Source organism: Lampetra fluviatilis, chromosome 39, assembly GCF_964198595.1.
Source record: "Lampetra fluviatilis chromosome 39, kcLamFluv1.1, whole genome shotgun sequence".
In the NCBI taxonomy this organism is placed as follows: domain Eukaryota; kingdom Metazoa; phylum Chordata; class Hyperoartia; order Petromyzontiformes; family Petromyzontidae; genus Lampetra; species Lampetra fluviatilis.
In genome coordinates this window covers 10,874,537-11,018,715 of record NC_136313.1, presented here as the reverse complement: position 1 = coordinate 11,018,715, position 144,179 = coordinate 10,874,537, and the positions used below count along the sequence as shown (strand labels likewise).

The following is a 144,179-nucleotide window of genomic DNA, read 5'->3' as shown; positions in this document are numbered from 1 at the left end:
TGCTCACTGCAGCAGGGACAACGCGGCATGTGGGCGCTCAGTCGCCATGTGATTCTATTCTGAATCTCAACCACGAGACGTGGGCTAAGCTGCAGTTTGATGATGCTTCGTTGTTGACATTGCGCCGGTTTGCTTCTCGGGGCCTGGGTCCTGCGGGTCTCCCTTCCATCGTGCTGCGGGAGGGACTCCTCATGCGGTGGGAGGGGGAGTCCCAGCGATATGCCCTGATCATACCCAGGGTCCTTAGGGGCAAACTTACAAAGGCCATACACGAAAAGTGAATGCATTTGGGAGTGCAAAAAACGTTGGCGACATTGAAAAATACTTTTACTGGCGCGGAATGGAGAGTGATGTCCTCCTCCTGATTAAAAGTTGTGTCGATTGTGTGCATCAGAAATCTTCTGCCATGCGACCACATATTCCGCTACAGTCTATTGTTGTGTCACGGGTGAATGAATTAGTTGCCCTGGGCATTTTGGGTCCCTTCCCGGTCTACCGGAGAAGGCACAAGTACCTCCTCATGGGGGTCATATCTGACTTGTTGGCCTATGGCCTGGCCCTTGGCTGACCAGTCAGCTGCGTCTATAGCCGACACCTTTGTGAACAGCTATGTTCTGGATAAGGGAGCCCCGGAGCAACTGCTCACGGATCAGGAGGTGTGTGAGTCCTTGGGCATGCGCAAATATGCACCTCACCGTATTATCCACAGACTGATGGGATGGTTGAGCAGTTGCATAGAACCCTCACCGCTATGCTATGCCAGCAAGTGACCGAGGGACAGTCGGATTGGGATCTGCATATCCCGGGGATACTTGCTCCCTATGCTTCGACATGCTTCTCGCCATTTTACTTGATGTATGGGAGGGAGCCCGAACCCCCTGTGCAAATTCAGTTGGGACTGAGCCCCCCGCGAAAAGTTCGGCAGTGCCTGACCCCATGTTGAAAACACTGGAGCAGCTACGGTTGGCCCGTGAAGCCACTAGGGTCAACTCGGCCCACAGACAGGCCTGTAACGAGCGGCTGAAGGGTTATGAAGGGCCCGGAATACCGTGGCAAGTGGGGGACAAGGCTTGGCGACATTGCCCCCAGTTACCTGTGGGCACGTCCCCGAAACTGTACCATCCCTGGCACGGACCCGTTGAGGTCATTGAGGTTCTGCGACCACAGTGTGTGCATATCCGTTTGGGCCGGCGGCGCTGATTTGTGCATCTTTCACGGTTAAAAACATACGTCCGGTCCAGTCGATTCATCCCCACATCCCTGCCGGCCGGTGTCTGATGCGTCTGGTACGCCGACCACCATGCCTAAAGTAATAGGCCGTGAGGAGGAATGTTCTGTATCACCTGCAGGGCCAGAGGACCTAAAGACCACGGACGGAGCATTGTGGACTCCCTCATCGGACCACTCATCCAACTCAAGCTGACCCGTCTCTACCCGCGGGGACAGGCCTGCTGCACATACCCGTTCGCGACGCAACGTTTTTTAGTTAATTCCCCATTCCCTTGTTCTTGTTCATGGTCACTGCTTATGATTGTCTTGTAGTTCGGGGTCGGTCACTGGTCACTATAGAGTTGTGTTAGGGGTTGCACGTTGCGTGCGCACGAGGGATGTATGTTACAGCTGGGACGGCTGCATTTTTGTTCATGGGGGGGGGATGATGTAGTGTGGTAAAATACGCAGTGCACACTGCGGCCCAAGGGCAACCGAGGGCAGACAGGTGCGCGTGTGAAACGTAAGGTTGCACGTGCAAACCGCCACCTCTTTAACAGGAGATTCGGTTGCAGACAGGGTCGGTCCAGGGTCGTACGCTGGTACTGGAGGTGTCGCCTTGGAGATGTGCGATAAGGAGTGGTTGATGACCTGACAGGCGCCAACCTGTCGGGCCCTAAAGAGACACAAGGGTGGAGTTGGATAATTGGAAGAAGGATTTAAGGGGCTGTGTGAGAGCGGAGCAGGAGTTCGGGTTCTGGGACCAAGGTGAAGACATCTCGCCGCTGCCGCTCAAGCCAGGGATGGACCTCAACCCTCACGAGTCGACGGGCGGGTGATGGTTGATCCCCTCCAACCGGATCGGACGAGGGAGTGCGGTCTGAGGGAACGTAGGCGAGGGCAGCGGCGCAGAGGGAGAGCAGCTGTGTGCAATCTCTGTGTGAGCACGACTGTGTGAGCTGCTGTCTGTGTGCGAAGTTGTGAGTGAGGAGCTGCTGCTGAGAGGAAGAGCTGCCGCAGGCAGGTCAGCGAGGTGTAAAGTAGATAGGGTAAGTTGGTTAACAAAGTGACCATATGGACAGAGATAGGAGTGCCTACAACTGATGCGAGAGAGTAATAAAGTGTAAGCAGGTGACTTGGAACAACGTGTCCGACAGTGATTCTACACGACACTACAAATGTGTAATGCGGGCGTAAACGGCTTCGCGGATATGACGTCATGGGGGGAGGAGTTAGGTCACGTGGGAGAGAGGGGTGAGGTCTTAAGGGAGAGATACCGGAAGAGACGGGAGAGTGTGGGAGACAGAGTTAGAGTGAGGCCACGCAGGGCGGAGGTCGAGGAGTGGCGAGATCGCCACATACACGGAGGGTAAGACTTGGCACCGTCGGCCAGCGGTGACCAAGCACGGAGGAACGACGGGCAGCGGTGGAGCTGCAGTGAGGGCAGCGGTGGAGCTGCAGTGAGGGCAGCCGGAGGACTGCACCGGGGATCTGCAGCGGAGCTGCAGAGGTGTGGAGGCTACGGGAGCGAAAGCAGCTATGGAGCTGCCAAGGGGAGAGCTCTGAGCGAGGGCCGTGCGGGAAAGGTGTAAGAACCCGAATAAAGGACGACGGAGACAGAACCAGGATCGAGTCCCTTATTACAAATGTAAGCACATTTCACAAGGGGAAGGTGTGGCTAACACCATGACCAGTCCGCCTTTGTCTCCACAGTGCTGATGTATATACACTGCATCCGGTACTAATTTAGGGCTGAGTAGATCTAGGGGAGGCCCAGGACCCGTTCTGCTCTCACTTGTCACTGATGTTAGCCTTGCCAAGGTTTGTAGTTTGTAGTTTAGCGCATTCATCACTCGGTCACCCACGACGCACACTCCACACGACGAGCGAGCACAGGGGGAGAATGAGTGTGCTAATGAGTGTAATTTAGCCACGGTTAATGGCTGTTTTCCTGTAATTTGGGAATGAGGTGGGTGGACGTGATTATGCGTATTGTGGGAGTTCTGAAGCTGATTAAAAGCCACACACACGCACACGGTTGATAATCAGCACTAATTGGGTCTTGCTGGGCTGCACTTTGTATGTGTAAATAAACGTGACAGGATTGGTGTTTTGTTGTTATTCAAGTGTAAATGTCCTGTCTGTGCACGTGTAACGATGCGCGCGTGTGGTGTGTGAGCGCGTGTCATGATTCTCCCCTAGATCGACTCACCTTAAATGAGTACCCGGTGCGATGTGTAAAACATGTACTCACATCGCTACTTGGGGACAAAGGCAGTCGGGCGTGGTGCTGGCCACCCGCCCCCTCGTGTGCCGTGCCGGCCTTCATAGGTGCGACTTACTAACAGCACTTGCACCAACAGTCTGTTCAGGCTTTACGGAAGATCTTTGTCTTTTTTTGAGCGTGTGTGTATATGAATGTGCGTGTGTGTGTGTGAGGTGCTTGCTTACAGCACTTGTCGCAAAAAAGCAAGTTAAGGCTATATGGGGGATCTTTGTCTTGCCTTAGACAAATACTATCCCTAACTCTAGCGAAATAGCTAACCAACCACAAACACTAACCCTATGCGGAATAAACTAACTGATCAACCACTAGTTCTAGCCCTCTCATTGACCCAAACCAATTAACAAACCAGCCACTAGTTCTAGCCACACTCCGAAACCGGAGCCATGCAGTGATAATGCGTTTCTCAGTCCGCTTGTCCTGATGAGGGTCACGGCGACACCATGTTGAGTATGGCGGTCCAGACCTCCCTTTCGCTGGCGACAGACTCTCGCTCTTCCTGGGGAATTCCCAGGTATTCTCAGGCCAGCTGAGAAACATAGTCCCGCCAGCGTGTCCTGGACCGGCCCCACCACCTCCATGCCCCCATACTGGATATTCTACATACCTCGCCTTGATATCCTGTCCATGAAAATCACAAACAGGAGTGGAGACAAGAAGCACCCTTGGTGGAGTCTAACACCCACAGTGAACGACTTTGATTCAACACCAAGAATATGGATACAGCTCTCACTCTGGGAACAGAGGGACTGGATAGAACACAAAAACGGCAACAGTACATCATTCTCCCGCAGCACCTCCCACGACATTGCAGGGAACAGTCATTAGTTTTCTTCAAGTCTTCAAAGCAGAGGTAGACTGGAGAAGCATACTCCCATGACTCCTCAAATATCTGCGAGAGGGAAAAGAGTTGGTCCATTGTCCCACGACCATATCTAAATCCAAATGATTCCTCCTGAATCTGAGGCTCGACCAACGGGCGCAGCCTGCTCTCAAACACTCTGGCATAAGCTTTACCTGGGACACTGAGGAGTGTGATTCCTTTGTAGTTGGAGCACACCCTTTGGTCCCCTTTTTGAACATGGGAACCACGACCTCAGTTTACCAATCCAGAGGTACTGTATCCGCCTTCCATGCAACATTGAAGAGGAGTGTTAACCATGACATTACTGCACAGTCCAGCCCTTTCAACAACCAACAACTCTGGGCGAATCTCGTCCACTCCAGCAGCTTTTCCGCTATGAAGGCCCTAGACCACCGCAGCAACTTCAGCAGCCGTGCTGGATCCGACCCCCCCCCCCCCCCCCCAGCTGTTTCCAGGGCTGCCTTCTGAGAGGAGGGCATGTCCACCGGGTTGAGCTCCTCAAAGTCTTCCTTCCACTTCTCGACTATCTCCTTAGTTGAGGTCAATATTACGATACCCTTATTTAAAACAGCTTGGACCACATCCCGTCGACCCCTCTTAAGGCGTCGGATGGTTGGCCAGAATATCTTTGAGGCTGCCTGGTAGTCCCTCTCCAAACTCCACCTGTGCCTGGGCTTTCGCTTCAGCAACTGCTGCAGCTAACGCCCTCTTGGTAAGCCAGTACTTCTAATTCGAGTCGGGAGACATTTTTACGAGCATAGCTCAGCCTCCTTCAAATTGACAGCTTCCCTCATGATTGGTATCCACCAGCGGGTCCTAGGGTTGCCGCCTTGACAGGCACCAACTGCTTTCAGGCCACAGTTTTTCGCAGCTGCATCCACAATCAAAGTCCTGAACATCTTCCACTCAGATTCAATGTTCATGACCTCCCCTGGAGTGCAGGAGAAGTTTTCCTGGAGGTGGAAGTTGAAATCTTTCTGCACTGGGTCTTCCGCCAGACGTTCCTAGAAACCCCACACTATTCGTTCGGGCCTTCCACATCTATCTGGTCGGTGCCCCAAGCGTCGGATCCAACATACCAACAGATGGTAATCAGTTGACAGCTCCGCCCCTCTCTTCACCCGAGTGTCCAGAACATATGGCCTTAGGTATGATGATACAACTATGAAGTCGGCCCAGTGTGCTCTGGTACCAAGTACACGTGTAGGGGTGATACGCGCTGGCAGTAGGGATCGTGGGGCAGCGCGTGGTGATTGGCTGTGTAGTGGTGACGCGCGCTGACAGTGATGGATCGTGTGGCAGCGCGTGGTGATTGGTTGTGTGAGCTGACACAAGCTGGGAAAAGGGATCGTGTGGCAGCGCGTGGTGATTGGTCAACTAGGGTGGGTGCTCACATCGCGGTCCGCATAGGCTCCGTCTCCTCAGGAGCGGAGGACTATAAAAGGCGGTGCGCGCTGGCGCTCGGGGAGTTGGTGACCAGTGAAGACGGAAGACGGAGGAGGAAGAGATAGGGCCCTGAGACCCCTAGTCCCGCTGTCTTTGTAAGGACCGGGACCCTGTGTGGCTCAGAGGCGGGACCTTGGGACCCGGGGCCGGACGTCCGTGTGAGGGCCGGGCCGCGGGACCCAGTGGTCGTGACCCATACCCAAGCTGGGGTGGGTCTGTAGGTTCCCCTGGATGCTACGGGGCTGGAGAGCCCGTGTGTGTGTAGCCGGGTGGAACGTGTAGCGTGAGCTGTAGTAACCACACGTGTCGGGTGGAAGGTGTAGCATGAGCTGTAGTGACCACACGTGTTATTGTGGCAAAGACAAGTGTTAATAAAGTGTGCTACCCGTCAAGTGGTCTCCCGCCGTAATTTACAATATTACACACGTATGAGCATCCTTGTGTTCGAACACGGTGTTTGTTATTGACATTCCGTGACTAGCGCAACATTTCAATAACATCTCACCATTCAGGTTCAGATCAGGAGGACCATTCCTCACAATCTCGCCTCTCCAGGTATCTCCATCGTTTCCCACGTGGGCATTGAAGTTGCCCAGTAAGACTATGGAGTCAGTAGGTGGCACTCTGTCGAACACTGCTCCTACCATCTCCAAGAAGGTCGAATACTCTGAACTGCTGTTTGGTGCATACACACAGACAACAGTCACAGTTTTCCGTTCTGAGACCCAAAGTCTCATTGAGACGGCCTCTTGTCTACTGGGAGAAACTCCAACTGAACAGCACCCAGCCGGGGGCTTGTGAGTATCCCCACACCCGCCTAAGACCCCTCACCAGTGGTTACTCCGGAATAGGAGACCACCCCCGATCGAGAAGTTTGGTTCCAGTGCCAATGGTGTGTGTGGAGGGGAGACTGACTATATCTAGTCGGTACCTTTCCACCTCCTCCACCAGCTCTGACTTTCCCCCCCAGTGACGTGACATTCCACGTCCCAATAACTAGTATCTATCGCCAAGGTCCAGTCCGTCTGAGACAATCCCTCTTCCTGCCATGCTGGCATAGCACCCATCTCTCACCCTTCATCCTACAGATCGTGGGCCCACAGGACAGTGCCATGTAGTAATTTCAGGCTGGACCTAATTGGAATACGTGGGTCACCCAGCCAACAGGCGCTTGCCGGCGAACACCACTTCCAGGCCTGGCTCCAAATGGTGTGTCCCGATATCCCTTGTTCGGGCGAGGTTCTCTGATTTTTGTTTTGTTTAACCATTCATGAGGGGCTTTTATTGGACTGTTACTTGTGTGGATCCTACCCCCAGGCCCGTTCGCCAAGGCAGACCCTACCAGAAGTACAAGACTCCAGGCGACATGGCTCTGAGGGTCATTGGAACACACACACAGATTCCACCTATTGTGTCGACGACGGGGACATGATCCCCCCAACAGGTCCATAATCAAGGACTCCGGAGATAAGTCCTGAAGCAGCGGTCCCCAAGGAGCAGCAAAGCAGGGACGTTGTCACCTCGCTGCCTGCGGCCGGAGAGGGTGGCGCGAGCTCACCTCACATCTCGCGGGCTTGCTTTCTGTCGCAGCGGAACTAGTTGTCCAGCTCGGGTCTGCAACGCCTACCGAGGATGCTGCAGCACGGGGGCAGCGGGCGGGCGGCCAGCTCTACTGTCGCCGCCGTGGAAGCGCCGCTATTTTTCCCGCCATGGGCGGAGCGCCAAAATCGCCCGTCATTTTGTCGACCTTAGTGGGAACCACTTCCCGCAAAATTCGAGTTGCCGTCGGCGCCTCGTCCGGAGGTGCCTTCTCTTCAAAAGCGGCTGCCTTTTGTCAAATCATTTGTTGATGCAGGGGGCCTCCTTCTCTTTGTGTCTCTGAGTCAGTCACTACACATGTACACTCGTGTGTTTGCATGTGCACTCGTGTGTGTGCGTGTGTATGTACATTGCTGTGTATGTGCTCTCGTGTGTATCTATGTGCACGTGTGTGTGTATGTACACGGGTGTGTGTTTGTGCAAGCGTGTGTGTGTATGTAAGGAGCGGTAGTGTAGTGGTGATACGCGCTGGGGTAGGGATCGTGTGTCAGCGCGTAGTGATTGGCTGTGTGTGTTGGTGACGCGCGCTGACGGTGGGGGATCAGGGGTCAGCGCGGGGTCATGGGTTGTGTGGTGGTGATTGGCTGTGTGCCGGTGACGCGCTTGAGAGGGAGTGATCGTGTGGCAGCGCGGCGTGATTGGTTGCGTAGTGGTAACACGCGCTGGGGAAAACGGATCGTAGGAACAGCGCGGCGTGATTGGTCAACTAAGGAGCGATGCTCACGTCGAGGTCCGCATACACTCCGTCTCCCGTGAGCGGGGACTATATAAGGGGATGCGCGCAGGCGCACGGGGGAGAAAAGTACCAGCGAAGACGGAAGACGGAGGAAGAGGCGGAACCCTGGGACCCGGAGCTGAACGGCCGTGAGAGGGCCGGCTCGTGGGACTCGGAGGTTGTGGCCCACGCCCAAGCCGGGGCGGGCCTGTAGGCTTCACGGACGTTACGGAGTCAAGTGCAGTGTGTGTAGCCGGAGGAATAGAAGCTACACGAGTCAAGTGCAGTGTGTGTAGCCAGAGGAATAGAAGCTACACGAGTCAATTTCAGTGTGTGTAGCCGGAGGAATAGGAGCTACACGAGTCAAGTGCAGTGTGTGTAGCCGGAGGAATAGAAGCTACACGAGTCAAGTGAAGTGTGTGTAGTCTGAGGAATAGAGACCACTCGTTGTATAGTGACAAGTAAAGATTTAATAAAAAGTGTGTTACCCGTCAAGGAGTTTCCTGCCGTCATTCAATACTTCAACTGGCGTCAGAAGTGAAACAGTCTTCCAAGCATGGATACAAGGAAGACCAGTCGGACTCACGAGATTGACCGCGAGGATAACCTTGACGACTCGGGCCAGCTGGCATCGGGGGGTGAGGAAGAAGAAATGCCGACGCCGCAGGATCCACCGAGGGCGCCGGACGAGCAATTGGGGACGGAAGCCGTGCTCCGCGAGGCGCACTCCCGTCTAGCGGAGCTGCTGCTCGCCGCCGCGTCCATCCTGGCGGAGATCAGCACGTCGGGAGGAGCGGGGACGTCGGTGGACTTTCAACAGGGTCGCCCCGGGGATTCCCGCCAAAATGACTGCGGGATTCCCGCCCTTTCTACTGCGCGGCCATCTTTTGGCGGGAACGGCGAGCACCACGTGGCGGCGGTTCTCCAAGCGCGCCCGCTTACGTCATCAACGCGCGCTGCGGACCGCCATCAGACACCCGCCATTGGGGCCGCCATCTCGCACACCGACGGAGCGGCGGAGAGGAACCACGAGGCAGAGGACGCCTTCATCTTTCAACAGCGCCTTCCAACATTGTCAGCCTTCAAGGCGGATGGTGGGGACTGGGCCCAATTCCAGCGCAGATTTCTGGCGCATCAGGAGATGTCCGCCTGGTCCGACGCTACAGCGCTGCGGGCACTGCCTGCCATGTTGGACGACAACGCGCTCGCGGCCTTCACGTCAGCACGGAGGTCGGACCGCTCCACGCTTAAGGCCGCGTTGGGTCTCATGGCCAAGGTCTACGGACCTCCCTCGGCGTGTCGCCATCATAAGCAAGGCGGAAGGCGGACACGGAGACCGTGCTCGCCTACCGGACGGCGTTGCTGGCTCTCGCCGACGCCGCGTTCCCTCGTATGGACGAGGAGGGCCAGGACGCGATGGTCTTGGAGCAACTGCTCAAGTTGGCGCAGGACCTGGGGGTCCCCATCAACACGGCCAACGAGAGCGATATTTCTTCCTTGCGGGTCGCAACAAGTATACAGGCGCACGAGGTCCTTCAACGTAAACAGGGGGTCGTCTGCAATGCTGCCGTGGCCTTAGCTCCAGGCCCGGTGGTCACCGAACCCCAGGTTGTCAGCCCACGAGAGGAGGCGTTCACCACGGGACGACCGGGGGACTGGAGGTCGGGGGGTCATTCGCCTCTGCGATCGGCCCGCAAGCTGGAGCAACCGAGATCTCCGACGACCCTCATCACGTGTTATAACTGCGGCCTCCGGGGCCACGTGGCGTCCGGTTGCCGCGCTCCACGTCAGCGCCATGGGACCTCGGCTGGACGACGACCAAGGCCCCAAGTCGTCCCTACTAATCCCGGCAAGTCGCAGCACCTCACATGCTCGGCCTACGGGCACGACACACATGGGCCATCGCGTTGCAGTGGGGGAGAGCCGGTTAGGGTTCGGGAATTCGGTTCGGCGAGGGGGGTTCGGCCGGGACCGGGGGGACATTGAATGGTCGGAGTTGGGGCACAGAATAGTGGCTGCCTCGGCGGGATCATCCGTCGTTACGGGATTCATTGATGGGGTCGAGGTCAGGGTGTTAGTGGACACGGGGGCGTCGGCGACTATTATATCGGACCTCATTTACAACATTCTCCCCGTCCAATGTCGACCGCTGCTCCCAGTGGACGTGCCATTTTACGCCGCTAATGGGGGATCGTTGGACATTATCGGTCAGATTAGGGCGTCCATTTGCATTGGAGATATAAAATTGTCGGGACCCGTTTTCGTTTCTTCTTCCTTGGCGGTTCCTTGTCTATTGGGCACTGATTTTTTGGCTAAAATGCCCGTTAAAATTCTCATCGATCAGCGTTGCATTGAACTACCATCGGGTCGCCGTATTTCATTTTTGACGAACCCTACTGAAATTCGGACGGCGTGCGCTACAATGCAAGCGTTAGCGACACAGACCGTGCACGTGCCCCCGGGTTCACAGATGTTAATTCCCCTCCGGTTGCGGAAACCGTGGGTGGGGGAGACCTCGGAACAAGGCATGCTGTTGGGTCCTTCGAATAGGGCTGTCGGGGGTCTCGATTTGTCGGTGGCTCACACTTTGGTTCGGGCTGACAAGGACCCGTTTGTGATGGTTTTAAACGCTGGGTCGCGGCCGGCCGTTATTCAGCAGGGCACCGTGCTAGCTCACGCGGCACGGATCCCTGCGGAAAAGCGGCTGGTCGCGCAGGTTGATCCGAGCCCAACGGGGAACATTACAGCGACGGAGGACCTTGTATGGGTCGATTCGCTGTGCGCAGGCTCGAACGATTTGTCAACGGGACAGTTGGGTGCGCTGCGGGCGTTGCTGATAGAGTTTTCTGATGTGTTTAGTAAGCATAAGCATGACATTGGGTGCACGAACCTGTTACGCCACCATATTGAAACGGGCGATGCGGCACCAGTCAGGCAAAATCCCTTCCGACTGAGTCCTACTGAGAAGGAACACGTTCAGTTGGCCGTCAACGATATGCTGGAAGCCGACATTATTTTGCCTTCTTCCAGTCCTTGGGGAGCACCTATTGTGCTGGTTAAAAAGCAGGATGGTTCCTTGCGATTTTGGGTAGATTTCCGTCGCCTGAATAAAATCTCTGTGGCTGACGCGTATCCGCTCCCCAGAATGGACGAGTCCCTCGATGCATTGTCTGGTGCGCAATATTTTTCGACTCTTGACTTATTATCGGTATTCTGGCAGTTGCCACTCGACGACGAGTCTAAACCTAAGACAGCGGTTCGGACTCCAGGGGGCCTGTTCCAGTTTAACCGGTTACCCATGGGACTTCATTCCGCTCCCGCGACGTTTCAGCGCCTTATGGAGTTGGTTTTGTCGGGCTTGCAATGGGATACGTGCTTGATTTACCTTGACGATGTCATTGTTTTCAGTAAGACGTTTGAGGAACACCTCCAGCGATTGAGAGGGGTGTTCTTGAGAATGCGATTGGCTAATTTAAAGTTTAAACCGGCCAAATGCCACCTTCTTCGTAAGTCCGTTAGATACTTGGGCCACATTATCGACTCTTCGGGGATCTCTACCGATCCCGCGAAGACGGACTGTGTCAGTTCATGGCCGACGCCCACGTCAGATTCTGACGTGCGCAGTTTCATCGGGTTTGCTTCTTATTACCGCCGATTCGTTGAGCATTTCGCCACCATTGCAAAACCCTTGCACGCTCTAACGGCAAAAGGAATCAAGTTCCGATGGGGACCGGAGAAGGAGGCTGCATTCTGCTCCCTCCGGGACGCCTTGGTCGGTGCCCCACCCTTGCGTTATCCTGACTTTGCGAGTCCCTTCTTGCTAGACACGGATGCTAGCAACACGGGCATTGGGGGGGTGCTCTCGCAAGTCGTTGGAGGGGTCGAAAGGGTGGTCGCCTATGGTAGCAGGGTATTGTCACCGGCGGAGCAGCGCTACTGCGTCACCCGTCGCGAGCTGCTTGCTATTGTTTTTTTTATACAACAGTTTAGACCGTATCTATATGGCCGTCACTTTACGGTCCGGACGGACCACGCGGCGCTTCAGTATTCATTGAGGGTCGCCCAACCCTCGGGCCAATTGTCACGGTGGTTGGAAGTCCTCCAGGACTATCAGTTCACGACTACATACCGTAAGGGGTTGCGCCACACAAACGCCGATGCCCTGTCGCGATTGTCGCCTTGTCACAAATGTGCGTGCTTATCGGGATCGGCGCGCTGTAAACCGACAGTTGGGGAAGGTATGGGGGCGTTGGCTGCGACTGCGGGTGCACCAATCGGGGATGTTCCCGCTGTCCCTGAGGGAGAGGACTCGCTACTCTCACTGTCGCTGATTGAGTGGGGCCGTCTCCAAATGGAAGACAGCTCCCTGCTGGCGTTGCGCCGCAGGGTGGGGGGCCCCGAGGAGGGTTGTGAGCGAACTGGCTCCTGGGTACTTAAGCAAGGCCTATTAATGAGATGGGATAGTTTGTCCCGGCGGCACACACTCGTGGTGCCTTCCGCTGTGAGGGGGAAAGTTGTCCTGGCCGCACATGAACGCCTCTTGCATTTGGGAGTAAACAAAACGCTTGCTCTGCTTCAGCGTGACTATTATTGGCCGGGGATGGGGAGTGACGTGGTAAATATTCTAAAGGGATGTGTTGATTGTGCCAGACGGAAACCACCACCCGTGGCATCTAATCCACCGCTGCAATCTATTCAGGTCTCGCGCACTAACGAGCTCGTTGCGCTCGATATTTTGGGGCCTTTTCCAGTCACGCCTAGGGGTAATAGGTACCTGTTGGTGGGGGTCGAATATTTTACCCGGTGGCCTATGGCGTGGCCACTCGCCAACCAGTCGGCGGCGGCTGTGACGGACGCCTTTGTCCAGGGCTACGTCCTGGACAAGGGGGCTCCCGAACGCTTGCTGACCGACCAAGGGAAAAAATTTTCAAGTAAATTGCTGCAAGAGGTGTGCGACCTATTGGGTACTAAGAAGGTGCGTACCTCCCCGTACCACCCACAGACGGATGGGATGGTGGAGAGACTCCACAGGACTTTGACTTCTATGCTGTGCCAGCAGGTGTGTGAGGCACATGTTGATTGGGACCTGCAGGTCCCGGGGGTCCTCGCCGCGTATAGAATGGCCCCCCATTCAGCAACGGGATTTTCCCCATTCTATCTGATGTACGGTCGGGAAGCCGACCCGCCCATGGAAACGCAGCTGGGCCTGCCCGCACCACGAACAAATTCGAAATTGGCTGAACATATTAAATTTAATATCCATAAGCTGACAGAGGCAAGGGAGGCCGCACGGCTTAATTCGCGGGCTCGCCAAATTGCAAACGAGCGGTTGCGTGCACGGAAGGTGTCCGTGCACGACTGGAAACCTGGTGATAGGGCCTGGCTGCATTGCCCTCAGGCACCGTTGGCTACGTCGCCTAAATTGTTGAAGCCATGGCGGGGACCCGTGGAGGTCGTGCGGGTTGCACGCCCCCAGTGCGTTCAGATAAAATGGGGAAATATTCTTTGGTTCTTTTCGGTTAAGTCACGTCTAAAAATAAAATAATAAATCAAAATAAAACAACACATTACGACGTTTCGATTGCAACACAAGCAATCATCATCAGGCATAAGACGTGACTTAACCGAAAAGAACCAAAGAATAATTCCTGCAGTCACGAAAGCTCCCAAATTAAAAATGGGGAAAGCGTCGTTGGTACGTCCACCCCTCCCGACTGAAACCGTTCTCGCCTCCATATGGCCTCCCTTTGTGTCGTGGGGGCCGAGCATGTGACATGACCGACGACCCAAGGGGGGAAATGTCTCTGCCTGATCCTCACGTGTCTCCGCCTGATCCGCTCCCAGGTGTCTCGGAACTGACAGCTGCCGACCACCGGCGGCCGGATCTTCACGGCGCGACCGGTCCTTCCAGGCCCGATCTGCGCCGTCCAGAGCTGCCGGAGCCACCGGACGGTCGTCAGCGTCCCGTGCCATACGACGGACCGGCCAGGCAGACTCGCGCTAGGTCGCGCTACTTGTTATGACCTACCGATTGAGGAGTCGAGGCGGCCGGAGCGCCTCGTCACTGCATGTGGTCGCAGAGACACTGGACGCGTTCATTTTCTGGAATTCGCTTTTATTGTGTTGTTCGTCGGGCTGTACATAGCTTCTTATCTAGGTGTTGTTGTTGACTTTTATTGCGTTGGTTGTCGATTTGTACATAAGTTGTTGTTATTGTTGTGTTGTTGTTGTTGCGTTACGGGGCACACTAGGGGGGTGGGGTTTCTTGTGTTGTTGGTTAGCAGCCGGGCCGGCTGCGAGCTATGTGGGAGGGGGTGATGTAGTGGTGATACGCGCTGGGGTAGGGATCGTGTGTCAGCGCGTAGTGATTGGCTGTGTGTGTTGGTGACGCGCGCTGACGGTGGGGGATCAGGGGTCAGCGCGGGGTCATGGGTTGTGTGGTGGTGATTGGCTGTGTGCCGGTGACGCGCTTGAGAGGGAGTGATCGTGTGGCAGCGCGGCGTGATTGGTTGCGTAGTGGTAACACGCGCTGGGGAAAACGGATCGTAGGAACAGCGCGGCGTGATTGGTCAACTAAGGAGCGATGCTCACGTCGAGGTCCGCATACACTCCGTCTCCCGTGAGCGGGGACTATATAAGTGGATGCGCGCAGGCGCACGGGGGAGAAGAGTACCAGCGAAGACGGAAGACGGAGGAAGAGGCGGAACCCTGGGACCCGGAGCTGAACGGCCGTGAGAGGGCCGGCTCGTGGGACTCGGAGGTTGTGGCCCACGCCCAAGCCGGGGCGGGCCTGTAGGCTTCACGGACGTTACGGAGTCAAGTGCAGTGTGTGTAGCCGGAGGAATAGAAGCTACACGAGTCAAGTGCAGTGTGTGTAGCCGGAGGAATAGAAGCTACACGAGTCAATTGCAGTGTGTGTAGCCGGAGGAATAGGAGCTACACGAGTCAAGTGCAGTGTGTGTAGTCTGAGGAATAGAGACCACTCGTTGTATAGTGACAAGTAAATATTTAATAAAAAGTGTGTTACCCGTCAAGGAGTTTCCTGCCGTCATTCAATACTTCAGTAGTATAGGGGTTAGCACGCTGCGCTATGAATCTTGTGGCGCGAGTTCGATTTCCGCTTGTGACCAACACCAGTGACAATTATCTGAACTGGTCCTGGGTCTCCCCTAGATCGACTCAGCCTCAAATGAGTACCTGATGCGGTGTGTAAACATTGCCACTAGGGAGACAAAGGCGGCCGGGCGTGATGCTGGTCACCCACCCCCTCATGTGTCGTTCGGCTTTCATAGGTGCTCGCTAACAGCACTTCCCCCAACAGTCTGTTAAGGCTATATGGGAGATCTTTGTCTTTGTAGTGGAATGCAATCTCTTTGAAGATATTGCCTCGTGTATAAGGGAATTGGGGGGCTACGTGGTAAAGGAGGTGGCACCCCAACAGGGAACTCAAGCTGCTGCTGAAGCACTCATACATGCCATTGTAACCTCCACACTGGATCACTACAATTCTCTGTTATATGCTCTGACTTAACTGCTTCAATTTTGACTTAAAACTTTCGTGACTGCAGGAATTCATATTCTTTGGTTCTTTCGGTAAGTCACGTAGATAGAAAATACAATTTATTTAAAAAATGATGACGACCGCTTGTATTGCGATCAAAACGTCGTGAGGTTTTTTTTAAATTGTATTTTCTATATACGTAACTTTACCGAAAGAACCAAAGAATATGAACTGGTTCAGTTGGTCCAAACATGCCGCTGCAAGGGTGCTGACTCGCTCCCGATCTGTTTTAGAATTCGGTTTAAGATTTCACGAATGACGTGCACGCATTTTGAATGGACTTGCCCTTGCCTATAAATCTGCCCTCATTGAAACCTACACCCCACTCAGGGTGCTTCGTTCATCGGGTATGGAGCTGCTCATTTAGCTTCAGGTTAAATGCAAGGCACGTGGGGTGTGCGTGTCTTCCCATCTGTAGCTCCCGTGGCGTGGAACGCACTCCCGCTCCATATTCGTCAACTTCAGTCCATTCCAATTTTTTTAAATATCTATTTGTTTACTAAAGCATTTAATTGAGTTCACCTTCGTTCGGGTGTTCTATCTGTCTTGCAAGGGGCAATGTATAAATGTTAGGCCTCTCTCCATCATTTATGCAGAGACAATAAGAATGGTAAATTGTGGCCTGAACAGCTGATGACATTTTTAAACTGGCATCAATACCGTACAAAGCTCAATTCGTCTTAGGAAAATTTCGCTCCGCTGCTGTCGTCTCTGAGTCACTTCATATTTCTGCCGCGAGGCCGTTGTTGGCTGTGAGATAGTTGCGACTGTAGCCTTAGACCTCACGAGTGTATGACTGAGTCAACCATTGCATTCTGCCGAGCCAACACCGCGCTCACCTTAGCTTTCTTCCAATCTGTTTTCATGAGGCACACCCAGTATGAGCTGCAGCTGCCGTGTCTCGTTGTGCACTCGTGTGAGTCACTCCGCCATCAGCTGTGAGATGATTCAAAGGGGCAGAGTGTTTGGGTCCTCTTGCTGTTCTTATTTTAGTTTTGGGACAAACGAAGCTGCTCACTACTACGATCCCTGGAGAGTGTCTTTCTGTCTTGTCTGGCTGAGTGTCCTGCGAATGTACGGAAATAAAAATCGCCGCAAAACTCATCGCACGGCCTCCCCAATACCAAAGGGACCAAAAAAATCGCACGCACCTTTGACCGTGTGGTCGGGGAAATATTGGTTGGAATGAAATACGGTGAAAATAACAATTTGCTGTATTTTCACACACGAGTCAAATACCATCGTGACCTGGGCATTGGCGCGCATGCGATCATCAGAATGCGACAGAAGGTGTGTTTGTGCGCGCGTTTGCGTGTTTGCGTGTACATGTTTATACTGCGCGCGGTTTGCTTCCTCTAACAACAAAAAGAGGCTCCTTCATTTGAGCGGCCTGACAGTTTGTTCTGCATTATCGACCTACGCATAGTCCGGTCACGGGCGTGTGTTGACGGTGCTATAATTTATTCCAGTGCGTTTACTTCACCCGGGAAATAAATAATTCTTAATCTAATTTTTGTCGTACATTTGTTTGGCTCTTATGCTGCGGGCCACTTCATTGCAATTGGATTCACCTTCGTATTGACTTGTACGGAACTCTCATGCTCAGAAGACCCAGTCATGACTAACTCAACACATGTTTTCAATACCACGGTGGCCTTAAAAAGACAAATATGTAATCAGCGACGTTTCGGGCAATGGCCCTTCAAAATTGCCCAAAACCTTGCCTATTATATATTTGTCCTTTTAAGGCCACAGTGCTATTGACGAACGTGTTGAGTGTTTTTTGTTGATTGTACTTTGGCACTACTGCCAATGCAGCGTCACCAAATAATTCGTTTAGTTTAGAAGACCAAGTCACTGTAACACAACGCAGGTTTTCTGAAAGGTAACTGGGTGGCTCACGGGGATGATAAAGCATCAAAGCACTGAGCCGGCACCGTGGATATCGTGGGTTCAAATCGGGGGTTTAGCCACCCATCATTAAACCAAGTTCCCATGCGTAGTGGGTACATGATCTCAGTCTGGTCACCAATGGCTGTACAATAAACCCATTACATTTTAAGATAGAAAAAATTGCTTATTAGCTGGACGGCCTTTACGGTCAATAACTGAGCCGGGCAGTGGTGGCTCTGCACGTGGCTGCCTGTAATCCAGTACTGTGGAGGCAGCAGCAGCTAGTGTTGGTGGATCACCGCACGCATGCTGTGAAACTCCCTTCCCGTGGGTGTCGAGGTGCTATACCTTGAATCGTCAGGAATACGAGCAAGTGGACTAATCTCCACCTGTTTTCATCTTACAGGGATAGTGTGCTTCCTCCTCGTGCGCGTGTGATTTATCCGGGTGCTTGAGTTTCCTCCCAAATGTATAAACACTCATCAGTGATTGGCTGTAAATATGAAAACAAAACCCATGCAGAACTCTCCTGAAAAATAAGATTACCTGGATAACTAAGTAATTATTAACATACTAGGAATACTAATTTTGGAAGGAATGTCAAATGTGTGCCCTTGGTGCAAATACAAAGAAATACCGATTCAAGAGACTCGAGCAGGAATTCTGTCTAATCACCTTCCCATGCAGTTATGTTTGACCCAAGGTGGGGGGCGTTGCTCGCTCCGAGAGTTGTGAACCATGCTACCACCAGCCAACACATTGGGGTGTTGGCTGGTGGTAGATTCAACGTTGAGGTTATCAGTTACTTCCTTACGGTGTGCACATAGCTTGGTACCGTACGTACAACGTGCGTTACGTGTATTCTCCTGTACCGATGCGAACAGGTGCTGGGTTTGTATGCATTCGGTGGGCCGGCGGTAGTGCATTTGCCGATTGTTGGAGAGGTTCGGATTTTGAAATACAGTCTGATTCAGACGGTGGTTAAAGAACCAGTGACACCATGAATGGTGCCGCGGTGGCGAGATGGTAACCTCGCCTGGTATATAGGAGGTCGTGGGATCGATCCTGACATGTTCTTCCCGTGGTCGTGTGAATTTTTCTGTAGTTCCTCCGTTTATTTCCTCCACATTTAGAAACATGCGTTTGGAGTATATGGCTGCAATAAATTGCCATATGATAATAACCCACTTCGTTGCGCCTTCATTTGTGGCCAGGTCGCTTTTGAAAGAGAGCTACATAGCTCAGCGGGCCTTACCGGGTAAAATATAAAAAGTAGTATAATTGTAGTTTTAATAGTTTAATGGTCCAAATTTGCCAAATTTGAAATTTTCCATCGCTAATTACTGAATTTGGAAAAAAGTAGTAATGGGTGCCACCCTCCCCTCTTCTTATGCCAAAATCTAGCAGGACCCTCCAGCAAAAGAGTCTGGGGACTCAATTAGGCTTTCCTGGATAATTAAGCGATATGTAAAATGTTAACACAATGCATCTAAAGTCTCATGACAATCCCATGTGCAGCCCAAGAAACTGCACAACGTGCGCAAAGATGACAGTGACGCCAATTACACGACGGTCCAATTCGAGGAAAGCGGTGGGTGGGGAGAGCGAGTGGAGAGCTTGTGGTGAGAGCGGGTGGGGAGAGCGGGTGGTGAGAGCGGGTGGGGAGAGCGGGTGGTGAGAGCGAGTGGCTCGGATCCCCCGGAGAGCCGTACCGACGTCTCGTGTGCGTGTGTGTATGTTTAACTTCTTTCGTACCGTGCGTAGCGAATCGTGCCATTGCCACTGGCCGCACGGTGAGCTCGTGGTAAACCCCCACGGTACAGTTGACACCATGCGCCTCGCTTGCCCAGCGGTCCACACAGGGGTAGTGAGGGAGGCGCTGCAGGCACCGTGTGTACCAATTGGCCAGAAATCTCGTGCTCTGCCACGTGTTCCTTTTCCGCACCTTCCAATTAGCACGGATGGCTACGTACGGTGCAAAAGAGGTTCAACAACTGCCATTCACCACCAGGTGGTGGTGACGTCACCGCTGTGTTTGTGCTAGGGCAGCTAGGCTATGTGCACTTTAAGGTCACGTGGGGTGACGAACGCCCGCTGGCAGGTTACGGGACATACCCAGGTGCCATGGGTTGACTGAGATGGATGGCCGAAGTACCACCTGTGCCCCCTACTCTGCCAACTTGCTGTGTTTTAGCCGCCTGTGCTCCTCTCGTTGTTGTGAGCGTTGCTCCTCTGCCCTCTGTTGTTACGGGAGGGCGTTTGCCTACAACTACCCAATAGCGTCCTTCACATGCCTCCTCCACAGAGGCAGATTTTGATACCGCTGGTACCAGTTATTGGCAAGTCCACTCAGCTCCATATCCTCTCATACCACATCATTCCATCCCTTCTCTAGCCGTGCAGCGCATTGTTTAGCCCCCTCTATCTGGCTGAACAAAATCTATTTGGGTATGCGGTCGCCAGACATGCAGGCTACATGTATCAGCCAAACGCAACCTTGCCTGCCGTAGGAGCTCACCAATGGGACTGTGTCCAGATCTTTTGAAGATTTGTGAGCTCCTCACACAATCCCATCTGGTTAAACCCAGGATGGACCGTAGGCAGGCCAGCCTGAATGTTTCTAACCAGCGAAGATGTTCCACTAAGGGGGTCCACGTTTCGCAAGCATAGATAAGGAAGGGCATGACCGTAGCCGAGAAGACCCGAAGCTTCGTGTGGAGCAACAGACCAGGTAGCTTCCACACAGCGTTAAGCAGCCGATGAAAATATATAATGTCCCTCGACTGATTCGGTGTGAGAGCTCTGCTGTCAACCAGAACTGGTCATAAGCACACTACCCAGTTATGGAAACCTCTCCACTCCACAACTACCCCACCGATGGGGCGTTGAGGGGGTGGAGTGTTTGAAGACACAAACTACTCAGGCGAATGCTTAGGTGTGGTGGGGCTGAGTGAGCAGCAATTAACAGCACCTGAGCATCGATCAGCCTCCCATTTTATCTGTACCAGATGGAAATTCCTCCGCTACAGCCATGGAATCTTCTCGTACTACGTGGTCGAAAAATATGTTAAATGTAGGTGCCAGAGGACATCCCTGTCGCACTCCGAAGTGAACAGGGAATGTCTCCAACTCCCAGCCACGTAGCTTTACCCGAGCCTGCCCACCATCATGAAGGTCCTTAATGATTGTGAGCAGAGTTATTGACTCTGAAAGCACGAAGACCAATCCAGAGCCCAGGCCTATTAATGGTATCCTCGACCTTGACCAGGTCAATAAAGCAGAGATGTAGGTCCCATTGGAATTCCCTACACCTCTGCTATACCAGACGGACAGAAAATATGGCATCTGTGCAGGACCGCCCTGGCCTGAAACCACATTGGTGCTCCACAAGCTTCTCCTCAGCGTGTCTGGCAAGGTGATCTTCAATAATCCATGCCAGGACCTTTCCTAGCACACTGAGGAGGGAGATACCCCTGTAGTTGTTACAGTATTGCAGTCCCGCTTCCAATCCTGCGTAACCCATCCAGTTGTCCAGACTGTTATTGTGCACATAAACACCACCCTCCCTCAGCAGTTCGCTTGGGAGCTCAACTCTTCACGGCGCTTTTCCTGGAATTAAAGAGTGATTTGTGATCGTGAGCTTCTTCTTCTTCCTAGCGTTGTTCCCGCTGTGGCGCAGGGTCCGCTTTTCGGCATTGTCTTCTCCATTTGGCTCAGTCCAGGGCATCTTCAGGGGATGCGTTGACCGTCTTTATGTCTTCCTTTATTCGATCCATCCATCGCTTCTTCGGACGTCCGCGTGGACGGCGGCCCTCTGGCTCAATACGCATGGCAGTCTTGGCCACTGATGACTCTTCACTTCGCATCACATGGCCGTACCACCGAAGCCTTGCCTCAAGCATCTTGTCCGCAATGAGGGCCACACCAAGTCGCTTCCGAACGTCTTCGTTCATGACACGATCCCATCGAGTGAGTCCGAGGCTCCATCTGAGCTTCCTCATCTCCATGGTGTGGAGAGCTTGTTCGTGTACAGTTGTGGCTGGCCAGCACTCGGATCCATAGAGTGCCACCGGTCGGACGATGGTCTTGTAAATTTTTCCCTTCAGCCTATCCGGCATTTTCCGATCACAGAGGACTCCGGTGACTTGCCTCCACTTCATCCATGCCGCATTGACTCGTGACCTCACATCAGTCGTGATGCTACCATCTGAGCTGATGGTGGAGCCCAGGTACTTAAAGTCCGTCACTTTCTTCAGATCTTCTCCGTCAATGCTGATGGTGCCGTCGGTTTGGGGGCCACACTCCATATACTCCGTCTTTTTGATGTTGAACCTCATCCCGTTTTCGTCCAAACGTTCCTTCCACAGGCGCGTTTGTCTTTCCACTTCTCCTCTCTCTTCATCTGAGAGGAGGACGTCATCCGCGTAGAGAATTGACCATGGCAGGGGCGTGTGCAGGTCGGCAGTGATCGTGTCCATGCACAGGATAAACAGGAGTGGTGACAGGGCCGATCCTTGGTGCACTCCAACGCTGATGGGAAATGGCGGTGATATGCCCACTGCACACCTGACTGCACTGGTGACGTTCTTGTATAGGAGTTGCACCCAATGCACGTAGGTTTCAGGGACTCCATGGGATCGAAGCGAGTGCCAGATGAGGTCGTGGGGGACCCTGTCAAATGCCTTTTCAAGGTCGAGGAACGACACGTGCACAGCTTTGTTCTTCTCTCTGTGCCTCTCCAGCAGGAGCCTCGCCGCAAATATGGCGTCCGTAGTGCCACATCCTTTGACGAAGCCGCATTGGTTGGGTGATAGGGTGATGATGTTTCTAATCCTCGTGTCCAAAACTCGCTCAAAGATCTTCATCGCATGACACAGGAGCCGGATTGGCCTGTAATTCGAGCATTCTGCCACGTCCCCTTTACCCTTCCAAATTGGAACCGTCGTGCTGGTCGACCAGGCTTCTGGGACCTCACCGGTGCTCGTGATGGTGCTGAAGAGCTGGGTAAGGAGGGCAGCACCCTGCCTGCCAAGGATCTTCCAGGCCTCAGCAGGGATATCGTCCCGGCCAGTCGCTTTCCCATTCTTCATTCTCTTGATAGCTTGTTCCACTTCGGTGATGGTGATAGGTGAAACCGGACCGAGGACGTGGGTGGGGAAATTCCTGGTTGCAGATTCCAGAGAAGTAGTCGCTCCAGCGTTGAAGGATGGCGGGCGGGTCTCTGAGAGCGCTGTGATTCTCATCCTTTATGCAATTGACCTGACCAATATCCTGAGTCGAACGATAGCGCGCCTCTGCCAGTCGATAGATCTTATTGGCACCTTCTGGGGTGTCCAGTTCGGCATACAGTTGGTCGTATTGAGCTAATTTCACCGCTGCTACTACTCGCTTCGCTGCCGATTTGCAGTTTCTGTATTGTCAATGAAGTGTTTTCCCGGCTTAGTTAGCCCCAGTGCTTCCGTTGCTGCTGTGCACAGTTGGCCGGCGAGATCTTCCCAAATCGCATTCGCTGATCGGTTGGTGTTCACGTCAATCTGATTGAGGGCGACTCTCAGCTGATCCTTGCATTCCTTCATCCGCCACCATTTAATTCGCTGCTGTCCCGTTGTTGGTGAGCGATGTCGCTAGCCAATGTCCATTTTCATGTCCATGACCAGGATGCGATGTTGTGGGGCGATGTTGTCCGATGGTATGACTTTAGTGTTTGTCACCGTTTTCAGCTTATCCCGCTTGACAAGCCAGTAATCAATTTGAGTTGATCTCCCACCACTGGCGTACGTAATGAGATGGGACGGTCTCTTCTTGAAGAAGGTGTTGGCGAGGACAAGATCATGGGCTTCCGCAAAGTCCAGGGCTCGGTTTCCCTCATTGTTCCGGGTACCATATCCTTGGCCACCATGGTTTCGAGGGTATCCATCCCGGGCGTTTCCAACGTGTCCATTTAAGTCTCCATCAATTACTAACTGCTCTTCTCCATTTATCGATTGCATGTGTCCATCAAATTTGTTTCCCCAAAATTCCTCCTTGGTATCTGCTGGGCAGCCAGGCTGCGGCGCATAACAGTGATCGTGAGCTGAGACAAATTCCATCTCTTCAGCAACCCGCGACCACCACTCAACCTTGCAGTGCCGCACGGTTCTCCCAACCTCTGAGGGAAGGCTGTGCCTCATTCTCCGATGGGGAATGTTGTGGATGGTGGGAGTGGGCCTGTCACATTTTATCAGGCAGCTGGAACACCTCCATCAGCCAGTGTCTCCGGGCAGGTGTGTATCCCAAGCTGCCATTGCAGCAACATGAGCCATAGTCCTAAACCTTGCCCATTACCCCTCGGCATCAGGAGGGGGGGTCGGTGCCAACCCCGCTGCATGCAATGAGACCAGGCCACTGTGGGTTTGAATGGGGTCCTAGATGGACACTCACCACCGGAGTGGGAATATGGCAGGCGCATCTTACAAATGGCAAGCCAATGGTTAGTGGGCATATCAGCTCCACGGTAGGTCCTGGTGTCAAGGACATGGGCTCGCATCCGTTGTTCCGTTACTATATAGTCCCGCAAATGTTCTTGCTTGGACCCGGCGTGCATCTGTGGTGTTGTGCAGATGTGCCGATGCCGAAACAGCATGTTGGTAATTACAAGCCCATGGGCTGCACAGAAGTCTAGCAGCTTCCTTCTGCTGTTATTGAACTAATCTGGCTCATGCCTTCCAATCACTCAATCCCAGGTGCCAGCGTCATGACCCACTCAGGCATTAAAGTCACCCAACAGGCCAACACTATCCCGAGGGGCCACTTTAGGTAGCACCTGAGAGGTCATAGAAGGCATCTGACTCATCGGCCTTGCCTGCATCCCTCTATTGATGTTCACTTTCGGTGGGGATGTAAGCAACCACTACCATTCCTCGCCTACCGTTAATGGAGAAGTGAGCCCACAGTAGCATGGGGCTTATAGCTTCCTACACCTCACCGCCACGCTCCCACACCCCTTCATTCTTTTGTTCAGAAGAAGAGCCACTCCCTGTTGTTTATCAATCTCCTGCCCCGAGTAGAGGACTGTCTGCCCCATATGGTGACTGGACCCAGAGCCAGTCCACTGGACCTCCTGAATGCCAGAGATCCAGGAGGTACCAGTCCAGCTCTCCTCCACAGTGAGCGTTCGAACAAGTTCAAAATACAAACATACACAGCCAAGCGTTTTTCAACTGTACGTCACCTTTACAGCCAGCCGCCTTATTTGACGTGCTTCGCAAAACGTCTTCAGTCAGCCATTGTAACTCCCGTAAGATTGTAGAGCAGGTATGCAAAAGGTGTTGTTTTTTTCCCTTTCAGAAGATGAAAACAAATTATCATAGCCACAGACAATCAGTGCCATGGGTCTCAACCACCGGCCGGCAATTTGGCCGATTGAGATGTAAACTCTATGAGAATAGTTTTTTTACCCTTCTATCTGCCAACAAAACTGACACCTTTTTTTACAAGGCGTCATGTTTGCATAGACCACAATACCTGCAGTCATAATACAAACAAAAACATAACTCTGATAATGTATGCACTGTCCTTGAAGTTGATTGATCCACACCCGAGACAGCTTTCCTTAAGAGCCTAGTCTCACATGGTGTTGAACCAGATGACGCCAAAAGGCGCACAACTCAAAGACAATGCACCATCAGAGTATGAGAGCTCGGGGTAAGCATTTACACCATTGGAACCTCATTTGCCAGTAAAAAATATGATAATTGGTTGTTTACACCTTTTTTACAAGGAGTCATGTTTGCATAGACCACAATACCTGCAGTCATAATGCAAACAAAAAACACCATGTGAGACTAGGCTCTAAGGAAAGCTGTCTCGGGTGTGGACTAATCAACTTCAAGGACAGTGCATACATTATCAGAGTTATGTTTTTGTTTGCATTATGACTGCAGGTATTGTGGTCTATGCAAACATGACTCCTTGTAAAAAAATGTGTCAGTTTTGTTGCCAGATAAAAGGGTAAAAAAACTATTATCATATGTTTTACTGCCAAATGAGGTTCCAATGGTGTAAATGCTTACCCCGAGCTCTCATACTCTGATGGTGCATTGTCTTTGAGTTGCGTGCCTTTTGGCGTCATCTGGTCCAACACCATGTGAGACTAGGCTCTAAGGAAAGCTGTCTCGGGTGTGGACCAATCAACTTCAAGGACAGTGCATACATTATCAGAGTTATGTTTTTTGTTTGCAATATGGCTACAGGTATTGTGGTCTATGCAAACATGACTCCTTGTAAAAAAATGTGTCAGTTTTGTTGCCAGATAAAAGGGTAAAAAAACAATTATATTTTTTACTGGCAAATGAGGTTCCAATGGTGTAAATGCTTACCCGAGCTCTCATACTCTGATGGTGCATTGTCTTTGAGTTGTGCGCCTTTTGGCGTCATCTGGTCCAACACCATGTGAGACTAGGCTCTAAGGAAAGCTGCCTCGGGTGTGGACCAATCAACTTCAAGGACAGTGCATACATTATCAGAGTTATGTTTTTTGTTTGCATTATGACGGCAGGTATTGTGGTCTATGCAAACATGACTCCTTGTAAAAAAAAGGTGTCAGTTTTGTTGCCAGTTAAAAGGGTAAAAAACCAATTATCATAATTTTTACTGGCAAATGAGGTTCCAATGATGTAAACTCTATTTTGAAAGCAGAAATCTACACAGTATTTTGACGAAACTTTAAAATATAACTGGCCTTTGAAAATCGATCACCTCAGAAGCACTTTGCTGGAAGACTCCCCTGTGGTTGGCTGAATTTATGTAATTGTGGCGCAAATGTATTATTCTGGCCGGTTTCCCATCAGGCGCTGATAGAAAAGCACTGCGGAACAAAATAGGTGGAAAATATTGAATTTGGTCAATTTGTTTCCAATTTTTGCAACCCTTGAGGTTGCGCCATGCGGCTAAATTACACAGCAGCACTTGATGGCAAATAAACACCGCGAGCAATGCTCCTTGCCAGAGAGATAGTCCCGTGGGTTATGCATGAGACGCGACAATCAGTGCGCGAGAAAACAGAATTACATTTTGCATTCTGAGAGTGGTTTAAAAAAGCAGATAAGCATGTAAGCAAATCTCACACACACACACACAAAATGTCCCACGAGTTTTGAATGACTGATATATAAATTGCTTTTTATTATCGTCAGATGTTTAAATAAACATATTTTTACATAGCGAACAAAAAACAAGGCTTAATCACGTAACCAGTCGTTACAGAAATTCACAACAAAAGCTGATTGAAAGCACACCCTGCCAACGCTAATTTCAACAAATATAATATGCAGTAATCCCAACAATGTGCTATTTGACTGTTGAATTCGCATAATTGAGTGACATTGTTAGGAAAGAAAAAGTGCCGTTGTCTATTCCATACCGCGTGGCCGACATATCAGAAAAATCACCCAAAAAACCCTGAAATAACAAACCCCCGTTTTAAAAAATTGGAAACCAACTTACAAAACAATTCACCACAAGCCACCGTAATCTCTGTTAATTCATGAACATACACAATAATGGCAGCATTTGATATTTGTCTCATTGCAAACAAGGTTTCAAATTTGGAAAAACATGGGTGTTGAACTTCTTTCGCACTGTACGTAGCCAACCGTGCGAATTGGAGGTGTGGCTTTATGCTGAATTATTTTTCAGTTGTTATCAGGGAGCGCTTGTTATTTATGACTGAATATAGAAGGATGGTAATTATAGTCCCCTGCTTTGTACACAACCGCCAATTTAATCCCTGTAATTTTAATCTATAAACGCAGCCCGTGGGGCTAACATGCTTATGCAGTGTCTTTATTCTTGTCTCTTCTATATTTTGGCAACCAGATCCATCGAAGTCTACGAGAAGTAGTGCGTTCACACTGCTGGATAAACTCAGGATGCCACGATGAAGAATTTCCCGGTGGTGCCGTTCAGCTCGTTGACGTGTCGTGGGGTTTGCACCACGCGTTGTCCGGCAAATGTTTTCGACATTCGCCCCACATGCTGGAAGCTTTCTCAGGAACCCAATTGAGTTTCTGAAGAAGCTGGCACCAAACTATACTAAAGTATTTTTTATTTTATCAGGTAAGCCACACTGAACTATATCATTATTTTCAAAAGCGACCTAGCCACAAATGATTGCTCCACGGAGTGGCTTATCATTTGGAAATTTACAGCAGCCAAATACTCTAAACACATGTTTTTGAATGTGGAGGGAAAAACCGGAGAACATGAAGAAAAACAAAGCAACCACTCCAAATATACAAGCGGCAGGGTCGGGATTGAATCCATGACCTCCTATATACCGGGCGAGGTAATTCACATCTCGCCACCATGGCACCAAACACGTGCTACAACCAGAAAACACATTAGAGCTTTAATAATTTGGGTAAAACTACCACTTGGCCTCCCCCATCTGCAATAACTCAGAGGTGTGGCTTGTTTTTGCTGCCGGCGCTCTCCACGACTCCGTCAGCAAGAAGCTGCCGCACCTCCTGCTCGCCATAGCCGAGCTCGCGCAGCACGCTCTCCGTGTGCTGTCCGACCACAGGGTCGGCGGCAGCGGTGCCGTCGCCGGGCCGCGCCGGCGTGCGCGACAGGCGCGGTGCCGGCGCGGGGACGTTGGTGCCATCGGCGTTGCGCAGGAAGGAGCCGCGCCCCGCGGCGTGCGCGTCGCCCGCCACCTCTTCCGGCGTGAGCACGGGCGTCACGCACGCTTCCATGCCCTCGAACACGCGGCACCAGTCGGCGCGCGACCGCTGGGCGAAGCAGCGTGAGAACTCGCGCTTGGTGGCCGGCCAGTCGTCCATGCTCATCTGGTGCGGCATGGTCGCCGGGTCCAAGCCCAAGCCTGTTTGGTAAACACAAAGAAAGAGATCCCCCAATTTATAGCCTTAACGGATTTGTCTCCCCAGTACTGATGTTTACAGACCTCACCAGGTACTCATTTAGAGCCGAGTTGACCTAGGGGAAGCTCACAAACCAGTACATTAGGAATCGAACTCGGGTCGACAGGTTTGTAGTAGAGTGCACGAACCGCTATATTAGCGCTCGGGAAACACACACACAAAAACAAAGATCCCCTGTATAGCCTGAACAGACTGTTGGGGCAAGTGCTGTTAGCGAGCACCCATGAAGGCCGGCACGAGACATGAGGGGGTTGGTGGCCAGCACCACGCCCCGCAGCCTAGTGGAGTTGTTTACACACCGCACCAGGTACTCATTTGAGGTTGAGTCAACCTAGGGGAGGCCCGAGACCGGATCAAATAATCGTCACCGGTGTTGGCCATGAGCAGGAATCGAACCCGGGTTACTGGGTTCATATTGTAGTGTAATAAAGGTCGTTGAAGCGACTTCTGGAATCCGTTCTTTATTCGTCTTTCATTACAGCACTCCTTCACGCTGCTGACAGACAGCGTGAGAGGGATAGAAGAGAGAGACGCGCGCAGCCACGTGGCAGCCTGGACCCCCGCTCTCGCATGGCCTCCTCCCTTCGTTCATTCCAGTTCTGACCACGTGTTGTTCGTCTCCACCCCTATTTAATACCCGGATCACGTGGTACGTTTCCACCAATCCTGGCTAGCCTCTATGGAATCTTCCAGACTCCACCGTAGGCTCCCGGGACCACGCCCCTGACTCGTCTCCCCATTGGCTGTGGCTAAAGCTAGCAGAACCAATCCTCTACAAACAGCTGTCACCTTTCCATTACGTCAAGGCCACGCCCCTAGGCTTCCCCCCATTGGCTATGGACCAGGACCGGCAGAGCCAATCATCGTGACGAGTTGTAATCCGTCAACGACCCGGATATAACCTCACATTACAGTAGCATGCTAATGCCTACACTGCCGACACAATAACATCACCCGCCATTCGGCACTAAGTGGTGGTGACGTCACCACAGCGCTTGTGCATGGCTATGTGCACATTAAGGCCACGTGAAGTGTCGAACGCCCGCTAGCAAGAGGTTACAGGACATACCCAGGTGCCATGGATCGACTGACTGAGATGATTGGCCAATGCACCACCTATGCCCCCTAATGTGCCAACTTGCTATGTTTTAGCCTGCCGCCGCTCCGCTTGTACAACACGTGGGCTCCACCGTACAACACGCGTACTCCACCATCCAACACGCGTACTCCACAATACAACACACGTACTCCACCATACAACACGCGTACTCCACCATACAACACGCGTACTCCACCGTACAACACCCGCACTCCACCATACAACACACGAACTCCACCGTACAACACACGAACTCCACCATACAACACACGTACTCCACCGTACAACACGCGTACTCCACCATAAAACATGCGTACTCCACCATACAACACACGTACTCCACCGTACAACACGCGTACTCCACCATACAACACATGAAATCCACCGTACAAGACACGCACTCCACCATACAACACACGCACTCCACCGTACAACACGCGTACTCCACCATACAACACGCGTAGTCCACCATACAACACGCGTACTCCACCATACAACACGCGTACTCCACCAAACAACACGCGTACTCCACCATACAACACGCGAACTCCACTATACAACACGCGCACTCCACCGTACAACACGCGTACTCCACCGTACAACACGCGTACTCAACCATACAACATGCGGACTCCACCATACAACACATGTACTCCACCATACAACACGCGAACTCCACCATACAACACGCGTACTCCACCATACAACACGCGTACTCCACCATACAACACGCGTACTCCACCGTACAACACGCGGACTCCACCGTACAACACGCGCACTCCACCATACAACACGCGTACTCCACCATGCAACACTCGAACTCCACCATACAACACGCGTACTCCACCATACAACACGCGTACTCCACCATACAACACAAGAACTCCACAACACGCGTACTCCACCACACAACACACGTACTCCACCATAAAACATGCGTACTCCACCATACAACACACGTACTCCACCGTACAACACGCGTACTCCACCATACAACACATGAAATCCACCGTACAAGACACGCACTCCACCATACAACACACGCACTCCACCGTACAACACGCGTACTCCACCATACAACACGCGTAGTCCACCATACAACACGCGTACTCCACCATACAACACGCGTACTCCACCAAACAACACGCGTACTCCACCATACAACACGCGAACTCCACTATACAACACGCGCACTCCACCGTACAACACGCGTACTCCACCGTACAACACGCGTACTCCACCATACAACACAAGAACTCCACCACACAACACGCGTACTCCACCACACAACACACGTACTCCACCGTACAACACGCGTACTCCACCATACAACACGCGTACTCCACCAAACAACACGCGTACTCCACCATACAACACGCGAACTCCACTATACAACACGCGCACTCCACGGTACAACACACGTACTCCACCATACAACACGCGTACTCCACCATACAACACAAGAACTCCACCACACAACACGCGTACTCCACCACACAACACACGTACTCCACCGTACAAAACGCGTACTCCACCGTACAACACGCGTACTCCACCGTACAACACGCGTACTCCACCACACAACACGCGTACTCCACCACACAACACGAGAACTCCACCATACAACACACGTACTCCACCGTACAACACGCGTACTCCACCGTACAACACACGTACTCCACCATACAACACGCGTACTCCACCGTACAACACACGAACTCCACCATACAACACGCGTACTCCACCATACAACACACGTACTCCACCATACAACACACGCACTCTACCATACAACACGCGTACTCCACCATACAACACACGAACTTCACCGTACAAGACACGCACTCCACCATACAACACACGCACTCCACCGTACAACACGCGTACTCCACCGTACAACACGCGTACTCCACCATACAACACGCGTACTCCACCATACAACACGCGAACTCCACTATACAACACGCGCACTCCACCGTACAACACGCGTACTCCACCATACAACACGCGTACACCACCATACAACACGCGGACTCCACCATACAACACGTGTACTCCACCATACAACACGCGTACTCCACCGTACAACACGCGGACTCCACCGTACAACACGCGCACTCCACCATACAACACGCGTACTCCACCATGCAACACTCGAACTCCACCATACAACACGCGTACTCCACCATACAACACGCGTACTCCACCATACAACACGAGAACTCCACCACACAACACGCGTACTCCACCACACAACACGAGAACTCCACCATACAACACACGTACTCCACCGTACAACACACGTACTCCACGATACAACACGCGAACTCCACCATACAACACGCGTACTCCACCATACAACACGCGAACTCCACCATACAACACGCGTACTCCACCATACACCACGCGTACTCCACCATACAATACACGTACTCCACCATACAACACGCGTACTCCACCATACAACACGCGTACTCCACCATACAACACGCGTACTGAACCATACAACACGCGTACTCCACCAGACAACACACGCACTCCACCATACAACACACGAACTCGACCATACAAGACACGCACTCAACCATACAACACGCGTACTCCACCATACAATATGCGTACTCCTCCATACAACACACGTACTCCACCATACAACACACGTACTCCACCATACAACACGCGTACTCCACCAAACAACACGCGTACTCCACCATACAACACGCGAACTCCACTATACAACACGCGCACTCCACCGTACAACACGCGTACTCCACCGTACAACACGCGTACTCCACCATACAACACAAGAACTCCACCACACAACACGCGTACTCCACCACACAACACACGTACTCCACCGTACAACACGCGTACTCCACCATACAACACGCGTACTCCACCAAACAACACGCGTACTCCACCATACAACACGCGAACTCCACTATACAACACGCGCACTCCACGGTACAACACACGTACTCCACCATACAACACGCGTACTCCACCATACAACACAAGAACTCCACCACACAACACGCGTACTCCACCACACAACACACGTACTCCACCGTACAAAACGCGTACTCCACCGTACAACACGCGTACTCCACCGTACAACACGCGTACTCCACCACACAACACGCGTACTCCACCACACAACACGAGAACTCCACCATACAACACACGTACTCCACCGTACAACACGCGTACTCCACCGTACAACACACGTACTCCACCATACAACACGCGTACTCCACCGTACAACACACGAACTCCACCATACAACACGCGTACTCCACCATACAACACACGTACTCCACCATACAACACACGCACTCTACCATACAACACGCGTACTCCACCATACAACACACGAACTTCACCGTACAAGACACGCACTCCACCATACAACACACGCACTCCACCGTACAACACGCGTACTCCACCGTACAACACGCGTACTCCACCATACAACACGCGTACTCCACCATACAACACGCGAACTCCACTATACAACACGCGCACTCCACCGTACAACACGCGTACTCCACCATACAACACGCGTACACCACCATACAACACGCGGACTCCACCATACAACACGTGTACTCCACCATACAACACGCGTACTCCACCGTACAACACGCGGACTCCACCGTACAACACGCGCACTCCACCATACAACACGCGTACTCCACCATGCAACACTCGAACTCCACCATACAACACGCGTACTCCACCATACAACACGCGTACTCCACCATACAACACGAGAACTCCACCACACAACACGCGTACTCCACCACACAACACGAGAACTCCACCATACAACACACGTACTCCACCGTACAACACACGTACTCCACGATACAACACGCGAACTCCACCATACAACACGCGTACTCCACCATACAACACGCGAACTCCACCATACAACACGCGTACTCCACCATACACCACGCGTACTCCACCATACAATACACGTACTCCACCATACAACACGCGTACTCCACCATACAACACGCGTACTCCACCATACAATATGCGTACTCCACAGTACTACACATATACGCCACCATACAACATGCGTACTCCACCATACAACACGCGTACTCCACCATACAACATGCGTACTCCACCATACAACACGCGTACTCCACCATATAAGACACGCACTCCACCATACAACATGCGTACTCCACCGTACAACACACGAACTCCACCATAAAAGACACGCACTCCACCATACAACACGCGTACTCCACCATACAACACGCGTACTCCACCGTACAACACACGCACTCCACCATACAACACGCGTACTCCACCGTACAACACGCGTACTCCACCATACAACACGCGTACTCCACCATACAACATACGAACTCCACCATACAACACACATACTCCACCATACAACACACGTACTCCACCGTACAACACGCGTACTCCACCGTACAACACACGTACTCCACCGTACAACACACGTACTCCACCGTACAACACGCGTACTCCACCATACAACATGCGTACTCCACCGTACAACACACGTACTCCACTATACAACACACGTACACGACCGTACAACAAGCGTACTCCACCGTACAACACGCGTACTCCACCATACAACACACGAACTCCACCATACAAGACACGCACTCCACCATACAACACGCGTACTCCACCATACAACACGCGTACTCTACCGTACAACACGCGTAATCCACCATACAACACACGTACTCCACCGTACAACACACGTACTCCACCATACAACACGCGTACTCCACCGTACAACACACGTACTCCACCATACAACACACGTACTCCACCATACAACACACGTACTCCACCGTACAACACACGTACTCCACCGTACAACACGCGTACTCCACCGTACAACACGCGTACTCCACCAAACAACACGCGTACTCCACCATACACACGCGTACTCCACCATACAACACGCGTACTCCACAGTACTACACATATACTCCACCATACAACATGCGTACTCCACCATACAACACGCGTACTCCACCATACAACATGCGTACTCCACCATACAACACGCGTACTCCACCATATAAGACACGCACTCCACCACGCACTCCACCATACAACATGCGTACTCCACCGTACAACACACGAACTCCACCATAAAAGACACGCACTCCACCATACAACACGCGTACTCCACCATACAACACGCGTACTCCACCGTACAACACACGCACTCCACCATACAACACGCGTACTCCACCGTACAACACACGTACTCCACCATACAACACGCGTACTGAACCATACAACACGCGTACTCCACCAGACAACACACGCACTCCACCATACAACACACGAACTCCACCATACAAGACACGCACTCCACCATACAACACGCGTACTCCACCATACAATATGCGTACTCCTCCATACAACACACGTACTCCACCATACAACACACGAACTCCACCATACAACACACGTACTCCACCATACAACACGCGTACTCCACCATACAACACACGTACTCCACCGTACAAAACGCGTACTCCACAATACAACACGCGTACTCCACCATACAACACGCGTACTCCACCATACAACACGCGTACTCCACCAAACAACACGCGTACTCCACAATACAACACGCGTACTCCACCATACAACACGCGTACTCCACAGTACTACACATATACTCCACCATACAACATGCGTACTCCACCATACAACACGCGTACTCCACCATACAACATGCGTACTCCACCATACAACACGCGTACTCCACCATATAAGACACGCACTCCACCATACAACATGCGTACTCCACCGTACAACACACGAACTCCACCATAAAAGACACGCACTCCACCATACAACACGCGTACTCCACCATACAACACGCGTACTCCACCGTACAACACACGCACTCCACCATACAACACGCGTACTCCACCGTACAACACACGAACTCCACCATACAACACGCGTACTCCACCATACAACATACAAACTCCACCATACAACACGGGTACTCCACCATACAACACGCGCACTCCACCGTACAACACGCGCACTCCACCGTACAACACGCGTACTCCACCGTACAACACGCGTACTCTACCATACAACACGCGTACTCCACCATACAACACACGTACTCCACCGTACAACACGCGTACTCCACCGTACAACACGCGTACTCCACCATACAACACGCGTCCTCCACCATACAACATGCGTACTCCACCGTACAACACGCGTACTCCACCATACAACACGCGTACTCCACCATACAACACGCGTACTCCACAGTACTACACATATACTCCACCATACAACATGCGTACTCCACCATACAACACGCGTACTCCACCATACAACATGCATACTCCACCATACAACACGCGTACTCCACCATATAAGACACGCACTCCACCATACAACATGCGTACTCCACCGTACAACACACGAACTCCACCATAAAAGACACACTTCACCATACAACACGCGTACTCCACCATACAACACGCGTACTCCACCGTACAACACACGCACTCCACCATACAATATGCGTACTCCTCCATACAACACACGTACTCCACCATACAACACACGAACTCCACCATACAACACACGTACTCCACCATACAACACGCGTACTCCACCATACAACACACGTACTCCACCGTACAAAACGCGTACTCCACAATACAACACGCGTACTCCACCATACAACACGCGTACTCCACCATACAACACGCGTACTCCACCAAACAACACGCGTACTCCACAATACAACACGCGTACTCCACCATACAACACGCGTACTCCACAGTACTACACATATACTCCACCATACAACATGCGTACTCCACCATACAACACGCGTACTCCACCATACAACATGCGTACTCCACCATACAACACGCGTACTCCACCATATAAGACACGCACTCCACCATACAACATGCGTACTCCACCGTACAACACACGAACTCCACCATAAAAGACACGCACTCCACCATACAACACGCGTACTCCACCATACAACACGCGTACTCCACCGTACAACACACGCACTCCACCATACAACACGCGTACTCCACCGTACAACACACGAACTCCACCATACAACACGCGTACTCCACCATACAACATACAAACTCCACCATACAACACGGGTACTCCACCATACAACACGCGCACTCCACCGTACAACACGCGCACTCCACCGTACAACACGCGTACTCCACCGTACAACACGCGTACTCTACCATACAACACGCGTACTCCACCATACAACACACGTACTCCACCGTACAACACGCGTACTCCACCGTACAACACGCGTACTCCACCATACAACACGCGTCCTCCACCATACAACATGCGTACTCCACCGTACAACACGCGTACTCCACCATACAACACGCGTACTCCACCATACAACACGCGTACTCCACAGTACTACACATATACTCCACCATACAACATGCGTACTCCACCATACAACACGCGTACTCCACCATACAACATGCATACTCCACCATACAACACGCGTACTCCACCATATAAGACACGCACTCCACCATACAACATGCGTACTCCACCGTACAACACACGAACTCCACCATAAAAGACACACTCCACCATACAACACGCGTACTCCACCATACAACACGCGTACTCCACCGTACAACACACGCACTCCACCATACAATATGCGTACTCCACCGTACAACACGCGTACTCCACCATACAACACGCGTACTCCACCATACAACACACGAACTCCACCATACAACACGCGTACTCCACCATACAACACACGTACTCCACCGTACAACACGCGTACTCCACCATACAACAAGCGTACTCCACCATACAACACGCGCACTCCACCGTACAACACGCGCACTCCACCGTACAACACGCATACTCCACCGTACAACACGCGTACTCTACCATACAACACGCGTACTCCACCATACAACACACGTACTCCACCGTACAACACACGTACTCCACCATACAACATGCGTACTCCACCGTACAACACACATACTCCACTATATAACACACGTACACCACCGTACAACAAGCGTACTCCACCGTACAACACGCGTACTCCACCATACAACACACGAACTCCACCATACAAGACACGCACTCCACCATACAACACGCGTACTCCACCATACAACACGCGCACTCCACCGTACAACACGCGCACTCCACCGTACAACACTCGTACTCCACCATACAACACGCGTACTCCACCGTACAACACGCGTACTTTACCATACAACACGCGTACTCCACCATACAACACGCGTACTCCACCATACAACATGCGTACTCCACCATACAACACGCGTACTCCACCATATAAGACACGCACTCCACCATACAACATGCGTACTCCACCGTACAACACACGAACTCCACCATAAAAGACACGCACTCCACCATACAACACGCGTACTCCACCATACAACACACGTACTCCACCATACAACACGCGTACTCCACCATACAACACACGTACTCCACCATACAACACGCGTACTCCACCAAACAACACACGTACTCCACTGTACAACACGCGTACTCCACCATACAACACACGTACTCCACCATACAACACACGTACTCCACCGTACAACACGCGTACTCCACTGTACAACACGCGTACTCCACCATACAACACGCGTACTCCACCATACAACACACGTACTCCACCGTACAACACGCGTACTCCACCAAACAACACACGTACTCCACTGTACAACACGCGTACTCCACCATACAACACACGTACTCCACCATACAACACGCGTACTCCACAGTACTACACATATACTCCACCATACAACATGCGTACTCCACCATACAACACGCGTACTCCACAGTACTACACATATACTCCACCATACAACACGCGTACTCTACCATACAACACACGTACTCCACTGTACAACACGCGTACTCCACCATACAACACACGTACTCCACCATACAACACGCGTACTCCACCATACAACACGCGTACTCCACAGTACTACACATATACTCCACCATACAACATGCGTACTCCACCATACAACACGCGTACTCCACCATACAACATGCGTACTCCACCATACAACACGCGTACTCCACCATATAAGACACGCACTCCACCATACAACATGCGTACTCCACCGTACAACACACGAACTCCACCATAAAAGACACGCACTCCACCATACAACACGCGTACTCCACCATACAACACGCGTACTCCACCGTACAACACACGTACTCCACCATACAACACGCGTACTCCACCGTACAACACACGTACTCCACCGTACAACACACGCACTCCACCATACAACACACGTACTCCACCATACAACACGCGTACTCCACCGTACAACACGCGTACTCCACCGTACAACACGCGAACTCCACCATACAAGACACGCACTCCACCATACAACACGCGTACTCCACCATACAACACGCGCACTCCACCGTACAACACGCGTACTCCACCGTACAACACGCGCACTCCACCGTACAACACGCGAACTCCACCATACAAGACACGCACTCCACCATACAACACGCGTACTCCACCATACAACACGCGCACTCCACCGTACAACACGCGCACTCCACCGTACAACACGCGCACTCCACCGTACAACACTCGTACTCCACCATACAACACGCGTACTCCACCGTACAACACGCGTACTTTACCATACAACACGCGTACTCCACCATACAACACGCGTACTCCACCATACAACATGCGTACTCCACCATACAACACGCGTACTCCACCATATAAGACACGCACTCCACCATACAACATGCGTACTCCACCGTACAACACACGAACTCCACCATAAAAGACACGCACTCCACCATACAACACGCGTACTCCACCATACAACACACGCACTCTACCATACAACACGCGCACTCCACCATACAACACGCGCACGCAACCATACAACACGCGTACTCTACCATACAACACGCGTACTCCACCATACAACACGCGTACTCCACCATACAACACGCGTACTCCACCATACAACACGCGCACTCCACCATACAACACGCGCACGCAACCATACAACACGCGTACTCCACCATACAACACGCGTACTCCACCATACAAAAAGCGTACTCCACCATACAATACGCGAACTCCACCATACAACACGCGCACGCAACCATACAACACGCGTACTCCACCATACAACACGCGTACTCCACCATACAACACGCGTACTCCACCATACAACACGCGTACTCCATCGTACAACACGCGTACTCCACCGTACTACACACGGACTCCACGTGGACTCCACCATACCACACACGCACTCCACCGTGCAACACGCGACTCCACCGTACAACATGCAGACTCCGTAAATACCAGCGGACACCGCACGACACGCAGACTCCGTATGACACGCGGACTCCACCGTGCCCACATCGAACCGGAGACGGATTCCAGGGAATCTAACTAGGGAAGTAGTTATTTTCAGAAAGAGAGAGTTTAATTTGTTTAACCAGGTGCGAACTCAAGAGAACTCCATGCGTGTAAAGAGTGGTAACCGTTTATAGCATGAGGGGAAACGTGACCGGAATAATGGAGGAGTATGATTCTTAGCCTGTCTAAGAATCATATTCCGGCTAACATTTTAAGACTGTCGAAACTGCTACAAGCTAAATCAAATATATGTCACAACAGCAAGCATTGAAATACGTACAAATAGACCAAATGTGAAACGAAAATGAATCAACTTTTAAATGAGAGCAGAACACGGGACAACACCATAATAGGCAGCATCAAGCGTGAAGGTAGGAAACAGGTGCAGAGATAAGAGGCTCTGTCACCTCGGAGGGACATGAGAGGGGAGGACGCCTATTAGAGTTCAAAGCCAGAAGGCACATGGTGATAATGAACACCGTTATTCAAAAGTAATAAGATTGTAGAATATGTAAAATGTTTATTTTCGAACATAATTATGTTTCTTTACTGATGAAAGCCTCATGAAAGACTCTCTGGGAGGAAACCGGAAAACCAGGGGAAAACCACATAGACTAAGGGGAGGACATACAAACTCTACGAAAAAAAACTGCTGAAGTAGGAAATCGAACCCAGACCCTTATTGCTGTGAGCCGTGAGTGTTACCACTGCACTGGCACCCTGGAGATATTGAGTTAAAAAAATGAGTCCCAATGAGAAAATTTGAAATTGACTCGATTCTGATGGACAAACCCCAGATTGTCAGAGATGTCTCCTCCCTTCATAAAACTCGAAACGGGAAGGGTGCGATGTAAGTTACAATTCAACATTGCCAAGGAGAGGGCAGAGCTAATCACGGGCAACATCAAGACTGTTAACATGAAAAACAAAGTGCAGGAGTTAGAATAATTTACACTTACTCTAAGCAATAGACTGAAAGCCATAAAGAAGCAAAATTATTACATCGAAGTAAAAATATATATATTTAGTCATACTGCTACATTAGCAGTGGTGCCCTGGCACAATGGACCTTCTTCATTTACGTGCCATGAAGAAGGTCCATTGCCTGAAATGTCTACCATTTCCTTCTCAGGCCAGGGTGTTCTTGACAAATGTGCTGAGTTGTTTGAATAATTCAATGACAGCACCCAAATGAATGCGTTAACTTATAGTGTAGTGAACTGAGAGTGGGGGGGAAGAGCAAATAATCGCAAACAAGCTACCTTGAGATCACGGCCATGCTACACGTGGCCAGTTGGTGGATCACACGACTCGGCAAAGCTCAGACTACCCAACGGCGTCGAGGTCGCCATCTCCTGGCTCACCAGAGCATGATGGCGGTGCGGTCAGTTGAGATCCTAGTGTAATATGAGGCTATATCCGGCTCACTGACGTATCACAACTCGTCATGGTGATTGGCTCTGCCGGTCCTGGTTAACAGCCAATGGGGGGAAGCCTGGGGGCAAGGCCCTGACGTGATGGAAAGGTGACAGCTATAAGGATTGGTTCTGCTGGCTTTGGCCTCAGCCAATGGGGAGATCAGTCAGGGGCGTGGTCCCGGGAGCTGACGAGGGAGCCTGAAAGATTCGATGCAGGTTAACGAGGATTGGCGGAAACGTACCACGTGACCCGGGTATTAAATAGGGGTGGAGACGGACGACTCATGGTCAGAACGGGAACAGACAGAGGGGGGAGGCCACGCGGGAGCGGGGCTCCGAGTTGCCACGTGGCAGTGCGTCTCTCTCTCTATATCTGTCCCTCTCACGCTGCCTATCAGCATTGTGGAGTAAACTGTAAGATAAGTTGAATAAAAGACGAAATCCAAAAGTTGCCTCAACGAGCTTTATTACACTAGGATGGAATGCACATTAATTTCCATTGGTAGTCCATCTGTAGAGGAGATTGAGTGTGACCTCATCCTGGCACGCGTGGTTTTCTCCATGTGTTCTGGTTTTCTAAAACAAATAAACGAAATAAAGATCCCCCATATAGACTTCAAAGACTGTTGGGGCAAATTCTATTAGCGAGCACCTATGAAGGCCGGCACAGCACAGGGGGTGGGTGACCAGCACCACACCCAGCCGTCTTTATTGCTCGAGTGGCAATGTTTACACACTGCACCAGGTACTCATTTGAGGCCGAGTCGAGCTACGGGAAGCCCGAGACCGGGTCAGATAATCATCACTAGTGTTGGCCATGAGTGGGAATCGAACCCGGGTCGTCGAGCTCGTGCGGCACGCTAACCGTTACACGACCACCCCGCACAACGAACACCTGTGGAAAGCGGTGTTCATTATTAATGGAGTTGGCCAAACACATCAAAATAAGACCACAGAGCTTGGGCAACTGCTGGTAGCTCCGGTTCTGGCCGCCTTCCCACTTGTCTGTGGTTTTCCCTGCTCATCTGTGCAAAAATTGCGCTGCGTTACAAATTGCGCAGTGTTTTTGAGATGCGATTTTCATGATTGATGCTGCTATATACGTAAAAATTTTGATTAAAAAACCATCATGAAAGAATACAGACAAACTATATCGAAGACGCATAATTGTGTAAAACCATTCTGGAAATAATGGTAATGTAAATTATCGCACAAAACACATACGTGATTGCAGGTGTCATAAATGATGGGTCAAAGAAAGCACTACTTCGATAATTGAATATTTACTAACGGTGGCCTTTAGCAAAACGGACCATCTCGCGAGGTATGTCAGAGAATCAAGCAATCTCATGCAGATATTTTCTTATTCACAGCATGAACAAACTGGAACACTCCTGTACCAGATTGAAATAAGTGTGGAAATGATCAAACGAGGAGGGCCAGCTGTTTTAACTAAATTCGCAGACATTTATTCAAGGAAGAGACATAAATTAACTCCCACTATCGTGCAATGGCATGTCAATAATTATTTTATTCAACACAACACTGACTTTAAAATGCAAAAAATGGAAATGATTTCCTGCCTCAAGTGAGCACTGAGGCATCGGTGCTCATCTCCTCTTTACAGTGCTGCAGAGCCAACGGAAGAAACTCCACATTCCTATGGCGGCGGCGGGTCCCTCCGTAGGACCACTGTTGGCTATCTCACTAAATGTCACTCGTTTCTTTGGCCCCGAAGGGACGACATTGGAGGGATAAGTCAAGACCCAATTCGGAGTTGAACTCTCGACCTTCCAATTGCGAGCTGCACGCTACACCCCTGAGCCGTCATGGGGCCAGAGCGCCGTCTTCACTTACCACTAAAATAGGCCTTGACCAACTCTTTAGTTTGGTCGATTGCTCTGGTTTTGTTTTTGTTTCCTACTTTTCTTGCATTATGCATTGGGATCCTAGGGTGGAATGCGCATTATACATTTCAATTATTATTTTTAACGTAATTAAGGATAGCCTATTTTCACGAATTAAATATTTACCTAATTAGACGAATGAACCCTGTAAAGTACGTAAAAGCAATCTGCGATCAACTATTATTACACTAATTAACCCTGTAAGTTACAACCAATCAATATGCAATCAACTCCAATATCCGGTTAACCTGCAGGGGTGGTGTGATGACGTCATGGCCGGTCTGATGACGTAAATGAGACCTACTTAAGGACCCAGGTCAATGAAGTTGCAGGCAATCACCTGACTTTTTGCGAATATCTGAAGATGCCGGTTCTGATCTCCAGTGAAACGTCGTACAAAAGAGCTAATTTTAAAACAAGCAACGGATCGCACTCCCGCAGGCAGAGTTTATTGTTCGTGCCAGATCCTAAGTCTACTAACGCTACTAATCCTCAACAAATGTTACGTTGTGTTCCTCAGAAAGTCGGCAAAGTGAGTGCGAAACAACGTACATCGGGGCGACGTATTTAGGGGGACCCCTGTAATTTATTTCAATTGGCAAATGTAGACCATGACACCGGCACAACATGGTTAACATCCACCGAGTAGCCGGTGGCGTGCAATTACGGCTAGTACACCTGCAGCAATAATCACAGCGACCTGCCGGGTTCGAAACCACATACCGCTGCAACACGCAGCCAACGCACCACTGCTGGGCTGTGATGAATGTCACAACCCGAAAACTAGTGGGCGATTAACGAGATGGTAATCGTGTCAGCGAGTGATTACCATCTTGTTTTGTGTTTTTCATTTGTCACACTCGTGTTTCAAATGGTGGACGCCGCTCCCGAGCACTTTTCAGTCACAGTTTCTGCATCCCCTTTTTTCCCCCCCATGCTCCATTGACGCTGTTTAATTGAGAGCATCGTGACTTCTCCATGAGGCGCGACCTTAGCGGGAGGTTTAACCACGGCGGGTTGGGGAGTGCCAAAACCCCGGCAGCGGGGGCGGCCGGCACATAACCCACGTATCACACACGGTCATACAAAGCACGCTGACACGTTCCAATTAGACGCGGGCGCCGACTGCATCGCTCCTTCGCTCGCTATATTCTCGGTCCTCCTCCTTCACACGCACAATCGGGGCGTAGGGTTCGCCGCTGGCTCTGCGCTCCCCCGTGGCTTCCTGCAAAACCCGATTCGCCTGGTCTGACCCGCACGCGCTCTCGTCCCACTTGTGAGCGTGCCCCCGGGGGACCCAGAGACCTCTCTCCCACGAGGAATTTCGCCAGGAATTTAAATGAGTCAATAAATTGCCTCCGTCGAGGCACACAGCCAAGGGGGGGTGGCGGCGGGTGAGAAATCTGTACAATTTTCAAGAGCTGATTTCGCCAGGCAGATGCTCTTGATATCCCTGTATAAAAATGCAGTCTTTTTTTACGTCTATAATGATGCCCTGACAAATCCTCCGAGCTCTCAGTTGGGTTCCACGGACACAAGTGCTGGGCTACTGCACAAGGCTGGCACGGCCACCTCCGATAACAGTACAGGATTAAGGAGTCGCGTGATTGTAACTGCACTGCAGTCATTGCCCCAATACACACTTTTTCAGGAGGTACAAATGGAATGGGAGCCTTTGGCCAAATCACCCGGATTGCACTCAATCGCATCAAAATATCAGAAGCTAAGCCGGAGTGAGCCTGGTTAGTTCTTGGCTGGGTGATCACCGTGTATAAAATGGGTGTTAAAGGATGTTGCATGGGACAGTGCATAAAATACATTGGTGTACTGTACTCCAACATATATGCTCCCCACCTTCACCATCCCACATTGAGCAACATACTGAAGTATGGTAATTGAACCCCCAAGACCCGCACGGCATGGGGAGGCCCTCAATACAGCAGTGGATTGGCATAACGGCTGCAAACGTACACAAGTAAACATGTATATGCGTACAAATAAATTCCGTTGCTTTTGAAATGCAATACAAAAGAAGAAGTAGTTCTAGTAGTGCCGGACTTCCGAGGATTTCTAAACACGGCAGACCTTTGAGGAGGGCGGAGTAGAACTGAGGCTCGATGGCCCCGACCGCCACATACTGCCCGTCGGCCGTGCGGTACGTGTCGTAGAAGGGTGCCCCGGTGTCCAGCATGTTCTCTCCACGAGGCCGGGCCCACAGGCCCGCGGGCCGCGTGCGCCACACGAATGAGCCCACATAGGCCGCCCCCTCCACCTGCCCGGGAGCGCAAAGTAGACAGGAGGTGAGGTGAGACAGCGGCCCCCAAGTGACGTCGTCCCACAGTGACCGACTTGGGAGAGATTTATCAGAATCAAAATATATATTTATACTGGGGGATTCCGATGAGCTATGTAGCTAGTTTTCACAGATGTCAAGGAGGGGCGGGTCAGAGCGCTACAACAAGCAATACAAAAACACGACAGGAGTGCAAAATATAGGAAAGGTAAACAAATCGCTTAAAAAAATATATAAAATAAACTATTTTTATCTTTCCAGGCAAAGCCCACCGAACTATTAGCTTATTTTTCAGAAGTGACCTGCCCATAAATGATAGCGCAACGAGATCGCTTACCACATTGGAATTTACAGCAGCAAAATCATCCAAATAATATATCTCCTTTCTTACACTGTGCAATCGAGTCCATGGTGATGTGGCTCAGAAGGCGCCAGGTTATTTTCCCACTGCAGGACATGAGCCGTGCTGCTGACATTACTTGCAATAAACGAGTCGAGTCGCGTGCAGATAGTGATATGTATAACGGAAATTATTAACCCCGCCCCTGGCCCTGCTTGGCCCCCAGCCAGAATCCGATGGGAGGCCAGGGTTTAACGGTTTGTTTCTGGCTTGGCTGGACAAATAGCCGATGGAAAACCACCTGTAGTCGGAAGGTCCCTCATGTAGCTAGAGCTTAGGGGCTCACATTATGAGGGGCCTTTAAATATACAAAAAAATATCTGATATGAAGTGTCAAGTTTTACATAATCGGTTGAAAAATTTAGGAAACGAGGAAAAAAGACTCTCTAAAATGTTTTTTTTCATTCCGATATGACAAAAATATAGAGGTATTCTTCGATGGGGCCTCTTAAGCTTGACATAGCTATGTCATAATCCGGTCCTGGTTGCATCTCTCTACAACAGGGGTGGCCAACCTGTAACAGACCAAGAGCCAAAAATTACCCATGAGTTCTGCAAAGAGCCAAGTGTATTTCTATTGACAGTTTTAGGCACAGCACGGGAGACATTCATTATTTTTTGCTACTGTGAAAGCGTGTTCTATGTTATGCCCTTTCAAAAGAACTGCATGTGGTGGATTAAAGAACCGCATGTGGGTCGGAAGACGCCCAGTTGGCCACTGCTGCTCTACAAGAAGACAGAGCAGCCAAGGGGGCAGGACACTTGGCACCCCTCACGTCACATGCAAAAGGTGTGGGTGGCCTGCCGTTCCATTACCAGTCTTTTCCAAAATACCTTGTTCTTCAGCCAGAAATGCATCCTGCCCAAGAAGACTTATTTTCTTAAACAGCCAATATCAAGCATCTAATTTTATTTGTTCCCAATCTATGCACTCCGTCTTCATGTCTCTCAGTGCAATTCCCAGCGTGCACCTTTCCAAGTGTCTTTGTACACTGTTCACCTCCTGTTCCATTTTCTTTGCGAGTGTCCTTTTTCTGGTTCAAATGGAATTGCGGTAACATGCACTGATTACTTTTTCATGTAAATTGCCTTTTGACAGCCTAAACATGTGTAGATTATCATGGTATTTTATATTCATTATTTTTTCCCAGAATCTGATTGATAGATGCATGACTGAAGACGTCATATCAAACAATGAATGGGAGCATGATAGCAGTTGATTGACTATTCACAAAAGATTGCCATTTGGTAGAAAGACGGAAGCATTACACATGATTGGGACGAATCCTTAACATTAGTGTATAATGTAACATGGATCTTTGTAGCAAAACTCATGAGTATGAATTTTACACACTTTGTAATGCTTACCTAATAGGACTGAGAGTTTGTTTGAATTAGCTGTCCATCCATACATCTCTCTGTTCTGCGCTCCGTTTGTCTGTCCGTCCATAACAACATAACTCCCGTGTAGGTGATACAATATGAACCAAAACTTAGAATGTTGCGTTGCTACAGTGAGGGAAAAAAGTATTTGATCCCCTGCTGATTTTGTACGTTTGCCCACTGACAAAAAAATGATCAGTCTATAATTTTAATGGTAGGTTTATTTGAACAGTGAAAAACAGAATAACAACCACAAAATCCAGAAAAACGCATGTCAAAAATGTTATAAATTGATTTGCATTGTAATGAGGGAAATAAGTATTTGACCCCTCTGCAAAACATGACTTAGTACTTGGTGGCAAAACCCTTGTTGGCAATCACAGAGGTCAGATGTTTCTTGTAGTTGGCCACCAGGTTTGCACACATCTCAGGAGGAAGTTTGTCCTACTCCTCTTTGCAGATATTCTCCAAGTCATTAAGGTTTCGAGGCTGACGTTTGGCAACTCGAACCTTCAGCTCCCTCCACAGATTTTCTATGGGATTAAGGTCTGGAGACTGGCTAGGCCACTCCAGGACCTTAATGTGCTTCTTCTTGAGCCACTCCTTTGTTGCCTTGGCCGTGTGTTTTCGGTCATTGTCATGCTGGAATACCCATCCACGACCCATTTTCAATGCCCTGGCTGAGGGAAGGAGGTTCTCACCCAAGATTTGACAGTACATGGCCCCGTCCATCGTCCCTTTGATGCGGTGAAGTTGTCCTGTTCCCTTAGCAGAAAAACACCCCCAAAGCATAATGTTTCCACCTCCATGTTTGACGGTGGGGATGGTGTTCTTGGGGTCATAGGCAGCATTCCTCCTCCTCCAAACACGGCGAGTTGATGCCAAAGAGCTCCATTTTGGTCTCATCTGACCACAACACTTTCACCCAGTTGTCCTATGAATCATTCAGATGTTCATTCGTAAACTTCAGACGGGCATGTATATGTGCTTTCTTGAGCAGGGGGACCTTGCGGGCGCTGCAGGATTTCAGTCCTTCACAGCGTAGTGTGTTACCAACTGTTTTCTTGGTGACTATGGTCCCAGCTGCCTTGAGATCATTGACAAGATCCTCCCGTGTAGTTCTGGGCTGATTCCTCACCGTTCTCATGATCATTGCAACTCCACGAGGTGAGATCTTGCATGGAGCCCCAGGCCGAGGGAGATTGACAGTTATTTTGTGTTTCTTCCATTTGCGAATAATCGCACCAACTGTTGTTACCTTCTCACCAAGCTGCTTGGCGATGGTCTTGTAGCCCATTCCAGCCTTGTGTATGTCTACAATCTTGTCACTGACATCCTTGGAGAGTTCTTTAGTCTTGGCCATGGTGGAGTTTGGAATCTGATTAATTGCTTCTGTGAACAGGTGTCTTAAATACAGGTAACAAGCTGAGATTAGGAGCACTCCCTTTAAGAGTGTGCTCCTAATCTCAGCTCGTTACCTGTATAAAAGACAACTAGGAGCCAGAAATCTTTCTGATTGAGAGGGGGTCAAATACTTATTTCCCTCATTAAATGCAAATCAACTTGTAACATTTTTGACATGCGTTTTTCTGGATTTTTGTTGTTGTTATTCTGTCTCTCACTGTTCAAATAATCCTACCATTAAAATTATAGACTGATCATTTCTTTGTCAGTGGGCAAACGTACAAAATCAGCAGGGGATCAAATACTTTTTTCCCTCACTGTATTTGGGACTTACTTCATTAAAAACTGGCCACATTGCTAAAAACGGCTTGGTTTACTCACACCGATAGCATGGCGGTGGTGGCTACGCACACCTGTAATCCAGCACTGTGCAGGCAGCAAGGATTGGTAGATCACATAAATATTGCAAACCTCCCTTCTTGTGGTCATTGAGGTGCCATACCCTGCCTCGCGTAGGGGCCACTCTTGTAGAGTGTTGCACCCACGCACAGTGGGTTTTCTCCGGGTGCTGCGGTTTCCTCCCACATGTGTCGTGGGTTACATTCAGGCGCACACTGGAACTTTCGAGGCAACACCATTTATCAGCTAAACACAATGGGTAACTCTTAACATTAACAGGATAACAATATAGGGTGGTAACCACCGTTCCTAACTTAGCTAACACACGGGGATACTACATTACTGGACCGGAGACCGAGGATCGTAGATGGTGGCTTCATCCCAGAGTTGACCCAGCAGAACAGCCCAGCTCTCCGTCCACACCCCGCCCTAGGCCACACCCCCCTTTCCGATCCTTCGGGAAGGCCCGAGCCCCCAACCACGTGACCCCCTGGGGCCCCTGGCCCCCCTTTATCCGGTCACGTGTCCTGTTGGGTTCACGCAGAGTGTCACGGTCTGACACGACCTCCGTGACATCCGCCTACAGCCCCCATACCGAGCCAACACAGTAGTGTCATTCTACTACACTACACATGTATAAACACTCATTAACTGGCTGCAAACATCTTAATATATAGAGAACCGAAGAGCTTGGTAAATTGTTGGTGGCGCCGGCTCACTGTCTCTATGCTACCTACCAGCTTGTCTGTGGTTCTTTGGCGATTGTGATGCAATTTGAATGAACAGCGCAAATATACAAAACTAAACATGATTATCCATAATACAGGTTTTTTGGGTTCAATCGCGTAAATATATGTCATTAAACCCGCCATCACCCGACACAGCCAATCAGTAAGGTTTGTCACGTGAACAGAACATGCCAATTTGTTACTAGTGTAATGCGAGCAAGGATTGAGGGGGGGCAGAGTCTGGGTCACGTGGGGAGTGGGTGGAGTTAGGGTCACGTGGGAGAGAGGATTTAGGGGGAGATCCGGAAGGGGAAGGGGGAGTGGAGACGGAGTGAAACAGGAGGAGGCCACGCTGGGCAGGACAGAGAGAGTAGCGCGGTCGCCACGTGGTGGGAGACGTCGACACCGTCAGCCATCGGTGTCAGACGCAGAGAGCTAGTGGCTGTGGGAGGCTAGCTGTATATGGGGCAGCAGTGAAGCTAGAGAGCGGAGCAGCGGTGTGGCTGCAAGGTGGAGCAGCAGGGAGACTGCCTAACGGAGCAGCAGGGAGACTGCATATCGGAGCAGCAGGGAGACTGCATATCGGAGCAGCCGAGTGGCTGTGGAGAGATCGTCGGGAGGGACACGGGCCTGAGCGAGGACGCCGTGGTAACGAGATTCTACGAACCCAATAAAGGACAACGGAGATCGACATCTGAGAGAGAGTCCTTTATTACACTAGTACAGCACACCGGTGTGTTGGAGAGCAAAGCCACAACATTTACAATGAGTACGACGTTTCGCCGACGAGATAAACATTTACAATCAGATTGTAAATGTTGTGGCTTTATTCTCCAACACACCGGTGTGCTATACTCGTGTAGTGTCAACGATTCAGAGACAGAGTTTCTAGGAGGCACTTTCTTTATGAACAAATATCACGGTCTCATCCGCACACTCTCCATAGTAGCTCAGCCTGTACATAACACTAGCCGTCTAACACTGACAGTGTTGACTGAGATAGCCAACTGCTATCATTCGTAGCACAATATCTAGCGGAGGCATTTAGCAACGATGCCGATGAGACGACAGCAACGACGAGACGAGTCTATTCCCAGAACCGGCAGCCTCGAGCTCCTTCCTGCTCTTGGGTCCTTTTATGCTCCCAGCGCGGCCTGGCTTCGCCCTCACCGTGCCTCCCTTCTTGAACCCGCTAGCAGGTTCCAGGGGCCTCTAGACAGGGTCCTCCATGACCCTTACCCTAGTTCCTCCCTTCTGCCCACACACCGTGCACACCCTCACTGGCGTGTGTACTATCTGTCCACCACAGTTTCCGCTGTTGTCCACCAGCCGGTGCTATTACACTATACTAGTAACGAATTGGCATGTTCTGTTTGCGTGACAAACCTTACTAATTGGCTGTGTCGGGTGGCAGTGGGTTTAACGACACATATATATTTACATGATCTAACCAAACAAAACCTGTATTATGGATATTGGTCGCAAGATGGTTCAGTCATTAACACGGTGACAAGTGTGATAGCAATGCTCACTTGACATTCGTGAAGTAGGCAAATGGGAATGTGTGTGTGCTGCACAATGCAGGACATTGCTTGGTGCGTGTTTTTACACGTGGGAATGTGAAGTGGGCATAAGGCACATCACACATCGCAGCTGATTTAACGTGAAAACTCCCCCCTCGTGTTGCGTGCATCACAGAATTAAAGTCACACAATTTACGTATGTATGTACGTTCAACTTCTTTCGCACCGTATGTAGCCAACCATGCCAATCTGATGTTCGAGGGAAGGACCATAAACGAAACACAGCCCCTTTGTCAATCCACTGCTGGATGAAGGTATTCCCATGCTATGTTAATCATGAAGCTGGTCAATGCGAGTTGGTGACGGTGGTTAGAGGAGGGTCGAAGACCGGTTCAAATATCTCTCGCCACTTATATAAGTGGCCGGAGTCAGGAATCAAACTCAGGTCACCAAGTTCCTAAAGCAGTGGGCTCACCACTGTGCCACTTTTACCCTCATACAGATGTAGTGTCAGTGATTCGGAGACGAGGTTTGTAGGAGGCACCTTATTATATTTAGAACATTCATGGTCTTGCCTGCACACTCTCTACAGTCTCTTAACTTCGCCTATACACAACACGCGCTGACTGAGACAGCCAACAACTATCTGGCAGCGCAATATCAAGCGAAGATGGCAGCGACGACGGTGACGAGACAACAGCAACGACGAGACAAATCCAATCCCAGAACCGGCAGCCTCGAGCTCCTGCTCTCGGTTCCTTTTATCCTACCCACTAGCAGGTTCCAGGGACTTCCAGACGGGGTCCTCCGTGACCCTTGCCCCAGTTCCTCCGCCCTGCCAAAACACCTGTGCACACGCTCACCGGTGTGTGTATTGTCTGTCTACCACAGTTGCTGCTGCTGCCCACCAGCCGGCGCTATTACACTACACAGAGAACAAGTAAGATTTCATTTCTAAACAGTGTGAGAACCCATACAAGCAAAGGTCTCTTTGGCAAAGGAAACCGAATGTGAAAAACAAATGATGCAGTATGCAAACATATTTCACTGGGGGAAAGGAATAAATGCAATAATAAAAAAACTAAAGTGAAAAAGGTTTCTCAACATAAAATTTGATTCATATGTACAATAAAAATCCTGACGTAAATATTGGGCAGGGATAGGCAGTCTGATGCAACACCAGCCCAACACTAGGCCACCCGGCCACCACACAACACGAGGCTCATTATGATCATCATCATTATGTTCATCATCATCCTCATCATCAGTCTGTATCCAGACATCCAAGTCGATTGGAGGGCAACATCTCCCATTGCCTTCATATCCTCCCATCTGCTGTCTTCATCACTCTTCAGTGATCTTCTCTCCTTTCCTAGGCCTATATGACACCAACTTTCCACCTCCTTCCTTGGCCGTGCCTCTTGGTCTCGTTCCCTCCATTCTCAACTCAACAAAAGTCCAACCCAAATACTTAGTTTATTTTGTTCAAATGGGTGCAAACTCAGGAAACCAGGATAGTCTAATTTGCAACACCTGGGGCATTGGTATGCCAGTAGGGGGTGATGAATGCAAGGTATAATCTCGATTAAGTATATTGTGGTAAAAAAAATTACTCGCCAAATTTGGACCTTGTCACCGTTACACATTGTTAGCTTGTGAATGAAGTCAGGGGATCTTTAATGTCTGCTGTCAAACAAACGGTATGTAGGATTTAATGGTTAATATACCCTCAGTAATAATCAGGACAGCAGTTGGATACGAGCTGTGAACCTCTGCAACAAATGGCGAACGCCCCACTGCTAGGGGCCACGTCACCACCAACACTGAGCACAACGTCGACAGGGCTCAGTTTCCTTTCAACAGCAGCATCGGCAAAAATGTAAATTACGCGGGGAAGTACGCACCATGCTCGTGTCGATGACTTGCCCGAGGCCAGACCTGTTCCTCTCCAGCATGGCCATGGTGATGCCCATGGCACACATGAGCCCACCGCCCGCAAAGTCCGCCAGCAGGTTCAGAGGCGGCGTGGGCTTCTCGCCCTGGCGCCCCAGCATGGACAGCAAGCCTGCAGGGTCAAGGAGAAACGGCCGCACACAATATTATGACGCAGCCACCGCCACGCGAGAAGCTCCAGCTCAGCAGAAAGATTCCCCTCCCTCTACAAATCCACTTTAAAACATTTCACAAATATTGCATACATATGTAATGCGGGCGTAAATGGGCGGGTCGGATGTGACGATCCGAGAGGGAGGAGTCAGGGTCACGTGGGGGGAGATGTTATAGCGGGGAGACAGGAAGACATCTGGGTCAGTCGGGGGAGTGAAGAGTGGAGACCACGTTGGGTGGTCGCCGTGCCTCAGCCTGGTGGCTGAGGGGCTCATGACGGCGCCAGCCAGCGGGGTGGAAGAGAGAGTGTGGGATATAGAGTTAGAGTGAGGCCACGCAGGGCGGAGGTCGAGGAGTGGCGAGATCGCCACACACACGGAGAGTAAGACTTGGCACCGTCGGTCAGCGGTGACCAAGCGCGGGGGAACGACGGGCAGCGGTGGAGCTGCAGTGAGAGCAGCGGTGGAGCTGCAGTGAGGGCAGCCGGAGGACTGCACAGGGGATCTGCAGCGGAGCTGCAAAGGTGTGGAGGCTACGGGAACGAGGGCAGCTATGGAGCTGCCAAGGGGAGAGCTCTGAGCGAGGGCCGTGTGGGAAAGGTGTAAGAACCCGAATAAAGGACAACGGAGACAGACCCAGGATCGAGTCCTTTATGACACTGGTGTCAGAAGTGAAACGGCATGTCAAACAAGCTCAGAGGAAAGAATATTCCTGCACCATCATCTGCTACATCATCCGACGACGACGACCTTCCTCAGACGGTGGATCTGCCTGCGATGGAAGAGGAGATCCGTGCTGGAACGAGTACGGGTCCGGGTGAGCAAGATGTCGCCGCGTCGGTGGACCTGTCTGCGCCGAAGGACGCCAACTTACGATGGAGACAGATGGCGGCGCAGCTGGAGACCTTGAAAATCGTGCTGGCGCAACTGTGTGAGCTCACCACGCCGAGGACGGCGTCGGGGAGGCCCGGTGGTGATCTGCAGGCCTCCGCCTTTCCTGCGCTGCCAGCGCCATCTGCCACGCGGCACGAAGACGCCATCTTGGGCGTGGCAGGGGAGAAACGGCGGGAAGCCACCATCTTGTCTTCACCGCGGCGGGAAGACGCCGCCATCTTCAACATCGCGGCGGGGAGGCAGCCTTGCGCTGCCATCTGGAGGTGCCGCGGGGTGAGCAGCCTGCTGTGAGCTGCTGTTTTGCGAGGAGGAGCTGCGAGGAGAGGACGCCGACGCTGCAGCTGCTGGGGCGGGAGCTCTCCCGTTGTTGTATGTGTCGGGTTATGAAATTTTGATAAAAATAATAAAAATTAATAATTTTCCAAAAAATGCGCAAATCGCATTAATTATGTTAATGTGTGTATTAACATGCATAAATTATGATAATGTGTGTAATTATATGCATAAATTATGATAATCGCGGAGATAAGCGTAGTAATTTATGCGGATGCTTGCGGTTATGTTAATGTGTGCAGTTGTGATAATTAGGCTTAGCTTCGTTTATCCAGAGTTATATCAATCAGGATAACACGATTATCGTCGATTAAACATTTACTGATTATCTTAGTGTGTTTATATTATTTTAGGTCTCCAGTTTCAGATCTCATCACAGGATACAGTTATCAAGAATAAGATAGTTTTGCATGGACTTGGAAAGAAGCACTCGAACAGTTGGTATTAAGAAATTTTAATTCTAAACAAGCACATGACACTCTAGTATGCGAAAGCAAGTATACGTCAATAAATTCATGGACAAGATTATGCAGTAACGAAAATGAATGACTAAAAATACTTCTTCATTGGCGTGATTATGTAGTTAACGAAAATGAATGACTAAAACATTTCTTTTTCATGTAACTCGACGACAGCAACTGCTTTGCACGATCAGTTGATATTGAACGCACCACCTCGAAATGGCAACCCTTTTTGAAACGCAAAGATAATTTTTTTTTTAGTCTTATTCGTGTGCGTGCTGTGTGTGCGTTATCCCCTCGTAATATTAATTGTGTCGTTAGCTTGTGTGGTGTAGGAGGATACAAACAGCGGCCAGAAGTTTTCTCTGGGTTGGGCGTGGCCGCCGCGAGCCCCTGCGTGTCTCTGCTTGTGCGCTCTCTCTCCCTCCACTGCTGGATGACGAGTTGGCACGACGCTCGGTGAGGGCCCGGTGACGTCCGAGTCGTGCTGCTCTTGCGCTCTCTCTCTCTCCACTGCTGGATGACGAGTTGGCACGACGCTCGGTGACGCCCGGTGACGTCCGAGTCGTGCTGCTCTTGCGCTCTCTCTCCCTCTACTGCTAGATGACGAGTTGGCACGACGCTCGGTGACGCCCGGTGACGTCCGAGTCGTGCTGCTCTTGCGCTCTCTCTCTCTCCACTGCTGGATGACGAGTTGGCACGACGCTCGGTGACGCCCGGTGACGTCCGAGTTGTGCTGCTCTTGCGCTCTCTCTCTCTCCACTGCTGGACGACGAGTTGGCACGATGCTGTCCTTGAAGATGCTCGGTCGCTCGTTGTCGCTCGGTGGCGCACGGTGGCGCTCGGTGGCGCACGGTGGCGCTCGGTGGCGCTCGGTGGCGCTCGGAAGACTTTGACTCTCTTTCTCCACTGCGGGATGACGAGTCGGTTTTGGTTGATGCTGGTTGATCTGGGTGTGTATTAGACACACGGCGCATTCAATAGCGCTGTCCTCCTCCTCACAGCCGTTTGACCAGGCTTTCTCCACTGCTTCGCGCTCTCTGCTTTGCTCGCTTGGTCGACGCTTGGCGATCTCCGCCCTTTTACAGGTTGATTGCTTGTCGTCGCTCGTCACTCTCTCTGCTCCGTGCTTCCCTTGTTCGTGCAGCTGCCAGCTTCACTCGCACTTAACTTCGTTCTGCGAGAAGCGACACCTGCTATCGGCATCGGTGTTTCGTTTCCTCACGACGCTCCGCCAGCCGGAGCACGGCTGAAACCCAGCCCCGACCCAGGTTGAACTCAGACTTCTGCGACTCGAACGACCCCTCCTCGTTCCATCACTTCTCGAGGCACGATCTGCCCCCGCTCTCTTGCGAGCCCTGTCGCAACGCTGCGTCGCAAGCCGAGTTGCGAGACCGAGCACGACTCGACCCAGACTGCTCTCAGACTGTCACTTTAACGACGTCTCGTCGTCCCATCTCTCCTTGAGGCACGACTGCCACACCTCTCTTGCGAGCCCCGTCGCAACACCGCGTCGCAAGCCGAGTTGCGAGACTGAGCACGACTCAACCCAGACTGCCTGTTCGCTGTGTGCGCCCGTGCCTAACTCAAAACGTGACTCCCTTCTGTGCATTCCTTGCGAGCGGGCAACAAAACACAAACAGAGCGAGAAAAAGCAGACACCCCCGCGACCCTTGCGAGAGAAAACAAACCATGTCAGCACAAACCCCCCCCCGCCCCTTGTGACCTTTTTACTCCCTCTTTGCTTGTCAGGCCCTGCTGGAAGACAAAGGTGGCTGAGGAGATGTTTGCAATACATTTATGTGGTGCTGTGTGTTACATTTATTCTTGAATTATATTTTATGAGTTCCTTCGGTCTTGGTATCGGGGTTATCATTCGTCTATGTTTAATGAATATTCGTCATGATCCTCGTCACATTATTATTTTGGGCTTCGCCAAGTTTAGTTCTCAAGAGATTGGTGTTTTTATTCTGAGTTAATTTTTTTATGTCCTGAGGTTAAGTGTACTATGCACTTAAGCTTTCTGGAATTCGTACTCTTTAGTTTTTCGGAAGGTCGTGTAGATAGGAAACATATACTTCTAAATAATATGTATGCGGTGAATATAAGGGAATTACTAATAATAAAATTATTGTTTGTTGGTTAATTATCTATGTTAAGTTTCTACTTTTCGGTAAGGAAAACGTTAAGAAAACGCGAGTTTCAACCGTTGTTTGCTCTGCACCTTATCTGTACATCTCCAGATGTCTTTGGGAGGTTAGTCCATACATCTTTTGTCCATCTGGATGTCTATGACCTCTCTGTCACCGACTTCTTACCAGTTTAATGGCCGTTTCACAGATTCCTGGTGTGTTTGTAGTGGGTTGTTTTCATTATTTAATTAAAAGGTATATATAAATATAATAAAAAGAGAAATAGTTTTTTTTTCTTAATTATTCTTAATATTAATAACGGAAAACAGGGCATAGATCCAACACCGTCCTGGCTCGGGTGCGAGACAACAGAGCAGTCAAGTCGCCGAACGAGTTCTGCGAGGCGTCTCAAGTTACCACCCTGCCGTCCTCTGCTTGCTGCAGCCCCGGGCGAGTCGTAACGATACGCACCCAGCCTTAACACACACCTCACCCATCTTTCGTGTGCCGGGGGGCGATTTTTGTCATGTCTCGAGCGTGCGGAGCGCGGTTCGGGCTGTGTGTGTGTGTCTTCTGGATGAACGCGCTATTTGCTTGTTGCTCGGTGTCAATTAGTGTGTATGTGTGCGTGTTGAGGATGGAAGGAGAGTCTGCTGTGCTTGCTGAGTGTCAAATAGTGTGTGTGCGCTGCGGCGTGGAGTTGTTATCTTGATGGCGAAGTTAATTATTAACTCGGGAGCGTCGGGTATCCTGCGCTGTACCATCTCGTGGGTTACTGTGTGCGACGGGCTTAATTGAAAAATATATTTTTTGGTGTATTGTGCTACGAGGTGCTGTGTGCGATGTAGTTGTTTGCAAGAGAGAATATTTGTGTTGTTGCTGCAAAGTTACGACAGGATTAATGGTGTGTTGGTTGCCTGCAGATCTGCTTGCTATTGTGCTTAAATGTACGCGTGTGATCGCGATATGCTGACTGCATGTGCTGTTACACCGTTCTGTACGGTTATGGGGTGCGATGCATTGGTTGACTATTGGGTTGGGATTGTTATTAATTGTGCGTACCTGTTTGGAAATTGGTAACAAATTCGAGGGGGACCCAAAAATTTGGTTGTATGGGTGTTGTGCACACGAGATTGCGTGTATATTATAGGTAATTGAGCTTTTTGAAAATGAGGGTGCGCGATGACGCCGTTGTGGGTGGCTCAGATGTTAAGGGTGATGAGACCGTAAATTGGCGCCAAGTGGCGTCGCTCATTCGGTTGATTGCATGCAGCCAGGAGTTGCTTTGCGGGTTGGTGTGTGTAACCAATGTGTTTTGGTAAAATATTGGTTAAAAATTCCCCGATATGACTGCTGTGCGCAGCAAGCTGGGGCTGTGCGTCTATCGTTAGTGGGGTTGTTACAACGTGACGGGGGATGCGTCTTATGACCCCCAGCAAAGGGCAGCTGGGGTGCACGCACGGAGAAAACTGGCCACGTGTTCGCACGTTGGGCCGCCATTTTGCGCGCACGCGGGGTATGGCGACGATGCGCTTTGCGCAAAGGGCCGCCATTTTGAGTGCGCGCGAGAGATTGCGAGAACGCGCTTGGCGAAGGGGGCCGCCATTTTGAGCGCGCGGGAAAAACCTCGGTGGGGCAAATATTCCATCTGTTATGCCTGCCATTGTTGATTGGGTGATGCACGAGTTGTGGTCACGTCGGCCTATGGCTGATGGCTGACCTGACAGCCCGGAGGCGAGACCTCCGTGGTATGTCTCAAACTAATGGGCCGTGTGCTCATATGGCTCGGGGAGTCATGGTTCAGTTGTGCGGTGGCAGACTGAACCTGGTGTGCCGGGGGCTCACGGGATTTGGGTTAGGTTGTTATTGAATCTATAAGAGAACATTGCCCCGTGGGGGGGGTCGTTGGTGTCTGGCCTTGCCGAGGGATTGATCTTCCCTTGGCTATAAAGCGTCAGACTATAAGATGCTGGTGTGTGTCCATCGCTGATGGGATAGTAAGGGAGGAGCATGGCCGAGTTGCTGCTCATCCCCGAAATTGCACTAGCCGAGAGTATGATCAGTGGATGTTGCTGTCGTTTGACGACCACGGTGAGGGTTAGGGCGAGTTAAACGTTACCGCTGGGGAGCGTGGCTCTCTCCACGCGAGGGTGTGCGACTGGGGGTTTTGTTGAGAGTGACCGTGGGTACATGCTGTGTACGTGTGATGTCTGTGCTGGTCCTCAAGGGAGGACTGCTGGTGGGCAAGAGCAGGAATTTTTTTTTGTTGTTGTCACGTGTAAATAATATTGTTGTTAAAATGTAAATACTGGGGCATCCATCGCGTTTATTTTGGGTAATTATTGGGGTTTCTTAAGCGGGCCGGAATTACATCATCTCCACTACCCTGGGGCCGGGTGGCTGTCGTGTACGACATGCGGATGTGCGTTGTTGTGCTGTGCCTCAGGGGATTAGATTCTCCTTCTCGTCACAGATCTTCGGCGCCTGCCACACTGGGTGTTACCTGGTGTGCTAACTGGATGAGGACTTAAAGGAGCAATTGAGCGCCCGTTCGTCATTCTGCTCTACCACTTGCTCTTTGATGTTGGACTTGAGCCGAGCGGATGGAACAACAACAGGGACACGCTCTAAGACACCACATTTCTGGGTTGTGCGCGTGTGCCATTCTTGCGTGTCGGTTGCCGTTGTTGTGCTTTGTGCCATTATTATTCTTGTTGTTCTGTTCTGGTTCCTGATCCCTCCCCTTTCGTTACTCGTGTTGTTGTTGTTATAATCTCCGTTGTGCCTGGGGGACTCCTGATTGTGATGCCTTCGCCCGCATTATTTTGTTCTGTTTCAGCCGAGGACGGCTGGAATTTTCTCTACGGGGGAGGGTGGTGTAATGCGGGCGTAAATGGGCGGGTCGGATGTGACGATCCGAGAGGGAGCAGTCAGGGTCACGTGGGGGGAGATGTTATAGCGGGGAGACAGGAAGACATCTGGGTCAGTCGGGGGAGTGAAGAGTGGAGACCACGTTGGGTGGTCGCCGTGCCTCAGCCTGGTGGCTGAGGGGCTCATGACGGCGCCAGCCAGCGGGGTGGAAGAGAGAGTGTGGGATATAGAGTTAGAGTGAGGCCACGCAGGGCGGAGGTCGAGGAGTGGCAAGATCGCCACACACACGAAGAGTAAGACTTGGCACCGTCGGCCAGCGGTGACCAAGCGCGGGGGAACGACGGGCAGCGGTGGAGCTGCAGTGAGGGCAGCGGTGGAGCTGCAGTGAGGGCAGCCGGAGGACTGCACAGGGGATCTGCAGCGGAGCTGCAAAGGTGTGGAAGCTACGGGAACGAGGGCAGCTATGGAGCTGCCAAGGGGAGAGCTCTGAGCGAGGGCCGTGTGGGAAAGGTGTAAGAACCCGAATAAAGGACAACGGAGACAGACCCAGGATCGAGTCCTTTATTACACATACATGGACTCTGTTTTTGAGAGCCCACTGCCTTTTTTTGCATGTGTGTTTGTTTAGTCTGTTGTCCTTCCCCACACCTCCAATGAGCATGGTTGTCTACATACGGTTCGAAAGAAGTTCAACATACATACATGTGCCCAATTTTTTTTCAGATCTCACAAGCTAAGCAGGGCTGAGCATCGATAGTGCTCGGGTTGGCGCCGCATACATAACATGTGTCACAGGGGGCTGCAGGACAACGTAGCCAGCAGAGGAGAGTGCACCGAAATCCATTGTTGCGCTGTACTTTGCTCTAAAGTCTACGCTCCCGGTTTTACATTCGGTAAGCCCATTATAGCAACAGATTTACGAACCGAAGCTAATGCATGAAAGCTTTCAACACTTGTTGGAAAGCACGAATAACCACTGCTCTGTTGTCTCCCGTGGCGACTCCACATTGCCGGCAACGTCAGCGCCCCCCCTGCCCCCCCCCCCCCGAACTTATCTACGCCGTGCATCGCGGGCCCTACCGGACACGGCGACATAGTTGATGTCGTGGCCGGCCATGCTGGCGTAGGGGCCGCTCTGGCCGAAGCCGGTGAGCCGCGCGTAGATGAGACGAGGGTTCTCGCCAAGCAGCACGTCTGGGCCCAGGCCAAGCCGCTCCATCACACCTTGGGGAAAAGGGAGCACGTGGAGGAACATGGAGACACAGGACAGAGACAAGGGGGACGTGGGGATGTAGGAACATGAGGACAGGACAGCCACAGAGGGATGTTTTTGCCGATTCATTTTTAGATACTTAATGTTCTACTTGTGGGAAGAAACTGGTGTCACCAGAGAAAACGCAACACAAAACAAGAGGGTTAACACTCACTGGTCCGTACAGCAGAGTTCACAAACCCACATACTCTTTGGTTCTTTCGGTAAAGTCACGTAGGTATAAAATAAAATAAATTAAATCACGACGTTTCGGGCGCAACACAAGCGTCCGTCATCAGGTGGGACAACCACAACAAGAAACAATTGCTGAAGTGGGCAAAAGGGCTGCTGTAACAAGAGGCTATCTAGGCAAGAGAGGGGGGGAAGAGCCAGGGAGGAGAGACAGGGGGGGGGGGGGTGTGGGGTAGGGGGAGTGGAGCGCTGCCGAGTGAAGAGCAGCTAGAAGGGATTAAAGGGCGAACAGAGACAAAATGTCGGGGGGTGGGGAGGGGAAGAGAGCAGGCCTGGGAGTGGGGAGCTGAAGCAACAGGAGATGCGGATATGAAGGCAACACCATAAAGCATTTAAGGTCATACCTACCATACTAACATCTCCTGGCCACCCCTCCAACAGCCCGGTAGGTTTTGGAGTTTTACAGATCTTTGAGATATACCAACCCTCACCTTCGAAGTGCTCGGTCATAGGCATGCACCACCATGCTGTAAGATAACAGTGCCTCCTGCCAGCACTGATGCATGCGTGTGTGTACCTGTGTGCTGCTCAGTAGTGCAGCGGTTAGCTCTCTCCACTATGGCTCCAGCAACCCGAGTTCAATTCTGGTTACGGCCAACACCAATGATGATTATCTGAACCAGTCCTGGGCCTCCCGTAGGTCGACTCAGCCTAAAAAGAGCACCTGGTGCGGGGTATAAAAACATCAGCACAAGGGAGACAAAGGCGGCCGGGCGTGGTGCTGGTCATCCACCCCCTCGTGTGCCATTCCAGCCTTCATAGGTGCTACTCGCTAATAGCACTTGCCCCAAGAGCCTGTTAAGGCTGTACTGTGGTGGGGGGTGGAGTCTTTGCATTTGTGTGCGCTTCTCTGCTAGTACCGGGACGGAAGGGCTCAATGAGAACATCGGAGGCACGGCACAGCCGGCGCAGCACGGCTACGCCTTGCGGACACTTCAGGTTGAGCGTCAGCGATTGTTTCCCCCGTGCCAGCACATCCGGCATGGTGGCACGCGTCCCCGCGCGGTCAACACGCACCACCTGTGCCCCAAAGTCCGCTAGCACCATCCCACAGAAGGGCGCCGGCGCCAGGCCAGCCAGCTCCACAACGCGCGTGCCGGCAATCGCCATCGCTCGCAATGCTGTGAATACAAAGGTGATGTGTTTAGCCGTGGCAGGCGCTGTAAATCGTCTGTGTCGGATTCCAAGGTTGTGCGGTATAGGTTTCTCTTTGTTTTTGGTTTGGAACACACGTTGTTCGAGGCCAGAAATATTCCTCAGTTCCTGAAGAAGCTCCAAGAACGTACAGCCAAACGTCGAACATCATACCGAATAACACGCTGTGCAAACATTATACACATCAGACAACCCTGTAAATAGAGTAAGTTTATCCACGCTCTACGCCAGTGGTGGAAATTCCATATTCCCATGGTCGAGGGCAGTATTTTCTTAGGACGACCACCGTTGACTTCCCACAAAGTCAAAATAATGTTTTGACCACAGTGCTATTGTTGAACTGTTATTAAGGTCAACGTGGCACGCAAGGGGTGGTGTTGTCAGATGTACGTCAGACCACCTGTATCTTTCGAGTGCACCAGGTACACACTGCACCAGGCACACATTCTAGGCCGATTTAACTTAGAGGAGCCCCAAGTTCAGATTCCATTTCAATGCGCAAAACTACACCACACACACCGCATACGCATCGCAAAAGATGTTTGTAACACACAAATTTAAATTTTGAGAGATGCTTAAATGTCTTAAAGGACTCTCACCTGGTTAAAAATAATGGAGATGTGTTCACCAATGCTTGCAAGCCTCCTGGTGCAAATATTGATGCTCGCAAGCTGGTTTTAAACGAACATGTGAATGTTACAAAGTTGGCTCCTTTTATCAGTAATGCGCTGCGAGCAATGCGGCTAACGTTTGGGGCAAAGTCGACTACTGTGTAAGCCATTGTTGGGCATAACAGCAAACCTAACCCTGTAAATTATCTACTCAGTCATTCTTTGTTTGTTTCGGTTAAGTCACGTCTAAAGATAAAATAATAAATTAAAATAATAGCATATTACGACGTTTCGATTGCAACACAAGCAATCATCATCAGGCATAAAAGAAATAGCAACAAAAATCTGACTAGAAAACTATAGACAGACATACAAGCAGACAGACATCACAACGGCACACAGAGAGAGGACACATATCGGCACACAGAGAGGGGTCGTTTCTGTGACGGTCCCTTAAATATAGAGAGGGGGGGCGGGGACGGAGAGAGGGGGGGGCGCAGAGAAAATTAGCATATGAATGAGTGTACGGCAACGTACTGCTGCTGCAAGTAAGATGACGATGTGGCACGGGCACGCAAGCTTGAAAATTAGGAGAAAGGCACACGAAAATTAAATAACCTAGCAAAATATCGAAATGTGATGTAATACAACACAGAGAGTCGGTTAACACACAATTAACGCATAGCCTGGTTTATTACGTATTTCAAAGATTGCTAAGTTAGAATTTTAAGTGTGAAAATTCCAAAGAGAGGACACAGGCAGAGAGAACACATAGCCAGAGAGAGAGAAGGATAAGCTTAAAACTTCCCCGTAGAAGTGGTTCAATCTTAAATTTGGAGCTTTCGTGACTGCAGGAATTATTCTTTGTTTCTTTCGGTTAAGTCACGTCTAAAGATAAAATAATAAATTAAAATAATAGCATATTACGACGTTTCGATTGCAACACAAGCAATCATCATCAGGCATAAAAGAAATAGCAACAAAAATCTGACTAGAAAACTATAGACAGACATACAAGCAGACAGACATCACAACGGCACACAGAGAGAGGACACATATCGGCACAAAGAGAGGGGTCGTTTCTGTGACGGTCCCTTAAATATAGAGAGGGGGGGCGGGGACGGAGAGAGGGGGGGGGGCGCAGAGAAAATTAGCATATGAATGAGTGTACGGCAACGTACTGCTGCTGCAAGTAAGATGACGATGTGGCACGGGCACGCAAGCTTGAAAATTAGGAGAAAGGCACACGAAAATTAAATAACCTAGCAAAATATCGAAATGTGATGTAATACAACACAGAGAGTCGGTTAACACACAATTAACGCATAGCCTGGTTGATTACGTATTTCAAAGATTGCTAAGTTAGAATTTTAAGTGTGAAAATTCCAAAGAGAGGACACAGGCAGAGAGAACACATAGCCAGAGAGAGAGAAGGATAAGCGTAAAACTTCCCCGTAGAAGTGGTTCAATCTTAAATTTGGAGCTTTCGTGACTGCAGGAATTATTCTTTGTTTCTTTCGGTTAAGTCACGTCTAAAGATAAAATAATAAATTAAAATAATAGCATATTACGACGTTTCGATTGCAACACAAGCAATCATCATCAGGCATGAAAGAAATAGCAACAAAAATCTAACTAGAAAACTATAGACAGACATACAAGCAGACAGACATCACAACGGCACACAGAGAGAGGACACATATCGGCACAAAGAGAGGGGTCGTTTCTGTGACGGTCCCTTAAATATAGAGAGGGGGGGCGGGGACGGAGAGAGGGGGGGGCGCAGAGAAAATTAGCATATGAATGAGTGTACGGCAACGTACTGCTGCTGCAAGTAAGATGACGATGTGGCACGGGCACGCAAGCTTGAAAATTAGGAGAAAGGCACACGAAAATTAAATAACCTAGCAAAATATCGAAATGTGATGTAATACAACACAGAGAGTCGGTTAACACACAATTAACGCATAGCCTGGTTGATTACGTATTTCAAAGATTGCTAAGTTAGAATTTTAAGTGTGAAAATTCCAAAGAGAGGACACAGGCAGAGAGAACACATAGCCAGAGAGAGAGAAGGATAAGCTTAAAACTTCCCCGTAGAAGTGGTTCAATCTTAAATTTGGAGCTTTCGTGACTGCAGGAATTATTCTTTGTTTCTTTAGGTTAAGTCACGTCTAAAGATAAAATAATAAATTAAAATAATAGCATATTACGACGTTTCGATTGCAACACAAGCAATCATCATCAGGCATAAAAGAAATAGCAACAAAAATCTAACTAGAAAACTATAGACAGACATACAAGCAGACAGACATCACAACGGCACACAGAGAGAGGACACATATCGGCACAAAGAGAGGGGTCGTTTCTGTGACGGTCCCTTAAATATAGAGAGGGGGGGCGGGGACGGAGAGAGGGGGGGGGCAGAGAAAATTAGCATATCAATGAGTGTACGGCAACGTACTGCTGCTGCAAGTAAGATGACGACGTGGCACGGGCACGCAAGCTTGAAAATTAGGAAAAAGGCACACGAAAATTAAATAACCTAGCAAAATATCGAAATGTGATGTAATACAACACAGAGAGTCGGTTAACACACAATTAACGCATAGCCTGGTTGATTACGTATTTCAAAGATTGTTAAGTTAGAATTTTAAGTGTGAAAATTCCAAAGAGAGGACACAGGCAGAGAGAACACATAGCCAGAGAGAGAGAAGGATAAGCTTAAAACTTCCCCGTAGAAGTGGTTCAATCTTAAATTTGGAGCTTTCGTGACTGCAGGAATTATTCTTTGTTTCTTTCGGTTAAGTCACGTCTAAAGATAAAATAATAAATTAAAATAATAGCATATTACGACGTTTCGATTGCAACACAAGCAATCATCATCAGGCATAAAAGAAATAGCAACAAAAATCTAACTAGAAAACTATAGACAGACATACAAGCAGACAGACATCACAACGGCACACAGAGAGAGGACACATATCGGCACAAAGAGAGGGGTCGTTTCTGTGACGGTCCCTTAAATATAGAGAGGGGGGGCGGGGACGGAGAGAGGGGGGGGGGCAGAGAAAATTAGCATATCAATGAGTGTACGGCAACGTACTGCTGCTGCAAGTAAGATGACGACGTGGCACGGGCACGCAAGCTTGAAAATTAGGAGAAAGGCACACGAAAATTAAATAACCTAGCAAAATATCGAAATGTGATGTAATACAACACAGAGAGTCGGTTAACACACAATTAACGCATAGCCTGGTTGATTACGTATTTCAAAGATTGCTAAGTTAGAATTTTAAGTGTGAAAATTCCAAAGAGAGGACACAGGCAGAGAGAACACATAGCCAAAGAGAGAGAAGGATAAGCTTAAAACTTCCCCGTAGAAGTGGTTCAATCTTAAATTTGGAGCTTTCGTGACTGCAGGAATTATTCTTTGTTTCTTTCGGTTAAGTCACGTCTAAAGATAAAATAATAAATTAAAATAATAGCATATAACGACGTTTCGATTGCAACACAAGCAATCATCATCAGGCATAAAAGAAATAGCAACAAAAATCTAACTAGAAAACTATAGACAGACATACAAGCAGACAGACATCACAACGGCACACAGAGAGAGGACACATATCGGCACAAAGAGAGGGGTCGTTTCTGTGACGGTCCCTTAAATATAGAGAGGGGGGGCGGGGACGGAGAGAGGGGGGGGGCAGAGAAAATTAGCATATCAATGAGTGTACGGCAACGTACTGCTGCTGCAAGTAAGATGACGACGTGGCACGGGCACGCAAGCTTGAAAATTAGGAGAAAGGCACACGAAAATTAAATAACCTAGCAAAATATCGAAATGTGATGTAATACAACACAGAGAGTCGGTTAACACACAATTAACGCATAGCCTGGTTGATTACGTATTTCAAAGATTGCTAAGTTAGAATTTTAAGTGTGAAAATTCCAAAGAGAGGACACAGGCAGAGAGAACACATAGCCAGAGAGAGAGAAGGATAAGCGTAAAACTTCCCCGTAGAAGTGGTTCAATCTTAAATTTGGAGCTTTCGTGACTGCAGGAATTATTCTTTGTTTCTTTCGGTTAAGTCACGTCTAAAGATAAAATAATAAATTAAAATAATAGCATATTACGACGTTTCGATTGCAACACAAGCAATCATCATCAGGCATGAAAGAAATAGCAACAAAAATCTAACTAGAAAACTATAGACAGACATACAAGCAGACAGACATCACAACGGCACACAGAGAGAGGACACATATCGGCACAAAGAGAGGGGTCGTTTCTGTGACGGTCCCTTAAATATAGAGAGGGGGGGCGGGGACGGAGAGAGGGGGGGGCGCAGAGAAAATTAGCATATGAATGAGTGTACGGCAACGTACTGCTGCTGCAAGTAAGATGACGACGTGGCACGGGCACGCAAGCTTGAAAATTAGGAGAAAGGCACACGAAAATTAAATAACCTAGCAAAATATCGAAATGTGATGTAATACAACACAGAGAATCGGTTAACACACAATTAACGCATAGCCTGGTTGATTACGTATTTCAAAGATTGCTAAGTTAGAATTTTAAGTGTGAAAATTCCAAAGAGAGGACACAGGCAGAGAGAACACATAGCCAGAGAGAGAGAAGGATAAGCTTAAAACTTCCCCGTAGAAGTGGTTCAATCTTAAATTTGGAGCTTTCGTGACTGCAGGAATTATTCTTTGTTTCTTTCGGTTAAGTCACGTCTAAAGATAAAATAATAAATTAAAATAATAGCATATTACGACGTTTCGATTGCAACACAAGCAATCATCATCAGGCATAAAAGAAATAGCAACAAAAATCTAACTAGAAAACTATAGACAGACATACAAGCAGACAGACATCACAACGGCACACAGAGAGAGGACACATATCGGCACAAAGAGAGGGGTCGTTTCTGTGACGGTCCCTTAAATATAGAGAGGGGGGGCGGGGACGGAGAGAGGGGGGGGGCAGAGAAAATTAGCATATCAATGAGTGTACGGCAACGTACTGCTGCTGCAAGTAAGATGACGACGTGGCACGGGCACGCAAGCTTGAAAATTAGGAAAAAGGCACACGAAAATTAAATAACCTAGCAAAATATCGAAATGTGATGTAATACAACACAGAGAGTCGGTTAACACACAATTAACGCATAGCCTGGTTGATTACGTATTTCAAAGATTGTTAAGTTAGAATTTTAAGTGTGAAAATTCCAAAGAGAGGACACAGGCAGAGAGAACACATAGCCAGAGAGAGAGAAGGATAAGCTTAAAACTTCCCCGTAGAAGTGGTTCAATCTTAAATTTGGAGCTTTCGTGACTGCAGGAATTATTCTTTGTTTCTTTCGGTTAAGTCACGTCTAAAGATAAAATAATAAATTAAAATAATAGCATATTACGACGTTTCGATTGCAACACAAGCAATCATCATCAGGCATGAAAGAAATAGCAACAAAAATCTAACTAGAAAACTATAGACAGACATACAAGCAGACAGACATCACAACGGCACACAGAGAGAGGACACATATCGGCACAAAGAGAGGGGTCGTTTCTGTGACGGTCCCTTAAATATAGAGAGGGGGGGCGGGGACGGAGAGAGGGGGGGGCGCAGAGAAAATTAGCATATGAATGAGTGTACGGCAACGTACTGCTGCTGCAAGTAAGATGACGACGTGGCACGGGCACGCAAGCTTGAAAATTAGGAGAAAGGCACACGAAAATTAAATAACCTAGCAAAATATCGAAATGTGATGTAATACAACACAGAGAATCGGTTAACACACAATTAACGCATAGCCTGGTTGATTACGTATTTCAAAGATTGCTAAGTTAGAATTTTAAGTGTGAAAATTCCAAAGAGAGGACACAGGCAGAGAGAACACATAGCCAGAGAGAGAGAAGGATACGCTTAAAACTTCCCCGTAGAAGTGGTTCAATCTTAAATTTGGAGCTTTCGTGACTGCAGGAATTATTCTTTGTTTCTTTCGGTTAAGTCACGTCTAAAGATAAAATAATAAATTAAAATAATAGCATATTACGACGTTTCGATTGCAACACAAGCAATCATCATCAGGCATAAAAGAAATAGCAACAAAAATCTAACTAGAAAACTATAGACAGACATACAAGCAGACAGACATCACAACGGCACACAGAGAGAGGACACATATCGGCACAAAGAGAGGGGTCGTTTCTGTGACGGTCCCTTAAATATAGAGAGGGGGGGCGGGGACGGAGAGAGGGGGGGGGCAGAGAAAATTAGCATATCAATGAGTGTACGGCAACGTACTGCTGCTGCAAGTAAGATGACGACGTGGCACGGGCACGCAAGCTTGAAAATTAGGAAAAAGGCACACGAAAATTAAATAACCTAGCAAAATATCGAAATGTGATGTAATACAACACAGAGAGTCGGTTAACACACAATTAACGCATAGCCTGGTTGATTACGTATTTCAAAGATTGTTAAGTTAGAATTTTAAGTGTGAAAATTCCAAAGAGAGGACACAGGCAGAGAGAACACATAGCCAGAGAGAGAGAAGGATAAGCTTAAAACTTCCCCGTAGAAGTGGTTCAATCTTAAATTTGGAGCTTTCGTGACTGCAGGAATTATTCTTTGTTTCTTTCGGTTAAGTCACGTCTAAAGATAAAATAATAAATTAAAATAATAGCATATTACGACGTTTCGATTGCAACACAAGCAATCATCATCAGGCATAAAAGAAATAGCAACAAAAATCTAACTAGAAAACTATAGACAGACATACAAGCAGACAGACATCACAACGGCACACAGAGAGAGGACACATATCGGCACAAAGAGAGGGGTCGTTTCTGTGACGGTCCCTTAAATATAGAGAGGGGGGGCGGGGACGGAGAGAGGGGGGGGGCAGAGAAAATTAGCATATCAATGAGTGTACGGCAACGTACTGCTGCTGCAAGTAAGATGACGACGTGGCACGGGCACGCAAGCTTGAAAATTAGGAGAAAGGCACACGAAAATTAAATAACCTAGCAAAATATCGAAATGTGATGTAATACAACACAGAGAGTCGGTTAACACACAATTAACGCATAGCCTGGTTGATTACGTATTTCAAAGATTGCTAAGTTAGAATTTTAAGTGTGAAAATTCCAAAGAGAGGACACAGGCAGAGAGAACACATAGCCAGAGAGAGAGAAGGATAAGCTTAAAACTTCCCCGTAGAAGTGGTTCAATCTTAAATTTGGAGCTTTCGTGACTGCAGGAATTATTCTTTGTTTCTTTCGGTTAAGTCACGTCTAAAGATAAAATAATAAATTAAAATAATAGCATATAACGACGTTTCGATTGCAACACAAGCAATCATCATCAGGCATAAAAGAAATAGCAACAAAAATCTAACTAGAAAACTATAGACAGACATACAAGCAGACAGACATCACAACGGCACACAGAGAGAGGACACATATCGGCACAAAGAGAGGGGTCGTTTCTGTGACGGTCCCTTAAATATAGAGAGGGGGGGCGGGGACGGAGAGAGGGGGGGGGCAGAGAAAATTAGCATATCAATGAGTGTACGGCAACGTACTGCTGCTGCAAGTAAGATGACGACGTGGCACGGGCACGCAAGCTTGAAAATTAGGAAAAAGGCACACGAAAATTAAATAACCTAGCAAAATATCGAAATGTGATGTAATACAACACAGAGAGTCGGTTAACACACAATTAACGCATAGCCTGGTTGATTACGTATTTCAAAGATTGTTAAGTTAGAATTTTAAGTGTGAAAATTCCAAAGAGAGGACACAGGCAGAGAGAACACATAGCCAGAGAGAGAGAAGGATAAGCTTAAAACTTCCCCGTAGAAGTGGTTCAATCTTAAATTTGGAGCTTTCGTGACTGCAGGAATTATTCTTTGTTTCTTTCGGTTAAGTCACGTCTAAAGATAAAATAATAAATTAAAATAATAGCATATTACGACGTTTCGATTGCAACACAAGCAATCATCATCAGGCATAAAATAAATAGCAACAAAAATCTAACTAGAAAACTATAGACAGACATACAAGCAGACAGACATCACAACGGCACACAGAGAGAGGACACATATCGGCACAAAGAGAGGGGTCGTTTCTGTGACGGTCCCTTAAATATAGAGAGGGGGGGCGGGGACGGAGAGAGGGGGGGGGGCAGAGAAAATTAGCATATCAATGAGTGTACGGCAACGTACTGCTGCTGCAAGTAAGATGACGACGTGGCACGGGCACGCAAGCTTGAAAATTAGGAGAAAGGCACACGAAAATTAAATAACCTAGCAAAATATCGAAATGTGATGTAATACAACACAGAGAGTCGGTTAACACACAATTAACGCATAGCCTGGTTGATTACGTATTTCAAAGATTGCTAAGTTAGAATTTTAAGTGTGAAAATTCCAAAGAGAGGACACAGGCAGAGAGAACACATAGCCAAAGAGAGAGAAGGATAAGCTTAAAACTTCCCCGTAGAAGTGGTTCAATCTTAAATTTGGAGCTTTCGTGACTGCAGGAATTATTCTTTGTTTCTTTCGGTTAAGTCACGTCTAAAGATAAAATAATAAATTAAAATAATAGCATATAACGACGTTTCGATTGCAACACAAGCAATCATCATCAGGCATAAAAGAAATAGCAACAAAAATCTAACTAGAAAACTATAGACAGACATACAAGCAGACAGACATCACAACGGCACACAGAGAGAGGACACATATCGGCACAAAGAGAGGGGTCGTTTCTGTGACGGTCCCTTAAATATAGAGAGGGGGGGCGGGGACGGAGAGAGGGGGGGGGCAGAGAAAATTAGCATATCAATGAGTGTACGGCAACGTACTGCTGCTGCAAGTAAGATGACGACGTGGCACGGGCACGCAAGCTTGAAAATTAGGAGAAAGGCACACGAAAATTAAATAACCTAGCAAAATATCGAAATGTGATGTAATACAACACAGAGAGTCGGTTAACACACAATTAACGCATAGCCTGGTTGATTACGTATTTCAAAGATTGCTAAGTTAGAATTTTAAGTGTGAAAATTCCAAAGAGAGGACACAGGCAGAGAGAACACATAGCCAGAGAGAGAGAAGGATAAGCTTAAAACTTCCCCGTAGAAGTGGTTCAATCTTAAATTTGGAGCTTTCGTGACTGCAGGAATTATTCTTTGTTTCTTTCGGTTAAGTCACGTCTAAAGATAAAATAATAAATTAAAATAATAGCATATAACGACGTTTCGATTGCAACACAAGCAATCATCATCAGGCATAAAAGAAATAGCAACAAAAATCTAACTAGAAAACTATAGACAGACATACAAGCAGACAGACATCACAACGGCACACAGAGAGAGGACACATATCGGCACAAAGAGAGGGGTCGTTTCTGTGACGGTCCCTTAAATATAGAGAGGGGGGGCGGGGAAGGAGAGAAGGGGGGGGGCAGAGAAAATTAGCATATCAATGAGTGTACGGCAACGTACTGCTGCTGCAAGTAAGATGACGACGTGGCACGGGCACGCAAGCTTGAAAATTAGGAGAAAGGCACACGAAAATTAAATAACCTAGCAAAATATCGAAATGTGATGTAATACAACACAGAGAGTCGGTTAACACACAATTATGCCTGATGATGATTGCTTGTGTTGCAATTTATTAATTTATTATTTTATCTTTAGACGTGACTTAACCGAAAGAAACAAAGAATAATTCCTGCAGTCACGAAAGCTCCAAATTTAAGATTGAACCACTTCTACGGGGAAGTTTTAAGCTTATCCTTCTCTCTCTCTGCCTGTGTCCTCTCTTTGGAATTTTCACACTTAAAATTCTAACTTAGCCAGTCCCTCCAGAAAAACGCGATTATGCGATCGCAAGATTTCACGCAAAATCAGCCAAAGTCCGCATATTTATGCGGGGGGCGCGTTTTTTCAAATACGCCGCACTTTCGCTGCATAAATTGCAGATTTCCGCGCGCAAAATATGCGGGCTTGCATGATTTCATAATCCCCGCATTTTCGTTGCAAAAAGTCACATATATCTTAGCAGAAAGTTGAAAAATGTTGCGTTTACTTCACACAAGCGCAGCCATTTCCCCTGTTGCCATGGGAACGTTATGAAGTGACGTCACTCATTACGCGACATCATTGAAAAGCTGCAAACCCCGCGATGCCAATGAAACCATGATGAAGCCCGCAAATCTTTCTCATTTGCCAACAAACATAAGCGCAAAAGACCGCGCAAAGCAGTTCCCCAGTGTGTTACATGACAGTGGGGGCAAATTATTTTGCATAGCTACCTCTGTAAAACAGGAAGCACACATTTTATTTTTTAATATTTTATTTATTCATTTTTACAGAAGTTGTAGCATATTCATTTTGTAAAGCTACAGAACTTGTTCGACTCAATGTTTTGTAAGTTTGAGCCATTTGTTTGTTAAGGTCTGAAATAAAACAAGATGAGAACTTAAATATTCCCAGCACTTTCTGTGATGTAGTATGCTTGCTTATCATAGGAAGTAATAATAAATGACTCTTTACATTAAAGTAGTAGCCTAGTGAATAGGGTGTTGGGGGAATCACTTTTTTTTCTCTTTTTCATCAAACCGCAGTTTTTGCAAGTTCCCGCAATTTTTGCAAGTTCCCGCAATTTTTGCAAGTTCCCGCAATTTAATCGCATAAAATTGCATAAATATCCCGCATATTCCATCGCATTTTTTAAGAAAACGTGCCGCATAATCAACGATTTTTGCCCGCAACAATCACCAAAAAACTCCGCGTTTTTCTGGAGGGACTGCTTAGCAATCTTTGAAATACGTAATCAACCAGGCTATGTGTTAATTGTGTGTTAACCGACTCTCTGTGTTGTATTACATCACATTTCGATATTTTGCTAGGTTATTTAATTTTCGTGTGCCTTTCTCCTAATTTTCAAGCTTGCGTGCCCGTGCCACGTCGTCATCTTACTTGCAGCAGCAGTACGTTGCCGTACACTCATTCATATGCTAATTTTCTCTGCCCCCCCCCTCTCTCCGTCCCCGCCCCCCCCTCTCTATATTTAAGGGACCGTCACAGAAACGACCCCTCTCTTTGTGCCGATATGTGTCCTCTCTCTGTGTGCCGTTGTGATGTCTGTCTGCTTGTATGTCTGTCTATAGTTTTCTAGTTAGATTTTTGTTGCTATTTCTTTTATGCCTGATGATGATTGCTTGTGTTGCAATCGAAACGTCGTAATATGCTATTATTTTAATTTATTATTTTATCTATAGACGTGACTTAACCGAAAGAAACAAAGAATAATTCCTGCAGTCACGAAAGCTCCAAATTTAAGATATCTACTCAGTGTTGGTTTAAATGTGCGTGAAAATGTTGAACAGCAAAATGATTCCTCTTCACAGAGTTCAGTTGAAAATATTCGAGACATGAGAGTTCTAAAAGTTAATGATTTTTTCTTAATTCAAATTTAAAACCATTCCAACGTTTTGTTCAGAACCTAACATTGCACGCTTCATCTTTATCAGCGGAATAAATGACGACTTGCATTGTTTAACAGTTACATAGAAACACGATCATTCCCTTTATCCAGCAATTCGAGATTCTCAATAATTCATTTAAAGTAACATCTGTTAATTACCGTACATTAAGAAGACCCACAACGAATACGATGGGGTAACGCTCAAAACTCCGCACAAAATGGATTCAAGAATCCATTTGCTATTCTGACATTTAGGGCACCTTGTAGCCCAAACCTACAACACTTGCGTATTACTGGGGTCTCGTGTCCAACCACGAAGCAGGCTCAACACCGCTCTTAACATTTGGCCTTTGGCCACCCTAGTTAAGAATTTAAGGATAAATCGCAACGCAGATAAAATTACGGTACTGTATTTACAATGCATTTACATCTTTCTTCAAAGTGTATGTTTATTTCTCACTAGAAATGTTGCAAATGAGACCCCTCGTTCGGCTGCACATTAAACGTTTTCCCTTTAATGTTGCTACCTGCGGTAACGTTTGACAAACATTAACTGGACTTGTTTTAAGTGACCGGTCACCTCGTGCCCGGCGACCCCTGTCGGCCGGGGTGTACCCGCGGTCACTCACGCGGGGTGAGGGAGGGGGGGTCCATACACCGAGTGTGATGGCAATTGAACAGCGGTCGTCCGATGGATATACTTTGCCCTGTCGCAGTGACGTCAAATAAGTTTCGCACGCCGTCATTGCCGGTTTTAGCAGGGCCGACGCTCAGATTGTGTGCCCGTAGTTAAATATATTCTAATTTTAATCGTTTGAGGAGAGAGTAGCCCGACATTAAATGTAAATGTGAGTGACCTTGTCACCCTGAGTGAGGACTGCGCGAACGAGCGGACACCACCTCACGCGCCATCCACTTAATGACAACTGCGTACAACAGCCAACTCCCCTTCACGCCGAACGAATAACGTTCATGACAACAATGTCAACATATTACAATTTAGAATTATTGCATCGCAGTCAATGATAACAACAACGGACGACGACTCACCGCGGAGTACCCAAACAACAGAAACGACGCCACCGTTTTGCTCGCCGCTCTCCGCCCTCGTGGCGGATCGTCGCCGCGACGTACTCTCGAGGACAATTCTCGGCGGCCCTCGGGGCGCTTCGTGCACTCAAAACGTCACGTCACGTGGGTCACAAGTTGAGCCGCCGCGAGTGAAAGCGGCCCCCGTGCTGCTGCCGTGAGCGCTTCCCGCCAGAATTCCTCTTGAGTCGCCGATTTTGCGTGAACATTTTTATATTTATTGCTTTCATTCTTCTGCTTTTTAATTAAGTTGCACCTTTTTTTAATCTGTAGTAATTGGTAATGTTCGCCGTTTAAAGCGAGGCGCGCGCACGTTGGGGTGGTTGTGGGGGTTGGGGGTCTTGCGGCGAATGGCTCCGAAGCCTGAACCCAAGCCCAAGTTTCAGGAAGGTGAGCGGTGTGAACCTATAACCCTCTAAAGTATGCGGCCTGTGTTGAACCTATCCCTCTAGGGTATGCGGCCTGTGTTGAACCTATAACCCTCTAGGGTATGCGGCCTGTGTTAAACCTATAACCCTCGAGGGTATGCGGCTTGTGTTGAACATGCGGCCTGTGTTGAACCTATATCTAGGGTATGCGGCCTGTGTTGAACCTATACATTGCAGGGTATGCGGTCTGTGTTGAACCTATACACTGTAGGGTATGTGGCCTGTGTTGAACCTATAGGCTTTAGGGTATGCGGCCTGTGTTGTTCGTTTACCATCCTTGTAGGGAATGCGGCCTTTGTCAATCCTATAGGGACCGGGGTCGTGTGTCTGTGTTAAACGGATAGGCTGAGCGGCGGCGGTGGTGGTGGTGGCTGAGCAGTGGTGGTGGTGGCTGAGCGGTGGTGGTGGTGGTGGCTGAGCGGTGGTGGTGGTGGTGGCTGAGCGGTGGTGGTGGTGGTGGCTGAGCGGTGGTGGTGGTGGTGGCTGAGCGGTGGTGGTGGTGGTGGCTGAGCGGTGGTGGTGGTGGTGGCTGAGCGGTGGTGGTGGTGGTGGCTGAGCGGTGGTGGTGGTGGTGGCTGAGCGGTGGTGGTGGTGGTGGCTGAGCGGTGGTGGTGGTGGTGGCTGAGCGGTGGTGGTGGTGGCTGAGCGGTGGTGGTGGTGGTGGCTGAGCGGTGGTGGTGGTGGCTGAGCGGTGGTGGTGGTGGTGGTGGTGGCTGAGCGGTGGTGGTGGCTGAGCGGTGGTGGTGGCTGAGCGGTGGTGGTGGCGGTGGCTGAGCGGTGGTGGTGGTGGTGGTGGCTGAGCGGTGGTGGTGGTGGTGGTGGCTGAGCGGTGGTGGTGGTGGCTGAGCGGTGGTGGTGGTGGCTGAGCGGTGGTGGTGGTGGTGGCTGAGCGGTGGTGGTGGTGATGGCTGAGCGGTGGTGGTGGTGGCTGAGCGGTGGTGGTGGTGGTGGCTGAGCGGTGGTGGTGGTGGTGGTGGCTGAGCGGTGGTGGTGGTGGTGGCTGAGCGGTGGTGGTGGTGGTGGCTGAGCGGTGGTGGTGGTGGTGGTGGCTGAGCGGTGGTGGTGGTGGTGGTGGCTGAGCGGTGGTGGTGGTGGTGGTGGCTGAGCGGTGGTGGTGGTGGTGGTGGTGGCTGAGCGGTGGTGGTGGTGGTGGTGGTGGCTGAGCGGTGGTGGTGGTGGTGGTGGCTGAGCGGTGGTGGTGGTGGTGGTGGCTGAGCGGTGGTGGTGGTGGTGGTGGCTGAGCGGTGGTGGTGGTGGTGGTGGCTGAGCGGTGGTGGTGGTGGTGGTGGCTGAGCGGTGGTGGTGGTGGTGGTGGCTGAGCGGTGGTGGTGGTGGTGGTGGCTGAGCGGTGGTGGTGGTGGTGGTGGCTGAGCGGTGGTGGTGGTGGTGGTGGCTGAGCGGTGGTGGTGGCTGAGCGGTGGTAAATGATGGTCATCGACGGCTGATTGATTCGCGCTTTGCTTGCGTGTTGTTTTGTTCAGGAGAGAGGGTTCTTTGTTTCCACGGGCCCCTGCTGTATGAAGCCAAGGTTGAAGTGAAGCTAATTTACATCTTATCTGCACCCTACACACGATTACTCTCGCGAAACCAGTTCGGTTTCCCTCGCGGGTCAAGTCAATTAATCGGTGTTTTTTTTCTTTTCTTTCGAAAATAGATTATGGAATCGAGCGTCGGCGATTTGATAATCGATTGGGCCGAAAAGCACACACGTGCGTTTAACGTCACGGCACATCGGCGTGACAACGTTACGTACAATACACACCACAGCATAGTCCTGTATACAGTACAGAGATATAACTTACAGTCATTTGTAAGTCCACTGCTGCATGAAGAAGGCCTCAACCACGCCGTATTGGGTCGTGTTGCTTGTTCGACCATACTTCACGCTGTTCGGTGCGGGATTGGCAAAGGTTGTTGGTAAACCGATCGGTAATCGCGTTCACGAATTAACACGAGCAACTAGTTTAACAAACCCTCGTTCAATGGGACGCGTGCAAGTTTTAGCTCCTCTGCAGCACTCGTGTTTGCGGGCGGGCCACAAGACAGGCGACGTATTTATTGTGCTGCTGTTTTGTTAATTGGCTTGGTTGTTTGCGATTCATAATTAACTTCCTTTGGGTTAGATCACTGCAGGCTTACCCAGAACTGAACTTTTATGAACGGCGGATGATGCTGGATGTAATCTGCCAAAACGTCGTGTAAAATTGTCGCTTGTTTTGCTTGGGATTTTTAACATTCCTCCTCCACTGGTTTGGCTGTTAAACCAAATCAGTGTTAAATTCTGTCCATGATGCGACAATGTGATTTGTTGGCCCTGTCCGGTGGCAGAGGGTCTTGCTGAAAATTAACGTACCCACTCGATGATCTAACCCAAATTAAACTAATTACGAATCATCATGTGATTCGATCGTGAAATCCTATATTAAAATCGGTTGGTTTTTGTTGCAGTGTGTGAAGATCGTGATAAAAGACAAGCAGATCAAATACTTTGTTCACTACAATGGATGGAACAAAAAGTGAGTGGAGCATTTCTGCACACAAAGCTCTCGCACACAAACGTGCTGGTCTTTTACTGAGTGGTTGCTATTTGCAAACTTGTTATTTGTTTTCTGCAAAATGTTTCGTGAAAAATTATTCTTTTTCCAACCTGGCCCATCACAGAAAAACGATGTAATTATTTGAAATTCAGTGTACACACACTTTAGCTGTTTGCCATCATATCTGCTGCTATCGTTTTCATATGGCCTGTAATTAAGTACCTTATGCTGCAGAATAGGTACGAAACAACTTGGCACCTCAAACAATACAAACAAATTGTCGCAATTTTAGTCACATAGTAGCAGTAATATTCTGCTATTTAACCAGCACATTAAAATATTCCATTTAGATACACGTAAAACATTGCTTTTGAAAGGCAAACCTGAGTTATTACATGAAGTAATTTTATGTAAATGCTATATTTTGAGATTTGTTTTAATCATAAGTCTAGACTGCATTGAACAATGACTGAATAACATGGTTTTTAATATGGCTAAGTAAAGGAGGTGAATTCCGCCTTCAAATTCGAATGTACAAGAAATATAAAGTCATTGCTGGAATGAAAATTTACTAGATTAGGCAAATAGAAGCAGTGGAGAAAATTATTGATATTGTGATAAAAATGAAAATAAATTTGCATAAGGCAGCAGAAAAACATTCAAACAAACACATTACGTACGACAATGCAGTCAATAGAAATCAATGCAAACGACCAAATATAAATGTACAACCAAGTAATGAAATGTCATCAAAGAACATTTTTGAAGTTTAATTCTCATCAAGCCCGATGGTGTATGGTGCATGGTGCAGTCTCCAACTCTTCTTGTTATCCACTCCATCTCTGACTTCTTCTTGTGCTATGAACAAGGGCACTTGCCAGAAACGTCGCATATTATACATTTATTTGATGAATGCGTTGAGAGTTTATTTGTTAGCTTTGTTTGTGCAGCACTGCCAACACAACAGCATCACCATGATATAATCTGTTACATAGAAATTTGGACCAGGTGATGTTCCTCAATTTAATTCCTAAAGATGCCCATAGTCGTGCCTTCTGCAAGCTTTGAGTAGAAGCCTGCAAGATCGCTCTTTAATTACGAATCGCGTGATGTTGGCTACAAATTCGTGAAGGAATCGTCGGGGCCATGTGATGTTATGTACGTATGTTGAACTTCTTTCACACGGTACGTAGTCAACCATGATGTTCACGCTAGGCTGCCATGTTTGTTGTTCCCCAGCTGGGACGAGTGGGTCCCTGAGAGCCGCGTGCTGAAGTACGTGGAGGCAAACCTGCAGAAGCAGAAGGAGCTGCAGAAGGGAAACCCGTAAGTGTCCCTCAGGGCGCCCGTTCGCACATGCCATCACGCGCTACGCACGTAACGATTCACCCGCCATGCGATTCGACTTATGTTTTCTGGGACACGATTTAATTAGTAAAATAATTATTTTAAAAGATTTCCAATGAAGTTTGAAAGTGTTTTTGCATTGTATCTGTTGGTCTGTATTTTCATCCGTAATGTGGTGGTAGGGGTGGGAGGAGCATTATAACTTGTATAAAGACTATCCGTTGTGAATGAAACTTGTGTAAAGTTGTGTTGCAATTCGGGACAGATTGCCCAAAACTTGAGGAACAATCCAGAGAGTGAAAAAATATAACTTTTCAGATATGCAAAATGAATTTTGTCTCGACAGCTATCCATCGTCGGCTTGCGTACTGCTAATGAAATACTTCCAGTGACAAACGCATGTTGGAAAGTGTTACATGATCCATGCTTAAGCAAGTATTTTTTCTCCAAATTTTGTTATAATCTCATTTGTATTGTCTTGTTTTCTCCATTAGCCTAAATGTAAAATATATATTGATATACATGTAGTGTAATGTACAGCCCTTGATCAATTCACTGCTGAATGAAGGCCTCCCCACACTGTGTTGCAGGGGATTGTTTGACCTTACTTCACCACACTGGTCAGTACGGGTTGGTGAAGGGGGTGCCCAGGACCGGTTCAGATATCACTCACCACTGATCTTAGCCATGGCCGGGAATTAAACTCACTGGGTTCATAGCGTAATGCGATAACCACTGCACCACCGCTGCACCCCAGGCTAAATGTCACGGCAGATAAATTAGCGTACCGCTTTCAAAAACGATATATTAATTTTCACGTGCCGATTTTATGCAAGTAAGCATAAGACTAAATCTTAATCGGTACAATCTTAAATTCCCGATGCTCACATATTCTTTGGTGACCTTTTAAGATCCCAGATGCATCTTTTGATGAGATCACGCAATAATGCAGTGACATACGATTCGGGTTTATAAAGATAAATGCAACCGCATCTCACGATGCTGTGCATAACACGGACGGCGATGCTTGCCTTCGTTTTAGTGGCGATCATGAACACTTAAGCGCCCCCATCTTTGTGTAATTGGAAAACGCCGCACATTCATAAAAGAGCTTTTGAAAAAAATGTCAATCCAAGATGTTGTATGGACATGGAGTGTTGAGCTATAATGACTCACCCCTTCAACATTTGTTGAATTGTCACGAATTGGGATCACGAGTCAATTAACTTCTCATCCATGTGGTGCATGTAGAATCTAATGTCCGCTGGGTTTCTGTGACCCCCTCGCACACTTGTCCAAGATAATGAATTGTACCTTTCTTAAATGTGCTTCGGACATGGCGATGCCGGCGCTGTTTTTTTTTGTTTGCAACCACCCAGCCGTGTCAAAATTTCAAAACGCCGGCCTTTTGTTAAGGAGTTTGATAAGCCTTAGCCAATCCAGCCACAGTAGGTAATGCTTTTTATCTTGATAATTACGGTGATTTTAACGGCACAGGGCTCTTATGCAGAAGTGCGCTTCAGGGACAGAGGATTTAATGAGTCCTGCGTCTGCTGACGTCCGCTTGCACATAAATTTGGCATGTGCGGTGCGTCGAGCTGAGGATTTGCGCGCCACGAGGCGGAATTCATTTTCCCTCGTTCTTTTGGGGTTTTTTTGGCATCGCATTCGCATTTTTACAACGGACGCGTTATAAAGAAAGTAATGAAATACAAGCGAACGTAATGCCATTTTTATGATTCTTAAATGTAATCTTAACCTCGCAGGCATGGAGAGCAATGTGATTATGTGTATTGAGGTTTATTTCGTTTGCATGCTTATTTATTTTCCCCCACCGTATTTTAGAGTGCGACCTCTCCTAAGCCCCCCGAATATTTAAGATTCGAACAATGCGCATGCTCTAGTGAGTCGAGGCACGCTGTGCGTAATTACTAACATGCTACGACAGGGAAGGATTTGCAGATTGTGATAACCAAGTGCTATTGAGAGTAAGCTTTAATCAAAGGCCCCTTTGGCCTGGGTCGGTTAATTTACAGTGAATGAAATTTTAACGATGAATTAACAGGTTTTGTGTGTGCGTTTTTTTTTGCAGCAAAGGGAAAAAGAACAAACAAAAAGGTATGGTTGACATTCCAGAAATTTGTCTTTGTCATCTTTTTGATATTTAATTTATTAAGCGGTTAGGTGTAGGTTAGAGAACGAAACGTTTGGCCGTCGCTCGCAGTCGGCCTGTGAAAGTGACTCCTCTCATCATCCTCGTCATTGCCATTTGATGTTTCTAAAGACGCACCCCCACCCGCCTCCCTTTGAAGGTGCATCTGCACGTTTGAGCGACTAACAACTGCACGCTGGCACGCCGCACGACTGACAAAAACGTTCCCAGCGGCAGCCTTTCCCAAAGCTGGATCGCCCCAAGTACCCATTGAGTGTGGGGCTGAGTTGCTTTCCTATTGCACTGCCCGTGACTTTCATCGAAGTGACCTGGGAACAACTTGTGCACGAATTCCATTGTATGGATAATAGCACCTTAATGTGAAATATAATAACTGCTTTGTGCCGCTTATTCAAACTTATTCTGTAATGTTGGGTGGCAGGGCGGTGCAATGGTAACGCGTGTGCCTCGCAGAAAAATGGCCATGTGTTCAATTCCCAACTCGACCATTTTCTGTGTGGGTTTCCAATGGGGGTTCGCTAAAAAAAAAAGTACACTCTTAACAGGTCTTTTGGCCAAAACATCCCAATGCTGAAAAATTACCTGCAAATTGTTCAATTGGGATTACACATAGCAACATTGCGCCCCACTGTGAAAAACTGGGTGGGAACGTACGAATAAAGAGTATTGAGACTACTTTCTTGGGAAAACAAGAGTGCTCTTACTATATTATTTAAAAAAAGATTTCTGGCTGGCACGCGGGCGGAGAAGTTCCAAGTGCTTATGCCACCGAGCAGATCTGTGCTATGATGTCACCTGCATCCCACAGCGTTGAGCCGGGTTTGTGCATCATTTTAATATCACGTCGACTCCCCCCCACCCTCCACCCCGGCCGTGGCTCCCCCACAAATGTGTGGGCAGTACAGAGTAATAATAAAAACATTTAATACTATTCGAGAAGAGTAAAAGTACTTTACAGTACAATGGATCAGATTCTGGAAAAGACAATATCAAATATCAACATGCCTGGTTTTTGTAGACTGAAAATGCATTTGACTCGGTGGAAATTGACACTCATCCAAGTACTCGCATACAAAGGCCTAAATAAACAAATATTTATGAATTAAAACAAACATGGAGTAGCTGCAATGACGTCACACATTCAGCCATGGAGATAAGAGCTCGCCAAACTTATTCCAGATGATAGACAATACTTTATGAAAGTTAAGTATACAGGTATGGAGGCCCACGTCCCAATTCAGCGTTCCGCTCATGTCATCCTGGCCGTTTCACTTAAACCGCACAGTGAAGGCAAGGGGCTGTTCCCCCCCCCCCCCCCCAGCAATGCGTTTTATCACTGCAAGGAATCGGCCCTAGCAGATGCGCAGAGTAAAGGGGTTGTTTTGTACGCAGCCTTGAGACGCTTTGTGCACAGATGCTCGGGAGGCAGCGCTGCAGTTAGTGGCACTAATTGGTGGGCTTGAGCAGCGGCAGCAGCCCGTGTTCCTGTGACTTATGGACATGACTCCTCCCTTCACAAGCGAGCGTTCAAATTGACACCGAGCAGTTTCATAATTCGACGTCTGATTTGCAGCTGGAGTGGATTTTTTGCGAACCCCCCCCCCCCACATTGGATGAAATGTTTCCCGGGTTCCAATCAGAATGCATTGTTAGTGCTCCAGTATCTAATTTAAGTCAAATCAGCCCTCAGGTGATTTTGAAACCACAATGCAGTTGTGACATGGCTGTGTCAGTGTCGTTGATTGTGTCACGGTTGACTTCAGCGGGTGACTGTGCGGTGATTGTGTAACGGTTGACTTCAGCGGGTGACTGCGGCTGTGGTTGACTCTGGCGTGCTCTGTGCTGCACGTGTCGCCCATAGGCGACGGCCCTGGCCCCAGTGAGCCACCCAACCCCCCTCCCTCACAGGTTCCTCGCAAGAAGCGCGCGCGGGTGGACCCCACAGTCGAGAGCGTACGTCTCGCACGCCCACGTGGTCGCGTCAGGTTAACTACTCCATGGGTGACTGCTTTGATTGTGTGATGGTGGTTGACTGCCGTGATTGGTTGTTGACCGTAACAGCTATGCCCAATATGCGGATCCACAGTACAGTGAGTACCTCTCACATGGCCACGTGATGCATTACTTCCGCTCTTATTAATGCATACGGCCCTTTGTCAATCCACTGCTGGATGGTCCTCGATAAGTCATGGCGGTTGCTTGATTATACTTCATGCAGTTCATTGCAGGCTCGTGAAGGGTGTATTGGGAGGGAGGTGTCGCAACCGGTTCATAAATCACTCGCCACTGATGTTAGCTGTGGCTGGGAATCAAACTCGGGTTGCTGGATTCATCGCGCAGTGCACTAAACACTGTACCACTATTCCACCCCAGCGTTCATACAACATACTAAAACATATATTTACTACCTTTCTTCACCTGTAACTATCTTGCAAGAGAAACACTGCAATGGCCATTTTTTTTCAGATATTTGAGAGATAGAGGTATATGAAGTATTGCATACATTCTGTACATTTATTGCTGTCTGTAATAGTTTGACATTTCCCAAGAGTGTTCTGGAGGCAGAGGGTGGGGAGTGGGATTCAATGCTGGAGTACTGCGGAGAGCATGATTGCTATTTATTCCAGAAAAAACTATTCACCCCCATGGCAAATCGACAATTCTTTTGAAATTTGGAGGCACGGTTCAACACGATAACTAATTATTTAGCTTTCATCGAGAGCCTAAAAATGTATATTACTCTTTGATTGGATGCATGATTATTCTACCACCCCTAACTAGTTAAGTATTGATTTCCAACCTTTGCAATGGCCATCTTTCGCAGCGCCTCGGGAGAGTATTTAATCCCACATTTAGAGAAAATGCAGCTTTATAGTTTGCACAAACTTGAACACGATGCAAAGAACACTCGGAGGGAATTATTTTGCGATGGGATGGGAACGATCGTAAAAATACATTTCCAACGAGACGCGAAACATGGCGTGACCCATCTGGTTGGATAATTACTTGCAACTTCAAAAACCACTTCATTTCTCCACTCGGGCTCTCTTCTCGCACCGCGTACAAGCGCATCTCAAATGCGACTCGGCAGCCGAACAATCCGCCCAGCTGCTGATTTAAACGAGCTCAATGAATGCTCCTCCACGGCACTCGGCAGCTGCGCTTGCAGCGCTTACTTAGTAAGCCCTCGCGAGCACAATGGGCTCACATGATCGCCGCTGTTCATCATAATTCCCGCTGCCAGTCATATTATCCTGCTAAGTCACTCAACGGATTGACTAAATAGCTTTTCTTCATTTCCACTGGTGACATTTCATGAAACATTTCCTTTTATTTAATTGCCTGTCGCCGCATCGGCCGTCCGCTTGTCCCCAGGCGGACAAGCGGATGGCCGTGTGTCTGTTCGGGGCCTACAGAGTTTCTGATCTTGCGGTTGCTACTCTCTGAGGACGACTTTTCCGCACAGCAGCTGGGGAGACCGAATATCACGACACTGCTCACCACTTCCATGTTGTAGCCACCAGCTCTCGCCAAAAATGTGCCCCAAATGTGGGCGATTTAAATTGATCGCTTCAATTTTGGTCTGTTGATCAGTTGTAAATCTTAGTGGGGGTATTCGCTCGTGTATTTGAACGTCGCTTCATTGAAGCGCCATGTTATCCACAAAGGGCCAAAGATGTTAGAAATGAACAGGTTCAGGCCATTGCATATGTGGCCGTTAGACGCATTGTAGTGTCGCAGGACAGTGAGGGATTGCTACGGAGTGGGGAGACCATTTAGCAATGAATAGGTGTGATGATGGAGACCCTGATGATGCTTTCATTTGAGGAGGTCGTCGACAGCAGGCTCGCAATTAAAACAGATTGCACGCTGACGAGCGTGCCATCAACGTGGCACTTAGGCAGAAACGTCCTCGCTGATTGCAGGCAACTCGTTGCTAATTGCAAATCAATTTTCACTTTCTGACTGATGGTCGACCCCTGATCTGATAGACCTGAGCCTTGTAAATAATGTGAAGGAGCCGGACACCGGGTCAATCTGGAAGTGAAACGCACATCTGCACAAGCTCGTCTTAGCAGCGTGGTGGCGTGTGTGTGTGTCCTGCCGTGTTTGCGTACAACGCCCAACATTCACACAATTGGCTGCATCGTCCGCTTATCGCTTGGGGATGTTGGCTCGTCGTTTACCATTTTTTTTTCTGGCCAACTGCTCGAGCCCTCTGGTCTAACGCTGTTTGAGACGAGGCTCTAAAGAAAGCTGTCTCTGGTGTGGACCAATCAGTTTCAAAGACAATGCATATACTGTCAGAGCATGTTTTTTGTTTGTATTTTCACCACAAGTATCTAGTTAATGCAGACATGATTCCTTGCAAAATATTTCAGTTTGGTGTTTTAACATCTTAATAATAATGCAATTTATAACGCACGCAAATTTGCGGACGTAATGGCCACAACTCGGAGGCGCGGAGCCAAGCTCGGAGTCATTCGAATGCGTGGTTGTAGAGGTGAGTTTTTAAGTGTCTCTTGAAGGAGACGATTGAGGTTATGCTGCGAATGTGCAGAGGGATGGCTTTCCAGACTGTTGGGGCTGCCACCGAGAAGCGGCGCATAGACATGACCATCCTGGATCTTGGTATCAAGAGGAGGTTGTGAGTCGCGCTGCGCAGGCATCTACCGTGTGCTGAGCTGCAATTCTTCAATAATGAAGAAAGGTACGGCGGGCAGGCAGATGTGAAGGCATGGTGGCAGAGGCAGGCGATCTTGTATATGACCTGCTGGCAATGGGTAGCCAGTTGAGGGCACGGAGACCGGCAAATGAGTTGAGACGGGGATGAGTGCGGCCAATGATGACTCGTGCCAGGTTGTTTTGTATTCTTTGAAGTTTTTTTAGGTTGCCAGTGGAGGTCCGGACTAGGACGGAGTTGCAATAGTCGAGGCGATACCCAACTATGCAAAATGCCAATGTGTTGGAAATTTCAGTGGATATGAGAGGACGTAGGTGTCTGAGAGCTATCAAGTGAAAGTTACATGAACTGATGATATGATTGGTTTGATGGTCAAAGGATAAAGTTGAATCTGGGTTGACACCGAGGTAGCTGAAGTGATCAGTGAACCTGATGCTATGACCAAAGATGTGTATGTGTGTTGTTAGTGCTGATGAGTTAAAACGTTGCTTGGTACCTAACATGATGGCCACTGACTTTTTCGGATTAAAAGCTAGGTTGTGTGCAGTGAACCACTGTTGCAAGGCGGTGGTACATTCCGAGAGCCTCTCGAATCCAGATGCATTGCTAGAATCGATGGCGGCGAATAGAATAGTGTCATCCGCGTATGAGTGGTGCTTAACACCGAAGCTTGCGATGAGCCGGCCGATCGGGGAAGTATAGGCTGTGAAGAGCAGGGGACCTCGGATGGAGCCCTGGGGAACCCCATATAGTGCTTTTGTGTCAGGCAATGTGGACGTGCCCACCCTGACTGAAGATTGCTGGTCCGAAAGGTACGACAGTATCCACTTGAGTGCTGAGTCACATATTCCGAAGTCGGATTTCAGGAGGGAAGTAAGGAGCGAGTGGTTAACGGTGTCAAAGGCTGACGAAATGTTCAGACTTACAAGTGCAACAATGGAGCCGGAATCAATAATCGTTCAAATGTCATTGAGCACTCTAGTGAGTGCTGTTTTTGTGAAGTAGTTTTGACGGTAAGCTGACCTGTTTTGTTGCCAGAAAAAAAGGGAAAACCTATTCTTATACAGTATTTTGACACTGGCAAAGGAAGTCCCATGATGCAGCTGCTCACCCCGAGCTCTCATTGTCCTGAGTGCATTGTCTTTGTGCTGGTGCCTGATCGGCTCATTCTGGATTGTGGCGTGGAGGGTAGTTTCGGAGTTAACAAGCGCTGCAGGGAGCTATTTACTCCCTTGAAGGGGGATTGCAGCTACATCGTGACCCAAGCCGGTCATTGATTTGCACCACTGATGTTGTTATCCGAGAGCTTTCTGCACACCATTGAACAGAGCTCCATCTTTTTTTAATATATTCTCGTTTGATAGGAAATTTGCATGCCAAAACAAAAACGAACCACTCCCAGCCAAAACTGCAAAGGCGCACGAGCGAGCAACGGGAGCGCTGCTCGTTGCCTGATAACTGTGTGGTCGCTGTTTAACCACTCAGGGTTTAGTGGATGCAACCGGAGATCTACCTAATTCCTTCTCTGAGTTGGTCACTCACTCTCTCTCTGTATCTTGCTCATCACTCAATTACTCTTTGCTCACTCACTAATTCAATCCCTCATTCACACCATTTTCTCATTCACTGTCTCACTCAGTTTCTCGCTCCCCTCACGCCATATCCTTAGCTCACTCGCTCACTAATCAAGTCGGTCCCCTTCCCGACTGACTCGTCCACTGACTCCCGCTCGCTCGCTTCTGTGACTTGTTAACTCACTCACTGTCTCCATCATTTTTTCTTTCCCTCACTCGTCCAATCCTTGACCATCTTTTTCACTCCTTACATTTTAACCTTCCATACTCGCTTGCTCACTCATTTTTAGCTATTCTCTGGCTCTCTTGAGTGTTTCGACAGCGAACCCAATGAAGCTTAAGCGCACACAGCGGCTGTGGTCATTTTTCTCTTGTACAAGTCCAGATTGAAAACCTGTGATGCCTACGCCCATGCTCTTACCCTGAAATGATCTGCACATGTTGCTTTAAACAATGTGTTATCCTTTTTTTGTTTTAAATGTTTGCTTGTATGCGATTACTGTGCCTAAACTAGAACGTGGAGAGCTGTCATTCCACCCACTTGGTTGCTCTGGTAGTGTGAGTCACTGCCCTTTTTAAAGTACTCCGTGTACTTTTTAGAAAACAAGACTTGTTTACTCCACAACGTTGGTCCAATGCAAACGCCATGCCTTGCCTCAATGTGGACCCGTGGAAATTAGGGCAGGCCTGGGTATTGCATGGTTAGAGTGCTTGACTGTTAATCGCAAGGTTCATCGTCATTGTCATCAACCATTGACAATCCACTGCTGGATAAAGACCCCCATCAAGCTGCCATCTCTCAAGATGTTTTGGTGTAATAATTAATCCACCTGTGCACGAGATGATTTCATGCCTCCATCTCTTCAGGTGGACATCCCCTCAGACACGTTTTGCTCTCTGGCTGCCACTCCATCACCTCTGCTAAGTTAAGGGTTCAAATTCAGGGCTCAACTTGGCTCCTCGCCCAATTCATAAACATGCGCTTAGATTATTTATATTATTTTCCTCCTATAAATTTCCATATGATAAGCCACTTTGTTGATCTATTATTTGTGGCCAGGTCACTTCTGAAAAATAAGCGAATAGCTCAGTGGGCTTTACCTGGTAAGATAATTTTTTAAGTGATTTGTTTACCTTTACTATACTTTGCACTCCTATCGTGTTTTTGTATTGTTGTCACGTTCTGACCTGCCCCTACTGGACGTCTGTAAAAAAGAGCTTTATAGCTCATCGGATTCCTCCAGTAAAAATAAATGGATTCTGATATCGGTAGAATGAATAGCACTTTGTAAGAAGTTGGCCATTCTTGTACCATTAAGGGACCACCCCCTACCATTGGAATATCGAATTTTCACAACTTCCTCAAGGCCACCAACAGAGATGAGTGCAGCAGATTGCTCATTTGACCAGGGAGATATGCCTTGGCTTGATCAATCGCAGTAACCTGAAGATTTCAACTTGTAAAGGAAAACTCAATCCTTCAGATGGAAGGAGGCTGTTGTTGGTTTCAATCCCGAGTCAAACACGTCACTTTTATTTCCACGGCTTGAAATTAATCTACTGCTGGAAAAAACGCGTGATACTGGTAAAAAAAACTACGTAACAGAAGATTAATGAGGGCGAGAATTATTTTTTACTTTTATCTTGTAGCTATGCACCTACAATGTGTGTTGCGAGCAGTCAGCCTTCTCGTGACCTCATCGCAGTGACGTGTCACAAAGTACATGGCAGCAAAATCGTTACGGCGGCACTCCTGAACGTCCCTTTAAAACCTAATTCTAGATTTGAAGCTTTCGTGACTGCAAGGATTCATACTCTTAGATTTTTTCGGTAAAGTCACGTAGGTAAAAATGTTTTTAAAAATAATAATAGAAATCCAATTATAAATCACGACGTTTCGGAGGCAACACAAGTCTCCGTCATCAGGTGAGACCGTCACAGCTAGATTTACTGTATCAAGTGAGGCAAAATTCCAAGAGACAAGCCCTTAAATACAAGTTAAGGGGGGAGGGGGTTATCTGCATGTGGCAGCCAATGAATGGAACGTGTTGGGGGGGGGTGGGCAGGTCTTAAAGAGAACAATAGTTGCACATGTTGTTTTACCCGGTGTTGGTTGACAATCCAAATACAAAAAGGAGAGTACTGTTAGGGCCTGTCAGATAAGATGGTCAAAAAATGTGTAATTAAATCTTTTTTGCATGGTTGATAACATCTTTCCAATGATTACTAAGTTTGTACCCATCATCACGGTTGAAGTTTTGTCTGTGTTTATATATCTGGATGGCTTCGTATACAAACCTTTGATGGTAGCCACAAGGTTTGCAGAGCACCTTGGTCTCAGAAAAGACAATCTCATGAGAGCCCACAGCATTATAGCAATGATCTTTAAAACCTTATTTTACGAAGATTTAAGCTTGTGTGGGACAAACTCGGGTCATCTGTGTTCAAGGTGTATTTACACGACCACAGCAGTTTTGTGTGTATACTCTTAGTTCTTTAGGTAAAGTCACGTAGGTAAAAAATGAAATTAAAATGAATAAAAATAAAACAATAAAATCACGACGTTTCGGAGGCAACACAAGTCTCCGTCATCAGGTGGGACCATCACGGCCAGATTTGCTGCATCAAGTGAGGCAAGGATTCAAGATGCAAGCTCTTAAATACAAGTTGAGGGGGGGGGAGCTTATCAGAATGTGGTAGCCAATGAATGGAACGTATCGGGAGGGGGGGGGGCGGGGCTAAAAGAAGGCACGAAGTGCTACGTACGGCGTCGGCGACGTGGACGTGTTTATGCGCTAGTAACTATTGTTGCACATGCTAACGTATTGGACGAGGAGGGGGGGGGGGGGCTAAAAGAGAGTACGGGGTGCAAGTGTACGTGGACATGTATATGTACATGCACCTGTTGATACACATGATAGAAAAGAACGAAAATGCCCATGTTTATACCAGTGTTGGCTGACAATAAAGAGAGTATTGTTAAACACTGGGGATGTTAACCCTCGGTAAAGTAAAGTAAAATAGTGCCTCTCAGATAAGATGGTCCAAAAATGTGTAATTCAATCTTTTTTGCATGGTTGATAACATCTTTCCAATGATTACTAACCAACCAAACGTCCCTCTCTAAAACCCTCGGCTGCTAGACCTCCCAGACTCTATGGTCTTCCCAAGATCCATAAAGAAGGCACCCCTCTATGACTCATCGTGTCAACGATTAACTCCCCTACCTACAAACTAGCCCGTTTTCTATCAGATACTCTACTTCCCTTCACAGGCAGGACCTCTTCGGCAGTACTCAACTCAACCCAACTCGTTTCTTTGGTCAAAGACATTGTACTATCTCATGATGATATCCTCGTCAGTTTTGATGTAGTATCTCTGTTTACCAAAGTTCCAGTGCCTGACACCCTAACAATAATTGAGGACTTGGTCCAACATGGATTGAATTCGGATGTACCTGCGCTGGTTAGGCATTGCCTCACCAACACTTATTTTACCTGGAATGGCACCTTCTACAAACAGAATGAGGGTACCCCTATGGGCTCCCCCTTGTCACCAGTGATAGCCAACATGTTCATGGAATAGTTTGAATCAGACGCCATCCAGACATCCACCCTGCGTCCTTCCCTGTGGAAGAGGTATGTGGATGACACTTTCGTCATTTGGCCACATGGCCTCCCAGCATTGGACCACTTCTTGGACCACATCAATTCCAGACATCCATCCATCTGATTCACCATGGAAGTGGAGAAAGATGGCAAACTACCATTCCTAGATATTCTGTTTGAGAGGAGACCTGACGGATCCTTGGGACATTCTGTCTACAGGAAAGCCACCCACACAGATTCCTACTTGAAACCGGATACCCACCACCACCCATCTCAAAAGAAATCTCTCATTAAAACGCTATACCACAGAGCTCATGGCATTTCTGACCAACATCACCTGGCCAGTGAATTGAGACATGTACATCGGGCCCTCAGGATGAACGGATACTCTGAACGCACCATCCGCCAAACTGTTTCTCCCACCATACAGAAACAGCCACTTGAAACTCCGATCAAAACTGTCACGTTACCTTACATAGCAGGCGTGACAAAAAAAAAAGATCTCCAAAATTCTAAACAAACATAAGATCCAAGTCCGATTCGGTACAGTACATAAAATCCGTGATCTAATTCCATCTGTGAAGGATGTCATCCCTGACTTGCAATACCCTGGAGTCTATAAACTGAGTTGCAGCTGTGGTGACTGTTACATTGGGGAAACGAAACGTCATGTCTCTGATCGTGTCCACGAGCACAAGTCAGATTTGAAACACGGCAAAATTGAGTCTTCCGCCGTTGCCAATCATTGCTACAACGCGGTGGGCTCTCATGAGATTGTTTTCTCCGAGACTAAGGTGCTCTAAAAACCCTCTGGCTACCATCAAAGGTTTGTACACGAAGCCATTCAGATATACAAACACAGACATAATTTCAACCGTGATGATGGGTACAAACTTAGTAATCATTGGAAAGATGTTATCAACCATGCAAAAAAGATTTAATTACACATTTTTTGACCATCTTATCTGACAGGCCCTATTTTACTTTACTTTACCGAGTGTTAACATCCCCAGTGTTTAACAATACTCTCTTTATAGTCAGCCAACACTGGTATAAACATGGGCATTTTCGTTATTTTCTATCATGTGTATCAACAGATGCTTGTACATATCCATGTCCACGTACACTTGCACCCCGTACTCTCTTTTAGCCCCCCCCACCTCGTCCAATACGTTAGCATGTGCAACAATAGTTACTAGCGCATAAACACGTCGCCGACGCCTACGTAGCACTTTGTGCCTTCTTTTAGCCCCGCCCCCCCCCTCCCGATACGTTCCATTCATTGGCTACCACATTCTGATAAGCTCCCCCCCCCCTCTCCTCCCCCCCTCAACTTGCATTTAAGGGCTTGAATCCTTGCCTCACTTGATGCAGCAAATCTGGCCGTGACCATCCCACCTGATGACGGAGACTTGTGTTGCCTCCGAAACGTGATTTTATTGTTTTATTATGATAAATTTTTATTTCATTTTTTACCTACGTGAAATCTAGAGGTTTTGTGTGTGTTGTGGTTGGTTCTTCCTTGAAGTACATGATGCTAGTTCCAAATTGATGCGGCGAGGACGAAGCGATGAGGTCGACCATGCGCCGTGTCAGCAGAGTCATCCCCATCCCGTTTTTGCGAGCCGATTCTCTACCACCGAGTAGCCAGAGGCCGTGGTCGCCCACTCGCCGTGAAAGGGAGCCGTGATTGCATCAAAATCTCTCCCTTCTCGCTCGGTCGCTTCTTTTGTCCGCAGATAAGCGTGGTGCGGCGAAACGCAGTAAAAAATGTTTCCTTTCGCCGCCCGAAAAGAGTACCCTGAATGTGGGAGCGAGATTGTGGGGATGGGGGGAAAGGGCTGCATTATATTTGTGATGGCGTCATACTGCCGCCCCCGCCCCACGCCATTTTTTTTTGTTCGCTCTGTGAAAAATTGCACCTTCGTAATTGCTCTTTATGGCGATGGAGAATAAAGCGGCTAGCATTTTTGAAGAGTTGCTATGCTTCACAGACCCTCGTCGATAGAGAACTGTGCATCGCTTACGGATGGGCTTTTAACGATGGGAGACAAAAAAAAATGCAAGAAAGTATTGGTTACCTCTGACAGGTTCACAAATTACTCGGCTTCCAATCGAAGAGACCACCAGGCCCGACCCTGCAGAGGCAGTCACACGTGAAGACCGTAAGAAATACATTTTTGAGAAACAACTTCCCTTCAATCTTCAATGTAGATAAAGTTAGATTTATCGTCGCCAAAACAGCTCCTGTTTGTGTGTATGCGTGTGTACCCTGAGGCTATTGATGCATCATCGGGTTTGTATCTTGCATGCATGAATGGGAAGAGCCAGGCAAAAGGATTGAATGTTTTTTAATGTTAAGTAAAAGGCTTTGGTGGAATTAACTAATGACAACAATGAGCCGCAGGACCTGTTTTTTACTCATCTGCACAGCTACTGATTTTGGAAGTGTATGAGGCCGTTGCATTTGTTTTCTGTGCGTATTAGCGTCTCTATGGACGTCTAATTTTGTGTGTGTGTAACTTACCATGTGCTGCTAAACCCAGTGACCTATATTATATTTCTTGCCATGGATAACAGTGAAAAGCGGAATCTCATCTGGTCTTGGGCCTCCCGCTAGTTTGACTTAACATTAATTGAGTAACTCGTGAAGTGTGTATCATAAGTAGGGAGACAAAGGGCAGCCAGGCATGGTGTTGGCCACCCATCCCCTCTTCAGAGATGCTCGTCAACAGCTCCTGCTCCAACAGGCTATTATTGGCTACATGCAGCATCTTTATCCTTTATATGTGCGAATGTATCTGTGTGTTCGTGCACATGCTTATGCCTGTGCCTGCACACCTTTGTCCACATGTGCGCGCATCTATATTTGTATGCGTGTGTGCGTGTTTGCTCTTTGTCCTGTATTGCCTGCCATGGGTTTAATGTTTTTCTTAACATCTAGAAATTCCCCCTCGAGCCAATACTGGACCGCAACGCCACTTGCGTCGGCATGAGACACGGCAATGCCTGGAACCGCTTGCGTTCCCCAGCAGAGCGAGCACTACTGCCCTTAAATGACATCTCAAAACAGCCAATGTCAATGTGGACACGTGGGAGTAAATGTCAGCCAAAACCGTAAGCAGTGAAGTGGCTTCTGTAGCCGACTTGGTCAAGAAAGAACCAAAGAGATTCGTCAAGAGGGTTGAAGTTAAAAGGGAAAAGGCCTATTGGCATCAACACCAGCAGGAATGCCGCAATGCACATCCCATTCAGCAGACGAGTAGAAACTCTTGCCCACAATACGGCCAATGCTTCCGCTCAAGGACTGGCCTCCCACCAGCGTGCAGGAAAACGCTGCGAGCCGATCTCCGCAGTCATTTGCGATGGGACAGCTGAAGAGAAGAAGGATCACGGCACGTGGATAGCACTTGCGAGCAGTAACAATGATGAGTCTGGAAGCACTCACGATTATTCGGCTGTTGTCAGCATCCACCGTTCCAAGCGCTCACTTGGTGCGTGCTGCAGCGAGCGTGCCGTAGTGAGCATGCATGAGCATCGCAGTCGCAATTACTGCTCGTGCTCAAAGCTGCAGATGAGACCCAAGCTACCCCACCAGCTGACAACAGCGGTAGAAGATTGGTGGTGGATACGCTCGTCAGCACCCCTGACCAGTCATCCAGGTATGAGGATCTCATTGCGGGGGCGGCTTTTCTTCGTGGATAAGAGGGGGGACGTGGGCGTGGATTTGACGCAAGTCTCGTCGAGGACTTTCCCGCATATTTCATGCGGACAAGTATGTCCTGACCAGAACGACTGGGCATCTCTGCCCTCGGTGGCCACAGAGACCCTAATGGTCTTGACTAGACAGATAATAGTTTTTTTATCCTTCTATCTGGCAACAAAACTGACACCTTTTTACAAGGAGTCATGTTTGCATAGACCACAATACCTGCAGTCATAATGCAAACAAAAAACACAACTCTGATAATGTGCATTGTCCTTGAAGTTGATTGGTCCACACCCGAGACAGCTGTTTCGGGTGTGTCTCGGGTGTGGACCAATCAACTTCAAGGACAGTGCACATTATCAGAGTTGTTTTTTTTTTGCATTATGACTGCAGGTATTGTGGTCTATGCAAACATGACTCCTTGTAAAAAGGTGTCAGTTTTGTTGCCAGATAGAAGGGTAAAAAAACAATTATCATATTTTTACTGGCAAATGAGGTTCCAATTGACTAGATAGCTTAGGATTTTTCTACAGACCCCACATTCTGCTAGGGCAGTGAGAGCCTCGGAAGACGAAAACCTCTTCCTGAAACAAATCGGACTCAACCAGGACCCACCTGCCATCGTTGGTCCGAGGCTACCAAATACCCTGCATTCTGCAGTGGGAGCGTCGGTGTCTGAAGATGATAAAATCTTCCTGGGACCAACTCGTCGGAGCGTCCACTTGCATCTCGCTGTAATGTCATTGGCCTGTACGAGTACATCTTCCAGGAACCCAAAGACGATGTCATTGACCTGGACGTGTACGTCTCCCAGGAACCCTGGATGCAGCATCAGCGGCTCACCTTGACGTGCGAAGCTGTGAGAGTGGAGCTAAACAGGAGAGAAGCAAATCGGAAAAAAACAAATAGGCGACGTAACTCATCGGCAGAGTCATCCTCCGACCGGGATTCATTGGACGAAGAGAGAGATAAAAAATGAATGTTCCCACGAGATTTTCTATGCTCGAGCTGTAGGATCAGGCGCAAGCTCAGGGCAGTGGTGAAAATTGTGGGCGCCACACACGTTTGTCGGGCGTTGCAGACAGGAAACCTTGCCTTCACAGGATGCCTCCTTCAGGAGAGCACTTTTGTCTGCTGCCGTCTTAAGGAGTGGCCGATCCCTCCAGCAAGCACCAGCTCTGGTCTCGCATTGGGGCAGTAGCTGCAAGTATGGATTAGAGGAAGAGGTTTTTACCAAAGTACAAAACATTGTTGAACGTGTGTTGTGTATGAGCATAGATGTATCCGAATTCATGTGTGTGGGTACGTATGTATGTGTGCATGTGCGTAGGGAGAGGTAGCCTAACGCTTCGCGTGCAGCACTATGAACCCAGCGACACAAGTTCGATTCCCGCTCACGGCCAACACCAGTGACGATTTTCTGAACCGATCCTGTGGCTCACCTAGGTCAACTTGGCCTCAAATGAGCAGCTGGTGCGGTATGTAAACATCGCCACTAGGGAGACAGTCGGCCGGGCATTGTGCTGGCCACTCACCCCCTCGTGTGCTGTGCCGGCCTTCATAGGTGGTCGCTAACAGCACTCGCTCCAACAGTCTATTGAAGGATATATGGGGAATCTTTGTGCCCACGCGTGTGCAGGAAGAGACGTTTATGAGCCGCGTGGAGGTAAAGGTGAAGATCCCGGAGGAGCTGAAGCCCTGGCTCGTGGACGACTGGGATCTCATCACGCGCCAGAAGCAGGTGAGCTCGCCGTCGACCCATTGTGCGGGCGCTCTGGGGGGGCGGGGGGAGGGCCGTGGGTACGTTTCCTTGCACTAGCCCAGGAGTCGGCAACCTTTCAAAAAAGAAGAGGCTTTTTTATTTTTGACTTGTACACAAACACAAGCAAATTCAGATTTAAATACACAAAATGTAATGAACTAAACTGTATCTATTTCTTTTTTCCTCATTTATTCTTGAACAATACTGTGCATTTAGTTGTCACCAAGAAATTCCATAGTGACCCATTCCCTGTCATCTATATATACTAAATGGAAATTTGTGAATTTGTGACTGTTCGAAATGTTTAGCATACTTCCCAACATGCAACAAACTTGAAATTTGGCATGTGCGTAGCTTCCAGACTGTACACAATGCAAAAAGTATCAAAATTTACTTTTAGATTTTGGGGGGGGGGGGGCGGCGCAATAATGGATATATTTTGCACGAGAAGTGCAAAATATATCCAAAGAGCCACAGGGGGCAGCCAAAGAGCCACAGGGGGGAAGCTAAATAGCCAGCATGCGGCTCCATAGCTGCAGGTTTGCCGACCCCTGCATAGCCCCACGCGTCCGTGGTGACCGACACCCTGCTTTCCACTACACACCGTGAGGATGTGGGAAATGGCGTTGGTTTGGGTGGGCCTTCAGCGGTGGATTTAAGGCGCTGGGTCGATGAACAAGTGCGACGTGTGCACACGCACCGCGGTGGCGCGCGCACGCACCATGGTGACAGTCGTCTGTGGGAGCACTCGGCGCGCGAGTCAACGCCCGCTTCTCTCCACCGCGACAAAAATCAGCTCGCATCCCCCGCCATTGCCATGGCCATTTTCCAAATACCGCTGTCACGCCAGATGAAAGGGCTGAGCGGGTGAGAGGTGGTGGGAGGGGACATTTAACCGATTCCTGCCACATGACCACAGGTGGGTGGGATAAGGTAAATTTAAAGGTGCATTCCTACAATTACTTGCTCGGGTACCTGTTGGCCGAAGGGCCTCTCCTAGAGGGAGCTCTATCGGGCCTCTCGAGAACGTATCTAGAGCTAGCCCTCGGCAAGGTAAGGTAAAAGTTAAACGGTAAAAAAAACAAGACTACCTTTACCCTACCTTTTACCTTACCACACTACCATCGCTCTACCCTACCTTTTACCCTTTAGCAGGTAAGGTAAAAGGTAAAAAGCAACGAACCTACCTTTACCCTACCCTTTACCCTTAGCCCATACACAATTACCCGATTACAGGTTAATTACTAGGGAACTACACATGAAAAAGGTTTATAACGGTAAATGCTAGGTAGAGCGCTTTATACATATAGAATACTCGAGAATTGGGCGTTGAGGCTGTCGACGACGCCGTCCTCCATAACCTCCTCGTCCCAGTCATCTTGGTCGATGGCGATCTCGTCAACAACCTGATCAAGTTCGTCATTGCCATCGTCCTCGGACGAACGACAGGCAATAAGATCCTGCGCCGCTCCAGCCCAGTTAGACGGAACCTTCAGGCAGCCGACGCCGACGTCCTGACCTCGCTGCCTGGGGCGAGCACGTTGTGCTTCTTGAGGTGGGCTTTCCACGCCGACGCGTTCGTGTGGGTGGAAAACCACTTCCCTTGCTGTACATGGGGATCACCCTCCATCCAATCGTGTGTGCGCTCCCACGGGAATGCATGCCGCTGCCTCTTTCGATTGCTGTTCGCAGCGACCCCAAAAATGCCGTTGCTGGCGTCCTCGACCTCATCGTCTAGTACCTCAAGAACGTGGACCGTCTCCATCTGATGCGACATCAATTATCGCAATTTAAAATAGAGGCCACGGACAGCGCCACGGAGCTTTTAGCGGTAAACAAGGTACTGTATTTACCGGGTAATTATTCGTGCTAACTTTACCCTACCGGGTAATTTTTCTGAGCTACCTTTACCCTACCCTTTACCTTACCCCTTGGCATGTGGAAACCTTTACCCTTTACCTTTACCCTTTTACCCGGTAAAAAAGGTAATTTACCTTGCCGAGGCCTATCTAGAGCGTATGTAGCTTCCCTTCTTCTATGCTGGCCAGGCGTCTTGGAAGAGGTGCAAGTACCCCACAACTTTACCCCTCCACACTCAACGAGCTACCAATCTGCCAACTATTGTGTACCCGTTTACAACTGCTGTGAGTGGACGGAGGTGGCGGGGGATTTCTTAAAAACCTCGCCCAATTAACTCCCATGCTGAAAGATCGGACTGAGCCGGCGACCTCTGTTGACACATCCATGGGGTGGGGGGTGGGGGGGTAGGTGGGAAAAGGGTTATGCGAGTGGTTTAGAAGCGGCATGCTCGACCGTCATTGGGAGTTTGATATCAAGGGGAAAACGAAGTCCACATGATCAGATACTGCAATAGCAGACATTGGAGGTCAGGTGGTGGCTGTGCATGTGCTGTGGGATCTGGCAGAAGGACGGGAGTGATGGTGAAGTGTGGTGGCGATCATGGCATTGGCCATGATGACCTCTTGACCATGACGTGCTCATTTTGAGATGCTTTCTGTTGTAAGGCAGCATTAGCTCTGAGTGCGATGATACATTGAGAGAAAAAAGTATTTGATCCCCTGCTGATTTTGTACGTTTGCCCACTGACAAAGAAATGATCAGTCTATAATTTTAATGGTAGGTTTATTTGAACAGTGAGAGACAGAATAACAACAACAAATTCCAAAAAAACGCATATCAAAAATGTTATGAATTAATTTGCATTTTAATGAGGGAAATAAGTATTCCCCCTCTCAATCCGAAAGATTTCTGGTTCCCAGGCGTCTTTTATACAGGTGAAGTATTGGAAATGACGGCAGGAAACTCCTTGACGGGTAACACACTTCTTTTATTAAATCTTCGCTTATCTCGATACAACGTGTAGTCTCTATTCTTCCGCGTACGGTCACCAGACACCGGTACAACTCGTAACCTCTATTCTTCTTATAACACACCGTACTGAACTCGTGTAGACTCCAGGCCTCTGGCTACACACGCCTCACTCGTCTCGTGTAGACTCGCCTCGTGTAGACCCTATGCCTCTGGCTACACACACATCACTCGTCTCGTGTAGACTCTTCTCGTGTAGACCCTATGCCTCTGGCTACACACACATCACTCGTCTCGTGTAGACTCTTCTCGTGTAGACCCTATGCCTCTGGCTACACACACATCACTCGTCTCGTGTAGACTCTTCTCGTGTAGACCCTATGCCTCTGGCTACACACACATCACTCGTCTCGTGTAGACTCTTCTCGTGTAGACCCTATGCCTCTGGCTACACACACATCACTCGTCTCGTGTAGACTCTTCTTGTGTAGACTCGTCTCGTGTAGACCTTACGCCTCTGGCTACACCCATATCACTCGTCTCGTGTACACTCTAGGCCCCGGCTACACACTCGGCATGCTGACACTGCATGCTCACCCTACACTCCGCCTCTGGGTTACACAGAGTCCCGGTCCTCGCAGGACAGCGGGACTAGGTACCGCAGGGCCCTGGCTCTTCCTCCCGTCTTCAGTCTTCGCTGGTTACACTCTCCCCGTGCGCCTGTGCGCATCACCTTATATAGTCGTTCCTCCCGGGAGACGGAGCGGATGCGGACCTCGATGCGAGCATCGCTTGTTAGTGAACCAATCACAACGCGCTATCTCTACGATCCTCTTTCCCCAACGCGTGTTTCCACTCCCCAACGAATCACGCCGCGCTGCCACTCGATCACTCCCACACCAGCACGTCACCGGCACCCAGCCAATCAACACCACACAACCCACGATCCCGCGCTGACCCCTGATCCCTCACCGTCAGCGCGCGTCACCACACACACATCCAATCACAACGCGCTGGCACCTGATCGCTACCCCAGCGCGTATCACCACTACACAGGTAATGAGCTGAGATTAGGAGCACACTCTTAAAGGGAGTGCTCCTAATCTCACCTTGTTACCTGTGTAAAAGACACCTGTTCACAGAAACAATCAATCAATCAGATTCCAAACTCTCCACCATGGCCAAGACCAAAGAGCTCTACAAGGATGTCCGGGACAAGATTGTAGACCTACACAAGGCTGGAATGGGCTACAAGACCATCGCCAAGCAGCTTGGTGAGAAGGTGACAACAGTTGGTGCGATTATTCGCAAATGGAAGAAACACAAAAGAACTGTCAATCTCCCTTGGCCTAGGGCTCCATGCAAGATCTCACCTCGTGGAGTTGCAATGATCATGAGAACGGTGAGGAATCAGCCCAGAACTATACGGGAGGATCTTGTCAATGATCTCAAGGCAGCTGGGACCATAGTCACCAAGAAAACAGTTGGTAACACACTACGCCGTGAAGGACTGAAATCCTGCAGCGCCCGCAAGGTCCCCCTGCTCAAGAAAGCACATAGACATGCCCGTCTGAAGTTTGCCAATGAACATCTGAATGATTCAGAGGACAACTGGGTGAAAGTGTTGTGGTCAGATGAGACCAAAATGGAGCTCTTTGGCATCAACTCAACTCGCCGTGTTTGGAGGAGGAGGAATGCTGCCTATGACCCCAAATACACCATCCCCACCGTCAAACATGGAGGTGGAAACATTATGCTTTGGGGGTGTTTTTCTGCTAAGGGGACAAGACAACTTCACCGCATCAAAGGGACAATGGACGGGGCCATGTACCGTCAAATCTTGGGTGAGAACCTCCTTCCCTCAGCCAGGACATTGAAAATGGGTCGTGGATGGGTATTCCAGCATGACAATGACCCAAAACACACGGCCAAGGCAACAAAGGAGTGGCTCAAGAAGAAGCACATTAAGGTCCTGGAGTGGCCTAGCCAGTCTGCAGACCTTAATCCCATAGAAAATCTGTGGAGGGAGCTGAAGGTTCGAGTTGCCAAACGTCAGCCTCGAAACCTTAATGACTTGGAGAAGATCTGCAAAGAGGAGTGTGACAAAATCCCTCCTGAGATGTGTGCAAACCTGGTGGCCAACTACAAGAAACGTCTGACCTCTGTGATTGCCAACAAGGGTTTTGCCACCAAGTACTAAGTCATGTTTTGCAGAGGGTTCAAATACTTATTTCCCTCATTAAAATGCAAATAAATTTATAACATTTTTGACATGCGTTTTTCTGGATTTTTTTGTTGTTATTCTGTCTCTCACTGTTCAAATAAACCTACCATTAAAATTATAGACTGATCATTTCTTTGTCAGTGGGCAAACGTACAAAATCAGCAGGGGATCAAATACTTTTTTCCCTCACTATGTTTTTATGCACACAATTTTCAATACAGCCCCTTTATTAATTATTTAATGGTTGTTGACTGCGTACACCCAATATTTTTACCATTCGGTAACTGGAAATGATGACATGAAAGCTTCAAACTCCATACCAACCACGTGACATTCAAACGGACAAATGTTTTAAATAAATAAACCAACAGTTGTATTGTGGCAAAATGATGAAATGTGCGAGCACGTAGCCAGTGGCGCCAGTCCCTCGTTTGTCATATTGATTCATACTTGTGTACATGCCTCGTCCCCCCCCGCAGGCCTGCCGCTGAGCGAGCAGGACGCCACCAATGCGATGAATGCTTCCCCGGGAATTCTGAGCAGTGTGCTGCCGCACGTTCGTAAAAGTCTCTCAATCGCCGGCCACCGCTAGCCCTCGCCTCCTGCTAGCAGCGTAATTCTAAACAGAAGCTGGCCTTGACCCATCGTCCCTGAGAATTGTAATTGCTTTTCATGAATGTCACGTGCCAAACTGACCCCGTGGCTCTGGAGTCATGGGGGCTCATACCACCGTGTCAGAGCGCTGAGTAAGCACCGCTGAGATTCTAGATTTGAAGCTTGAGATCCTCGATTCAAGCCGGGTTTTCATTTGTACCAAGTTGATTGTCTCAAGATGGTCACCGATTCGCTGCACGATACACCCGTAATATTGAATGTGGTTTATCATTTAAATCACATTCTGCCTCTGAATAGTATCATATATTTACCTATTTGATTGCCTTGCAATGAAAACCTCTTTAGTAAGGCAGGTGAGAAGGTGGCACCAATTAAGCCCAAATCCTTAGTCATGGCTTAGCTCAAATCCATGCTTACCTTGAGCTGGCTCTGAGTATTGTCCCAGCCACACTCAGGAGCTTGAGTTGAGTAGTGGCTGAGCCACTCGTGCATCTCTAAACAAGCAACTGAGTGGCTCATACATGAGCTGAGCCTGAGTGTTAGGGGGCGAGCCTGAGCCGAGCCACAACTAAAAATACGGTCGTTAGTACGTGCAACAGGCAAACGAAGGGACCTCAACAGTGGTTGTGTGGTGTCACCTTCCAGAAGCCCTTCTATAACAGGTGATGATGTTAGACTGCTGTGTGTGAGAATTCACGATGTGAATGTTTTTGTGTCGTGGCGTGTGACTTTGGTAGCACATTTAGAACGCAATTGAGGAACAGGAACGCAATGTCCCATACTGTTGTCAGAGCTGCGACGGGAGAGAGCTGTCATGTTCTCATGGTAACAAAGGCACTTTCACCTTCCATCTCTCTCACTCTTTTCTTGTTCAGCTATTTCACCTTCCCGCGAAGAAAAATGTCGATTCCATCCTTGAAGACTACTCCAATTACAAGAAGTCACGGGGGAATTCGGACAACAAGTAAGTTGCCTAGCACAAGACAGCACTCAATAGTAATGTTTTCCCAGGAAAGCCTCAATGAATCTCAAGATTTTCTCAGGAGGCTCCTGTGTGGCTTGTTTATGGCCAGTTTCTTTATATAGAGTTATTATTATCTGGGGAGAAACCCGAGTACGTGGAAATAACCCATGAATATGAGAGTAACTCAAAAATATCTGGACGGACAGGTTCATAACGATTAAACTATTTTTTTTATTTTACCACTCGCAGGAAGTACCCGGCGTTGCCTGGGTCCAAAATATATTTCAAAAATTCTCTTAAAAATCTAACAGCTGTGCGTACTGACTGTTGGCACCGGCCGAGGTGGCACCTTGGCAGGCTGGGGCTGGGCTGCTACCCCTGACCCCCCCCCAGCTACGATCTTCCCGGCCGCTCTGCAGTAATATCTACGGCCTATAGTGGTAGCATCTACCGACTGTATAGTAGTAATAACTGCACGCATCAGGGTGGGGGGGGGGGACATTGCACAGTGAAGCATTAACGTCAGCGTTTAGTGTATTTTTATAGCATTTTTAACGCGAAAGAAAATGTCCCCCTCACTCCCACCGAAGGCGTGTGACTTGTCATGGGCCGCCCCCCCCACCAAAGGCGTGCGAGTTGGTATGGAAAGCCCACAAACTTTGCTTTTGTGACCAGGACCTTATGTGAAGGAATGACATAAATGCACACCATGTTTTCTCATTTAAAACAGGTAAATTTCAAAATATCGCTGTCCTGGTCACAAAAGCAAAGTTTGTGGGGAATAATAGCCATTTTCTGTACTTTTGAAGCATAAGCAATTGGAAAATAACACTTACTACCCAGGAACAAAACATTTTTTGTCACGCAGTGTAATCCCTCTTGAACCACCGGCGACCCAAAGTGAACCCAAAAGGGTTCAATTTAAACCGCGCGGCACAGCGCGGGAAAAGTCCACGCGTGTTTACCACGGCACTGGGGTCAGGTGTGTGTCACGCATTTAATTACATGATTGATCGCCTTGAGAGCAGCGCACAGTTAATCCGTGGGCGAAGCCTAGTACTTTACCCATTTTCAGCCACATTATTGGGGTGGGAATTGTACAAAATTGCCCGGTGACCTCACATCATCAAAGGCCAATTTCGAAGCCGTAATCCCGTTGGGTTTCACATTGGTAGCTGATGGCCATTGTCGCATTCGGCATGTGTGTGTCCATCCCAGCGCGTGCTTATCCCGGAACCTGCTTGTCCCGGAACGTGCGTTGTCCCTGCATGTCCATGCGTGTCCCGGCGTGTCTGTCCGTGTGTGTGTCCCAGCATGTGCGACCATGTTCACGTGTGTCCGGTGTGTGTGGAGCGGTAGTACAGCGGTAAGTGTGCTTCTTTACGAACCCGACAACCTAACTTCGATTCCTGCTCATGGCCAATGCAGGTGACAACTGAACCGAGCCCTGGGCCGCCCTGAGGTTGACTCAGCCTCAAATTAGAACTGGGTGCGACACATTACCACTGGGGAGACGATGGCGGCTGGGCATGGTTATGACCACCAACCTCCTTGTGTGCTGTGCCAACCTTTGAAGGCTATATGGGGGGAGGAGGGATTTTTGTTTGTGTGTCCGTGTGCACCTGAGGGATTTATTTACCACTCAACTTCTGTTGGAAAAACAATTCGCACAAACTGTTAATTTTTACTTCCCCTCACAAGCACTCACGGATGTCATCGCGCCCCAACCCACCACCCCCACCCACCTCTCCCCCCCCTTGAGGGAGTACGCGGTGAGCGACGTGGTGGCGGGGGTCCGCGAGTACTTCAACGTCATGCTCGGCACGCAGCTGCTCTACAAGTTCGAGCGGCCGCAGTACGCCGACATCCTGGCCGACCACCCCGACGCGCCCATGTCCCACGTCTATGGCGCCCCCCACCTCCTGCGCCTCTTTGGTGAGCGCATCCCCTGAAGTCGCGGGTGTGGCCTCACTTGCGAGTGGTTCCTGTGGGTCGTTGGTCAGATTACCGATGGGATCTGGTGGCAGCCCCCCCCTACTCACTCCCCACCTCCCCCTTCACTTCATCACGGATAAGAGGAATTCTACAGCAATAGGTATTATAAATCTGCACAACTGCTGGCGAGGACTGAACCTACTTTTCGTGTGCGCTTCCGTGTATTTTAAAGATTCCGTTGTGGCATTCAAAGGGATTTAGGTCGCCTCGTTAAACGCGAACTCAGAAACAGCAGAACTTTTCTACAAAATGGTGTGGGAGTCTCTTAGCCGTATCTAAACATGGTGGGGGTGTCTGGACATCCACGGCACCCACAGTGGCTGTGCTCCTGGCCACCGGGGCCTGGCTTAGGGGATGTCGCTGCTGCCGATACCGCCGCCAGCTCGGGGTAGGGGCGCCTGGTGGGGGAGGGGGCCCAGGTGGGGGGGGCAGGCATCACCGTAACGGTTTCTTTTGTGGGAAGGGCTCTATACCACCCACCTCTACGGCACCACTCTTAGCCAATATTCACCCCAATTCACGGCACGTTATATAATAGACTGGCATTTACAGAACGCTCTTCATTCAGAGCATCCTAGAGTGCTTTGCAATCGCACAGACACACAACAAGTAATAACTCAAACCCATTTGCTGATCAATCCTGCTCTAAAATAAACTAACTGCAATTGCATGTGTTTTAAAATTTGATTTAAAAGGTTTGATTGTCCAGCAGCATTGCTGATTTGTCGGGGCATTGAGTCTCTGATGCACGGAGTATAGCAACTATAGGCCCCCCTTGCCCACTCTCCCTTCTCTAAGACAACTGCTGAAAGTTCAGCGCTCACTGATCTCAAGGTGCAACTAGGAGCATTAAGGTTATTGTAAATGCAAAGGCATTTTACTGCGAAGGGGTGTATTTAAATAAAATAATGAGCAGAGTTTTTTTAATTCCACTGTTGAAGAAGCAGGCGGCATGTACTTTACAGTGAATACCGCTGCAGTATTAACCAGGGCAGCCTGCTTGGATTTTATCCACGAACGACTGCAAAGGATCAGCATGCGTGCTACCGCTGGGCCATATCACCGCCCCACGAATGACACTTGCAAAGTGTGCACTCACAATCAATGTCACGAATTATCATTAACGTAACCATCATCATCATCGGCCATGGTCAGTCTACTGTTGGATGAAGGCCTCACCACACAGTTACCAACCCACATGCTCGCCTCAGAAAATCAGAGTTGGCTTTCTCCCACGTATGTGTTTATGCCTGCAATCAAATGTTTTGGAAATATGTTATAAAATTAACAGGGGCTCCACCGTTATTCCACCTTAGGCTTTTGCTCATTTCGGATTGTGAAGGGTGCTGCTTGCTTCTTAATGGGTATAGGAGGCTTTTTTGGTTTCGTTTCTTTGAGAGATTTGCTTCAAATTCTATCTCTGTAAAAAAAAAACTCAACACATTCATCAGTAAAACTTTGGCTTTAAAAGAAAACTATATAATAGGTGACATTCATAGCACGTGATGTGTTTATTGTTTTTGTTGATTGCACTTATGCACAACTGCCTATGCAGCAGCATCCCTTTAATAATTAGTTTTTTATTTGTGTCGTTTATTATTGTTCCGTCTTGCGCTCTCAGGGTTACGGTTCTCCTTTCATGCTCTCAGTGGTAATTGTGAAATCTTCAATCACGTTCTCATTGTGTCCTTTCAATTCAAGTCTTGTACCTTGCCTGAATGGCTTCACAGAGTTATTTGTATTATGTTTGTATTTTGACATTTTCATACATTTCCATGTCAGCTTTTCGTCATCGTGCCTTTTTGTTGCTTCGGGATAGCTTTTTCTCCTCTTTGCTTTTTGTGCTTTGCCCCGCCAGCTAATTAATAATAATAATTCTTAATTTCAACTTGAAACTCGCTGCATACTATCCCGCTCGCTCACAAAGAAAGACGACATCTTGAGACCACACTCGAGTGCAAAAGACATCGGCGTGGCGGAGAGCCGGATCCAAATTCCCCACCCAAGCTCTGCGGTCCTTCATATTCTTTGGGTTTTTCGGTAAAGCGACGTAGATAGAAAAAATAATACAATATCACGATGTTTCGATCGCAACACAAGCAATCGTCTTCAGGTGAAAAAAGAGGGGGAAATCTGCCGAAGCAGGCTGTTTATAAAGGTTTAGAGATGGGCAGGGAAACTAATGTTAATGTAGGAGAGGTCTCTGTAGCCTGCAGTAAGTCTACACCGATCAAAGAGCTGTTTACAAATGGTTTAGAGATGGGCGGGGCAGCTATTGCCAATGTGGAAGAGGTACTACAGAGCTGTGGGGGGTGGCCAATGTATTGTGAGAGATTAGCATGTCAATGTAAGAAATTTGAAGCTCGGCGAGAGCTCGGACAGCGCAGTGGCCACATGGAGGTGGAAAAGAATGGCAAGTCGCCATTTACTAACACAGCTAACGGTGGCTTTGCGTTGTGGCCGAAACGTCGTGAGAATTATTTTATTATGTTTTATTTTCATTATTGTATTACTTCCCTTCTACGTGACTTTACCGAAAGAACCAAGAAGATGAATCCCTGCAGTCACGAAAGCTTTAAATCGATAAGAGAATGAAGTTTAGCTGAAAGCATATTATAATTTTGCGACATAGAATTATAATGTATTACTTACTGTTAGTAGATCAGCTTATTGGAGAGTATATTTAGTATACTGATGATACTATGTAGTTTATACTTTAGTTGTTTACGTGGTGGTTGAGTTACTGCAGCTACATACTATTAACATTCCTTCACTTCATTAATGCTACTCCTACCCCCTCCCTTTGATTCTGCTAATCCTGCATAATGCACGGGCATAATGACTTTAAACCCCCTTTCCACCTCCTACGCACTTCACAAGTAGTACTAATCCCATATCTGCATTTCCCATAAATATGCTAAATTCCTATTGATATGCAAATTATTTTGTTAAGGTGCACCTTCCCGCTCCAACCTAGCTTAAATAGACACTCCAAGCCTGGGGCGTGTCATTCAGACGCTGTCTTCTCGACAGACCTGTTTCTTCACCTGAGGACGGCTGCTTGCGTTGTGGCCGAAACGTCGTGAGAATTATTTTATTATGTTTTATTTGTATTATTTTATTACTTCCCTTCTACGTGACTTTACCGAAAGAACCAAGAAGATCAATCAAATGAAGATATCACGTCATGGCCAAATATGCCAATCGATTTTTTTTCTTTCAGCAAACCACCAGAGTAATGCTGAAAAGCAATTTTGACAATTTTATATGACACTTTGCGCGAGATTACAGTCCGGAGCTCAGCTCGCACACGATGAGAGCTCAGCATCTGTTAACACCTCAGGATGCTGGACGTAATCTCCAGCAGAACGGCGTAGAAAATTGTCAAAATGTTGGTTGGGCTTTTCAATGTTTCCGCTCCTCCGGTTAGCACGGTTGGCTACGTACAGTACAAAAGAAGTTCAACATACATATATGCATAAGTTCCTCAGATTTTTCTGGATGACCAAATTATTCGGCATATTTTCCCATGACATGAAAGTTTAGTTTAAATCAAGGTATGTTTATTTTACCAGGTAAGGCCCACTGAGCTATATAGCTATTTTTTTCAGAAGTGACCTGGCCAAATATGATAGCTCAACGAAGTGGATGATTATAGCAGCCAAATACTCTTCACCTGTGATTGGTTCTATCGGGTGGCGAGGGTTATCGTAAAATGATGATGCAACCCGAAAGAATCCGATTAGAAATCACTCGGAGAAAATAAGATGACCACACATAAACAACCTCATCTTACACCATTGGAACCTCATTTGCCAGTAGAAAAATATGATAATTGTTTTTTTACCCTTTTATCTGGCAACAAAACTGACACCTTTTTTACAAGGAGTCATGTTTGCATAGACTACAATACCTGCAGTCGGAATGTAAACAAAAAACATAACTCTGATAATGTATGCGCTGTCCTTGAAGTTGATTGGTCCACACCCGAGACAGCTTTCCTTAGAGCCTAGTCTCACATGGTGTTGGACCAGATGACGCGTCACCTTGGCAGGCTGAGGCTGGGTTGCTACCCTCTCCCCCACCATCCCCCCCACCCGCTCTACAATAATATTATATAAGCGCTATAATATTTGTATCTACCGACCCTATAGTAGTAAGTGAACACAATGGGGTGGGGGGGAAGAGGACATGACACTTTGAAGAATTTACCTCAGGGTTGGAAAAAAATTAATAATAAATAGCGCTAAATTGCTAATTTAACTACTTTAAAGTTGACGGATGGGAAAATGGAATAGCGCTGGCTCACCACGGGGCTTATGGCGTGGTACCTGGCTACTGTTTTTAAACGTAAGCCCCACGGTTTGCGAGCCACATCCTTCGCAAGTTTCGTATACAGACAGACACGCAGACGGACAGACAAAAAATTACGTTTATAGGTTAGATACACATCTGCACATCTTCTTGGCCTGTTGTTGGGCCCTGTGTTTGAATAAAACCTATCCTTTTTTTTGGTCAGAGCATTTCACGCGAGCTGAGAAAATTATATCTTGAGAGTTTTCCAATCGTAAAATTCCCTGTTTGATTTCTGGAGATGCTTAAGCGTTACACGTACTTCTTCTGTCAGCGTGTCGTATTTTATTTGAGCATTTAGTGCCGTGTCTTTTTTATGTTTTCGCCATAATTTAAGACCTCGTATATATTCATTAGCGTCTGTTTTACTTGTTGCAAGGCAGTGTGTTATTTATGACATACATAAAGTATGTTCGGCCTGGGCCTCTCCATCACTGTCAACCCTGCCCCTGAATTTGTTTTTGATCTGTATATAGTATATATGGGCACCTTACATACACGTACATCCCGCCTCGATACATGAAATTGGGCGATGTTGATGTGCACATCTATGTCCGCATGGGTGCAAATGTTTGTGTGCGTGCTTATGTCATTACATCTGCGTGGGTGTATGCGTGTGTTTGCATGTGTGTGTGTGGGCGTATACATGCGTTGCTTCACTGATTCATTCGAGTGACATTCTCTTTTCGTTGGCTGGGTAACGCTGTGTGGAAGCTTTTGCCTGTCCTGTCGCTCCGGGTCTTTTCAGCCTCGGTTTTGCCCTCCCTTCTCTATGCTTGCAAAAGGTTGGATTTCTTTATTGGAGCATCTGCACTGGATTCGAAAAATTCATTGTGGCCTGCCTACAATCCATCCTGGGTTTGACCAGACTGGATTGCGTGAGGAGCTCGTAGATCCTTGAAAGGTCTGGACACAGTCCCATCAGTGAGCTCTTCTGCCAGGCGAGGTTGCATTGGTTGTGTTATGTATCCTGCATACCCATCCACCGCATGCCAAAGCAGCTTCTGTTGGCCACATCGAGGGGGAAAAAACACGGCACAGACGGGCTGATGAAGCACTGGATGATGTGAAACTGAGTGGACTTGCCAATGACTGGTACCAGGTAGAGGAGCAATGCTAACAACAATTAGCGGAGCGCCGGGCGGCTAAAACACTGACATTTTTCACAGTAGGGAACGCGTGCATCTGTCAGTCATCTCAGACAGTTAACCAATAACACCTGGGTCTGTCCAGTGACCTGCTAGCTTGCCTTTCACACGTGACCTCAAAGTCCACCTAGCCTGGCACAGGCGTCATGGTGACATCACCCTGACTTAGTGGTGAATGGCGGGTATTGGTGTGTGTGAAGGTTTGGTACTCATTGTCTGTTGATGGGGAAAAAAATTACTTCATATATCAATTCAGCAATGTACATTTGTAGTGGGTTCAACTGAGTCGCAAACATAGACTTGGAGGCAACACATTTATCAACTCCAACACACGGGGTAACTTTCCCCTTAACAGAATAACAACCTATGGTGGTGACCACCAGGCTAGTTGCACTAATCACAATGTAATTGCTACGACGGACGGGGACCAACAGCTTGAGTCCAGGTCCACGTGTTGGAGACTCGTTGAACGGAGAATGTAGACGAAGGTTTCTTCCATGATGAACAACAACCCTGGTCCCTCTCGGAACCCGGCTTATATTCTCTGCGGCGTGGCTGGCTCCGCCCTTTGCCACGACCACCTTCTAGAATCCTCGGGAGAGATCTGGATCCCAACCACGTGACCACCCCTAGCCCCCACTTGGGGCCCCTTTGCAGACTTGACTGGTCACGTGTCCTCCTGGGTCAACCAGAGTGCCATGGCCTTTAGTAACCTCATCCTACGGCCCGCACTCACACACCCTGTCCTGTAGGGTTGGCACTGCACGCTAAGTGTAGTGCCATCTCGCGTTATCAATCAATGCTCACCGGGCCCCTCTAGGGCTGGTACTACATGTTGACATCTCGCGATGTCACTGCACATTTATGAACTTGATCGTTTTTATAACATTCCATCTCAGAAGTTGTCATTCTTTCCGCTCTCGTGCTATTGCCCGACACCTTAACCACTGTTATATGTTTCTGCTGCTATGCAGCGATAATGAAGATGTTATGACAACATGTTTGGCGCATGCAAGCACTCGTGTATGTGTGTGTGCGCATGTGCTCATGACTAGCTCCGGTTTGACAGCAGAGGTCTCAATCCGAATCAGTCGAGCGGCATCTTTTCATCGACTGCGTACCTGGTCTGTCACTCCACGAAGCTTCGGGTCTTCTCAGCCACGGTCATGCCCTCCCTTCACTATGCTTACAAAACATGGACCCCCCTAATGGAACATCTTCGCCAGTTAAAGACATTGAGGCTGGCCTGCCTACGATCCATCCTGGGTTTAACCAGGCTGGATTGTGTGAGGAGCTCACAAATCCTTGAAAGATCTGGACAAAGTCCCATCGGTGAGCTTCTCCGGTAGGCAAGGCTGCGTTGGTTGGGTCATTTAGCCCGCATGCCTAGCCACCGCATGCCTAAACAGCTTTTGTTCGGCGGGGTAGAGTGGGCTAAACGGACGCGGCATGGGTTACAGAAGAGATGGATCTTCTTGGTTCTTTCGGTAAAGTCACGTAGAAGGGAAGTAATAAAATAATAAAAATAAAACATAATAAAAAAAAAGAGAATAAAGTTTAGATGGAAGCATATTATATAATTTTTTACAACGTAGAATTTTTCATGTATTACTTACTGTTAGTAACTCAGCTTATTGTAGAGTATAGTAAGTTTACTGATGATGCTATGTAGTTTATACTTTAGTTTGTCATGCAGTTTATACTGTAGTTTTTTACGTGGTTGTTTAGTAACTACAGCTACATACTATTAACATTCCTTTCCTTTGTTAATGCTCCCCCCCCTTCCCCCCCCCCCCTTTGATGCTGCTAATCCTGCATAATGCACGGGCATAGTATTGATTTGGAACCCCCCCCGCCCACCTCCTACGCATTTTCCATATGCTGAATTCCTCTTGATATGCAAATTATTTTGTTTAGGCGCTCTTCTTCCCACCTCCCCCCCCTCTAACCCAGCTTAAATATACGCTCCAAGCTTGGGGTGTTTCATTCTTCGCCTGAGGATGGCTGCTTGCGTTGTGGCCGAAACGTCGTGAGAATTGTTTTATTATGTTTTATTTTTATTATTTTATTACTTCCCTTCTACGTGACTTTACCGAAAGAACCAAGAAGATGAATCCCTGCAGTCACGAAAGCTTTAAGAAGAGATGGAGTGATGTAGTACAAGAGGATGTGGAGCTGAGTGGACTTGCCAATGACTGGTATCAGCGGTGTCAAGATCGGCCTCTGTAGAGGAGGCTCGTGAAGGATGCTACTGGGCGGTTGGAGGCAGTCGCCCTCCAGCAACAAAAGAGGGCAGAGGAGCGACTCTCACAACAATGAGCAGAGCGCTGGAGTGCTATAACACCAAGTTGGCAGAATAGGGGGCACAGGTGGTGCATCGGAGGGTCATCTCAGTCAGTCAACCCATTGGCACCTGGGTCTGTCCCGTGACCACCTGCCGGCAGGCATTCTACACTTCACATGGCCTTAACGTGCACATGGCCTAGCACAAGCACCATGGTGACGTCACCGCCACTTGGTAGCAAATGGCGGTTGGTGCGTGCGTGTGTTAGGTGGGGAGGGGCAATGTAGTGGTGGTGACCCGAGTGTGATTCCCGCTCATGGCCAACATCCGTGACGTTTATCTAAACCGATCCTGGGGCTCCCCTAGGTCGATTCGGCCTCAAATGAGTACCTGGCGCGGTATGTAAACATTGCCACTAGGAAGACAAAAAGGCGGCCTGGCGTGGTGTTGGCCACCCACCCCCTCGTGTGCTGTGCCACCCTTCATAGGTGCTACTTGCTCACAGCACTTGCCCCAACAGGCTTTTAATTCTATACGGGGGTCTTTGTCTTTGTTAGTTCGGATAGGCTCCATGCTGGCCTACACTCCTCTGGACGAGAAAGGCATGGCTCTGCTTCTCATCTTCCTGCACGACTTTCTCAAGTGAGTGTCACCCATTCGCCCTCTCCCTCTGCACTGCCAGGTACCGCATCTTAGAAAAACATCAACACATTTGTCAATAACAATTGACTTTAAAGCAATGGAAAAAAACTCTTTGAGTGACGTTTCAGGAAATGTCTATAAAATAATGGGCCCTTGAAGGCAGACTTTTTGACTAACGTGTTGAGTTTGGCTTTGGCCGTGAGCAGGATTCGAAACCCAGGTTCGCCAGATTCGTGGCAAAGCACGCTAACCGCTCCGCCACCACTCCTCACTCCCGCACACTCCTTGTTTACGCTGTTCGCATTAAAACGCCAAATATAGATAAACTGCTACTTTTCTTAATGCCACAAATGTAACGCGCTTTTATTCACGGCCCTCCCTGGATGATTTGTCATGAACTAATGTCCCCATTAGTGACCGGGTCCCCTAAATCTGACACCGTGCGTAGAGAACCTCTCAAAGGGCACCGCCTGGTTATTTGTGCTTGTGAACCACTACCAATGCAACAGCATCACCAAATAATTTATTATTATAGTAATACGGTTCTTTACCCAGGAATGTCTCACTGAGTCTCAAAGACCATTTTTTCAGGGGGGTATCCTAAAATAGTTTATCGCATTGGGGGAGGGGGCAGACGATTTCTGTGTCTTTCCCAGTTGAGTGATTTGCTATAATTTTCAAACGTTGATACCACAAGAGTTGTGGTGGTGGTGATAATGGCGGTAACAATGTTGCGATGTTGATGGTGCTAAACGTGACAGTGGTGAGTGTGATGATTCCATCCACGATGATGATGACAGATATTCTAGTGACTGGTAATAATATTGTTAGGGGTGTCAGTGATGATGACATGTGGACTGCTCATGCGATCGCCCACCCCCCCCCCCCCCCCTTTTTCGGTCGAAGGTACCTCGTGAAAAACTCTGCCGCCCTCTTCAGCGCGAATGACTATGAAGTGGCCCCACCAGAGTACCACCGGAAGGCCGTATAATAATCCAAGAGTGAGAGGAGGCAAAGGTCAGACATGATGGAGCTCGGAGCGAACGTTTCCTCTCGGAGCATTTTTCCCCATTTAGGAAGGATGCACTTAAAGCGTCGTATTCACTGCAGCATATATAAAGCTTTGAAGTGTTTTATTCATAAGCCTTTACATAAGGGCTCTTTATATATAAAATGCATTATTGTTTCCGAGCATTAATTTGTCACGGCTGAAGCTGTGTGCATGCAAATAGATTGTACTGCTTCGTGCCACCGCTTCGTTTCCATAGAGAGAGGCAGAGTCTGGGGGGCGAGCGCAGAGGTTGAAGGGAGTACGGTGGTGGGGGGGAGGTGTAGAGTTTGAGGAAGAGCGTTGCGAACAATGACGCGCTTAAGAGAATTCTCGTTGCATACCGTCATTCACATCGTCGTCTTGTTCTTCCCGTGTGACCGGCTGGCGGTCGCAGACGGGACCGGCAGCCAGCACCTGGCCGCGTAGACGCCGTGGGCGATCGTTTTAGACAGACGCCACCCGTCGCTATCGTTTGGAAGAGGCAGTCATATCGCTTGGAGATGAAAATGGCGAAATATTGTATTGAATCACTGGGCGACTCGTGGCTTTCAAGTTTTGCAAGAAAGCCTCCTGTTTATTTTCTAAGCCGTTGTTATCAATGTCACTAATATTAAAACAATAAATCGGCCTTTTCGTTAGGGGAAAAGTAAATAAAGAAAGCCTCACGGACTATGTCCATAATTATTTCCACTCTTTTGTGCCCTTTAAGATAGGTCATCGCTTGAAATGTTGACCTGTTACCTATACGTTCCTCAGTTGTGAGGCAGCGTTAATAGTGTATCTGGCGTTTTTTTTTTACATCTGTGCTGAGAATAAAACGTATGGTTGTCAACTTAACGTTTAACTCGGGTTTTCACGGCTTAACATCGTTATTGTGATGTTTCTGTGTACAGTATTAGGTTCTCACAATGTAACTTTACAGTTAATAAACACGAAGTTGATGTCTTCCAAAGGTCAAATGCTTGTTGTTTAATCGCTCAAACGAACGCGCATTAATCCGTACGTGGTGTGTCGTGTCTAAACTCCCGGTGATGTGGTTGAGTGGTGGCGTGTTTTTGCCGCGCCTTGCAGAGGTTCCCAGCTCGAGCTTGGTGGCTGTCCTGGTGAATGCTGCGGGAATGTGAACCATAGATGCTTGCGCCGTCTGCTTCACGGCAGACATTAAACGATCCAGTGACGTTATTCGAACTAGATCAGGCCGTGCATGCCAGTATCGCGGTGCAAATTCGCCAAATTGTATTAATCGTTCGCAAATTACTCAATAGGGGCAAACTACGTAGCAACGTCGCCCGCCTACTGGCAGACTGATGTCTGAAAAATAAGAATAGGTTTTACTCTTTCTGGCAATAAAACGGTTGTTAAGATGTTCAAACACCATATGGTTACCTCTTGCATGGAATTAAGTCTGCATTAACCACGCGTACCTGCGGTGAACATGCAAACAAAACATGCTTTGATAATGCGTTGTCTTTGAAACTGATTGGCCTATACCAGAGACCGCCTTCTTTATGGCTTAGTCTCACCGGTATCAGACCAGAGAATGCAAAAAGGTTAACAGCACAAAGCTAAGCGCATTTATAGCTCGTGGTGAGCAGCTATATCATTTGATACCTTTTTGGTCAGTATCAAAGTATGAAAAATAATAGGTTTTACCCTGTGTTAAGAAAGAGCTACTGTCCGTGCAAATCTTTATCCTTGAGTTGTGGTCACTTGAGTGGCGTGACTTCAGGGCATCTTGCTGGGGGTCCTCGTGCATTCGCAACACCCCGTTGCGATTAGGTAGACACATTGTTATTGTTCCACGAGGGGTCAAGGGTTTATTGAGTTTGTGTTAACAAGAAAAAAACCTCTGCGAGTGAAGCAGCTGCGCCGGGCCTCGTGTCGTTCTCACACAGACGCACCTTCCCCCCAACGTCACTCCCCGCAAAGCGCCGTACGGAAGAAACGAAAGCGCTGGGGACATTTCCCCAAAATTCCCACAATTGGTAAAACAAAAAGATGCACCAAGGGGAACGGTATAAGAGCACCGTGCGGCCGGGTTGAATGTGTGCAGGTCTTGAAAGAAAATGTGGGAATTGTCTTCCTATAATTTTACGCCCCCTTCACCAATTTGTTAATTGTTAGAAGAATAAAAATCCCAATTTAGTTTCTAACCCAAAAAAATACTATTTTTTTATTTCTTCCTGTTCTTAACGACTGGCGATGCTGGATTGTCACTGACGTGAGCCGCTTTGCGTCAGTCGGCCCAACCTGGCACTAAAACCGATTCGATTGCTCGCGGCCAAACATCGGCACTGCCAAATGTATATAACGCAAAATCTTGGATTCACGTATGTTGAACTCCTTTCGCACCGTACACAACCAACCGTGCTAATCGGAGGTGCTCGTCTTGATTGAATGGCCGCGAAGCATCAAATTACACTCTCATGAATGGGGGGGGGGGGTCGCGGGGGCCCCCCCTAGAGGAATGGGAAGCCAGATTGAGTGGCAGGTGTTTTTTTTGCGGTTAGCGGATTGCGGTGCTCATGTTTTGTGTCACTCGCGCCCCTTTGCCCTGAGATCTGGAGGCTCGGTCAATATCACGAGTTGGAGCAAACACGAAGACGAGTTCCCCCCCCCCCGTCCCCCCCCCGTATCGCCTTGAGCAGACTAGGGGAAAGTGCTGTTAGCGAGCAGCTACGAAGGCCGGCACAGCACACGAAGGGGTGAGTGGGCAGCGCCACGCCCCCCGCCGCCTTTCGTGCCCCCAGTGCCAATGCTTACACACTACACAAGAGTCGACCTCAGAGAAGCTCAAGACCGGGTTCAAAGATGTCCCTATTATTGGTCGTGGACGGGAATCGAACTCGGGTCGCCGGATTTTAGCACATTGTGTTATAACTATAAGCTATTTTTATTGTCCCAGGTGAGGCCCACTGAGCTATAGCTATTTTTCAGAAGCGACCTGGCTATCACAAATGATAGCTCAAGGAAGTGGGCATATCGTGTAGAAATTTATAGCAATCAAATACTCTAAACGCATGTTGATTCTAAATGTAGAGGGAAAACCCGGAGGGAGGACCTGAATAAAACTCCACACGACCACAGGGAGAGAGGCGCAAACTCCAAAATATACAGCAGGCGTCAAGGTCGGGATCGAACCCACGACCTCATGTATACCAGGCGACGTCAACATCCCACCACCGCGGCGCGTTAACAACTGCGCCACTCCTCCCCGCACAAGAGTTGGCACGCATCCACACACGCACAGTTGTCGGGGTGCAGCAAACTCGTGTTTTCTTGTGGTGGGGTAAAGCGTGGGTACACTCATCTCTTTGTTTTTCCCCCATTCAGCCGTCGAGAAAGAGTGACGCCTCTGTGCTCTGGGTGAGAACCGCACTGGGGCCGACTGCAAGCACGGGAATGACCTCCGTCCGCGGCACTTGTTGATGGAAATTAGCAGAGTGGGTATGCAATGCCCTACGTTGTGCGGGCGGCGAAACGCGTCCTCCAATGCAGTGGTGCACTTTTATACCGCAGGATTTTTGCTGCGCAGTGACGTCACAAAGGGCTAACGGCGCGGGACACGTGCCGTGGTTTTGATCTTCGTCCTTTAGTGGCGGGAGGGTCACGCAAACGTTTAACGTGTTTCTTGTTTTGGACGGGTACAGACTTTGAGCGGAAGTTTGGGTTAACGTCCTGAAAGGGATAAACGATCGACGTGTGTAAATTGATCCGTGTGCGACACTGAGAGAGTTGTTGACACATTCGGCTTTGCCAGGGTTGTTTTTTTATTGTTGGTTTACAAGAAAAAAATAACAGTGGTTCAAATCAGTTCACATTGGACTGCCACGATTATGCGGTTGTAATTGACTCATTGACCGGAACCCCCGTGAACAGAGAAGTCACATCACAACTTCCGAGAATATGATTAGGGTTAAGCTAAATATCCGTAACGATATTTACGTGATGTTCAGAATTTTCAATGCACGAAGAGGTCCAAACAATGTTGAGCTGTATTTGTTTCATCGCGTATTGTGCTAATTTGTATGTGGCAGAGCCGATTGTACTATGGGTCTTAATTGGACATCAGGTTTGTTCATCTTTGGTAGCCCATAAAGTATTGGTGGTTTTGACGCCCTTGGTTTGATCATGTATTTGTACGTGACAAACCTTACTCATTGGCTGTGGCGGGTGGTGGCGGGTTTAACGACACATTTATATTTATGCAATCTAACCCGAAAAAAAACCTGTATTCCTCCCGTCTGTTTGCATGAAACTGGTGGATTGGTTCACATGAGCACTAAGGTTATTTATCAACAGACATTACGCGAGGTCACACTGTAGTGGCATTGTACACCACGGAGACATTGTACACGAGAGAGACTGTACACGAGAGAGACATTGTACATGACAGATACGTTATGACTGTACTCTTAGGTTTTTTTTTATGACCGTGCAACTGATGACCTTGTGATAGATGAAGCGGTCGCTCTCTGGAGCGCTGCCACGGCTTTTGCCGCCCGCCCTTCCCTGGCTCTCAGGATGAATGTCACCTCGGATTTGCAGGCATCTACCTGGAGATTTCGCAGTCTTGTTGACATTTGTGTTTAACCTCAATTACAATCTGCCACGGAAATTGACACTTTCCTCTTTTTGCATCCCTCCTGTCGCCCCGCCGGTTACGTGCCTTACGAGATTTGTCAGCACCTTAGGCAAGGAGCATAAACCGCAGCAGCAGCGCCGGCTTTTGGCTGGCCATCGACGGTGGTCACTGCATCGCCCTGCGCTTTCATGTGCGCTTCTGCAGCAATCGGAAACGCCTTTACTTCCAATAAAAGGAAGCCATTGGAGCTATGCACGTTTAGATGATCTAGATCAGGGGTCCTCAAACTTTTTAAACAGGGGGCCAGTTCACTGTCCCTCAGACCGTTAGAGGGCCGGACTATAGTTAAAAAAAACTATGAACATATTCCTATGCACACTGCATATATCTTATTTTGAAGTGAAGAAACAAAACGGGAACAAATACAATATTTGAAATGAAGAACAAGTAAAGTTAAATCAACAAACTTGCCAGTATTTCAATGGGACCTATGGGCCTGCTTTTGGCTAATGAGATGGTCAATGTCCGGTTCCATATTTGTCACTGCTAGTCGTAACAAGTGATGCAAGTGTGCATCCGTTAGTCTAGATCTGGTTGGAGATTTCAAATGTTTCATTCTGGAAAAAGTCTGTTCACAGACATAAGTGCTGCCAAAGATGGTTGCCATTTTGAGTGCATGGTTCCTGGGATGAGAATATGTCTCAGAGGGGAGAGATGCATAGAAATTATGAAGGCTGCTTGACTTGAATGCGTCTTTCAGAGAGTCACAATTCTGCAGTTCAGCCAGTTCCATTTGGTAAATTGTATCCACATTTTCAATGTCAATAGAAAATGGGTTACGGAAAAGCTGTATGTCCTGTTCATGGAGATGAAGCTCTTTAAATCTAAATTGGAACTCCTTTTGCAAATTTTCCAGTGAATCCACACATGTTTTGTTTGGGAATGCAACCAATGGTTTTTCCGCTAACAGATTTTGAGTTGTGGGGAGATGGCAGAAGTTTTCCTCCTTCACTTGTTTGATGAGGCCTAATTTTACTTCAAATGCTTTGACATGTGATTGCATATCACAGATGAGCTTCCCCTTTCCTTGAAGTTGCACATTGAAACTGTTGAGTAGCTCTGTTACATCTGTCAGAAAGGCAAGGTGCCATTTCCATTCTGCATCATTGAGCTCTGGTACTTCTTTGTTTTTTGAAAGCAGAAAAGCTGTAATCTGTGGAAGTAAGTCATAGAAACGTTTCAAAACTCTCCCTCGACTCAGCCAACGGACTTCTGTGTGGTACAGAACATCGTCATAGTCAACATTTAGCTCAGACAGAAATTCCTGAAATTGTCTGGTTTAGTGCATGAACTTTAATGAAGTTAACACAAGATACCACAATTTTCATAACAGAGTCCCACTTCAGTGATTTACTACACAGCGCTTGTTGGTGGATGAGGCAGTGTATGGCTATTGGATGAGAATGATTATATTTGTCCATCTCTTGGTTAATGAGAGCAATTACTCCTTTCTTAGACCCCACCATGCTAGGAGCACCATCAGATGTCACACTGGCTAGTTTAGCCCAGTTCAGCTCCAAACCATTCACAGTTTGGCAAACCTTTTCATAGATATCCTCTCCTGTAGTTCCTTTGATGCTTTTCAGTGCAGCAAGCTCTTCTGTGACTTCGAAATAGTCATTCGTCCCACGAATAAAAATTAGAAGTTGTGCAGAATCACGAACATCATTGCTTTCGTCGAGTGCCAAGGAAAAATAGGAAAGTTTTTTTGTGGAGTTTTGCAAATGCTGATGCAAATTGTCTCCCATTTCTTCAATCCTCCGTGTAATTGTAGGTCCTGAAAGACTCACTGTACTAAATAAATCGGCCTTCTCTGGACACATCTCTTTGGCAACAGAAGGAAGGCATTCTTTAACAAATTCTCCCTCCACGAATGGTCTGCCAGTGCACGCTATTAGCTTGGCAACTTGAAAACTTGCTCGCAGTGATGAAATATTTAGCTGCTTCTGCTTCACAAAAGTATTTTGCTGAGTTGTTAATGTATTTTTCAGTTTTAATATTTTATCTTTTCTCACTTCTCCGACCTAACAATCATATTTATCTTTATGTTGAGTTTCATAGTGTCGATGTAAATTGTATTCTTTGAACACAGACACTATATTCTGGCATATCAGACACACAGCTCTTTCCTTGTACTGCATGAAAAAGTAATCATAAGTCCACTGTTCTTTGAATATCCTACACTCCGAGTCAATTTTTCTCTTTCTTGACATCATTGTTCCTAGGGAGTCAAAATTGCTATTAGTAAAATACCAATATATATGTAGTGGTGGTGTTGACGTGCGCCGACTGTGACAGTGATGGATCACGGGGCGGCGCGAGGTGCGGGGTTGGGCACGCGTTGTGGGCGTGGTGTGGACGCGCGCGCCGGGAGTGACAGATGACGGGGCGGCGCGGCGTGGGTGCTGAGGCACGCTGAGATGTGGGAAAACAGGATCGTAGCCAGCGCCCAGTGATTGGTCGAATAGGATGGGTGCTCGCAGCGACGTCCGCAGGTGGGGTATAAAGGGGGACGCGCGAGAGCACTCGGGGAGAAGTTACCCAGTTGAAGACCAGAAGACGGAGCTGAAGACCTAGTGCCCCGAGACCCCTAGTCCCGCCGTCCTTGTGGGGACCGGGGCCCTGTGTGGCTCGGAGGCGAGACTGTGGGACCCAGGGTCCGACGCCCACGTGGGTCGGGCTGGGGACCCACAGTCAAGACGGACACCCCGGGCAGGGAGTGTCCCGAGTAGCTCAGTGGGCGTTAGTCGCCAGGGTAGCTAAGTGGGTGTTGGTCACCCGAGTAGCTCAGAGGCGTTAGTCGCCGAGTAGCTAAGTGGGTGTTGGTCACCCGAGTAGCTCAGTGGGCGTTAGTCGCCGAGTAGCTAAGTGGGTGTTGGTCACCCGAGTAGCTCAGTGGGCGTTAGTCGCCAGGGTAGCTAAGTGGGTGTTTGTCACCCGAGATACTAAGTGGGTGTTTGTCACCCGAGATACTAAGTGGGTGGTTGTCACCCGAGATACAAAGTAGGTGTTAGTCACCTGTGAACGAGTTTGGTAAAATAAAGAGTGTGTTACCCGTGAAGTCGTCTCCCGCCGAGTTACTACATTACAACTGGCGTCAGAAGTAAACCTGTCTTCAAGAAGTATGGACACGAGGAAGACTACCCGTACCCACGAGCGAGGTCGGGACGACGACGGCGTACCGGGGACACCAACCTCGGGAGGAGAGGACGAGGAGTTGCCGCCGACGCAGCACTTCGCGGTGATGGCCGACGCTCCGCTCGCCTCCGACACCAGCCTCCAAGACACACACTCCCGGTTGGCGGAGTTGCTACTCGCCGCCGCCGCTGTCTTGGCGGACATCTCCGTTCCGGCGAGCGGAAAAACGGCTGCGGGGTTGGTGGAGAAAGCGACGTTGGAGGGATCCCGCCAAAAGGCGCTTCGCGCCAAAAGTCTGGAAGTTGCCGCCGTTTTTGAGGGGCCGCCATCGATTGGCGGGAAACACGGACACCACGTGGCCGGAGACCTCCGCTCAGCGCAGCCCACGTCATCAGCGCGCGCCGGAGCTCTCCATTTTGCGCCTGACAACCGAGCCGACATTTTACACAACTACAGCGGAGCGCGGGAAAATCTCTCCGACGTCGACGACGATCGGGTCCTCCAGCAAAGATTGCCCGCGCTGTCGGCGTTCAAGGCGGATGGGGGCGACTAGGGAGCCTTCCAACGAAGGTTCCTCGCTCATCAGGAGATGTCGGGGTGGTCCGACACCACTGCCCTGCGTGCGTTGCCAGCGATGCTCGACGACGACGCGCTTGCAGCCTTCACATCTGCTGCAAGGTCGTCCCGCTCTACGCTCCAGGCCGCACTACACCTGATGGCGAAGGTGTTCGGACCGCCCTCCACGTGTCGCCACCAGTTCTACGATCGGCGGAAGGTGGCTGGAGAAACGACGCTCGCCTATCGCACGGCACTGCTCGCCTTGGCGGACGCAGCTTTTCCCCGCATGGATAAGGAGGGGAAGGACGCCATGGTGACGGAGCAGCTGCTGGCGTTGGCCCACGAGTTGGGGGTCCCCATCAATGTGGCGGACGAGATGGATATCTGCTCCCTGGCGATCGCCACGAGCATTCACGCGTACGAGGTCCTCAAACGCAAGCCGGGGGTCGTCTGCAAATGGGCGGGGAACGCGGCACTGGCCGCCACGATCGCCGAACCTCAGCCAGCTGCGGATCAGGAGCAGGCCTTCGCTGCATCGCGTCCGAGGGAGTGGAGAACGGGAGGTCGTTCGCCCACACGTTCATCCCGCAAGCTGGAGCAACCGAAACCTACGACGTCCCTCGTCGTCTGCTACAACTGCGGCCTTCGGGGTCACGTCGCAGCCGGGTGCCGGGCCCCGCGTCAGCGCGCCACAGGACCAGGTCGGGACGACGACCAGGCCCACAAGTCATTCCAACAAAACCCGGCAAGTCGCGGCACCTCACACGTTCGGTCCACAAACACGGCATATTCGGGTCGCCGCTTGGCGGTGGGGGGTTCGCGGCTGGGTGCCGGGGGTTCACTTCGGCGAGGGGGGTCCGTACACGGCCCGCAAGCAGTCGAGTGGTCCGAATTGGCCCACAGGATAGTGGCTGCGTCGGCCGGGTCGTCCGTGGTAACGGGGTTTATTGACGGGGTTGAGGTCCGGGTGCTTGTGGACACGGGTGCGTCGGCCACTATCATCTCGGACCTTATTTATAACATTCTTCCCGTCCAAAGTAGACCCCTTCTGCCAGTAGACGTGCCATTTTATGCGGCGAATGGGGGATCCCTGGGGATCATCGGCCAGATTCGGGCGACTATTTGCATTGGTGACATCAAATTGGCGGGCCCTATTTTTGTATCATCATCGCTGGCCGTTCCCTGTTTGCTAGGTACGGACTTTTTGTCCAAAATGCCCATCAAAATTCTTATAGATCAGGCCTGCATTGAGCTTCCGTCAGGTCGGCGGGTTGCGTTCTTGTCGAGCCCTACCAAAATACGCACGGTTTGTGCGACGGTGCAGGCGCTGGCAACTCACACTGTACGGGTGCCCCCGGGATCGCAAATGTTGGTACCCCTTCGGTTGAGGAAACCACTCGAGGTGGGTGCGGAGGCACAAGGGGTGCTGTTGGGGCCGTCTAACAGGGCCAGAAGGGGCCTCGACTTAGCGGTTGCTCAAACCATGGTGAGAGGGGACAGTGAGCCGTTCGTAATGGTCCTGAATACGGGGTCGCGGCCGGCCGTAATTGCGCAGGGAACGGTGCTGGCTCACGCCGCGCCGCTACCCGTTGAGGAACGGCTCGTGGCTCAAGCAGATTTCACTGTCGAGTCGCATCCTCCAAGTGATGAGGGGACTGAGTGGTTGGACTCGTTGTGTGCCGGTTCTGCTAACTTGTCCAAGGTGCAATTGGGAGCATTGAGGGGTTTGCTACTCGAGTTTGCTGACGTGTTCAGCAAACATAAGTACGATATCGGCTGCACTGACCTGTTGCGCCACCACATAGCTACAGGGGACGCGGCCCCTATTCGTCAGAATCCCTTCCGGCTCAGCCCAGCCGAGAAGGAGCATGTGCAATCGGCGGTTAATGATATGTTGGCGGCTGATATCATTTCGCCCTCTTCTAGTCCGTGGGGTGCTCCTATTGTCCTAGTAAAAAAACAGGACGGGTCCTTGCGGTTTTGTGTCGATTTCCGCCGCTTAAACAAAATCTCGATGGCGGATGCGTATCCGCTCCCCAGGATGGATGAGTCGCTGGATGCCTTGGCGGGAGCACAGTTTTTTTCCACACTCGATCTGCTTTCCGGATTTTGGCAATTGCCACTCGATAACGAGTCTAAACCTAAAACCGCTTTCCGGACACCTGGTGGCCTATTTGAATTCAACCGTTTGCCCATGGGCTTACATTCCGCTCCCGCCACGTTCCAGAGACTCATGGAATTGGTTTTGTCGGGCCTCCAATGGGATACCTGTTTGATTTATCTCGACGATATCATCGTCTTCAGTCGGACTTTTGAGGAGCACCTCCAGCGACTGAGAGCGGTGTTCCTCAGGATGCGTTCCGCTAAGCTTAAATTTAAACCGGCTAAATGTTTTCTGCTTCGGGAATCGGTCAGGTATTTGGGCCATATCGTGAGTCGTTCAGGGATCTCGACGGACCCTGCTAAGACGCACTGCGTCAGCTCATGGCCAACGCCAACCTCGGTCACGGAGGTTCGCAGTTTCATTGGTTTCGCCTCCTATTACCGTCGTTTTGTCAAGCAGTTTGCCACCATAGCCAGGCCCCTGCACGCTTTGACGGCTAAGGGTGTGCGGTTTCACTGGGGGGCGGAAGAGGAGGCTGCGTTCTGCTCCCTTCGTGACGCCTTGGTGCAGGCTCCCCCCTTGTGTTACCCCGATTTCACACAACCGTTTTTGCTTGACACAGATGCCAGCAACACGGGTATCGGGGGGGTGCTCTCACAGGTGGTCGGGGGGGTTGAACGGGTGGTCGCCTACGGTAGTAGAGTTCTTTCCCCCGCCGAACAACGCTATTGCGTAACTCGTCGTGAATTGTTAGCGATTGTGTTTTTTACACAGCAATTCAGGCCGTATCTTTACGGCCGTCATTTTACGGTCCGTACGGACCATGCGGCTCTACAATACGCTATGCGCGTGGCACAGCCATCGGGCCAATTGTCCCGATGGTTGGAGGTCCTTCAGGACTACCAATTCACGACGATTTACCGCAAGGGATTGCGACACTCGAATGCGGACGCCTTGTCGCGGTTGCCACCGTGCACGGACTGCACATGTTTGTTGGGATCGGCGCGGTGCAAACCCCCGGTCGCCGGCACCCCGGGAGTTGCGCTCGCCGCCACTGACACCCCGGGAGTCGACGCCCCCACGGGGAGGGATTCGCTGTTGTCATTGCCCCTCATTGAGTGGGGCCGTCTCCAAATGTCCGACAGCTCCCTACTTACGCTACGTCGAAAAGTTGGCGCTCCCGAGGTAGGGGATGCGCGGGTTGGTTCCTGGGTGTGCAGACAGGGCCTTTTGATGAAGTGGGACAACATGTCCCGGCGTCACGTGCTCGTTGTGCCTGTTGCTATGCGGGGTAGGGTCGTTCTGGCAGCTCATGAACGGCTCATGCATCTGGGTTTTCACAAAACGCTCGCCCTAATCCAGCGAGACTATTATTGGCCGGGGATGGGTAACGACGTGGCGAATATTCTTAAGGGATGCGTAGGGTGCGCCAAAAGAAAACCGCCACCATTGGCAGCTAATCCACCGCTGCAATCCATTCAAGTTTCGCGCATAAACAAATTGGTTGCGTTGGACATCTTGGGGCCCTTTCCTGCTACACCAAGGGGAAATAGGTTCCTGCTGGTTGGCGTAGAATACTTCACCCGATGGCCCATGGCATGGCCACTCGCCAACCAGTCGGCTGCAGCGGTGGCGGACGCCTTCGTCCAGGGTTATGTTTTGGACAAGGGCGCCCCCGAACGCCTGCTGACGGATCAAGGAAAGAATTTTTCGAGCGTTTTGTTGCGCGAGGTGTGCGACCTGTTGGGTACAAAGAAAGTGCGTACTTCCCCCTACCACCCGCAGACTGACGGGATGGTTGAGCGTCTGAACAGGACGATTACGTCTATGTTGTGCCAACAGGTCTGCGACGATCAGGTTGATTGGGACTTACAGGTGCCGGGGGTACTCGCGGCCTATCGAATGGCCCCTCATGCGGCGACGGGGTTTTCCCCATTTTTTCTTATGTATGGGCGGGAGGCCGATCCGGCCATGGACGTCCAACTGGGGATTTCCCAGCCACGTGCAAAATCAAAATTGGCAGACCACATCAAATTTAATATCGCCAAATTGACTGAAGCGCGGGAGGCGGCGAGGTTGAATTCGCGGTCTCGGCAAATTGCGAACGAGAGATTGCATGGGCGGAGGGTGCATACGCATGATTGGAAACCAGGCGATAAGGCCTGGCTGCATTGTCCACATGCACCGTTGGCTACGTCCCCCAAGTTGTTGAGACCTTGGAGGGGACCGGTGGAAATTGTGCGGGTTGCACGACCCCAGAGTATACAGATTAAATGGGAAAAACGCCGTTGGTACGTGCACCCCTCCCGACTGAAGCCCTATGCGGCACCGTGTGACCCCGTTCTGTGCCGTAACGACCGGGCGTGTGATGTGACCGTCGACTCGGGGAGGGAGGTGTCGCAGGGTGATCCTCACGTGTCTCCACCTGACCCACCCCCAGGTGCCCCGGGCTTGACGGCTGCTGACCGTCGGGAGCCTGAACCCCGCGGCACGCACGGGTCCTCGATGCCTGGCCGATGTCTTCCTGAACCGCCGGCACCACCGGACGTTCAACCGCGTCTGGTGCCGTACGACGGACCGGCAAGGCGGACTCGGGCTAGGGCACAACAATTTTCATGAAGACGTTTTTTTCGACACCGAGCTCGCCCGGTGTTCCCCTCTGCCGGGGTAATGTCCCGTTGTAGGGACGCTCGGAAAGAATGGGACGCTGCACGAGTCGAGAGAGAAAAAAAAAAAAAAATTTCCATTTATTTTTCTTGCTGCATACACATTGCTATTGTCACTCGCCGGATTGTATATATTGTTCTATTGTCGCGGTGGCATTGGTTGATGGTTGCGGATGGTAGTGTTCGTGTTGGGTTGTTACGTTAGTTGTTGTTCTTGTTGTTGTGTTGTGTTACGGGGCACACAGGGGGGTTTGTATATTTTTATAGCAGCCGGGTCGGCTGCGAGCTATGTGGTAGGGGGTGATGTAGTGGTGGTGTTGACGTGCGCCGACTGTGACAGTGATGGATCACGGGGCGGCGCGAGGTGCGGGGTTGGGCACGCGTTGTGGGCGTGGTGTGGACGCGCGCGCCGGGAGTGACAGATGACGGGGCGGCGCGGCGTGGGTGCTGAGGCACGCTGAGATGTGGGAAAACAGGATCGTAGCCAGCGCCCAGTGATTGGTCGAATAGGATGGGTGCTCGCAGCGACGTCCGCAGGTGGGGTATAAAGGGGGACGCGCGAGAGCACTCGGGGAGAAGTTATCCAGTTGAAGACCAGAAGACGGAGCTGAAGACCTAGTGCCCCGAGACCCCTAGTCCCGCCGTCCTTGTGGGGACCAGGGCCCTGTGTGGCTCGGAGGCGAGACTGTGGGACCCAGGGTCCGACGCCCACGTGGGTCGGGCTGGGGACCCACAGTCAAGACGGACACCCCGGGCAGGGAGTGTCCCGAGTAGCTCAGTGGGCGTTAGTCGCCAGGGTAGCTAAGTGGGTGTTGGTCACCCGAGTAGCTCAGAGGCGTTAGTCGCCGAGTAGCTAAGTGGGTGTTGGTCACCCGAGTAGCTCAGTGGGCGTTAGTCGCCGAGTAGCTAAGTCGGTGTTGGTCACCCGAGTAGCTCAGTGGGCGTTAGTTGCCAGGGTAGCTAAGTGGGTGTTTGTCACCCGAGATACTAAGTGGGTGTTTGTCACCCGAGATACTAAGTGGGTGGTTGTCACCCGAGATACAAAGTAGGTGTTAGTCACCTGTGAACGAGTTTGGTAAAATAAAGAGTGTGTTACCCGTGAAGTCGTCTCCCGCCGAGTTACTACATTACATATATACAGCGCTACAAAACAATATACCAGCAATAACTTTGCCCACACAGAGATATACAGACTGCACTGCCCATCAATGCAGTCTGATTGGGGGAACTCCGCTTTTACCCCAGGCTCACACTGGTGCGGGTGCCATTAAAAAGTTAATTACACCTGCAGTTTTGTTCACAGATCGCAGTGCGATCTGCGAACTCGCATAGGAATCTGATCGCATGGGGGAGAAGACCCATGCGATCCGATTCCACTGCAGGAAAAAAGGCACATGTGCCTTTTTTCTTCCGAATCTAATGCAAGTTCAGCCATACAAGCATATGGCTGAACTCGCACTGCTCAGAGATCGCAACAGAATGAACCGGGGCTTACACAACATACAACATATAACCTCATACAACTGAATAGCAATCAGAATATAAATGCATTTACTGTCATTTAAATTGGGTTTCCTACTCCTCGGCTGTCTGTCACTGACCAGCACGGGAAAACAGCAGGCAGGCCCTCAAGAGATCAGAGATCACTCTGTTATTACCCCTCTATCATTTACTCAGCGGTGCGTGTGCTGGGGATCTACATCCCCAGCACACAGGAATATCACTGGGAGTGGAGCCGAGGGGCAAGTGAGGGAGCTGAGGGAGGGAGAGCCAGTCAAGTGCAGCCAGGGGAGGGATGGCAGCCTTAGGCCTGGGGGGCAAGTCCAGTCAATTGGCCCATTGAACCATTCACCAGCGCAGCCCAATGAGTGCCCACCGCCGCAGCTCAATCAGTGCTCACCAGCGCAGCCCAATGAGTGCTCACCAGCGCAGCCCAATTAGTGCTCACAAGCGCAGCCCAATTAGTGACCATGGGCCGGATAAATGTCCTTGGCGGGCCGCATGTGGCCCGCGGGCCGTAGTTTGAGGACCCCTGATCTAGATTGACAAACTCCGTTCTTTAGAACTGCGTTTTGCCTTTAGTTTGTTGTCCTTCCTCCGCACCTCCGGTTACCACGGTTGGCTTACGTTAGGTGCCAAAGAAGTGCAACACACGCATTAGCCAGGCCGGGCGCTCGTTTGTAGTCTGCGGTTGATGGGAATCTGAGACTCCTTATGGGGTCTGTGAGACTTCTTATGGGGTTTGTGAGACTCCTTATGGGGTCTGTGAGACATTGGAAAGGGGTGAACAAACGTGAGACTTGCTCATCGTCTGCGTGCCCAAGAGAATTGGTGGCGGTAGCTATGCACGTGGCCTGTAAACGCAGCACTGTGGAGGCGGCAGCGGCGAGGGTCGGTGGGGTGTTGTCACGTGTCCGTGTGTTGTCGGGGGGCCGCACTAAAGGCCACCAGGGGCCGTCAGTGGCCCGCGGGCCTTGCACCGAAGAACGCCGCTCTGTCCTATACAGATGGAACAGGTGAGGTTCCACATTTCTCGCTGGACTCTACCACCCTGTCACGGCGAGTCAAGGGTATGGCTCCTCCTCGATGCTCCCCGGAAGGGAGATTCACGACATCTGTGTGTGATCCACCAACCCTCACTGCCTCCCCAGTGCTGGATTACAAGCCACGTGCATAGCCACCATCGACCATCACGGGCAGCACTTAAGAATCGTTTATTATTTTTTGTCGCCCCCCTTCACTGGAACAAACTTTCCCTCCACATTAAGCGGTTACCTTGGTTGACTCGTTTCCGCTCCGCACTCACAACTAACTTATTGTTCCCTAGCTCACCCCACGACCACCACCGTTACTGTTCCCTCTTCATATTCTCATTACATGGCTTTCACTCATTCACCCCATTCACTCATTTACTCACCCCATTCATTCATTAAACCCATTTATTCACCCCATTCACTCATTCACCCAATTCACTCATCCACCCCATTCATTCACCCATTAACTCATTAACACAATTCATCATTAATTGTCATCAATTTCACTTTCACCGAATTCACGCAACGTCACAGATTCGCCCCCTTTGCTTCCTTTAATTTATTGTATTCACCTCATCCCCACCGTCACATTCACACCTTGTACCGTTCTTAATTCTCAGTAAAACGCCTCAGTTAAGGCGCTATATAAAGATAAGATTATACAATCATGTACGATACTTGTGATTGGAACAAACGCATTGAGTTCATGGCAGGGTGTGTAGCAAACACAATTTAGCTTTCAGACCAAATGCGGATTGTGTACAATCGGATGCCTCACACTCTCCCTCTCCTGTATGCCCAATCCTTTGCTCTTTTCGCATTCAAGACGTAGACCTGGGCGACCGCAACTGCTTCCGGGATATCATCTCGCTTGCCTGGACGTCGCGGTGGGTTCGATCAAAGATCCCGACAATGTCTGTTGTATATTTTGAGTTGGTGTGTTCTCTCTCTCTCTCACGTGGATTGTTCTCCTGGTTCCTCCTCCGGTTTCCCCCCCTCCACCTCCGCCCCCCCCCCCCCCCCCACATTTATAAACAACATGCGGCGCTCAGATCATTTGGCTGCTCTTATAAATTCCCACTCGTGGCGATGAGACGTAATGTGTGGCCGTGTTGTCTCTGAAAAAGAGATCTACAAGCTCAGTGAGCTTTACCTGGTACATTGAAAAGAGTGCTGGAGTCTGGTTTTAACAATGAATGAAACAAAATAACCCATCAGTAACGGTGTCACGAGCGTGTGGTAGCTGGCCACCCCCTCCCCCCGGTGTCCAAAGCTACGAGTTGGGGCCCCCTTGACAACTACCATGAGATTTGTTTTCATCAAAAGTGTCAAAGACCAAGGACTTGTTTACAACGCCGTGTAATTTCTTTTTTATGAAAACGCTTTCGCTTATGTTATATGTTTTATTTGAGTTAATTTACAGCAGTAACCTAATGTTACAAAGAGGTACTTACGGAGCTGTAGTGGCTGCATTTTGCGAAGACACTGCCCCTACAGCGTTAAATGTTCGAAACCGTGAGCGTAACGACGTGATTAGGCAAGAGGGACCGCGATATAGGATAGCCTCTAGGTGCGACCGAGTAAGACAAATCAAATATCGGGGCCCCACCTGATCGACTACAGCACCCCCTGAGCTGATAATATAGTTACTACGCCACTGATAATGTAGTTACTACGCCACTGATGATGTAGTTACTACATCACTGATAATACAGTTGTTACGCCACTGATAATGTAGTTACTACACCACTGATAATGTAATTACTATGCCACTGATAATGTAGTTACTACGCCACTGATGATGTAGTTACTACGTCACTGATAATGTAGTTACTATGCCACTAGTACCTATTAATCCCGAGATCATGTATTCTGCTTGCAGAGATTTTTGTGCGGCTACCATCAATGCATGCATTGCAGATCACACGTTGAAGTAGGCTCTCTGAAACAACACTGTTTTGCGTCTGTTGCGGAACTGGCTCAGACTCACGGAGCTGGGTGCGTGTTCCAGGTCTTTGGGTTGAAGACCCCAAAACTGCGATGACCGTATCGCGCGAGGTTTACATGCAGCGGGTACAGCAGCAGGTCTTCGTGAGCTGTGGATCGTAGTTGGAGTCGGAGTCGATTTGGGTCTGTTGAAGCTGGTACGCACTGAACGGTGAGATAGGATGGAGAAGGTTCATGGAGACTCATCAAGACGAGTAGGCATAGTTTATATGCAATCCTGTATTTAATTGATAGTGCAGCTCATCACGTATCAAACTCGTGATCGGATCATGTTTTTCTGTTTCCTAAATATCAGACGAGACACTGACTGGAGTTGCCACAGGTGGACAGCGCTAGCACAGCTGAAGATGCTGCTGTTGTAGTAGTCCACATGGCTGATGATGAATGCGTGGACGAGCATCCTTGCAGTCTCCATGGTCAGAGAACGACGGACTGCGTGCGGTTGTCGAAGCTGGTAGAAGTGTAGAGACATAAATAGAGTCTCTAGGGCATCTACGCCATCTATGTTCACAAGCACGTAACTGTATAGATCATGTACCTAACTCTGGCACTGGCGGAGATATGAAAGAAAAGCGGGCTCTAGAGGGCATGGTCTCGTTGCAGAGAGAGAGAGCACATTAACGACATAGGGTAGTGAAGGGGGCCCGAAAAGGGGGCTTGAGGGACACGTGATGCTGGCCCCGGTTCCATCCGGAGAGATCAAGCAGGGGTCATGGCCGGAGGCGGAGCGAGGCCACGCTCAAGAGGATAAGAGGAATGGGGGCAGAGCGACCATGGTTGTCTGGGCGAGGAAACTCACCGTGTTGCATCTTCGGTCGTCGGTTAGATAGTAATTAAGGTTCCGTGGGTCAGGAGAGTTAACGTCCTGACCCAGTTACATAGTGACTCGGTTGGGGTCTAGTAAACCATAGTATCGTTAATGTGTAGTGACATAAGAAGGGAGGGGCTGCTGGGGGCTCTGGTTCCCTGGGAGGGCCAGGCGCTTAATCCCCTTGGCGCCAGGCGTGGGTTCTCAGGCGGGTCAGACGCTTAAGCCTCTTGGCGTCAGGCGTTGGGTTCCCAGGCACTTAATCCCCTTGGCGCCGCCAAAGGGGGGGCTGTGTGTGCTCTGTGGGAGATCTGGGGGCGCACACGGCCCCACCCCTCGTTGGGGACTAGTTATAAAAGCGGAGCTCCCTGGACGATCAGGGCCAGTCGCAGCTCAAGACCCAAGACCAGCCATCGGAGGACCCTGGGACGATGTGAGAGCCAGTGGTGGGACTCTGGAACTCCCGACTCGACGACCTTGTGAGGGCGAGTTCCAGAGCGTAGCCAGAGTAGAGTATCTAGGCTGTGTACCTAGGCTGTGTACCTAGGCTGTAACAGAGTATCAGGACTGTTGGAGTGTTGTATTGTAATAAAGGAGTTACCTCTACAAGTGTCTCCGGAACCCGTTACATTTGGCGTCAGAAGTGGCTATGGAGACAAGAAGTAAGCCACGTACCTTCAGTCCTGACGGCGATGTCGAGGAACAAGCAGCGATGGGGTGGCCAACGCCGGCCGACAGCGACGCTGCACCGCCGGCTGAACAGCTGTTTGCTCCGCCGACTGTCCCCTCTCCAGCGTCGGGAGCAGGTATGGAGGAGGCGCTGCTTCGCCTCGCAGAGCTGCTCTGCGCCACCGCCTCCCTCCTGGGCGAGATGCGGTGCTCGCGGGCGATGGCAGGAGGGAGAGAGGAGGCGCGGCGCTCGCCCGAGCCCGCCGCCGCCGCCGCCACAAACATGGTGGACGCCGCCGCCATTCCCGCCACCGGCGTCCCCCCCACGGATGTGAGGGATACTTCCGGGAATGACATCACTTCCACCGGAGGAGCAATGACCGCTGGGAGCGACGTCACTTCCGGGCCCAGCGTGGGCCAACCCGGAGATGCCGCGTCATCAGCGCTGCGTCCCTCACCGCCGGGTGACAGCTGTTTGCAACCTAGCAACGCCGCGTCATCAGCGCTGCGACCTTCACTGCCGGACGACAGCTGGCTTCAACCTAGCATACCGCATCATCAGCGCTGCGACCGGACAGTGAGGGCGCCATTCTTACTGTAACCGGCGCCGGGGCCGGCACAGACTGACACGCTGGTCGCCGCCTTTGCTGCTCTGGCCAAAGGTTGGAGGTCGGGAGACCAGGCCCCTGATATTTCGTACATTTATGCGCTCGGATTAATGATTTTTTTGTTGACACTTTCTTCGTTGTCGTCGGGGAGTCGTGACTGTTGTTGGGTAAACTGTGTGGAGCTTCGCTCGTGAGTGTTGTCAATGTGTGTGCGAAACTTTGCTTGTGATTGTTAACAATGTATGGTTTGTATTGAGCTTTGTTCGTGATTGTTAATGTATAGCTTGTGCTGTCATTGTTAACGATGTATAGACTGTATGGGGCATTTATCTTGAGATGATGACATGCTGCCAAGGATTTGGAATTGTCAGGCTGGCTCTCAAATATCTTGGGGTGCAGATCCTGACCAGGATGGGCCAGCGGGTGTTGCGTGTCTAACACGAGAGTTGTGGTCCCGTCATGCTATGGCTGACGGCTTGACCTGACAGCCCGGAGATAGAGACACTCCGTGGCATGTCTAGCCTAGTGGGCTGTGTGCTCACATGGCTCGGAGAGTGTGGTCCCGTCATGCTATGGCTGACGGCTTGACCTGACAGCCCGGAGATTGAAACACTCCGTGGCATGTCTAGCCTAATGGGCTGTGCGCTCACATGGCTCGGAGAGTGTGGTCCCATCATGGAATTGCTGACGGCTTGATCTGACGGCCCGGAGGTTGAGACCCTCCGTGGTGCGTCTGGAGCAATAGGCTCGCCCTGACGGCCCGGAGATTGAAACACTCCGAGGCGCGTTGAAACAGTGGGCTGGAGATTCGTGGTGTTCAGGTGTAGTTGTCCCGTTACATTGGGACTGTATCCCTCAGTTGTTAGGGTGCATGTTGTGCAGGGAGTGAACGATGGGTCGTCTCAGCTCGGTCGGTACAGCTATATGCTGCGATGCGAGTCTTGGAGAGAGATTGGGTCTCAGCTCGGTCGGTACAGCTATATGCTGCGATGCGAGTCTTGGAGAGAGACTGGGTCGTCTCAGCTCGGTCGGTACAGCTATATGCTGCGATGCGAGTCTTGGAGAGAGACTGGGTTGAAGCCCCCCAATATGGCCGACGTGCGCGGTTTTAGGATGGAGACGCCACGTTGGAAAGGCGGGGGGTGCTAACGATTGACATGTAATGTCGGTGCTGGTCCTCATTGAGGGCTGCTGGGACGCAAGCACCGGATGCCTTTTGGAGATGCGGTTTGCACGTGCGGCCACCATTTCTGGGCAGGAGCAGGCAGATTTATTTTGTTTGTGTCATGTAAATTTTATATATATATTTAAAAATGTAGATACTGGAGCAGCCCTGAAGTGCGACTTCTTTGCCCAGTACATGGGTCGACCCTGAAGTACGACTTCTCGACCCGGGACATAGACAGACGTCCGGATTAGTGTGTGTAGAGGGATGCTCGACATGTTGGTCTTCGCCTTCTCTCCACCTGATGGATGGGAGGCTGGCAGGGTGGAGTGGAACCCTGCCATCCATGCGGTGGTTGTGCATCCAACGCGTCGGAATCTGTATATTTGTTGTTGTTAATTCCCCGTTTTCTATGCGGATCCCGAGGAGGGCTAGGTGTGCCGCGGGTCGTTTGTTCACGTGTTATTGCTTCACCTTTTTGTTGATTGATGCTTGTATATAGTGTAAAGTTGTACAGGTTGGTTATGTTATTTATGGTTGCTTTCTTGTTCTCTTTTCTTTTCCTGTTGAGGCTCGCATATTTTTTTTTCTCTCTCTCCCTTTCGTTAATTTAAACTTTCTAATTATTGACAGCCGGGATGGCTGGAGGCTACATAGAGGGGGGTAATGTAGTGACATAAGAAGGGAGGGGCTGCTGGGGGCTCTGGGTCCCTGGGAGGGCCAGGCGCTTAATCCCCTTGGCATGAGGCGTGGGTTCTCAGGCGGGTCAGATGCTTAAACCTCTTGGCGTCAGGCGTTGGGTTCCCAGGCGCTTAATCCCCTTGGCACCGCCAAAGGGGGGGGGCTGTGTGTGCTCTGTGGGAGATCTGGGGGCGCACACGGCCCCACCCCTCGTTGGGGACTAGTTATAAAAGCGGAGCTCCCTGGACGATCAGGGCCAGTCGTAGCTCAAGACCCAAGACCAGCGATCGGAGGACCCTGGGATGATGTGAGAGCCAGTGGTGGGACTCTGGAACTCCCGACTCGACGACCTTGTGAGGGCGAGTTCCAGAGCGTAGCCAGAGTAGAGTATCTAGGCTGTGTACCTAGGCTGTGTACCTAGGCTGTAACAGAGCATCAGGACTGTTGGAGTGTTGTATTGTAATAAAGGAGTTACCTCTACAAGTGTCTCCAGAACCCGTTACAAATGTAGTAGCCCCGTTGGGCTGTATTGTAATAAAAGACTCGGACGCTTCTCTCTGTCCTGTGTCCTTTATTTGGGTTCGATCTCTTTTCCCTCACGGTACTCCCCAATATACTCTCCACTCTGCAGCCCCAGGCTGCTGTCGCTCACGTAGCCCAACCTCCCTCCTAGCAGCCCCGCCGCTGTCACGTCGTGCAGACCCCTGCTGCCGACTCCTCCTTTGCAGACCCGCTGCTCTCTGCAGCCTCCTCGCTGCTCCTCCTGCCCCGGGGTCGGTCACCGTTGGCCGACGGTGCCGATCCTCGTGGCTCGGGTGTGTGGCGACCTCGCCACTCTCTCTCACCCTTCGCCCTGCGTGGCCTCTCACTTTTCCCAGTCCCCGATCACCCCCGACAGCTTCCGGTTACCCCCCTTATAGACCCTTACCCTCTCCCCCACGTGACGTAACTCCTCCCCCCATGACGTCACTTCCGGGAGGTCGTTTACGCCCGCATTACACCACCATCCCCCGTAGAGAAAATCCAGCCGACCTCGGCTGAACACAAATCTAATAAGCAATGCGAGCGAACACGACCGAATATGAAAAAGGACACAGAACATACGATAATATACCGAAAGAACAAAAACACAACACAATAATTAACGAAATGTGAGGGATTTCGAGCGGGTGCGGGTCGCCGGGCCGTCCCGGACGGTCGGTGGCCCTCCCGCCGAGCGGGAACGTGGCAGGGTTTTAAGAGCGACAGGCTGAAGTTCGTCTGTCGCTATTGGAGGCCTGGCAACGTCCCGGTCCCCTATTTTCGAAGGCGCAGCATCAGAGGCGTCCCGCGATCGTGTCCGCGGCGGGGTAGGAAGGGCTGCGGGCCTCAAAGGTTCCGCAGCCATGGTAGGCGCACCCCGAGCTGGGTCTGCTTTCCCCTGCCGCGTCACGGCCGGCTCGTCTGTGAAAGTCACGACAGGCGCTCTAGCAAAGTCAGCAGGCACAGGCAAGGGCGAGTCGGCACAAACAGACCCCGGCAAGGCAACCTCAGGAGATGACGCATCCGGTCGAGGGGCCACGTATGGTTTCAACCGAGATGTATGGACGAACCAACGCCGAGAACCAAACCGAACACGCGCCGACTGTGGGTTGGGAACCTCGATGAGGCGAACCGGCCCTTGCCATGGCTTATGTAATTTAGGAGAGGTACCTGGCAGCACCTGTGGACAATGGAGCCAGGCCAGGTCCCCCGTTTTCCAAGGGCATTCCCCTTTTGAACGTCGCGCACACCGCTCGTTCCGAAACTGGGCTTTGGCCGTAGCCATGCGAGCCTCCACCCGCGCCTCAGTGACTCGGCGAACGGTGTCCTGAATGTAATCAGGAAGAGGCTTGACAGGTCCCCTCGCCTCGGTTCCCAACTGTTCATTAATCGGCGGTACGTTTTCACGACCGTACATTAGAAAAAACGGTGAATATCCTGTAGCCGCATGCGGCGTCATCCGGTACGCTGAAAGCACCCCAGGGATATGCAAATCCCAATCAGATTGTTTTTCACTAACCGTATGGCACAACATGGCGGACAGGGTCCGATTAAGCTGTTCCACCATACCATCCGTTTGTGGGTGGTAGGGAGATGTCCGTATTTTTTTTGTATCCAGCGCCGCACACACCTCCCCCAACAATTTGGAGGAAAAATTCCGGCCTTGGTCTGTAAGGAGCCTCTCCGGCGCCCCTTTGTCCATAACATACCAAAAAAGAAAGGCGTCCGTGATAGACGCCGCTGACTGGTCAGGCAAAGGCCAGGCCACCGGCCAGCGGGAGAGGTACTCCACCCCTACCAGCAAATATTTATTTCCCCTAGCGGATGGCGGAAAGGGTCCCAAAATATCTAACGCCACCAACTCATTAACTCGAGACACCTGGATGGATTGTATCGGCGGTACATATGGATGTTTAGGCGGCTTACGGCGGGCACAATCGGGACACGCGCGAACGTGCCCGACGACATCCGTCGTCATGCCGTGCCAATAGTAGTCTCGCTGCAGCGTCAATAGCGTCTTCTGCACCCCCAGATGTAAAAGCGTGTCACAATGCAGAGTCCTAATCAATTCGTACCGCAATGATGCTGGTACAACCAGACGCCAGCGTTCCTGCATCCCTTCCCTCCACATCAGCAAGCCATCACGGAGAGCGGTTTCTGGCACGCCGCCCGCACAGAGTCGCCCACCCCCCTTGACAGGCCGCTTACATAACGTTACCAAGGAATCATCCAACATCTGTTCCCGAATCCACACAGACCTCGGGAGATGTAGAATGCCATCAGCCGGTCCCCCATCAGCCGGCCCCGCATCAGCCGGCCCCGGCTCAAGTGGAGCTTCCGGCACTTCGACTGCCAGCGCGACAGGTGGAGGGGGGTGCTGCATCGGGCCACACCTATGCGTCCCCGACGCACATGCGCAAGGGGATCGCTGCGGCAGCCTGGAAAGTGCGTCCGCATTAGCGTGACGCACTCCCTTCCGATGGTGAATTTGGAAGGAAAATTCTTGCAGCGTGTCCAACCATCGCGCCAGCTGGCCGGTCCATTTTAAGAGCATACTGCAAGGCCGCATGATCCGTGCGAACAATAAACGAACGACCGTACAGATACGGTCGAAATTGGCGGAGAAAAAAAACAATAGCCAAAAGTTCCCTGCGAGTGACACAGTAGCGGGTTTCAGCGGGAGACAAAACCCGGCTACCATACGCGACCACGCGTTCTACACCATCTTTGGACTGAGATAACACCGCCCCAATACCCGTGTCACTCGCGTCTGTATCCAGAATGAAGGGATGCGCAAAATCCGGATAATCCAACGTCGGTGCCGTAGCCAATAGATCGCGTAGGCCTCAAAACGCCTCCTCCTCGGGGGGTCCCCAAGCAAATTTGTGTCCTTTACCCGTCAGGAGATGCAAAGGCCTCGCGATCGTAGCAAAATTTGGAACAAACCTCCGATAATATGAGGCGAACCCCAAAAACCGACGCACATCCCCACCGTGGCAGGGGTTGGCCAGTCACGGACGCACGCAGTTTTGTCCGGATCAGTGGCCACCCCGTCCGCACTGACGATGTGCCCCAAATAACGCACGGAGTGTTGCAGCAGGTGACATTTCTTGGGCTTAAATTTCAAATTAGCAGAACGCATCCTGGTGAACACGGCCTCCAACCGCGATAAATGCTCGTCAAATGTGCGGTTGAAAACGATAATATCGTCCAAATATATAAGACATATCTCCCACTGCAACCCGTTAATACCAACTCCATCAACCTCTGAAAAGTGGCAGGGGCCGCATTCAGCCCCATCGGAAGACAGTTAAATTGAAATAACTCCTGCGGCGTACGGAAAGCAGTCTTTTCTCGCGAGGACTCGTCGAGGGGAAGCTGCCAGAAACCCGAAGAGAGATCTAGCGTTGAAAAGAACTTCGCCCCCGACAAGGCATCGAGAGAGTCGTCCATACGCGGCAGGGGATACGCATCTGCCACCGACACCTTATTTAATTTACGAAAGTCTACACAAAATCGCAATTTGCCATCTTTTTTCTTGCCCAAAACAACAGGTGCGCCCCATGGGCTGTTAGACGGAGATATTATGTCCGCAGCCAACATGTCATCCACTGCCCCTCGAACATGCTCTCGCTCAGCCGGACTCATCCGATGCGAGTTCAACCGAATAGGGGCAGCGTCCCCTGTGTCAATATGGTGGTAAAGCAACGAGGTGCGTCCTAAGTCCAAATCATCGGAACTAAACACATCAGAATAGCGCGATAACAATTTACGAATCGCACAACGCTGTTCCCCAGAAAGAGCTGAATTCTCCCCACACAATTCAGCAATCCAGTGGTCATCCACAGCTCCGGGCCCCGAAACACCTCCAACAACCCCCCGGCCGGACAGATCATCATGAGTTGTAAACGCAGTAGTGGCATGTGCCACAACGGTACCCGCCGGCACACACACGCTTTCGGCACTCGCGTTAAGCACCTGCAAAAACGGCTGCTGGTCTGGCCTAACAATAGTTTGTGCCCCAACCAGCGCCGATCCACCCGTGATGGTGGCGGACGGTGACAACAAAACCCCAATCGCTCCTTGACGACCAGGTACAGGCTTCCGATAACGCAAAGGAATGAGAATCTGTGAGCCAGGTGGAATATCAACAGACACTTCGGACAACGCCTGCACCTGGGCGACAGGAGCAGGTCGCCCCCAGGGCGACGGCAAAAAGGCAATTTTACGGCCTTCCGGTAATTGAATGCAGTTCTCATTAATTCTAATTAAAATGGGCATTTTGGCCAGAAAATCGGTCCCTAATAAACAAGGAACCGCAAGAGACCTCGAAATTAACACAATTCCCGAGGCCGACACTCCCCCGATAGCAATTGTATCGTACACCTGGCCCACAATGCCCATGCTACCCCCGTTCGCGGCGACGCAGGAAGCGTAAGCCGGACTCACGGCCTCTGGTGGGATGTTCAAGAGATGGAATATTACATCCGAAATAATGGTCGCGGACGCTCCGGAATCTACCAAAATCCGTACGTCCACCCCTTGTATCGACCCAGGTACGGTGGACGAACCGGTAGCGGCCGCAACGACCCGCCGAGCCAACTTACGCCACTGCGTTACCGAACGACAAGGCACAGTCAATGGTCTCCCGTTATTAAAAACACCCGGATCGCATGACAACGGTGATGAGTGAGGTGTCAAGCCTTGCCGGGTGTCTGGTGCGCACCGACTTGCCTGTGCTGGCGAATCCTTCCTTGGAGCGGCCGCTGTCGAGGCCTCCTGCTGGGGCGGACCCGGGACGCGGGCCCAGCAGTCCCTGGCATAATGGCCCTTACGCCCGCAGCGGAAGCAGTCGATGTTGTTGCGCCTTGCTGCGGGCGCCCCGTCCTGACGCGGCCGTGTCGGCGGCGCAGCCCGCGGCTCCGGCCACGGAGCAGCGGCAGCCGACAGCTCCTGCGGGCTCCTGTCGTCCGGCACATAAACAGCTTTCTTGGGGTCCCAACCCACGGCTCCCCCTTCGACGATGGGCCCACCCGTCCACGCCGTAACCTGCTTCCACCGGCGCAGGTTGAACTGGGCGTCCAGACACTTAGCCGCAGCCCGGGATGTGAGCTTCTCGTGACCGCACACCGGCATGGGAATGCCGAGATCCCGGGACAACTCCAACATCTTCCCCAGGATGAGAGGTTCCAACAGGTCAGGCTCCATCTCCGGGTATGCGGCCATTGCCAGCTCCAGTACCACGCCCCTATACGCCACCGGAGACTCCTCGGGTGCGCGTTGTCGTTGCACAAACCGGCGATGAGCGTCATCCGGCGGCTCGTAAGCATCTGCCATTTCGTCGAACACACCACGCAATGTTTTCTTCTTCGCGGCTTTTATAGAGCGAAAGAATCTAACGGACTCATCATCAAGGAGAGTCGGAAGAACTTCTAATGCCTCGGCGTCAGTCCACCTCGCCGAGCGCACAGCTGCCAAAAATCTGCAGGCGAACGCACTCCAATCGCCCCCGATGGAGAATTCCTTGACAGTCGTTAGGTGATGACTGCGACGCCTTGGCGCGTTCCCTCCAGCCGCTGACTCTTCCGGTGGCATGTTCAACATGGCGTCGCAGCGTGGTGTCGACAAGATGGCGGCCTTCCGTCGCGGAGGGCCCAAAATGGCGGCTTCCCGCCTTTCGTTGTGCGCCACGCCCAAGATGGCGTCTTCATGCCGCGTGGCTGATGGCGTCGACATTGAAGACAACCCGGGCTCCTGCGGACCACCAACATCGCCTTCCAACGCCGTCCTCGGCGTAACAAGCGCACACAACTGTGCAAGCACGTTCTTGAGAGTTTCAAGTTGCTCTGCCATCTGACTCTATCTCAAATCCGCGTCCTTTGGTGCAGACTGGTCCGCCGACGCGGCGACATCTTGGACCCCTGGACCCGCACTCGTCCCAG

General features: G+C 49.5%; 2 protein-coding genes across 3 annotated transcripts; one reads left to right on the top strand and one right to left on the bottom strand.

The window, feature by feature from the left end:
• Positions 1 to 26,719: 26,719 nt before the first annotated feature.
• On the bottom strand, positions 26,720 to 76,235 carry AMACR (alpha-methylacyl-CoA racemase). The gene is made up of 6 exons (XM_078874715.1): positions 76,167 to 76,235; positions 62,704 to 62,964; positions 61,420 to 61,563; positions 53,448 to 53,608; positions 45,499 to 45,685; positions 26,720 to 28,433 (listed from the first exon to the last, which is right to left on the bottom strand). The coding sequence occupies exons 2-6, from the start codon at positions 62,951 to 62,953 to the stop codon at positions 28,009 to 28,011; spliced, it is 1,167 nt and encodes a 388-aa protein (XP_078730841.1). The 5' UTR covers positions 62,954 to 62,964; positions 76,167 to 76,235; the 3' UTR covers positions 26,720 to 28,008.
• Positions 76,236 to 76,301: 66 nt separating this feature from the next.
• On the top strand, positions 76,302 to 117,078 carry MORF4L1 (mortality factor 4 like 1). Of its 2 annotated transcripts, none has more exons than XM_078874717.1 (12): positions 76,302 to 76,595; positions 78,115 to 78,161; positions 79,082 to 79,149; positions 80,410 to 80,496; positions 81,108 to 81,137; positions 82,610 to 82,635; positions 84,552 to 84,643; positions 97,905 to 98,006; positions 104,571 to 104,659; positions 106,422 to 106,594; positions 114,997 to 115,081; positions 115,988 to 117,078. In XM_078874717.1, the coding sequence occupies exons 1-12, from the start codon at positions 76,556 to 76,558 to the stop codon at positions 116,070 to 116,072; spliced, it is 924 nt and encodes a 307-aa protein (XP_078730843.1). In that variant the 5' UTR covers positions 76,302 to 76,555; the 3' UTR covers positions 116,073 to 117,078. The 2 variants fall into 2 exon arrangements, with proteins under 2 accessions (XP_078730843.1, XP_078730842.1); XM_078874716.1 differs by having other exon boundaries at positions 78,115 to 78,167.
• Positions 117,079 to 144,179: the final 27,101 nt, after the last annotated feature.

Coding starts and splice junctions, on each gene's coding strand:
- AMACR (XM_078874715.1), bottom strand. CDS start 62,953: ATGGCGATTGCCGGCACGCGCGTTGTGGAGCTGGCTGGCCTGGCGCCG. Junction 61,564..62,703: donor CATTGAGCCCTTCCGTCCCG/GTACTAGCAGAG, acceptor CTTTTCCCCAAG/GTGTGATGGAGCGGCTTGGC. Junction 28,434..45,498: donor CTACTCCGCCCTCCTCAAAG/GTCTGCCGTGTT, acceptor TTTACCAAACAG/GCTTGGGCTTGGACCCGGCG.
- MORF4L1 (XM_078874716.1), top strand. CDS start 76,556: ATGGCTCCGAAGCCTGAACCCAAGCCCAAGTTTCAGGAAG. Junction 80,497..81,107: donor GAGCTGCAGAAGGGAAACCC/GTAAGTGTCCCT, acceptor ACTGTGTTGCAG/GGGATTGTTTGACCTTACTT. Junction 84,644..97,904: donor TGGACCCCACAGTCGAGAGC/GTACGTCTCGCA, acceptor ACGCGTGTGCAG/GAAGAGACGTTTATGAGCCG.